The sequence below is a fragment of the Magnolia sinica genome, chromosome 1, assembly GCF_029962835.1.
Source record: "Magnolia sinica isolate HGM2019 chromosome 1, MsV1, whole genome shotgun sequence".
Taxonomy (NCBI): Eukaryota; Viridiplantae; Streptophyta; class Magnoliopsida; order Magnoliales; family Magnoliaceae; genus Magnolia; species Magnolia sinica.
The window spans coordinates 100,279,201-100,423,379 of NC_080573.1; the positions used below are offsets into that span (position 1 = coordinate 100,279,201).

The 144,179-nt window shown below is 40.6% G+C and overlaps 3 protein-coding genes across 7 annotated transcripts; 2 read left to right on the forward strand and 1 right to left on the reverse strand.

Annotated features, from left to right (window-relative positions):
- Window positions 1-3,913: 3,913 nt before the first annotated feature.
- Window positions 3,914-13,595, reverse strand: LOC131252478 (nudix hydrolase 26, chloroplastic). Of its 3 annotated transcripts, XR_009174507.1 has the most exons (7): window positions 13,251-13,595; window positions 13,101-13,151; window positions 8,080-8,172; window positions 5,497-5,591; window positions 4,620-4,734; window positions 4,321-4,521; window positions 3,914-4,262 (listed from the first exon to the last, which is right to left on the reverse strand). XR_009174507.1 is itself a non-coding variant. In XM_058253079.1 (6 exons), the coding sequence occupies exons 1-6, from the start codon at window positions 13,578-13,580 to the stop codon at window positions 4,435-4,437; spliced, it is 759 nt and encodes a 252-aa protein (XP_058109062.1). In that variant the 5' UTR covers window positions 13,581-13,595; the 3' UTR covers window positions 4,264-4,434. The 3 variants fall into 3 exon arrangements, 2 of the variants coding, with proteins under 2 accessions (XP_058109062.1, XP_058109061.1); XM_058253079.1 differs by lacking the exon at window positions 3,914-4,262 and having other exon boundaries at window positions 4,264-4,521; window positions 4,632-4,734; XM_058253078.1 differs by lacking the exon at window positions 3,914-4,262 and having other exon boundaries at window positions 4,264-4,521.
- Window positions 13,596-33,331: 19,736 nt separating this feature from the next.
- Window positions 33,332-117,349, forward strand: LOC131252508 (exocyst complex component EXO70A1-like). Of its 3 annotated transcripts, XM_058253085.1 has the most exons (12): window positions 33,335-33,649; window positions 44,153-44,248; window positions 45,063-45,268; window positions 60,533-60,793; window positions 82,892-83,030; window positions 83,103-83,315; window positions 98,413-98,618; window positions 107,720-107,920; window positions 108,010-108,109; window positions 113,739-113,848; window positions 113,956-114,102; window positions 117,045-117,349. In XM_058253085.1, exons 1-12 carry the CDS (start codon window positions 33,491-33,493, stop codon window positions 117,160-117,162), a joined length of 1,956 nt encoding a protein of 651 aa, XP_058109068.1. In that variant the 5' UTR covers window positions 33,335-33,490; the 3' UTR covers window positions 117,163-117,349. The 3 variants fall into 3 exon arrangements, with proteins under 3 accessions (XP_058109084.1, XP_058109076.1, XP_058109068.1); XM_058253101.1 differs by lacking the exon at window positions 60,533-60,793 and having other exon boundaries at window positions 33,332-33,649; XM_058253093.1 differs by lacking the exon at window positions 83,103-83,315 and having other exon boundaries at window positions 33,333-33,649.
- A 12,923-nt stretch (window positions 117,350-130,272) lies between these two features.
- Window positions 130,273-131,249, forward strand: LOC131252528 (NDR1/HIN1-like protein 10). The gene has a single exon (XM_058253111.1). The coding sequence runs from the start codon at window positions 130,331-130,333 to the stop codon at window positions 131,069-131,071; it is 741 nt and encodes a 246-aa protein (XP_058109094.1). The 5' UTR covers window positions 130,273-130,330; the 3' UTR covers window positions 131,072-131,249.
- Window positions 131,250-144,179: the final 12,930 nt, after the last annotated feature.

The window sequence follows — 144,179 nt, forward strand, 5'->3', positions numbered from 1 at the left end:
CTCCGAGTTTTCTGTTTTTTTCTTTAGAATTAGTATAATCCTTTTACATGTGTCCAGTCATCCCACAGTTATAGCACTTTAGTTTTCCTTTGCCCTTACCCTTGGGTTTGGATTTAGGTCTTGAAAATCCTGTACCTCGATCAGTATTCCTGCCTCTCATAATTAGTGCGTCGGAAAATGTCTTCATGCCGCTATTTAGCTTTCTCATGGCCTTCCCTTGAAGGGCTGAGATAACGGCGTCGACACTCAATTTTATTTGCAGTGCATATTGAGTCTCCGAATGACTCATACGATGCCGAAAGAGAATTCAACAACATACATGCTTGTTCCTCATCTTTGATCACTTCCTCCATATCCAGTAGTTTGCAAACTAATTTATTAAAGTTGCTAATGTGGGCCTCCAGGTCTCCACCCTCTGCCATCTTGAAGGCATACCACTGTAGCTTCAAGTGTAGGTGATTTTCAGAGAATTTTTTCACATAGATATCCTCTGATTTCGCCCATAAACTAGCCGCAGTTTTCTCCCTCAAAACATTATGGAGAACCTCATCCGTGAGACGTAAACAGATGAAAGATAAAGCATTCATATCAAGAGTATTCCAGTCTTCGTCATTCATAGTCGATTCCCGCTCCTCAAGAGTCTTAACTTCGCCTTACTTAGTTAATAGACTAATCATTTTAATATTTCATAACTCAAATTTATTTTTGCCAGAGTACTTTTCAATATCAAACTTGGCGTTTTCCATTCATGCTACTCCTGCATATTTAAATCTGTGCCCCAACGATTTCTCTAATACCACTTATTGGGTTTTGGACTGCAAAATCACACAGAGATGGATCTAGGATAGCAATCCAAGAGCACCAAGCAAACACAAAAGAATACAAAGATTTAACGTAAAAAATCCTTTCCGGAAAAAACTACGGCACAAAGCAACAGATCATCACTATGAAGGCAAAAATTACAAAGAGGAAGAACTTACCAAACTTGAGCGATCCTCAAATCTCTCCCTTGCTCAACCCTTTTAGAAACCCTAGAACCCTTTTAGAAAGCCTTAGAATCCCGTCTACACTCATATATATAGTTTTAGAAATAATTATAAACGAAATCGAAAACAAATCTTGCACTTTCACAGTTTTGCGAAAAAAACTGCGCAGAATTTGATTAGATTTAAGACATCAAATACAACAGTTTATCTTAATTTCTACTTATTAAGAAAATAAGTATGTTTAGGAAACAACATACTAATTAGCTTCTCCTCTTTAGTCTCTCCTAATGCCTCTCTTCAGTCACTTATGAAAAATAAAAAAGCTAAAAAAAAAAAATTTAACTGAAGTGATTATGTACTTTTAATTAAAAAAAATTTACTTATAACTAATCATAAATCAAACTTATATGAAAATAGTCATTTATCTACAACAGACAAAGTAACTTATTTAATGGTATCCAAACAGCCCCTAACATTAATTTTTCTTTAAATGAGACTAGTACCATGGATCAGCTATGGACAACTTCAGTATCAAGATTCCCGAAGTGACGTCACCAAGTTCCCTGGGCCTCACCATGATGTATGTGTTGTATCCACACCATCCATCCATTTGGAGAGATCATTTAAGGGCATCAACCAAAGAATGATGCAAATCCAAAGCCCAAGTGGACCCACCACAGAAAACAATGAGAATTTAACGCCTACCATTAAAAACTTATTCGAACCACAAAAGTTTTCAATCAAGCTGATATTTGTTTTTCCTTTTGCCCATATTTGGGTTAACTTATGAACATGTTGGATCTCAAATAAAAATCATGGTAGGCCCTAGGAAGGGTTCAATGGTGGCATTACTATCCATACTATATTTTTTTGTGGTGGGTCCACTTGAGCTCTGGATCTGACTCATTCTTTAGTTCATGCCCTAAAATGATCTCTCCAAATGGATGAACAGTACCATTAAAAACTTATTGGGATCACAAAAGTTTTCAATCAAGCTGATATTTGTTTTTCCTTTTGCCCATATTTATATTTGGGTTAACTTATGAACAAGTTGGATCTCAAATAAATATCATGGTAGGTCCTAGGAAGGGTTCAATGGTGGCATTACTATCCATACTATATTTTTTTGTGGTGGGTCCACGTGAGCTCTAGATCTGACTCATTCTTTAGTTCATGCCCTAAAATGGCCTCTCCAAATGGATGAACAGTGTGGATGAGCATCTCTCTCTCTATATATATAAGCAAATGCGCAGCTACGCGCCAGTTCGCACCCAACTCATGCGAACCTTTTGAGAACTCATATCACACGTGATGTGACTTCAAAATCTGAACGGTCCACGTGAAGCAGGATATCACTGCGATGAAAATGCAACAAGAAAAAGAAAAGAAAAGATTGCCGATATTTTGAAAATGCTGCATATTATTGCAATAATACATCTTGTTTTTTCATGGAAATATCAGGAGATTTTGAAAATCTGGGCTACATTTGTCATGGAGAGCAGACCAGCCACCTGAACGGTGTGGGTCTCCCAAGATGGGGCCCACCTGATGAGCAGCTTACATCTTGGGAGTTGGCACGTGTGGCAGCAATTGCACTCCGGTTTCTCTTTTATTTTTCTTTTTTTTTCTTTTTTTTTTTTTTACAAGATTCGCATCCACACGTTTCCCGTCTCCACCATCCTCTATTACCGTGAACCCTCTTTTGCTGGATGGATTGTACAATAATTGTGATTTTTTGCACCATAGGCCATCATGGCAGCTGTGTGCTGGATGAATAGTTATGATCACCGCACCCATGCATAACTCCAAAACTCCGACACTTGACTCGAAACTCAGCCTACTCAACTTCACAAGATCTTGAGCCAAGTCACTCAAGGGGGTGTTTGGATATTAAGTTACTTAAAATAAGCCACTCATGCCTTAAGTAGTAACTTATCTGGATCCTTACTCTTGCTCCGGTGGTAGACTCTCAGGAGTTTCAACAGCCGGTCAAGGGTTCGAGAATCCATAGGTGGTGAAATCCCACCACGGCGTGAGTGTGTGGGGGTGTATGTGCGTGTGTAAAAAAAAAAAAAGTAGTGACTTATCTTGATTTCTACTTGTTAAACTTAAGCTTTAAATAATAATAAAAGGCTCCTTATAATTGATCATAAACCAAACTTATCTCAGATAAGTTATTTATCTACTGTTGTAAGTAGAAAAAGTAACTTATTTGGTGGTATTGAAACACCCTCGTAAGCTACTTATGCCTTAAGTAGCATATCTTGATTTCTACTTATTAAACTAAAGTGATTAAGCAACTTTAAATAATAATAATAATAAGCTACTTATAATTGATCATAAACCAAACTTACTGATCTCAGATAAGTTACTTATCTACTGTTGTAAGTAGAAAAAGTAACTTATTTGGTGGTATCCAAACGCCCTCGCAAGTTACTTAAGATAAGCTACGTATGCCTTAAGTAGCATATCTTGATTTCTACTTATTAAACTGAAGTAATTAAGCAACTTTAAATAAATAAATAAAAGCTACTTGTAATTGATCATAAACCAAACTTACTTATCTCAGATAAGTTACTTATCTACTGCTGTAAGTAGAAAAAGTAATTTATTTTGTGGTATCCAAATGGGCCCTAAGAAACTAACTAGCAAGCTAGAGTTGGTACTCTGTCAGATTCGTCAAGTCAGCTTGCTAACTCAGTCGACTCAACTGAGCAATGACTAGAGCCAAGTTACTTGCTGAGCTCTTGATTCTAATCAACCTATGTAACAGTATTACATAGTGCCGGTGGAAGTTCTGTGCTCTTGTTACCCATCCCAAGCCGGATAAGGGAAAAGGGTTGCGTCGGTTTGGCGACCAGTGTCAAACTAATGCCATAACTTCTAACATAAATCCAAACAAATGCATATCCATTGTTATACTCATATAACATATCAAATATCTATTATTACTCAAATATACATATTAATTCAACCATTAAATATCAATTTGATAGTCGAGTTTTCAGGTTTTTGAACTATGCCCAGCTCTCTGAAGATTAGGTTGCTCAAGCATTTTGGATTTTCAAAAAGACTTCTTCTGCCTTTCTCAATGATTTGAGTTGCCTATACAGTTCGCTAAGATTGTGTTTGGTTTCACCCAGTATCATGATATTTCATGATTAATCAGTCTAATTGGTGCAACAAAACACAACCTAATTTAAAAACATTAACTGACAGAAAAATCAAAACGAGGTCTTTTTATTTTCTTTTCGTTTTTGCTCTCTCTCTCTCTCTCTCTCTCTCTCTCTCTCTCTCTCTCTCTCTCTCTCTCATATTTTCAAGAAATAATCACTACAAAAACACCATATGTAACCTCCCAAAGCTTTTGCACAGATATCAATTTGGATACCATTTTGACCTGCCACCATCACAGACGCACAACAGAATTTCTGGAGGCATCAGTTGTCTATACCTGCTCATCTGAATCTGACTGCAAGTGAGGAGCAAAAACCTTCAAAACTTCCTCGTAAATAGGCTTCTTGAAATCCACTGCCTGCTCAAAAAGAATAACATGCCACAAAGATCAGATTGATATTCTATTTTTTTTCACATCATGAGGAGCACATGTGATCAATCAAGTGAAAAGCTTACAAGCTCGATTACTTGCTGGGGTGTCATCCATGACCACTCTCCAAACTCCGCCTTCTCTCTCCCATCGCCCAAAAGATTAATCTCGTCTTCATTTCCAGTAAGTCTAAGAAGAAACCTGCATATGATTCCAGGAAATGATTTGTGGTTCTCTCGCCTTTTGATTCAAGTCTCTCGCTATCAGTAACTCTCATTTTTCAAAAGCTTGATTGAATAAACTGCAATATTATATAGAGTTTTCTAAGCACACATGCGTGTGAAATAAAGCTCATGTACACGCCACAGGTGTGCCAGCATGGCACATGCCTGCAGTTGGTCCGACCTTGTACATGTTTTCCCAAAAATAAAATATGTTCGAATCAGCATGTGGGCCCCAATGTTAGAAACAGGTGGATGGGTTAGAAAACTTCAGCCAAGTTTTTCATAGCTGTGGATTTGTTTTGCAAACTATGGCCCACCTGATAAGTGGAACAACCTGATTCTTATGCTAGGGCATCAATATAGTGGTGTCGTTCTGACGGATATATTGGATCTCGGACCTACCATGCCATGCAAGCATGTGTAGCATGTGCTTTACTGCACGCGTGTGGGCTTGGATTATCAGAATAACAACAGTAGGCAAGCAAACAGCCATGACATGTAACACAAAACTCTGTATTATCATATAGAAAGAAAAATTAATAATAACAGTCACCGGCAGAAGACAGAAAGCAAGAAAAGCATTGAAGGGAACTACTATTTATCCACAACGTTCGGAAACTCTATCCTTTAATTCCCAAAATAACAAGGTAATGATTCACTTGCTAGTGATTTGGTTGTTTTACTTGAAGTATAATGTGAAATGCAGCTAAAGCTCAGAGGCCAAGTTTGGCGGGCTTACCACTTCTGTGCTTGACCTTTCCAGTTTGATCCCCACGAACTATTAATTTTTTCTTTCACATCTGGAGGGAAATCATAAGTCAGCCAGTAAGGGACCTGCATCAAAATCCATAGTTAAAAACCAATTCTGACTTTTGTTTGTTACCTTTTGAGTCTAGAAGTAATCCTTCCCAGAAAAATTGCCTCCTAAATTTCATGTAGTAGGTAGCAATAGAAGCTAATGTTCAAAGATCTTAGTTGAAACATCAGGATGGGGTTGAAGTTAACTGCTACGCTTGACTAGGGGGCTGTTTGGATGCAAGCAAACTTGCATTGACATGGGCTATCCACATCTTGCTCTCGGGACCTCCTTACCAGTTATAAAATGGGCTAGAGGGGAAGATGTTGTTCCTTGGTCTTTGTTTTTAATTTTCCTAGAGATTAACGCAATCACAGTTGGGCTAAAGATTCCGTTTGCCTTGGCCTCCTAAGGTGTCATATTGATGCAGGGACATGTAATGACCTAACCCTAGATGCATGTATAATCAGGTTAAAGAATATTCAAATAAATACACCAATTAACTAACCATTTCCAAACAAAGGGATTAGGTAAATCTCAACACAAAGATGAGGTTATTCCGTTAAGATCGTGCCCCTTAGCATAAGATCACGTAAACAGTAAAAAGGGATGACCTAGGGATATGATGATATCCCAGATCTAACATAAGTCAGTCCACGGTCAAGTTTGGATCTGATTCTACTGACTAACCATCTCTCTTTTCCGTTCAAACTAGAAAGGGGGTATCCAAAGAGGAACGAAAGGGGTGAAGAACGAAGGGTTCGAGATGAAGAAAATACGAGTCTTTTCTTGTCAAAAGAAAAGAATGAAGATGATTGTTACCTTTTCCTGCACCTCAAAGATCTAGAAAGAAGGAAACCTGAAATCGGAGTGGAATCCTCGACACCCAAGAGCCAATCCCGAAACCCTAATCTCTTGAATAAAGAGGAAGAAAAGAGACGAATTTTTATTCATTCAATAATAATGAAAATAGCGTTTTTCACAACGTATGTATAAGCTATGAAAAAAGTAAAAGTGCGCTAAAGCCCCTAAAAACAAAAACAAAAAAAAAAAAGACGAAAAGCAAAGAAAGTGCAATAAAGCCTCTGAAATAAGGAAAAGAACAAAAAAATGCCTAAAACTAAAATACCCGTGTGGTAGGGTGTGAAATCTGACCCATGGATCTATGGTCAGGATGCAGTCATGCAGCTCCTGCACTCGTAACGCGTCAAAAAATAGGTCCGATGGACCCGACGTCCATCCACATCAACTCCTTCGCTCCGGTACTCTGTCGGTGACGCCTCCTCCTCTGGTACACTCTAAATGGCGTACCACTGATGTCCGCATCACATATCCACAGCTTCTTTCTGGGACAAGGTTAGCGTGTCACACCTTCATATTTGGAACTCCCTTCCCCTTTTTAGTTTTAATAATATTTTCTTCTTACCTTCTCAAAAAATGCTAAAGGAAAATGTTGAGGGAACAAGTTATTCTATTCTTTGTTTGTGAAACGCCCTAAAACAGGGAGTAAGGATGAATGGTGGCACATTTGGGAAGCTTTAATGTGGATGGTGGCATATGTAGCATTTATATTGCATGTGCACATCGACACATGGTGCAAATGTTGGGTGTTTGAATATTGGAGGCACATGTGCACATGGGGCACTTGAACTTGGATGGCCGCACATGTGGTACATTTGAGCATATGCACGGAACATTGTGTTTTCCACGTAACTAAACTAGGTACAAGTTATGCTCCTTTTATTTTAATCTTTGGTACAAGTATCCTCATTGTCCACCTTTTGCAAGGATATGCAATCCTTGCTAATGGTCATATTTTGGGGACACGTCCTTATTTTCCTAAGTTCCTGTTAGGTTTGACAAGCCATGATTAAGTTGTCTGCCAACACAGCTTGTGCCGAGACAACTATGATTGAATCCAAATGGCCCCTAAGGTTACTTGGAGGACTGAGTTCTCTGGTATGTAGTACAGGAACAGGTGCACAGTACACTACTTCCTCCACTACACATTATGCTGGGGTTACTAGATACTAAAATACAACTTAATCAACAATAACAGTAACCATAATTTGGAACACTAACAGTACCCATGAATTGGATCACAAGATCCAGATCAAAATGCACAAGGTTGTTCTTGGTCGAGGCAACATTGGTGTTGACGGGAACCATCTTTCATGGATTGGATGGGATTTACCCAAAAGTCATTAAAACTGTGCTTGTCAAACTCCTCTTAGGCACTGTATACAATATTTCTACAAAATCTTTATCTGGTGACAGTTTGATAATTTTAAGACCTCTGATGTGCTTCAAGAGGCGAATCCAGCAGCAAAAGACTGGAAGACCATGGAGTATGAATTGAGTCTGCTTTAATTTGAGTTGTTTGCTCGTTTGTTTTTTTCTACTAATGCATTCTCAGTGTATTCAATTGTTTGCAATGAAAGCAAATTTCCTGAGGACCATATTATCTCTTGAGGTAGCAACTAGCAAGGCAGAATAAGGACGCATTATCGAATATCAAGAACTTACCTCTGCAATAACTTCTGCAGAAGCAACTCCAGTTTCTTCTCTCAACTCTCTGATAGCTGCATGTTTTGGATCTTCTCCCTCATCAACACCGCCCTGTATACAATGAATGCAAGCAAACCCATCAACTTTTTTCTTTTCTCCAGGAAACAGATGATAAATCATTCAAAGGAGGGACTGCAGAATAGAGTATCCGGATGTCTGACAATGTGTAGCAGGATGGATAATTTTCCTGCCAAGTTGCTAGCAGTGGAAAATCAGGTCCCACGACAGAAAAGAACTGTTTTACATATTTAATCCAGCAAAACATGTTGCCACATACACACAGAAGAACAGATGCTTATTTGTTTCAGCCAGATACTCAATCTAATACCCATTTGGCAGACATCTACTTGCAACCTTGAATTTGAGAATCAGTAGACATTGGTTAGGAAACATGTCTCAAATTTGAAAAATAATCTGAATTTTTTAAAAATGATTATTGTTAGAATTAGCTCTATCCATGTCACAGATATAAAGAAAATGGAACTATGACCTTCATATGGAATCCCCTCAAGTCATAAAGTTGTAACCACTAGTACATCACTGCACAAATCTAGGGCGACATGCCACTTCTGAATCTCGTGATTCCTAGGCTTTTCACATCCTAAAAATAAATTATTTTCTACCAGTTGTTATCACTCCCTAAATCCATCTCATGAGTAATGCTGCGATCCACAAACAACACACCAAAGAAGTACCCACTACACCCCATTCACATGCTTACAAACCAATCAATGAAGTTTGCCACGAGGCCCGAACTGCTTGGACAACTCATTGGCCCTGGAACATCTATGCTGCATTCTACCATGCATGGCTCATAGTTGGATCCCATCTATTTGGCCGATCCTTTGGACCATCTCACACCTCATCCCAAAACAACTGTGCAAGTATCTCATAATGTACAATCAACCACAATAACCAAGTAACTAAGCTTGTAAGACATTTCAAAAGCACCATGTGACAAATGCCTAACTATATCATGTACACATCAACAATACATCTAGGCAATCCATATATCCCATTTTTGTAAAGATCCTAAAAAACCACCCCACCGTCATCCTTGTAGGCTCATAGCCTTGTCCAAGATATCAGGGCCGACTTTACAAATCTTGTTTCGCTAATTAGTCCTCCGTAAGGCCCTATATTTGGTAAGTGAACAAGCCTTCATATCCCTTCTAACCACCTCAAGCCAAGTCCGTTTGTGTCTTCCTCTCATCCGTTTCTCAGGCCCATCAATCCTAATTAATGTTCCTTCCTTAGCAGAGCCACCTTTCGTCTTCATTGCACATGATCAAACCATCTCAATTTTCTCCCCATGTTTTTGTCTCTTACTAGACTAATCCCAGGTTGCTTCAAATGATCTCATTTTAATTCTTTCCTTCCTACCCTTCCCAAAAATCCATCTCTGCAAAATTCAATCTCTACTCATGTTTTCTTCTAACTGCTCAACAATCTGCACCACATAGCATAGCTGGTCGGATATAACTGTCCATCGATTTTAACTAAAACCTCACCACTATGACTGTCCCTACTAAACTTGCATTCCATATACTAAGTCTTGCTCCTTCTAATTTTAAAGCATCTAGACTTTAGAGACTTCTTCCAAACCTCCAATTTGACATTCTTCGCCTTGTCTCTTTGACCAATGACACATGGCCCACATCTTCCGCAAACAACATTGAGCGACGTCATCCTAGAGTGAGGTTTTGGAAGAATGCATGGTTTGGCGATCATAAGCTTCAAGATATGTTCCCAAGACTAGCTCATGCAGCCATGAACCCTGATATTTCAGTTAACCATTGTTTTTCTTCCCATGAGGACTGAGGGATTTGGACCCCTTTATGCAGAAGGGGTCTCCTTGAGCCCAAATTTGAAGAACCCTCTTAAATCAATTATCAGGAGTTTCTCTTTTGTAAGGGGTTGATGTGGTGAGCTGGTTGGAGTCGATATCGGGGTAATTTTCAATCAAAACTTTGTTCTCTATGATGTCTGGAGGCTCTTGTGTAGGTGATAAAGCGCACTCATTTTTCCTTTTTCTTTATGGTGATCCTACCAAGGTGGTGGCGTTCACATGGCTAGTCAAGTGGAATTGGGTTTTGACGATTGATAATTTGAGGATGAGGGGCCTGGTCATCATTAACACATGCCCTTTGTGTTGGCAAGATGAGTCATCGGTGAATCATCTTTTTCTGCACTGTCCATTTTCAAGAAAGGTGTGAGAAAGTTTCTTCGGGCTCTTTGATGTCTGTTGGGTTATGTCGAGGTCAATTGCTGGCCTCTTCAAACAGTGGCACATTAGCGGTCATGGTAACTTTGGCGCTTCGGTTTGGAGGCTCTCTCTCCTAGCTGTTCTTTGGACTATTTGGAAAGAGCAAAATAACAGATTGATGAAATCACCCCACATCCCACACATGCACGCTCTGCACGTGTGTACAAGAAAATGACCGCTTTCATTTTTTAGCCCATCACTACTTTTATTTTCTTTCAAATCTTTAGGCTAGGAGATTTCCTTTTTCTTTCGTATGTTTATATTAGGCAATGAGTACTTTTAGATTTTTCTTATTTAAATATTTTCTTATTTAGACACTTTCTTAATTACAATGCATTCTTATTTAAGTAGTTTCTTGTTTTCTCAAATTTTGGCTAGTTAGGAATTCTATCTTTAGATTCCATAACTTTTATTGCATATTGTAAGGATTGATTATAAATAAGGCCAATGGCCTATGGAAGAAGACAAGTTGATTTATATATATTTTTTTTAGTAATTCTCATATTTCTCTACGGTAGTTGTTGAAGGGGGGAGTGATCTCTAGTTCAAGACTAGAGGACTGTTGAGCTTTGCTCATAGTCTTGAATTCGTGATCTCTAGCATTCGGCTAGAGGATTGTTGGATCCTTTTTCACAATCTCTTTCTTCTTTCCTTTGATCTATTTGCTTCCTCTTTTGAGGTTTTCTTTATAGATGCTTTCGGAATTTGTGCGGCAATCCTAGGGGAGTTTTTCTTCAAGCAAAATCAAGTGTTGTTGAGTGAGCAATGGTCTCATCAAAAGTTGAGGCCTCATCTTTGAGTGGGTTGTAGCGCTTGTTGCATGCTTTAGTTCTTTTGCTTTGTTTTCTTTTTCTTTTATTCTTTCGGCTTTGCCGTGCATATAAATAAATTTTCATCCTTCCCAACGAAAAACAAAAGTGTAAAGAGGTAAGAGCTTCTTCTCTTTTTTTTTCTTTCTTTTCTTTTTCTTAAGAGAGGAGGTAAGTTTATGTTGGCCTCATATCAGAAACCCACTATACCTCATACGACATTTCTTTATTTGTGACTTTCTTGCTTTTAGATTTCCCAAGAACTTTTTCACCACTATTTTTACATGGTCAGTCATCTCTATGACTATATCAATGTCTCCCTAGCCTCTGCATCAAGATTCCTCTTGCCTTTTTCTATTCACTTTCTTCCCATAACACATTGACCTTTCCCCTCCATTTGACATCTAATTCTAGGGCAACTTTTCCTCTCAACTCTCACCTATTCTTTTACATCTCTTAATGCGCACCTCTAAGACCACCAGAATATGTTTCAAAGTCAGGGTTCAGCTGGTATAACTTTAGAGTCCTACATGTTAACCATCCATCCTCAAAGCAAGAAAATGTCTATTTGTGATAACTGATTAGTATGATCCACTATTTTATTTTATTTTTAATTTTAAACACACGCACACACACCACCACACACTCATGCAAACTCAAGAATCACTTCTAATTTATTTATTTCCCAGACCCATGTCTCCCTATGTACAATACTTCCATACATGCCTGCTTAGGTCACCACCTATAAATGCCCTTATGGCCCTTCCCCATCTGCCCAATCCTTGCATTAGTCCACCTAGGTCCTTCAAGTATTTATCTACAATTATTCCATCAAATTATTAATATTATCTTTCCATGTATGCAACCATTTGTAGATATCTCCAACCCCTACGGCTTTTGCTACTTTCAACAAGTCACCCAAACACAAAAAACTACTTACCTGTAAGTGACTTACAGCTTACAGGTTGTAACTCAGATAGGCAAAATGTTAGTGACTTTCACACTTACAAGTGAAAGTCACATACAAGGCTACAACTTAAAAACTAGCAGAAATTCAACCAACCCCTTAGCTGTAAGTGAAAACAGGGCTTTGGCATGTTTTCAAATGTCATCTTTCAGCTGTAAGTGGCTTACAGTTTGAACTCATTAACAGGTGAAATTTCACACCTAAACACTGCCTGTGAGTGAGTAACAGGCAAGTTACTTGCAAGTAATGCAACCTACAGGGATCCAAACAACCACTCAAATGGTCGCTTTCTTTATTCCCACTTTTAATTTGCCATTTTCATACATATTAGCTTGGAAATGGAAAATGGATTCCACGCCAATTTCTTTTGCAAACGGGCTCAAAATAGGAAAGGTGTTGCAGGAAAAACACAACCTCAGTTAACAGCATGGAAAGGAGTATAAATAGAAGAGAATTGTAAAATCCCGAACCGAAGGAGCCTTGAGTCTGCACACGAGTAATAATCCCATTGATCTGATGGGCCCCATCATGGATAGAGAACATGCCCCGAAAATATCCTCAACTAGAAGATCCCAACCATCCTATCCTCCATCACTTCTCTACTGTACTGAGACCTTTTCTGTACTTCTTTATTACTAAAAATTTGCAGGTCATCAGATCAACGGTCTGGATTGCAAAGCTATGTCCACAACTTGAACAGCTACAGGCCATTCCTCTATTATTATAAATATCCTACGGACTCGAATCATATATGTCATCTGCAATATCCCAGTAGTTAATTTCACCATAGAAACTTTTTTTTTTTTTTTAATTTAATTAAATTTAAATTTAAAAAAAAAAAAATCGAAATGATTTCTGAAGAAAGAAAACAAAAATCAATTAAAATAAGAAAAACAAAGAGAGAGAGAGAGAGAGAGAGAGAGAGATCTGGATTTGCCTGCGGCATTTGCCAGGCGCCAGGGATATCCAGCCTTGAAGCATTGAATATCTGCAAAAGGAAAAGGCAAAAAAAGGAAAAAAGTAAAAAAGAAAATTGAGAAAGAAATTGAGGGGAAGCGTAGAAAAGAATGGACGGTGAGGATTGGACCTTGTTTTTACAAGGGTTCGTAAGGCAGATGCCTACGTTCCTTCTGTAGCCTTCAGGAGGAGTTTCCATGGATGACGAAGGCGTCGACGAAGAGACGAGCTTTGAGAAGCGGCTTCGGCCGAAGAGTGGCAATTTGGTGATATTGTGCGATCGTCGAGGGCAAAACGGGAAGGATAAGAGGTGTTGCTGCGGTGAGGATGGAAGGAAAGGAGAGACAATTCGGCATAAAGACACCATTGGAAGGAGGGAAGGGAAGGGAGATACGTCCCCCGCGTGCCCCGGGCTTGGACACGACGTACGTGAGGAAAATGACGCTAATGCCCCTAGCATTTCGTTGAAGGGCCTGTGAAACCAGATATCCGTTTGCGTGCTGTGTAGCTCGGTAAGAGCTGGGCATCGGACCGGATTGGGCCAACTCGATTCGGTCTTGAAATATATGGGCTTATCCGAGCTCGATCCGATCCGGGACCGGGTCTGGGCCATCAGACCCGATATGCGGTTGGCTTGACCCGAATCGAGTCCGACTCGGTCAAGAGAACCGAGTCGGATCAGATTAGGTATAGTTCGGGTCGAATTGAATTTGTGGGTCATTTTTTCTTCTGATGCTCTAAAATGTTCGCGAAAAATGGATAAACGGTGTAGATATAATAAATACATTATTGTGGGGCCCATATAATCTTAATCTCATTTGAGCTGTTCATACAACTTGGAGCTCGAGGTGTGTCTCCGCTCCTCTTTGCACGGCACGTATCTACAGCTGTAAGTGTTGTGTTGGGAAACGGATTGGCTACTCGCTACTCCTCACCACCAACCACGTGCCTGATGGTCAGTGCTCTATGGGCCCTACCATGATGTATGTGTTTTATCAATTCCGTTCATCTATTTTTAAAGATCATTTTAGGACTTTATCCCAAAAATTAGAGGTATAAAAATCTCAGGTGGTCCACACCACATGAAAAAAATAGTGATTGGAAATTCACCATTAAAATCCTCCCAAGGTCCACTGTACTGTTTATTTAATTATTTGACATCCAATCTGTTGATTAGGTCATACAGGCCCCGATGAAGGGAAAAAACAAAAATTAGCTTGATCCCAAACTTTTATAGCCACTAAAATGTTTTTAATGGTCGACGCTCATTCAACACTGTTTCTGTAATGTGGTTCATTTGAGATTAGGATATATCTCATTTTTGGTCTCACACTGTAAAATTATCTGTAAAAAATAGATGAACGCATGGATGAAACACATACATCATGGTAGGGCCCACAGAGCACTGACCACTAGCCATGGTGTCAGGCGGAGTAGCCCGCTGTGTTATCTATTGACGTGTCGTGCACGGCACGTCTCTGCACGACAGACTACAGCTATATCTACACACCGTGGTCCGTGAATGTAGATACATATCGTACCGAGTAAACTCAGTTGGGCCCACATTGAATGTATGTAGTCTATCCATGCCGTCCATCCATTTTTACACCTCATTTAAGGAGTTGGGCCCAAAATTGAAGCATACAAAAGGCTCAAGTGTATCATAGCACAAGAAACAATGGGAATAATGATTTCCATCATCGAAACCCTGCTAGGCCCCACAGTGATTTTTATTTGAAATCTAACCTGTTCATAAAATCATACCAACATGGATGAAGGGAATATAAAAATATAAGCTTGATCCAAAACTTCTATGGCCCCCAAGAATTTTTCAATGGTAGAATTTCAATTCACACTGTTTCCCATGGTGTGGTTCATTTAAGATTTGGATATGCTTCATTTTTGGGCTTAAGCCCCTAAAATTATCTTATAAAATGAATGGAAGGAGTGGATAAAATATATAAATCACGGTGGACCCCACAGAGTTTACTCAGTACGCTCAGCGTATTCAGTTACTCAGTACACAATCCGCTTCCAAACTACAGTATATCTTATCGAGTTATCGTACTGAGTAAATTCTGTTAAGGCCTGCCGTGAATGCATGTGGTTTATCCATGCCGTCCATTCATTTTTTTATATCATTTTAGTGGTTGAACTCAAAATTGATGGATATCCAAAGCTCAAGTAGACCATACCATAGCAAAAAGTATAAGATAAATATATGTGGTAAAGATGCATAGAAATCACTCTGGATTGGTTCCAGATAGGTTCGGATCGGATTCGTTCGGTTCGGTTCGGTCGGATTTGTTGTTTACCCGAATCTGATCCGAATACCATTCGGATCTGCCCAGTCATACCCGAACCTAACCGATCCAGGCCATTGGTTTTGTTCGAATCGGGGCGGATCGAGTCTGATCGAGTCCATTTTGCACACCTCTAATCGTAATGAGTAAACTCTGTTGGGACCACCGTTAATGTATGTGGTTTATCCACACCGTCTATACGTTTTTCCAGATCATTTTAGGGGTTGAGTAAAAAAATGAAGTCCATCCAAAGCTCATGTGGACCACTCTACACTTTCCTGTGGTGTGGTCCACTGGATATGCTTCATGTTTGGAACCAAGAAATAAAATTATCTTGCCAAATGGATGGACGGAGTGGATAAAATACATAAATCACGGTGGGCCCGTAGAGTTTACTCGGTACGTAAATCGATTGTCGGAAAACAAAACAAGGAACGTCTCTCATTCCCTTTTGGCACATTCTTATGTAAACGCATACTTTATCAGTTATTCCCAATTAAAACTTTCCTTTTGGTGGTCATCCAGGCACAGTTATGGTGCGACCCTTATCGTGAGGCCCACTTTTACCTGTGTATTTTATAGGGAGATTGACCATACTTGCCTTGAAGTTTGGGCAAATTACCTGGAAAGCTACAGCAATCCATATATCCTTATAAGGGCCTTCTGACTTCTTTTGGATCCTGTTTCAAACGAAAATGTCCTTGACCTTAGTTCGGGACTTGTACGATCCTGGAGTGAAGTAAAAGTCACCTGTTGTTGCAACCCCCGAGAAATGGATGCATCGGCTACTCCCCCGGCCACCAGCCAATGGGTAGTGCTCGGCGGTCGCAGGGACCCACCACCATGTATCTGTTTCGTCTATGCCGCCCATATATTTTTCCAGTTCATTTTATAGTATGAGACCAAAAATGAGCTCTATCCAAATAGAAAGTGGACCACATCACAGGAAACAGTGATGAATGAGCGTCATAGACCATGAAAATGAGCCTTCTCATTTTTTGGACCAGGCTCTAAAATGACCTGTTAAAACAGATGAACGATCATGGCTTTCACTATAAAAACAGATGAACAGAATGGATGTAACACATACGTCAGGGTTGGGCCCATGACTGGTGACAGGGGGAGCAGCCAATCCGTTCTCCCCTAGAGAATACAGAAGAATATATGAGTTTGGAAGGTCTGAATGTAGCCTTTCACATGCACCTTTTACAGACCTTCTTCTGCTTCTTTCGTTTTCATAGGAAACTGAAGATCCAGCGATCAACTGCCAGAGAGGGATGTTGTTTCTCCTTGTCTGAAATTCTCGTCCACTACAAGGTACTTTTTTTTTGTTAGGCATTTTGATAAGGTAAAGGAAGATCAGAGTCGAGAAGCTTCTTGTCACGTGAAGGGAGCTTACTATTGATCAAACCTCCACCATTTATAGTAGAAAATCACGACTTCATCTTTTCAAACCTTCCACCCTCCAAGAAATCAAACATCGACCACCATCAGTGACAACCACGACCCTTCACATATTCAAAACCACGACCTAGACGAAAGATCGTGGTTCCTGGTCCCCATACACATTGTACATTGGATCTTGGATGTCATGTTATAAAGATCATGATTTTGGTCATCATGTTACATGGGTCGTGGTTGTCATGACAGATGGATCGTGATCGTCATGTTATAATGATTGTGCCTTTCACTGCCCAATGAACCATGACCCATTTTCGTTGAAAACCACGACCCTTCAAGTGGTTCGTGGTTGTCAATCATGACACCTATATAACAGTGAACCACGACCCATATAACATGTCAACCACAATGTAACATAGAGTTAGCACTTTTCGCGGCCCTTACCACATGACAATCACGACCCTCACCACGACCCTATATAACATTCTAGTGCATTTGAAAATTACATTATACGTGAACTCCGCGAGATGACTATAAAATCAACAAGTGAACGTTCATTTAATTACAAGAATAACAGGACAAGGAAGAAGACGAGTGACTAGATGAGAGCTACAGGTGGGCCAATTTGAGGTCTGCAAATCTTTTAGCGGCCTCAGCTTTCACTTTCTTTGCCGCATCGTACTTCTCGATCCAGTGCAGCCTTTTCTCGTTAAAATCCTGGTCGCGAGACCAAGTGGAATAACACTGCTCAATTTCTCTCTTCGCCTCAGAGAAATCATATCCAAGCTACTGGAGTTCTGAAATGGTCTTCAGAATTTTGTGGAGGCCGTTGATCTTCAGGAAGATCGACAACATCCACGAGGAAAGGGAAGGGATCACCTATAAAGGAAGAACGCGAGAAGGACTCGATGCCTTCTTCGAATATCTCCTCCATTATTCTAATTGAAAGAGCAAAGAAATCCATGACTGGCTTGTGGAAGTAGTTTGAAACCCGAGTACCACTTTTATAGGCTGGTGAACAAGTGGTTAATGTGATTAGGATGTCGTGAGACTATTGGTATTATTATAATGAATGAGAAATGAATACGATTTCCTGGAAAAGAATGTGACGCTATTACTGAACGGGTCGTGGATATGACGAACAGTGGGTCGTAGTTGTCATAAACAGTGGATCGTGTTGTCATCCACGTTGGATCGTGGCTTTCATGAACACTGGATCGTTGTTTTATATGGGTCGTGGAACGTGTCTGCCAATCACGATCTATGTACCGTGATAACCATGACCCATGTAACATGAGAACCATGACCCATATCAACTAACAACCACAACCCGTCTTACATAAAAACCATAACCCATATTACATGACAACCACGACCCAAACGACTTGGGCCTTGCTATAAGCATTCTGGTTCAGTTTGGCTAATGAAAGTAGTTTGAAACCCAAGTACCACTTTTATATGACAACAACGACCCTGTCATGTGATGACTTATTATTCTGATTTTTTTATTGTTTGTGATAATGTAATGTGAAATGTAATATACGTATTGATTCATGAACCTTGGTGCATGTTAACCACGATCAAACGTGGATAATTACCACAATATGTTGTACATTCGAAACACGACCATAGAGGAAATCATTAACTTAAAAAAGGGTCATAGTTGCCATGAAGTATTGATTGTGGTTTCCATGACGTATGGATCGTGGTTTCCATGATGTATGGATCGTGGTTTCCATGACGTATGGATCGTGTTTCTCTTAAGGTCGCGGTTGTCAATAACGATCCAACATGGATGACAACCACGACCAATATCAACAACGAACAATGCTTCACATAGACCACGACCCGTACTATGCAAGTCAGCAAAAGTAAAGTGCACATCCATACGACAGTAACGCAGGTAATTTTTGTATATACAACACTCATTCATAAGATAGTAACAAAGGATCAGCCGACAACCACAACCCCTATTACACGACAACCACGATCCATGATAACTACAACCCGTATAACATGACAACAACGACTCATATGTTCTTTTTGCAAATCTATCAAGTTTGCCCCGCTCATTGATATTCAAGATAGACGTCTTCATCCTACATTATCTTCCGCTTGATTTCAGGTGTTCTTTTTGAAAATATCTCAAACATGTTCTCCACATGTTAGTAACTACGACACATGTATATACATAAAAATTTTGATATCTACGTATGTCATGTCCTAATTTTGATGGGTTCTTTAACATCACAACAACGTCCCATATAACTGCAAAACCCCGAGCCATACAACATGACAACCACGACAATACCCATACAACCGCAACCCTTATAACCTAACAACCACGACTCATATAACCTAACAATGACGACCATAATTACAGTACAATATCAAGACGGACCCCCGTCCATTTGAAACCATCTCGGGCGGGAAATATGGAAGAAAATCTCCTTTTTCTTGAAGCTGTCAGGTCAACACTTGTTTGACTGTCTTGACCGTCTGGTGCACTGCGTGCATGCCACCCGTGGTGCACGTGCTGTCCAGTATGGGCCCCATCATAATGAAATCGTGCAATCCACACCGTCCATTCTCCTAGGGATTCCCATTTGAGATGTTGGGCCAATGTTCAAAATGATCCAATGCTCGGGTGGCCCATAAGTCGTGTTTGGAGTGTTCACTTACAGATTTCTACCGATCTGAGGGTCAGATCTTTCTGGGTTCAGATATTGACAACTAAAAAGGGTCCTAGAGTTATAGATGTGTGTAAAGTCTCGGAAAAATCCATACAAAGACCCAAGTACCACCTCAGGCAGAAATCACTAAGGGTCGAATCATTTAAAAATTAGACGAAAATTAATTAAGTATTAAACTAAATAATCAGTGGAATTAGCTCGAATCACTTTCTATACGAACTGCAAAACCCAAAATCATTAGAATCGTTAACCCAACATCACCTAGAAACCTAGGATCAGTCTCAAAACCCAGTTGCTCTCGGGAGCACATTGAAACTCCTTATCGGACCTAGACCGCGCATCGAAAGTCCAATGACTGCAAAACTATAAGGTTATGACCACCTTACTGGGCTTGACAACCTTCATGGGAATCGAGTTCAAATAGTATCTAGAAACACACAACTTGAACCTAGAGCGAATTGTGTGAGAAATGTGAATATCTTTGTAAAATGAACTCAAACTTAAGAGAATTGGGTCGTTCGCTTGCAGGCCAAATTTAAGGTTTCAAACCATTAGATTCTGACTCAACTACACCATTGGATTAGGAAAATTTTCTTGCACCCATTAGTATACTTGTGGCCCTGATCGAGTGACGATGACCGTTGAACTGAAACAGGTCCTCCACGGTCGATCCACAAATTTGATTGGACCAAAATCTTAACCTAACATAGATCCATTGTTAGAGAACTTTTTTCAAACCGTATGCAGGCAATGGACCTTCAGATGAGCTCCGTTGGCCCGAGACAGTCACCTTTCAGCTATAACCTAAGTATACCATGGCCCTGGGGCCATTTACATCACTTCTGAGCCTATATAAGGGCCTTAACCCACCCCTCTCTCATTCCATACGAATTTTCCTAACCCTAGGAGAGAGAAGAGAGAAAAGAGAAGAAAAGAGTGAGGAGAAGTGTGAGAGATTTGTGGTTTGTTGCTGGGATTCACCCTCACCACTCCACGTGCCAAATAATCTCTCCCGTGTCGCAACACCGACGAATCCAAATATATTTTTGGGTAAGAAATCCTAATCTTAATCTATTTTAGAAATCCAAATAGAGGAATCGGTGAAATAACTAGCCCATTTCAATGATTAGGTAGTCGTTGTGCCGTAGATAAAGACGTAGTGTACGAACCGAGTTCGTAATGAGCAAACTGATGAAAGGTGCAGACTATAAACGTTTAGGTTATGGTTCTCAAGGCTTTCAATATCAGCTAATGATTTATATCTGACTTGATTACTGCCATATGATCTTAGTTACGACGCTTTGTATATATTATATGTATGTGAACTATGTTGAATACAAAGATGCATTCCATGTGTTTGTTGAAATGATCGAATGAATATGAAATTATGATTTGCGTTCGTCATGACTGTAAACGTAGGATTCATGGTTGTCATAGGGATTATGATCATTATGTGTAAGGATTTGCTATAATATATGTCGTAACTAACCTAGACAATATATTGGGTAAAGGGTAGCCTAAGTTTTTGATAAAATGTTTGAATGAGTGTGAAATCCTGATTTATGTTTGTCATGATTTCTAATCTAAGATCCATGTTTGTTATATGCTTTATAACTTATGTTGCATAGGAAATTGATGTAGTTCATGTCGTAACTAATTTAGTTTATGTATTTAGTAATGTGTAATCAAGTATTTGATAAAATGTCTGAATGAGAAATTGTTGATGGATTGTGTTTATCAAGGGTATCGATGTAGGATTCTCGATCACCTCATCCATATGTATAATTCCTTTATGAAATCTGAATTTCGTCTACGTGATTTATGTATGAAATACATATATGTATAATAACATGTTCAGTGTGTTTGTTAAAATGCTCAAATGGGATTTGTTTTTAAAATGTTCGTTAAATGCTTATATGATTATCACATGTATACATATACTGCATTTGAGTATGATTGGGACTACTATGTAGTCCAGGCAATCGGTAATGGTTACCGTTTGAGTGGCCGAGCTAGTCTCACCACAGTGGATGAGTTCGATGAATTCGAGTCGCACGATGATTATTGACAGTGGTTAGGCCACGTAGAGTGCTCGTGCGCTCCATGTCGATTAATTCAGTGTGCGCTCATACTAATCGAACTTGTCGAATAACTCGATTGGCTTAATGTGTGTTCACCATGTATGGATGCTACTACTTGAATCTAAAGTACCATTTACCAATGTAAAGCCTGTTTCAACCATGATACCACGATCTGCTAAGACTCATGAGCCGGGCATAGTGGAGTGGTCGAGCTGTCGGCCTACGCTAGGGTGACGAGCCTCCTCGTAGTGACCAGTGAGTAACTCAAACTCGTGAGCCGAATACGGTGGTATGGGACACTGTATCCGAGCTGTTAGCCTACCCCGGCGTAGCCTGGCTGCGGTCCCAGCGTGGGTTTGGGGTGTATTGTCTAATTTAGACCCCCTTCGAAAATAGCGCTCTAGTTGGTAGGGCGTTAGTGGAGTGACCTCGAGTATAAACTTTCAAACTTGCCTATCCACTGATTTTCAAATCGGGGGTGATGTTGCCCAATAACTTGCCTATCATATGTGATTAACTGGGATTGACGACCCTAGATGGATCATCATTTGGGTAAATGATATAAAGGGAGGTACCTTAGCTTCCTGAATTTGCTATATGAATAAGCCTAATTAAGAACTTGGCTAACACGACCATACGCCGCATTGCATGTGCCTTTAGCGAGGAAGAGCACAGTGAGAGTTTAGTATGCGCGACTGTGAGATAATGTCGCTGAGGGAGTGCAAGCGAGGGCATGCATCATTTCCGCATATCATCTTTGCATTAATAAGAGTATCTAGGATTGTTTGATGTATTGCTTTATCATTTCTACTTGACTAAATTGATAACATGTTAACCTTTGTTTTATAGTTCCACTGAATTAGCTACTCATTCCCACCTGGGATTGTATTTTAAAACACTAACCAGACTCTATTGTAGATGTAGGTAATGACGAAGTCTATGCGGCTGAAATGGACTTCGTGGACGAGGAGGAGGAATTCTCCTATGTTCAGTTATCAGGTGGGTCTTTGCAGACCTTGTTCCGATTCAACGGGATTATAGGGTTACACGGATTAGTTGGACAGTTACACTTTGATATTTTGTAAATTTTGGAATCATACATGTATGTACTCAACCCTGTTACATTTTCATACTCTGGAGGCAGATAACCACTTACTTATCTCAATACATATATTTCAGTCTTTCACTTGCTAAATTACATTAACTCTGGAGTATGATATGTTGTTTTAGTGTAATCTCACTCATGTTTAATGCACTAATATGGACAACATTTAATCATCATTATCTATGTTGCATAAGTGATGCGTTGGAACCCGGGAGTTGAACTTTGCTCGACCCCCGATTTTCAGGGCGTTACAGTGTGTCCAGCCCCAACCACTTTTCCTATTGAGCATTCCTAGTAATGTCATCCCCACACTATGTTTTCCATGTGTCGTTACTATATGTGTACACTTAGACACCTATCCATTTGCTCACTTATTTATAGGGTCCACCTCTGATCAAAGTCGTCGATGTGGGTCGTCTGTCCAATCCCAAGCACATCTACTCGCTGAGCAGTTTGCAGTTGGATCCCATAATTCAACAGTTGTGATGGGGAGGTTGGTTGTTAAGTTTATCCATGGGACTAGTAGACGTCCTATTTAGTTTTCTAAAGGTTTTGGTGACTTGTCCAGATGAGCGGTTTTGATGAACGGTTGAAGGTTATTCTCACCATCTTGGTTTAGGTTAGAATCATTTATTAATTAACAATTATACTAACCAAGGTTTTAATGGTAACACCCGTGTACCAGAGGTGCAAGGTGTTACATAGTCATTTTATATCCATTGCAAATAGATTTCTTGTAAAATCACATTCGGTTCTTGACATTTGAATGAGTTTTTGGTAGAATAGAAGCCTAGGTGATTTCATATTCATATCACTCATCCCAAGCCTCTAAATTAATGAGTTTTAAGTCATCTTCCTTTAGATTAACACTCTAATGAGGGTTCCAACCTTTACCTTAAAGATGAATTTGAACTTTACCATTGTCTATATATTAAACCTAACCATATTAGTATACCGCTTGTTTAAATCCTATAGAATACCCATCTAGGTGAATCGAATTACAACCTACCATTAGTTGTAGGAGATTCACTCAAACCTCTCATCACATTGGTCACGTTAAAGGAGCACTACGTGCAAGGTGTTTAATCTTTGAGTTGAAGCCTTGACAAAGCATTTGGATCAAGATCGGGGGAGCAAATGTGAGTTAATTGAAGTATGGGAGGATATTGATCAAGCAACCCAATACAACACATCAACGAGGCTCAATTTGACAAGTAAGTGTCATTGAGTGAGTCTATGTACACACATTCCTTGTGTAAGATTGAGTGTAAGAGTTTGATTGCCAAACTCAACAAGGTTCTTGTGTAGGACATTGGTTCTTATGTAGGATCAAAATCAAGTCCTTATGTAGGCCACCGGACTTGAGTGTGTGCATGTTAGTCTCTGAGGGAGCCTTTGGTGGGAGTAAATGTTGGTCCTTGAATTATGACTGAGGTTCATGGTAAGCTTATAGAAAACCATATAAGTCTCCGGGGGAACTAATCCTTGTGTATAATTATAAAGGTTAGAGGTGAACAAGATTTAAAACCTCCATTAGTGAAATTCGGTACACTCACGGGTTGAGTGCGTCCACCGGGAGTGAAGTAGGAAAACCGAACCACTATACATGCTTGTGTTTGGGATTGTCTTTAAGCACTTATTTAATTATACTTATGTGATGAATTGATGAATTATATGCATGCATGATTAGATTAATGTTAGGATTAGATAGGTAGCACATCCCACATACACATGTACACTATCTTGTCTATAGGCTAGTTACCTGATTGCCACATCTTTTGTAGTATGTGCAATTAGGCCCACTAATGGTTTGGAAGCCTTAGTGTTAAATTGTTTTACTTAGTTTTAATTAGAAATTAGTTTAAGTAGGCAATTAGATTTAATTGACATGTTTTATTTGGTCCAAATCACCCTTGTATAGGACATAGCCATCATTCTATATCTTCTATATGCTCTTTGCATGCATAGTTGTAGTATCTTATTCCATGCAATTTCACATCCCTCCCAGATTGTACCACTCGCCCTTCAAAGCCAGTGTGGGCCCACATTTAGAACACACGACCCCACAAGCAGTCAAGTCGGCCTCACATCAATGACACCCACGAGTCACCACAAGCCTGCTACATTAAGCCTCAAATCAAATGTCAAAATCATCATTGTAGCCCAGGATTCCTGATCTCAACCATCCCACATCCAACCGAATCCCATTGGACGTTGGATGACAGATCATGTCCATTCCATTTCATCCGTGCATGTATTTTATTTCATCACACATTTTTCAATCTTGACCATCAAACGCCCTTATCGAGGCATTCTAACGTTGTATGAAGGATCAGATTTACATATCGATCACACATCATGCATTTTTTCCATTCCTCAGTGTATACCTGGTCTTGACCATCCCACATTCACTTGGAGCCCTTTTAATGTTGGATGACGAATCACATCCATTCCATTTTATCACTTCATGCATTGCATTTCATCATATTATGCATTTACATTCATCTCATTTTTATGCAACATTCAATAAAGGAACCATGCTTCCAACCATTCGAATTTCTAAAAAGACCTTTGGGACGTCGGGTCGCAAATTAGGTCCATTCTATTTTTTCTGGCATATCCAATCCATTTTTCTGGCATATCCAATCTTGACCATCTAAGCTTTAATCGAGGCCATTGGACTTTATATGATGGATCGAACCCGCATCACACACATCAATCAAACCTTGATTATGATTGTTTGAATTTCCAAAAAAGATATTTTGGACATCAGGTAGTAAATCAAGTCCATTCCATTTCATCTAACATCTTTGATCCTAGTCGTCTAATACTCTAATTGAAACCATTAGATGCGGTATGACATATTAGATCAACACATATCGATTACCCCAGATCTTAACTGCCCAAAATTCTGATTGGAACCCATTGGACGTCGTATGATAGATCAAATCTATCCTGGGCCATACCACAATACTAAACTTTGCAAACATAACATCCATGCAAATGCTATAAGATAGGTGTGTTTGCTCAATACAAAAGGCCAACAAAATATTCCCAAAAAAAAGTAGACATAAGATGGTCAACCTGACTTCACAGCTTTAAGTTGGTTGACTAGGGAAAAGAATAGATCCAGAATACATTGTTTTCATACATAGATTAGCGTAACCATGCTCTCACTTGCAAAAAGACTTTTTACGAGTGACTGTGACAAAATACATAACTTGGATGGCTATAAAATAATCCAAGCAACTCTAGTTCGGGACACTTGCAAAATTATTGCATTATAATGCAGGAGATCTGTAAAGTTGTAAAGTGCGTAGGCAACTGGCCATTACAAACAATAGGCTTGCAAGTGATTTAGGTGATTGTGCAGCATCGAAAAAACTACTCTTTCTGATCCAACGTGTGTTATCCTCATAAGGCCTCGTGTGCACGGGCTCCAACCAGTGATTTATTTTTTTAAATGTGTATGCCGATCATTGACATGAAAGGGTTGGAATAAGATATTATAACATTTTTCCCACCCCTCATGAATTGTCTGAGTTAAGCTTCTAACCAAGCAAGCTTCTCGATCATGACATTGTGGCAAGCAAATGAACCAATCGCTTCTTCATCTACTTTGGGTGAGGTGTTCACTCGCTTTGGCATTCGATTATACCCCAACCTCAGCTAAATGGGGGCATTTATAGACACCTATTCCCGCAACCGGTGGAACATCAACCAATTGTATAAGAAAAGATTTTTCGCTCCTTTGCTACGCTGCCTAAATCATGATGAGGCCGATTATGTACTGTGGGAGATCCACGAAGGGATTTGCGGAAATCACTCGGGAGGACGATCGCTTGCACACAAGGTCTTGCGACAAGGGTATTACTGACCGACCATTTAGCACGATGCTCGCAAGCTCATCCAAAGTTGTGACAAATGCCAACGATTTACGACCGTTTTAAGACAACCACCTGAGGAGCTGACCCCTTTGGCCGGTCCATGGCCCTTCGCACAGTGGGGAATAGACATCATCGGACCGCTCCCTTTGGGGAAATGTCAGACCAAGTTTGTCGTTGTTGCGGTAGATTACTTCACAAAGTGGACCGAAGCCGAGCAATTGACTAAAATAACCGAGCAAAAGATCACAGACTTTGTTTGGAAAAATATCGCCTGCCGATTCGGGATACCTCGGACCATTGTTACCCACAACAGGAAGCAGTTTGACAACAAACAGTATCGGAAGATGTACAATAATCTCTGAATCAGGAATGTTTACTCGTCCCCCCATCATCCTCAGACGAATGGGCAGGTTGAAGCAGTCAACAAAATCATTAAACAGCACCTTCGAATCAAACTTGATCGAGCTAAAAGAGCGTGGGCCGAAGAGCTTCCTAAAATACTATGGGCATACTGGACCACCACTTGGACGGCCACTGGAGAAACTCCTTTCTACCTTGCATACGGATCGAAGGCCGTCACTTCGGTTGAGATCAAACTGCCTTCAGCTTGGGTGAACTCATTTAATGAGCAAGACAATGAAGAATTACTAGCTTTCAGACTCGACCTTTTAGAAGAACAAGGGGAAATGGCTTGACTACGGATGATGGCTCGGCAACGACAAGTAGCTCGGTTCTACAATGCCCAAGTCAAGGTTAGACGTTTTCGAGTGGGAGACATTGTCCTCCGAAAAATGTTCCTAAACACTAAGAAAGTTAGTGCGGGCACACTGAGACCCAATTGGGAAGGGCCCTATGTTGTCTCGAGCACCATCCGACCCGAAATATATCGGTTGGAAGATCGAACCGGGTAATTACTTCCCCATCCTTAGAATGCTGAGCATCTAAAGGTCTGTTATCCTTAAGTCGGTCGATTGAGCAATTGGAGAGACTCGATTAAGCAAAGAATGAAAAACATATAAACTGAATCAAATGAATAAGAAAATTGAGTATATTCATTCATCAGTATGAGTTTTACATCGGATTACATTAGTTTCTAATTTAGAATTACATTGATGGAATAACAAACATAAATGTGAAAAGAGTCGGCCACGACACACGATGTCCCCTCTCGGTTTGCAGATGCTCTCGAGCCCGGCTTGAAGCTTGGTGTGCTTGAAGTGCCTGAAGCTTGGTGTGCTTAAAGTACTTGACACATTCAAATTAGCTCCAAAGTTCATCGGGAGCTAACACAGGAGGTGGTTAGGACTCCGCTGTTGCCGCCACTCGGAGCAACCTCCGGTGTCGCCTCAGGAGCAGTCTCATAAGTGACCTCAAGATCAGCCACTGCATCAGCAGACCCAGCTGCCTCGGCCTCCGAACCTTCAGACCCAAAGCCACCTTCATCAAATCCTGAAAGATCAAGGTTGGTGAATGATTGCTTCATCAGTTCCATGCACTTGATGTAACCGTCCTGATATAAGCGATCTTGCTCCTCCAAATACTATTGGGACTCAAGAAAGGCCTTTACGGCCTGGACCTTAGCCTGCTCAATAACAGCCTTAGTCTCGGTCCTAAGCCGAGACAACTTCTCTTCCGAAGAAGTTAGGGCCTGGCGACTCAGCCAGCTCTCTTCCTAGGCCTCTTGCAATTGCGAGGCCAAACGAGCACCCTTGGCCCCGGCTTCGTCAACGGCCTTCCTGGTGAGCCCTAAGTCCCCAGTCATTATGTTGAGCCAAGTCACGACAGCAGCGAGTTGTGCTTCCACATCCCCTGCCTGTTTCCGAGCATCGGCCAGATCCAAGCTAGCCCTGAGCACGCAAGGAGCGAACTGCAAAAGGAAAACGTAAGGTCAGATTAAGCTAGAGGAAATCGACGGAACAAGCGCGAAGTGCAAGTCTTACCTCGAGAAGCATCTTCGCCATATGAGAGAGAGTCTACCTCTGGGGAGCTTCGAAGAGGGTAGTAAAGTCTTTTTCACTCCCATGGGAAATCGTCCGGAGAGCCATGTCCGACACGACCCATTGGAAGACCGACGTCTCCTGTTGAGTCGTCTCCCCTCCTGAGGGCTCCCCACTCCTCTGCTCCTAAACCTGCTCTGCAATAGGTCATGGCTCAAGAGCCGCCTGGGACTCGCCACCGCGTCCGCCACTTCCGCCCTTTCCTCCGTGTCATGAACTATGACGGTCGGGATGCCTGGGGCAGCTTAGCCTTTGAAACTATCTTTGGCTTCTTCGGAGGCTAAGTCTTTGACCTCGAAGGAGCCTTTATCTTGGAAGGTGGATGGAGAAAGGGCCGTGCCTCAGCCATCTCTGCATTAAAAGCAAGGTGGGTTAAACGAAATTCAAAGGGAATACAACAAGATAGCAAGAAAATACCTGTTAGGGTCGAGTTCAAACCTGAATAAAAAAGACACTCTGGTTGGAGAAGTCTCTTCCAAAACCGCTGTTCCGGACTTAGCGTCTTCAGATCTTTAATCCGAACTAAAGCGCCGCCTCCGAGTTTCGGCCTTCGCTTGGGGATATCTGCGAAACGCACTCAATCAGATTTAAAGACACAACAGTGTAAGAAGATAGAGAAAAGAAGACCGTACACCGAGTCACCTGCTTGGGAAAACACCCGAGGAACACGAGATTCGATGAGCCCTGGCTCGACAGTCTCCCAATGGCCACATGCCCAGAACCATATATCTCTCTAATGCTTGTTGGAGGTAGGAGTGTTGGTTATCAAAGGTCCGCCCTTGTTCCACCAAGCACACAAAAAGTACCAGCCGGGTTGCTGCGGGTTCGGCTGTACTTGAAACAGATGGAGAAACTCATTGATAGTCAGTAGGGGCTGCTCTATCTCAGCCCACAACATTAAGCATCCGAACAAGTTCCTCCACCCGTTCAAAACTATCTGCTCAGGCGCTATCCGGAGTCGGGAAAACAAATCTCGAGCTATTCCCTGGAGGGGCAGACGCAAGCCGCACTGCAGAGCGACTTGGAAAATAACGACCACCCAGCAGGAGGGTGGTCGGGTAATTCACTTGGAAGAGGGAGACGAATAATAACCAAGTCCGGGATATGGTATCCGGCCCTGATCTTGTCCAGATCCCCTTCGGTTAAGACTGAGGGAATCGGACCCTTTTGCTAATCTCCAGCCTCCCCTCCCTCGGCCACTGACTCGGTAGCCTTTGCCGATCTCCGGGTGGAGGCCGACTCACTATCCCCCTCGGCCTCCTCATCCACTTCCTTCGTTTCCTCCCTAGGAGGATTGGGCCTGTCAGGGGCAGTCACCAGCGACGCTCCTCCGCAAGAAGGACATGTACAAACAGGGCACTCAACTAAGAATCCAGCCACCCTTTCGGAATGCTGGAAAGCCGCATTAGCACCTACAACCATCTCCGTCAGCAACAAAGGTGATTTCGAGACGTCCCAGAGACACCTCGCTTCACCTTCATCACCAGAAACTCCCTCCCGGGGACTGGAAGAACCTTGCATTGCTACTGAAATTGAAAATGAAAGGGAGGGAGAGAGTTAAAAACTCACGAGAAACAACGAGAATGACTGAGAAAGAGGAGAATGTGGAGGCAAAAATCGGAAACGAAGGGCAAAAATTGTGGAAAATGCTAGAACAGTGAAAACGAAAATCAAGAAGAGAAGAACGTGCGCGCGAAAATGGGAGAGGAGCGTCCCGCTCCCCCTTTTATAACCGCGCCACGTGGCTAGGACATTTAAGGAGGAGTCGAGTTAACGGCCGCTTCGACTCCCCCGCTCGACACGTGGCGCATTACGGATGACGCAAACGCCGCCCTCGCCACGTTTCCAACACTCATAAGAGGGAAAAGCGCTCTGACGACTGCCCGCTCGTGCAGCCTCGATTAACGAACCGTCGCGTGCTATTGACGACGTAAGACCCCTGCGAGCATTAAATGATCCATCATAAAGTCGATCCTAGCTCAAGCCAACTCAACGACTCTCTAATCCATAGCATCAACAAAGTTGATGCAAGGAGTAGGGGGCTTACTGTTGGGAAAAAATAGGACAAGTCCGGAGACCCGGCTATGGAATTGACCAACTCTACAGACACCGCCCGGGATTCCGAGGCAACAAGCCCGACCGAGGCAAGTATATCAAACGCCTGAAGGAGAGACTTAGCTCGGATTGTAAGAAATGAAACTCGACCGCGACTTACAGAGTCTAGAGCTATAAAGTAGTCTATGAGATGCATAAAGATTGACTCGGTCAAACGAGGCAACAAGATCCAAAGAAGCCGATTAAGACCTGAGGCTCAGAAGCCACCCAATCGACCATAAAACCGACCCACATTCAGGTTGGTTACAGAGTCGGTTATCGAATTAAGAGAGAGTATTGATTACGGATCGGTTCCATCTCATCCAACAGATGGCAAACAGCCCTACCCTTGTAGCCAACCGAAACTCACTCATCAATAGAGTCGGTTCGGCTCGATCCAAGCAAGGTAAAAACTGTGTAAATGAAAACGCCTTTCCGAAAATCTAGTTAAAAGATCCCCGATCCCGAAGATCTCAGGATCGGATGGAGTCTGAAAACGTATTGAAACTAAATCTCTGAGATATCAGGAGAAGAATCCTGGCACGATGGGATCCTCCCGTTCCTATAAATACAGGAGATCATTAAGGTGAAAGGTACGCAAAAACTCTCCCAGAAACCCTCTTATATGATCATATCCTTGACTTTAGTATCGGAGGGTCCCCGGTTCTTGTCAGGGTCTCCTTTGTCTCCTTCTTGTGTCAGGTGAAAGGACAGAGGAAGACTTACGAGTTTTTTGCATCAACAAACTTCGTCCAATCTGATATCTAACCGATCAAACAAGCTTAATTTTTGGTTACCGAGGAATCTACACCGGTTACTATAATTTTTACTGCTTAATTTGAATAATTGCATGCTACGTGTGCAATTTCCAAGTAATCTCTAAGTACCTGTGTATCGTACGTCGCACTGCCCGAGTATCAAAGTAAAAAACGCTTGAGAAGGGTCTACCGTCTTGTCATTCTGGATGACTTGTCTCAGTCAAGTCCACGCGAATCTGGCCAGCCGCGCAACCCAAACCAGAGACTATCATGCAGTATTCGCAGGACTCATAGCAGAGAGGAACGGCTTGCGGCATGGGAGCGCACACATGCGTAATTTGGGCCACACATCCGTTGGGGCCCAACCTCAACATGCCTTTTTAAAAACTAAAGAAGATCCGTTCCATACATCGTGTGGGCCATACGTAAATGTTTAAAATAGACATATCAAATTTCCGGCGAGCGTGTATTGCATGCGTCTGAACTCGTATTTCTTTTACCTGGGCTACGTTGGCACGTGTACTGTAATTGACCTTTTCAATAATCACAATCTTAGGCTAGATCATATACCGAGTGGCCTTGGCCGGTCCACTCATCAGGCTAGCTGTGTCCAGCCTGGTCCGGAATCCTCACGCAAGCTTGTGGGGCCCACCACGTTATAACGTAAAATCCACCCGTCCATCATGTTCCATCCTCGAATCTACACGTAGAAAAAAAAAATTCAACAAGATCCCAAGCTCAATTGGACCACATCGCAGGGAAAAAAGGGGATGGGATGCTAACCACAGCATTGCGTGTGGGGCCACTAGGGGGCGTATCTTTCTTCAAATACCTTAGTCTTCTTCAAATACCTTAGTCAGGTGTATGTCCCGAGTATGAAGTGAAAATAAAAAAGCCAGTAACATCGGACGCTGATTGCGTCCTACCCCCGCCCCTCTCTCTCCACGAATGGGCAGTTCCGTGGGAGAGCCCACTGTGATTTATCTGTTTATCTATGCCGTCCATCCTTTCTCTTGCATCATTTCAATTTACGAGCATAAAAATAAGGCAGATCCAACGCTCAAGTAGACCACACCACCGATTACTCTTACATTCAATGCAAGTGTGTTTAATGCAGCCAAGCTTATTATTTGGTGTGGCCCATTTAAGTGTTGGATCTGCTCATTTTTTTTCACATTTCTTAAAATGATATAAGAGAACGGTTGGACGGTGTAGATAAACAGATAAATCACAATGGGGCTGCCCATAGAACTGCCCGTTCGTGGCTAGAGACTGGCGGGCGTAGGACGCAATCCGTGTCATCAAGCATCAGGGGCCCGCACCATGTGAACATGGACATTTCAGGAGAAACTTTAAATTATTTTCCTCTGGTGTGGCTCATCAGATCTATTTTGGGATGATATTCAGTGGACGGAGTGGATTTACATATAGAACATGGTGGGCTACACAGAGCCTGGGTGTTTTTAGGCACCTGCGGGAAACAGGCAACGGTGTCGGAGACGATTCAGGAAATGAGGACTGTCCAAGGTCAACTTTCGAATTCCCCGTACTAGCATGGCCCACGTAACAAGCTTATTTACATAATCGGATCCGTATGTTTAGGTGGGGCCAGAACAGCCAGAGTACAGCATCACTAAGGACTGTTCATCCAATGGCTCTATCTGGATGTGAATTAAGTTCTAGATACACATAGATCGTCCAATCTTATCCGTCCGAAAAGTATCTACGAAACCAATGGCGATACAAGAAAGACTGCTATTGATGGGCTATAAATCATGAATCCTGTTAAATGAACGGTCCCGATTGGTACATCGTCCTGGCACGTATATTCTAGGAGAGGGAGTTCTACAATTTTCGATTCTCCCATCTATACCGTATGATTCTCCGCAAAAGAACTTTCTGAGTCCATTCCCGTCTTCTCTCTACCTTCCCAAGCTATATCTAATTCATGGCAGCAACTCCGCCTGGAAGTGGTTAGAGGAAAAAAAAAAAAAAAACACCAAAGAAGAGAAAGAAAGAAAAAGAAAAGAGAATAAGAGGCGAATACGAAAATGGGGGTTCCTATGGCGATGGAAACCCTAACGGAGCGAGCGGCCTTCATGAGGGAATCTCTGCAGAAGAGCCAGGCCATCACGGACAGCATCGTCACCATCCTCGGGTCCTTTGATCACCGTCTCTCCGCCCTCGATGCCGCCATGCGCCCCACTCAGGTAGGTCCTACCCACACTTCTCTTTTCTCTTGCTAGCTCCATCTTCTAGGGCTTGCATTTCTTTGACGTTCTCCGTCTCATGCCAGTGTTCTGGCGATCTGGACACGCGGTGAACCCTGCCGATGCGGGCAGTGGTCGTCGGATAGTCCCGATCTACGCATGATCTCAAATCTCAGACCTTTGAAAAAAGTGAATGGCTGAGATCGATGAATCAGATACTGTGAACGTAATGATTAGTGTCACACCAGTCACAACTTGGGAAATCACTTCTCGAGATGTTAATAAAGTTAAAAAAATTTAACTCTGTGTTCAAGCTATGCAAAATGTCCGTATATATTGCAGTGGGATGCTTACAATTGACAAACGATCTCAAAGTAAAACCTTTGAAAAAATGAACGGCTGGGATCGACAAATCGGATATTAGGATGTAATGATGGACACCACACTAGTAGCTCCTCGAGTTGTTATGAAGTTAGAAAAAAGAACTATTGTTCAAGACTATGCAAAATGTCTGCATATATTGCAATGGGATACTCATGATTGACACAAGATCTCAAATCTCAATCCTTTAGAATAAATTAGTGGTTGGGATTGCCAGATTGGATACTAGATGTAATGATTAGCATTACGCTAATCACTTATTGAGAAAGCGCTGCTTGAGTTGTTACATACTTAGGAAAAAGAAATCTTCGTTCAAGACTATGCAAAATGTCAGTATATATTGCAACGTGTTGCTCACGATTGACACACGATCTCAAATCTCAGATCTTTGAAAAAATAAATGGCTGGGATCGCCGAATTGGATACTATGGTTGTAATGCTTAGCATCACACCAATCATGCATTGAGAATTGCTTGTCAAGTTGTTAAAAGGTTAGAGAAAGAATCCTTAATTTAGGACTATGAAAAATGTTGGTATGTATTGCAATGGGTGCAACTTTCCAAATTTTTTTTAGAAGATAAGAGAAAATGAACAAATACAAAGAATAGTGTGTAGAGTCGGGCATCGAGTCAAGTCAAACTGAGTTAGGACTGAGCTGACTCGACCCTACTCGGTACCGAGTCTAGCATGCCTGACCCGATCCAAGTCGGGGTCTGGCCTAGACTAATTTGGACCGAGTCCAACCCGGTCACAGGTACCATATCGGGTCAAGTCAGCACCGAGTCGGGTCGGGTGCGGCAGGTATCCGTGGGCTGAAATCATAGCTCAGAACCTAGGTGCACCTGCTGGAATTGCAACCTCTCCGTCAGCTACATGGAATCTCAGATCTAAAACATCAAATCTGGGTTTTTTATTGTTATTTTTATTTTTATATGTATGAGTCGGGTTTTGGATTGAGCCGAGTTGAGTTACTGGGTGATCCAAACTTGACTCGGTTTGAGTTCGGATTGGATGAAGTCTACTTGGATCGGATCGACTCACCCACTCGGTTCAGGTTGAGTCGGTTCTGAACGAGTCGGACAAGTTGAGTCGTCATGTGCTCAACTCTAATAGTGTGGGATGTGAGTCCCCAATTCAAAGTGAATTTCTAAAAACTCCCTTGTTTGTGGGCATATCTATAATATCGTGAGCCTTTCCAAATACATGATTAAATGAAATATACCCTTTAAAAAACATGATTAAATGAAATGTTTTACTGGGTAGAGAGGTCACGGATTTCATCAAATGTGAAATGCGAATTTCCACAGTTCCAACTACCCTTTATTTTGTCGACCCAAACACATACTTGAAATCAAGAACCAATGCTTTCATATCCACCTCATTTGAATCACCTCAACTTGACATGTTTTCCAAATCAATCCATGTTTGTCACCCAATTATGAGAATGCCGAGTTTGAATTGACGAGGCATTGGCATCCAACTTCCAACATCCAACCATTGGACTCTCCAAACATCACTTTGATGGAAGATAAATAGGCACCGTCAGGGACCAAATTCCAATATACTCGCATGGGGTATGGGGTTTGGGCCAATGGCAAGCGTCATGGGGTGCTCCCCATAGACGAGAGTTTGATTCCCCTCCCCGGGATTACCCGATGCATGTTGTTTGTGGGCGATTGCGTGCATCCACACAGAATAGTCTCGCCTTAAAATGGGATGGGGACACCCTGACATCATCAAATAAAAAAAGAGAAGTGAAATTCCAATCTCTGCACATCTCAAAGATGGATATCCCACAATGCCTTGACTAAGGCACATCTCAAAGATGGATGTCTTCTTCTTCTTCTTCTTCTTTTTTCCTTTTCCTTTTTAATCACTACCTTTGTTGACACTTCAATGTGGTTGAATATCTAATTATTTCTTTCTTTCTTGATGCCCCATAAGGTCACATTAGGAGTCATCTTCCCAATTATTTGCTCTCTTTTCTTAAAAGGTCCACTACCCCAACCATCAAATACTTCATCTAAAGTGTATTGAGAGGTCCAACTCACACCAAAAAGGCATGCACGACACTGGTAAATGCCCCGCCAATTCTTCTGGTCTCTTTTATGTGGTGCATCTATTCTAGGTTCCACACTTTCTTTTAATCAATTTATCAATGGAAGGATTTTATTTGTGATTGTTGTCAAATTGGAAGCCTTGACCCTTAAGATACAGATATCCCAATTGATGCATACTCGAAACAGTCTTCACCTGTAAGTGAAAGCTTCGAAAAAGATTTGGAAGAAGAAGCTATTGATCCTTTTTAGATCTTGACATGAACACCTCCTCCGGTAACTTTTGCAACTCAATAAATGACTTGATCATCATGTGGAATGTGGGCTTTATATCTGTTAAAAGGAAGCATTCTATGGCATTTGACTCTCTCATTTGTGTGGTGGAATATTTGGAGAGGAAACAATTGGGCTTTCGAAAATAAATCTATGAGTAGCGAGTAGGTTGCTGAGAGAGTTACAGAAAAGATCATTGTGTGGACTCTTCTTTGGTAGGCTTTCAAAAGTGTTACACCATATTCATTGTGAAGGTGTTGGCTTGAAGTCATTCAAGATGGTAATACCATATAGAGATTCGTCAGATTTGGTCTCCACCACTTTGGATGTGGAAGCTCAAGAGGCAATCTTTCCCCCATTTTTACTGATAAGAACAGTTGGAGGCGGAGATATAATTCCTTTTGGTCACAAAGTCTGCATTATGTGCCTCAATAATGATGATTTTGTGGACCACCGATTTATTCACAATGTTGTCACGGAAAGGGTGTTGTCAGATTCTCTCCTTTTTCGGTGTGAGTTGTGCTATGCTTTTACTTAGTGGGAGAATTGATAGCTTTATGCAAAGGAGGTTCAACTATTAAAAAACAAGGGCTTTTGGTAGCATTGTTGTCTATTTGGAGTGGACTCTTTTAACAACAAGGTGAAATTCGGTGAGATTGGTTTATTATAACACCAAAAGCGAAGTTATATCTTGGGTGATCAGGCTTAATCTTTGTAAAAGTGGAGATATTTTGGGTATTAGGCTTTTTTGATGTAAGCTCGCTCCTAGGTGGGTTTTGGGATGTCTTCCTATATCCCTCTCCCTTGCCTCTTCTTTCTTCCTCTTTTAGTTTGGTTGTAGTAAAATTGCTGCTACCCTTAAAAAAAGTATGAATTATAAGAGATGGGTATGGTAGCACACGTAGAGCTTATGTTGGCCATGTCGGGACAACTGATTCCAAGTTCCCAACAAGGTGGAATGAGGGTTCTTAGGCAGGGCGAGGTGTCTTCAAATTCCCCTAGCCATTATTGAAGGCGATTAAACTAATATGATCAAATGGGCGAGTTTTGTTTAGGCCTATCCATGGCGCTTCTCTTGCTAGGTGGAGGAAATTAAAGAGATCCAGGGGAACATCTCAATCTCCTTCTCTTATGCATGTAAGGAGAAGAATATTGTAGCATGTGATCCTGCTAAAAAGGGTTATAGCCTTCAATTTCATATGATGAAAGATCCCTGTAATTTCTTTCATCTTTATGGATTCTGCTTAATATTAAAAAAGAAACAAAGTAAATGATAAGATCACATTTCACTAGGATTTCTCAAGAATTCAACATTCCATACCAACCACTATGAAGCTTATAACATGATCTCACCATACTTCCTTTTTTGGACACCACTCTTTAAAGATTTGGAAACATCAAGGCTAATCACTCCTTCCCCATCAAGATATTGTCTTCAAAACTCCTCAAAACCTAACTCCTTTATAGACCTTTTAAGAACATCACCCAACTTGTATTTTTCGGCTCAAGTCATTGCCCCTAGTATTTCTACCCAAATCTCAACCTAGATTTTTTAACACCATATATATATATATATATATATATATGAAGAGTTATTAGTCAATTTATTAACAACGTGCTGAAAATGTGAAAAGAATTATAACCCAAGTAAAAAGGAAAAATTACAGTCTTGTAAAGAATTTATATAAGAAGCCCATTCCACTATAAGGCTCTTGACTTTAAAGATGACCTCCTCCTCTCTGGCCAACTCATTCCTGAAGCATCTTCAGTTCCTTTACCCCTAAGTAGACCATAGAATAGCCATCAAGGCCAACCTCCAAAGATTTCGAGTTTTCCTCTTGAGCCAAGATTTGCCAAATAAGAAGCTCTTAGCTCCTTGATAGACTTTGGCATAGCCCATGAAATATAAAAACGATGAAGGATGGAACTCTAAATCTGACTTACATATGGACAATGGATGAAGGGATGATTGATTCGCGATGCTCTCTTGAGATTTCATAATTCAATAGTTGGTCTGAAGTCAGCTGAAACTACGGTTATTCCGCCAGAAATCTTGGAGTATGAGAGACAGTTAGCATCTTTCAGAGAGAGTTTCCCAGATTACTTCCATCATCTCTCGTCATGACCAAGAACAATTATCCTTGCGAGAACAATTGAAGACTTTCGCTAATAATAAGACGACTATCCAAAACCGCATTGCTCTTTTGAAGTAAGAGATTGACCAGTTGGAGAAGCAGGATTTGGAGGAAGATTTACACATCAAGAGAGTACAGGAAAAGATACAATCCAGCCTTCATTCTGTGGACGCCGAGCGGTCTGAACTGGCTAAGAACGAAGAGCTAATTGCTTCATTGGAGAAAAAGTTAGTTGGCATTCCAGATCCTACCAGAATCATTTCAAATGCCAAATCGGAACATGTAGCTGCTCAAGTTCATCTCCAGGAAAATTTGCAACAACACTTAGCAACATTAGGCATGGTAGGAGAGTTATGAGAGATGAAACTTTGTCGTATTTTCTTTTGTTATTACAAGTACTCTTCGAATTGCAAGTTATACAAGTATTTTGTGATGTTCTTGAAAACAATTCTCTTTTGCATTTTCTTTTTATACTTATGCATGTGTTTATGCGATATTCTGATTGATGAATTATACTTTTATTTAAGCATCTCTTATGACTGTTAGTAAGGGATTTCCTACATGACTCTCGTCCTAGTTGGCGGCACTAAGTTTCAGTTTAGTCAGATAATCACACACAGTTTATGCTCTTGAGTAGTGGAGCCACGCAGTTTTTTAGACTCTTGAGTAGTGGAGTCGGGTCTCACGTGATGGTCTCTGTAACTCTTAGGAGTTCACTGGACTTCTCACAGCTTGGTGAGTTCACAAACTGCGATCCATCAGAGGGGCCTAGTGAAGCTACCGGGGCCATGAACTCGGTTGAATTTACGCACAGGGTTGGCGTAGTAACTCTTTAGAGTTCACGGGGCGCATAAGGTGACCTTTGGGGTACCAAATCTAGGGCCGCCAGTCCATCGATGAGTAGGTTTAGGCCCTTCCCATGAATTGTTATTGAAATCAAGTTAGAGATCTGGGAGGTCTTACGCATGGTTGGCCTATCTATGGACATGGCCAAAGAGCTCACATTGCAGCCCGCGTTTTCTTCGCCTGCAAGGTTGAACCCATTCACGGGAGGGCAGTTTCGTCCGTTCCCCATGACGCTGTCGGAAAGATATACAGACGGCATGGGTGTTACGCGTGACTAGCCGTTGAGGACTTTGACCCTTTTAGGACTTTCAGTTACTGGCTTCGTCCGCAGCCCACATAAGTATACATATGATGGCCTTCACGGGCTTTTTAGGGCCACTGGCTTCTCACTGTTGCCCGAATGGCGAAAATGATAGGTCTTGTGCGTAACTGGCTGTTTTTAAGGCTTGGCGGCTTGGCTGGGCTGCCTTGTAAGATAATGGTAGGTATCCATCATGGTTGCGAGAATGATAGATATCTCTGATTGAGATTGATACATCACCACTTCTGCTAATATCTTCAACAATATCCATTGTGTTGTTCATAATATATCAGATTGGTGATGATACCAATTTCAGCAAAATTCTGTAAAGCTCGCTTGATGATGATAGTGATGGTCATTTTCTTCTCTCTCTCTCTCTCTCTCTCTATCTCTCTCTTTTAAAAAAACAATCGTTGACATGTAATCTTGGTGTGCTCGTAAATTTCTTCTTTATTCATTTATCGGACGAGTACATGGCCATGACCTTTTGTAACGTCCTGGATTTTCGCTGTTTTGGATTTCCAAAAATCCTTGAATTTTTTATTTTTTATTTTATATAATTAACTTATATTATCACTTACTGACCATTGATACTCAATGTTAGTTTATGCATGGGTAGTACCAGTAAAGAACTGCACAAATTCAATAAATCAACTGTAGAAAGCCGATGAACCCGCCCGATCACTAAGTACAAGCCATCTAAAAGTTGCAACTTTTAGGGTGGCTCTATAGTGCCAAACAATTGTCGTGTGCCCACATGTATTATTCCAATCACTCAGCCTAAGGGATTTTTAGAAAGACCAAACCGAGAAGTGCCTCGCCTTATCCTTCGTCCACATCATTCTGTCCCTTTCTTCTTTGATTGACACTTGATATTTAACACCATATTTATTACCACTTACTTTTCTCCATACCGTATTTAGTTCCTCATTGAACTGCCACCACCATTTGCTTAAAATGGCCCAATTTCAAGCTCTCTCTCTCTTTTGAGAGGTAGCTAAAATTTTTCTTACCAAGCATGCCAAAAAAATATGCAAAAGAAGGCAAAGAATAGAACAAACCATACAAAGACAAACAAAACAAACCTACCAAAAAAGAGGAGAGATCTTCAGATTTAATTCTTTTTCCATGAGAAGCCCAACTCATGGCACTAACTTTAATTTCCTTAATAGCCTTTTCTGGTTCTCCCCAAATGGTCCAAAAAAATTACCAAAATGATCAATCTCCACACAACTTTCCCCACCTTACCCACCACTCCATGCCAAGCCTACAACAAATTTGCAATAGAATCCGGCATCACCCAAGTTATATGGAAAGCATCCAGAAAATGCTTCCACACCTTTTAAGCGAACCCACAATGAATCGAGAGCTGATGATTGACTCCGCATTGCCCATCCACACCACACATGTTCGGAAGGATAGGGGACCTCCTTTGCAAATTATCGATAGTCAAACTCTCTCTCTCTCTCTCTCTCTCTCTCTCTCTCTCTCTTCTCAAGATTCAAGACTTTTTTTCCCACTAGCCACATGAAGTTGACACTCTTGGAGGGGCTCCATACGACCACAGGTGATAAGGAAAATAATAGGGTTGATGAGAACCACATATCAACTTGTCAAAAGGATCGAATGGAGAATCAGCCTAAACTATGAACTTCCCATACCACTGAATCTTCATCTCGAGGTAAAGGGACCACATCCTTTAATTGGCCCAATAAAGTGCACGTCTCTGATTCTCTTCCTCTGGCATATCCTTGAGATAAGGGGAAGCCCAAACGAACAGACCGCCACAAATCGAGTAACAACTTTGCATGTGAATGAGCCTATCTGAAGCAATGCGAGCCACACTAAGGAAATCTTCTTGAAGTGCCTGATCTCCGCACCAAACATTCGCGCAAAAGCGAATGTGTCTACCATCCCCCAAAGAGAAAGAAACCCCTCCATCGAAGTATAGTGAACTGAAGTAACCGCTTTCCACAAGCTAGATGCACGGTATAGAGAAGATATTTTCACTTCCCAACCCCCTCTCTTGCACTTTGCTTGCAATAACCTCCCTCTAAAGCCTTCCATCTTCAGTTCCAAATCTCCACAACCACTTGCCGAGCAGTCCCGGATTCATGTATTCCAACACCTTTATACTTGCTTCACCTTTAATGATCGGCTTACAAACGTATTCCCACCGTAAAAGATGAAACTTCTTTTTAACCTTTGCTCCTTCCTATAAAAAATCTCTCTTAAGCTTTTCCAACCTATCCAGAACTGCCTTCAGCCATTTGAAGAGCGACATAAAGAGCACTGGCATATTGGAAAAAAAAGCAGCTTTAATAAGAGTTAGGTAGCCACCCAAAGATAAGTATCATTGCTTCCGACTTAAGAGCTTCCTTTCAATCCTCTGTATAACCTTGTCGCACAAGTGTTTGGCCGATTTACCTATGCAAAGGGGTGAGCCTAAATATATTGAAGAGAAATGTTGAAGTTCTAACCGCAACATCTAATAATTGCTCTTCTCATATATAATCTTGAAGCCAACCAACTTACTATGTGAGATCATCATCATCTAAGCCTTATCCCGACTAATTAAGGTCAGCTACATGAATCCTTCTTCACCATTCCTCTCTACGAAGGGCCCTAACTTCAATTAGACCATAGGTCATCAAGTCTTCTCATACTACCTTGTGGTTTTATAGCCTTTAACTTGCATGCTCACTCCTAACCAGTGGTTCCTCGTCTCCTTTAAACATGACCAAACCACTTAAGTTTACTTCCCCTCATCTTACTTATTGGTGCTAAACCTAAGTTCCCTCGAATGCTTTCATTTCTAGTTCTATCCTTGTCTTGTCACTCGTCCATCTCAACATCCTCATTTTAGCTACACTCATCTCATTTCCATATTGTTCCTTAACTACCCCAACATTCTGTCCCGTAATGCATGACTGATCTTATAGCTATCCTATAAAATTTCCCTTTTAGTTTGAGTGGTACACGATGATAAGTGGTCATTTTGGGAAACTTCTTGGTCATCTATCTTAACTAATTCCTTGTTCCCACTTGTATTGTTACTAAAGTTGCACTCTTTGCATCCTTGGCTTTTGTCTGACTAATTTTAAATCTTTAGATTCTAAAACACCCCTCCATGAATCTAGCTTTATGTGTACTCCCTCTCACGTCTTGTCAATCAGAACTATGTCATCTACAACATACACCATGGGATCTCTTCCTACAAATGCCTTGCCAACGTGTTCATAACCAATATGAGAAGGTAAATGCCGACCCTTGGTGGAAGTCTATGGTAATTAGGAACTCACTTGTGTCTCCACTTGTGGTCCTCACGTTTGTTACTGTTCCCTCATACATATCCTTAGTCATGTCAATATATCCTCTTGAAACTCCTTTCTTTTCCAACACCCACAGGATTAACTTTATAGGGACCCTATCATAAGCTTTCTCTAATTCAATTACCATGTGGAGATCTTTCCTTCTCTCCCTATATTTCTCCATCAACTAAGTAGAAAATAGCTTTAGTGGTGGACCTCCATGGCATGGGACTAAGCTGATTTTCCGATGCATTCATCTCATGCCTTAGTCTTTGCTCAATCACTCTATTCCAAAGTTTCATAGTATGGCTCATGCGATGTAAGATATTCATCAAAAAAAGAAAAAGAAAAAAGACTTAACATGTAAGATAAACTTGCCAATCAAGGTTGCCTTAGTGGTAGACTCCCAGGAGTTTCCACACGAGTTCTGGGGTTCGAGTACCCATAGGTAGTGAAATCCCACTACGGCGTGAGTGTGGGGTGTGCGCCCATGGGTGTGTGTGGTGTGTGTGTGTGGGGTGTGTGTGTAAAAAAGAAGGCCCCTATTAAAAATCATCCTATCACCTAAAACAGGCTCCAAAAACTAATGTGGTTTCTACTTTCATAGCTTGGGCAGAGAAGATTGTGGAGCCTCTTGGTGTGATGTCATCATAGGCTTAGACCTACAATTTGGGTATTCTTTCCCTATTTATCTCTCTTATTCCTTCATTCTTCGTGTATATGTTTAGATTACCATGAGTGGATCTCTGTTTTTGTTTTTGTGTTGGGGGTTGTATTCTTTATCCGCTGTTGCGGCGTTTCAATAAATTATCGTTACCTCTCAAAAATAAAATAAAAATCTTCCTGCTTCTTTCTTTGCTCTGCACAACCTGTCTTTGAATTTGAAGATCGCATGGATTCAATCCTGGCTGTCCTGTTGGTGGGTTTTCTCCTTTTCTATGCTCATGATTGTTGCTGATATTTTTCTCTATTGTCTCTTTTGTGGGTCACCAATTGAACATTTTAAATTGTCTAGTCATTGACATTCTTTAACATGGCTCAAATGTGGGAGGTCACACAAAATTAATGGTCTAGTTCACTGGACTATTCTGCAGCCACATGTTTGATTATGTTGAATAGAAGTTAACTAGTATATGTTCCACGAGTGTGCTCGGTGTGTCCCCTTTTATTTAATTTTTTGGCACATTCTTTTCCTTCAGGTAAGAACTCATTCCATTCGGAAAGCGCATGAGAATATTGACAAGACATTGAAGGCAGCAGAGGTTATATTGGCCCAATTCGATGTCTCACGTCAGGTCTGTCACTTCCGTCTGATTTACATTGTTTCTCTTTTTATTTTTCCTTTTTCTCTTTCTTTTCAGTGTCAGTGTACTGAAGGAGCTTATGTGGTTAATCTTCGATGAATTTCTGTTATCTATAGTGAAATATGCATATTTCAACACTAATCCTGATTTGAAAGTGCACATTATCATTGCACTACATGCATGGGTGGATAACTTGTTCCAGTGTAGGGTAGGGGCAGTGGCATCTTTTGTTGTTCCTGTTGTTGGTTTTTTTTTTTTTTTTTAAAATAAAATTTTAATATAGTGTTACCATTAAAAAAAGTTGACTAATGACTTATAGAGTCCGAATAGACTCAAAGACCATGAAATGCATTTTAAGATGATTCTAATGTGTTGACACAAACAAGAATGCATTATAAACTGTAGAAGCATATTTAAAGAATAATAATAGAAGCACCTGTCAACAAATATATAAAAATTCTAATGGAGGTAAAAACATCACTAAAAGTGATAATTTTGTTTGCATTGTCGATGCCTACTCTCATACTCGGTCTTGTTTTCAATTATATATTTGAAATGCATGACAAGATTGGCCACAAGTTGAAAATCTAAGCAATGTTCTGCAAGGAAAGTTGCACATACTTCATGCTGTCTAGGGACTCCTATACATAATTTAGAAGAATAATATATATATATATATATATATATATATATATATATATTGTGTGTTGAACCTTAGTAATTGTTTGTGTCATGATACCCTATGTTCTGTTCTGTTTGCTCTCCATTGTTGGATGCTGGTGTATTGACTTTTTCAAGCATGCAGGCAGAGTCTAAAATACTGAAAGGGCCACATGATGACCTGGAAAGTTATCTAGAGGCAGTTGAACAATTGAGAAGCAATGTCCGTTTCTTCAGCTCCAACAAAAGCTTCAAGAGCAGTGATGCGGTGCTTAACCATGCCAATGGTTTGCTTGCTAAGGCCATCTTAAAGCTAGAAGAGGAGTTTAGACAGCGGTTATCATCTTACAGGTTTGATTTGGCACAAATATCTAATGCCATGATCCATTCGTTTATACATATAAGTTTCCACCAATAAGTCAGTTGCTTTATTTATCTCCTTGTGTTCTGTGAACAGTACATACTTTCATTCCTTGTTGTGTACTTGGCAATAGACCTTGGGTTTTCTCTTTGTCATCAGAAAGGGCAAGGAAAGAACCTTTATTGGGTGGATTTTCTGAAGTATCTTGTATAATATTTCATGATCACATTGTATAAATCAAACTTGTTATCTAAGAGTCATGAAACAAAGTTATTATTATTAGGAGCCCCCAAAGAGAGAATGTATATGTGAGAACCCCTGATAGAAACCTTGAGAGAAAAAAAAGTGAGTGATCCAGAGAGAAGCAGAGGGAAATCCAGAGTGTGAGAGGAAATCAGAGGGGTTGAGAGGGAGAAAGAGAGGATCTGGGAGAGAGAGCAGGAGTTTCTTCGAGCTAGGAATGGCGATTAGAAGGATCAAGAGCATAATCCAAATAGACTTCGCGATCAAGTGGTGCAACCCGATTATTGAATCAATGAGATATCGACACCGAATTGCAAAGAAGTGACAAGAATTACACTCACAAGAATATTCGAGTAGAGAGGGAGAGAACTTTATTGATATCAACTTCTTCTCTTACAATACTACAAGAAAAACTCACATTTAGAAAATATTGGAAGGACTAACTCCTACACCACCCTCCCCTTTTATAGACCCTAAGAGGTCGTTTGGATGCTTGTAAAATCCTTAAGTTGTAATCGGATTACAGGTGAAGTGTTTACAACCTGTTCTATTTAGCTTTAAGCTATAATCTGATTATAGGTAAACAATTGTCTGTGTTTGGAGAACCTTTAAATTGTTTATTGCTTGTAATTGTATATTCACACATGACAGAGCTTGGAGTGGTAAATCCTTTAAAAATCATCAAATGACATATAAAGTCGTCATTTATGATGAATCGTTGGAATAAGCCCAACTCAATAAAGCCTATAGCTCACCCTTATACCAAACTAATCATTTAGTGGGCCATAGAAGTGGGCCCACTCATTCGAATTCCCTTTTGTGATGAGAAACTACTGAATATAAACAATTAACTATTAATTCACATTTACATGTAGTGTATTGGCGACGTGTATAGTGTGCTCCACATGTACAATGGCTCCCACCCATGCTGGCCACGTGTACATGACCATACATGCATGATCAACCCACGTGTACAAGGGGCCATACATGATACAAAAAGACATGCATAGATAGATTACAAAGCAGGCCATACATGATATATGATTATGTCTACAACAAGACCATAGATGGATGGCCCCACATGTATAGTGGGCCAGATCGTGACCGTTAATTCCTTGAACATGGATGATACAAACAGAGAAGATTACGGTGGGCCCCACATGTACAGTGGGCGCTGTGTACAATGGGCCATAAATGCATGATGGTCTATATCATTGAACCTTGGCTCCAGCTGTTAGAAGAAAGGGAGGGTGGGAATGCCAAAGTTGCAATTCTCCCTACATCGAAAATTTAAAAAAAAAAAAGAAAAGATCCATTGCCTGTAATTTGTTTACTTGTAATCTGAAACATGCCCTTCTGCCATGTTTCAGATCACAACTAAAAGCCGTAATCCGATTATAGCCTGTAATCCTATCACTAGCAAATGCACCCATCCAAACGACCCATGTAATCCAATTACCCGTATTCCGATTACCAAAGGATTTTGCTGGCATCCAAACGACCCCTAAATGAGTCTTTATTTAAAATCACCCCAACTAAGAGATTGATTTCAAATCAATCATAAGTTATTTCAAACCAATCTAATTTACCTAAGATGGTAAAAGCCTAATCTTGCAAACAAAGAAAGTAATCCTAATTACATCTCTTAATAATCTTCAATTACATTAATCACATCACCTTCATATCTTCAATGACATCAATCACATCTTCAATAATATCTTTAAATCAACCCCTTTATCTCCTAAAAAGAGTAAATTACAATCCTTGATTTAGCCCCCAAAATCTGTAAATAAATAGTCCAAAAATCAGCATGTGTTGGGTTCTACAGTGGCATATGGGCCTTCGTCTTGCTGAGCCCTATAGTGGGCCTAGATGATCTATGGGCCCACATCATTCTTCTTGGGTTGGAAAGAACTTGACTCTGATGAATTGGACGCTTCATACGAGTAGTTGAGATTCGGATCTAATCTTTTCAGTTCGTCGCCCATGATCCATGTGCATTCAGAACAAGGCTTGTTCTTCCATTTCATTAAGTATTGCCTATATTAGCCTTGTTGAGTGTTAGCAATTTTCCTTTGCAACAGTTTAATTTCTTCCTTCGTTTTCTTTGGGTGTTGTTTATCCATATCGGTAATGGCTTTATCTTGCATGTCAAATGTCTTGTCATGGTACTCGAATAAATTTGCCACATTGAAAATTGATAAGATATCTAAATCTTCTGGCTACTCGATTTCATAGGCATTCTTACCCAACTTCCTCTTGCCTCGGTGTGGACCAATTTTCTTAGACTTGAGCTTATTATAAGTTCCCTTAGGAAAAGAGATAGACCATAAGTAAGTCACCTTCATCATATATCTTCTCACGTCGATGTTCATTTGCAGCTTCTTAGTACCTGGTGTTGCCATCTTCAATCTACTTCTTTATTTGAGCTTGCAAGTCTTAGACGTGCTTGGCAAATGCATCAACATTTTCACTCACTTGATCTTATACTGGTAATGGTACCAAGTCAAGTACATGATGTGGACTTCTCCCATTTACGATCTCAAATGGGGATTTTTTGGTAGTATGATTTACTAAATTGTTGTAGGCAAACTCGGCTTGAGATAGAGCCAAGTCCCACTGAGATATGTTGTCGCCTATTATACTCAAGAGGTTATGAAGGATTCTGTTGACTATCTTGGTATGGCCATCTGTTTGAGGATGATATGCGCTAGAAAATTGAAGCTTAGTCCACAATCACTTCCATAAAATGCTCCAGAAGTGGCACATGAACTTTGAATCACGGTATAAAGTCATTGTCTTTGGTACCCCATGAAGTCATACAATTTCTGTAAAAAAATATGTTGGCAATATGCGTAGCGTCCATTGTCCTTTTTCATGGAATGAAGTGGGCCATCTTTGAAAAACGGTCCACCATTATGAATATTGAATATCCATTTGAGACTTAGGAAGACCTAGAATGAAGTACATAGAAATATCCATGAAGGTGTGATTAGAACAGGAAGCGGTGTACAAAGGTCGGTATTTTGCACATGACCTTTGGAAACTTGGCATCGACAACATCATGTTACAAACTATTTAACATCACAACGCATAAGGGGCCAATAGTATTTTTCCTCTACCATGGTTAATGTTTTATCCCCTCCAAAGTGACCGCCTAGTCGTCCTTCGTGAAGCTTAGATAACATCTTCTTTTGCATCGATCCTTCTGAAATGCATGGGTGAGAACTCTTGAACATGTATCTATTGTGTGAGATGAATTCAGCCTTTGGATCTCAGCCATCCACACACTTGTCGAATACTTTGCCAAAAATGGGTTGTCTTTGTATTGTTCTTTTAATGCCTCGAATGCGACGACCTCCACGATGAGAGTTCCTAGTAGAACCACCCTTCTACTCAAAGCATCTGCCACTTTGTTTTGACTTCCAGCTTTGTGACACAAAAGGAAAGTATATTATTGTAGGAAAACCATCCACTTCGCATGACGAGCACTCGGCTTCTTTTGGGACTTGAGATATCTCAACGCCTCATGGTTTGTGTATAAAATGAACTCTCGATGAATTGGGTAATGTCTCTAATGTCATAGCGCCTGAATCACTGCATAGAACTCGAGATCATATGTGGAATAGTTCTTCTGTGCATCATTAAGCTTCTCGCTAAAGAAAGCGATCGACTTTCCTTTCTAACTCAGCATTGTGCCAATACTAACATTCGAAGCATCGGTTTCTACTTCAAAGACTTTAACAAAGTTCAGAAATGCAAGAATTGGAGCTTTTGTCATTTTCTTTTTTATGGCACTGAAGTTGGGATCCGCCTCTTTAATCCATTTGAACTAGCCTCCCGCATGCAATTGGTGATAGTTGTGATGATGGTGCTGAAATTATGGATATCTCTGGCAAAATGTTGCTAAGCCATGGAAAGAACGAACCTTCAAAAAGGTTCGTGGGATGGGCCACTACGCAGTGGCCTTGATTTTCTCCTGATCAACCTTGATCCCTTTTGCAGATACAATATACCCCAAAACACAATACTATCGATAAGGAAGGAGTAGTTTTTAAGTAAACAAATAGTGACCCCCTCGGTAGTACGTCAAATATTGGTCATAAATGATCAAGATGAACATATGAATCGGGACTAAAAACAAGAATATTATCAAAATAGGCAACTAAGAACTTTCCTATAAAGGGGCGGAGTACCTCTGTCATCAGTCTCATAAAAGTGTTCAACGCATTTGAAAAGCTGAATGGCATAACGAGCCACTTGCACAACCCGTCTCGAGTCTTAAATGTGGTCTTCCACTTGTCACCGCGCCGAATACATATTTGATGATATCTGCTCCTTAGGTCTCTTTGAAAAGACCTTTGATCCATGCAACATGTCCAACATATTGTCCAAGCGAGGAATATGAAATCGGTACCTGATAGTAATCTGGTTGATCGCATGATTGTCCATGCTCATCTTCCAAGATCCATCTTTCTTAGGGGTTATAATGCAGGAACAATACATGCTGACATGCTTTCCCTAATTAAACCCTTCTGTAGCAAGATTTGGATGGGATCAGTTAGACATTAGTCTCTTGGCGATGCATTGCTACCCTCAACTAGAAATCGCTCTAGTCCCAATATCTAAACTTCCCAACCCTTTTTTGTCTCTAAATTCTTGGAGTGGGACAAATACATGCTATTAAGAGCTTTTCGCCAAGTAAGGGTGGTCAAGGAGGTGGTCCTTCCCAGGGTGAAGGCTCCTCTATTAAGCTCGACTCTTCCTTTATCTATATGGAGACTGGTTGAGGCTGTGACAACCATCTCTCTCCTCAACCAGTCTGGGTTCAACTTTTGCAAGCTCTTTGCCTAGATGGCCAAGTACGAACTGGGCACTGTCTCTAAAGGTTTAAGGATGGTCTCACGGGAAGGTTTTGTCCAGGAGATGGGCTTGTAACCGGTGGCTCCCCTTCCCTCTTCTTAAGAGGGTTGTTTGGTCTTCGACTGGCTATCGAAAGAAGCAGTCATTAGGAACTCCTTGGAATCTTCCCTAGCTTAAATGAACGCTAAAATGAAGCAAGGCGTGACTAGTCTTCGGGTCCGAAACTTGAGCTCTGGCTTGGAATTGATTGTCGAATGGTTAAAGGTTGACGACGCTGTCATTGCTTTCTTTTGGAGCATTGCGGTCATTTTCTTGCAAGGAGCCCCCCAGACCCCCGTTAAAACTTGGTTGGAGGTCTGCTGGAACCTCAAAGATGGTGAGTACGACCTTAAGCCTTTGAGCGAGAATGAACTCCTCTCTTAAGTAGGATGAGAACCTTAATAGTATCATCATGGCAAGGGCCCTGTTAAGGGATGTGCCGTTGATCTCCCTCCACAGATGGGCTGACCACTCCATCTTCATTCTTCGGTTTTGAGGATTATTGGTTTCGGTTTGGCAGTATGCTTGTCGAGCTCTGGAGTCGAGATTGGATTCTGACCATTGATTCGTGCATTGGTGAAGTTCTGATGATTGATCAGGCAACAAAGAGTAGGTGGGAGTTACGTGTAGTCCGCCACCTCATTCTAAAAAAAGATTCTCAAGGCTCGTCCATGATTCTTATCTTAGTGGGGGAGGATTGAATTGAGTTCAAGGTGTGGAAAGAGGGGGACAAGGGGAGCTTCAGACCTAATCACTTTGCCGATAGGTTGAAAGGCATTGCTTCTTTCGCTCCAGGCAGCACAGTGGTTGCTGGAGAAGATGGAGCACCGTTGCGTCTGAAAAGGAAATGGACATCAAAAGGAGAATGTGGGAGAAGCGAGAGGTATCGTATCTACTCTCTCTCTCTCTCTCTCTCTCCTGTAATCATTTATTTTAAGAGTTTAGGTCATAAAACCTAGTTACGATAGGATAAGAGGCCATACGAAATTAGATATATGACTAATCCTAATTATATACTAAAGACTAATCCTCTATAAGATACATTGCACGTGTATGGGAATGTGTACCCCCACTAACACTCCCCCCTCAAGTTGGCACATGGATGTCATTCATGCCAAGCTTGATACTGATGTCTTGAAGCGGGATGTTAATGTGGCTTTGGTGAAAATATCTGCTAATTGATCTTCTGAGCGAACAAAAGGTGTATATAGCAGCTTGGTAGCCAATTTTTCTTAAATGAAGTGACAATTGACTTCAATTGGGAGATCCCCCTGATCTGGTTCAATCATTGAATAGTGGTGGTGCTTGGGAAGAGCACGAGTTTTCTTCCATCGAGAGTAGACCTCGAGTTCTTTGGTCGAGGTGGGGCTTGGTTCATCTTCAATCCAAGACCGATCTATGATAAGAAGAGGAAAAGGTGCAAGCTACGTACTGTGTTGTGAATTGAAATAAGGCATATTTTCAAAGAATGAAACATCCTTAGAAATGTATGTGAGTTGCAGGACAATAATATTTGTATCCTATTTGAGAGTTTCAGTATCCTAAGAACACACATCTTATTGACTGTAGTCCGAACTAGGTGCGAGATGGTCCAAGAATGTGGACAAAGTAGATGCACCTAAACACTTTTGGTGGTAGTGTGAATAGAGACGCATGAGGTTGCAAAACCTGTAATGGGTATCCACCCTTGAGGACATTGGTCGGAGTGCGATTGATTATATATGCTACAAGAAGAATGATTTCATCCCAATATGTTTTAGGTATCGACACACTTATCAATAATGACTGGGTGACCTCTAATGAGTGCCGGTTTTTACATTCAGTCACTCCATTCTGTTGTGCCTTACACAAGGTTTGAAATTTCATGCCATGATCTACAAAATATTTTTGTAAATTATGTTGTAAATATTCGTTGGGCATTATTAGATCGAAATGTTTTAATTTTAGTATTATATTGGATATAAGTCATTTGATGAAACATTTTTATAATTAGTGGACTTCATCATAACTCTTTAAGAGATAAATCCATGTATATCGTGAGAAGTCATCAATAAATGATAAAAAAATATTTGAAGCCATATATAAAGACTATTGGAGTAGGTCGTGAGACATCTGAGTGAACAAGTTGAAATGGCTGAAGTGTCTTTGTATTACTCAAGGAAATAAAAGGCAATGATTGCAAAGTAGTAAATGACCTAGATGGGAGTGCCAAAGGGTCACTTGATATTTACTCTTAATGACAGAAGTAGAAACATGACCGAAACTTGATTGTTTTCGGTTGAGAAGGTAAAGCCCCCGATCTTCACGACTATTACCAATCGTCTTCTTTGTTGACAAATACTGAATAACACAATGAGATGGATAATTCAATTGTTTGATTAAGGAGCCTACAGAAAGAAGATTATAAGGAAACAATGGAACATGGACTACAAAAGAAATGCACAGAGAATCAGAAGGGCGGGAGGTTCCCTTTCCAAGAGATTTAGAGAGGGAACCATCAACCAATCTAATGTTACTGAAGATGGAGAGTAGGAAATATATCTATCGGTTGTACTTGTCATGTGATCAGAAGCCTGTGCACGATATCTGAAAGACATGGTTAGCTATTGCAGAAGTACGTGACTTCCCTATCTAGTTAGCAATGGAGATGGAGGCTTGGAGAGCTGCCACTTGTTGTTGTAGCTTATCAATGGTTGTCCCTTGGGTCTTGATCACTATGAGTGGAAGGTACACCAGTTATGCGTACATTAGTAAAAGACTTTGTTTTGGTGTCCTTTGGTCGAAGATGGGGGTGGAGAACTCAACAATATTCCTTTATATTTCGTCTTTTTCCATAGTGTGTGCATATGAGCTTATCCTTGTCTTAGGTTTCCTTGTCCCTTTTGCTTTTTAGAGTCTGTAATCATGGCTGACAATTATGGAAGGATGGCATGGGGAGCATTCTGTTGCTGGGCCTCTGCGCATATGTAGTTATATACAGATTCTAGGGTAGGAAGAGATTCCCTTCCAAGAATCTGTATACGTTGAGGTTCGAAATCTGAATGAAGGCCAACAAGAAACTTAAAGATTCACAGTTGTTGTATTTTGTTTTTTCAAATCTTTTATATTTAGAATAGCCGTCTGACAGTTATGCAATTCCTCCCATTTTTGGTTCAAGTTAGCAAAAGATTCTTCTACAATTCCATCTCCCTGTTCGAGATTCTTAATCTCTGTGTGGAGTTGATAAAGGTGGGCCAAGTCTTCATGATGGGAGTACATTTTTGCTACTTTATTCCATGTATCTTTGGTAGTTTTCAAGAGATAAAGACCACGACTAATATTGGGTTGCATTGAATTTAGCAACCAAGACATCATAAGCTAGTTTTCACTCTCACATTCATCATAAGTGGGTATCATTCTGATTCAACTGTTTTTTGGATCCTATAATATATCCCATTCCTTTTCATGCTTCGATATACATTTGGGCTGTTTGGGAGTTGGGATCACTCCAAATAGTGTCATCTAGTTTTACTGTAGTAATGGTAAGTCTAGGGCTATCCATATGTCTAGATGGAATTTGGGTGTTTATTCTCCCGTTTAACCAAAAAAAAAAAAAAAAGAAGAAAAAAGAAACAAGAAAAGAAGAAAAAGAAAGCAAAAAAGAAGAAGAAGGAAAAATAGGGATAATAATTAGCTAGAATAACCTCTTGGTGTCTGATGAAAGTCCAGAAAGTAGAATCAGTGTGAGGATAAATGGTCTGGAGGTTTGAAGATGGTCCAGGCTTCTAATCAGACCTCAATAGGTGGGCCACGTTGCACTTCATGCAATAATTGGGGTGCCTGGACTCAAAACCGGGCCTAAAAAGGAGTTTAGAACAGAAAACCTGTGGTCCAGGTGGGTAATGAATGTAGATCAAGGGTCAGAGAGGACTTTCGGCGACATGAGGGGTTTTTGGTGACGTTCGACATGTTTGGAGGGGTTTCCAGTGATGTTCGATGTGTCTAGAGGGGTTTTCAGACACTTTAAAACTTTAGAGTGGTTCTTGATGACGCTGGAGGGTTGACGATTGAGATTTGGTGCCAGAAATCATATCTAAGCTGATTTCTGTTGATTTCTGGCAAGTTGAGGAGAGGTTGGGGTGGATTCTAATGAGATTTAAAGGCTTTGGACTTTTATAGTTTCGGCGTTGGAATTCATATCTCTATGGATTTCTGGTAGGGTTTGGTGATATGGGGCTGTTCTTTTTGCAAATTTGGTGTCGCATGAAGCTTCTCTAGTGAGTGTTGCTTCCAGTGAGAACTGTCGGTGGAGGAATCCCTTCTGATTTAGAAAATGGACTACTATAACATCATATGTAATATGGTGATGGAAGTTTTTATCTCACTTTCACCATTTACAGAGAGAGGAAGGGAGTCTTGATTGACTTTGAAACCAAAGTCTTATTGCAGGGAAGGAAAGAAAGAAGAAAAAGAAGAAGTGGGATTGGAAAAAAAAAAAAACTGGACTAGAGATGCTCTAATACCATGAAAAGGAAAGAGATCAGAAGGAGAATGTGGGAGAAGGGAGATGTATTAGTATTTGCCCTCTCTCCCTCAATCACATTTATAAGACTTTAGGTGATAAAACCTAGTTACAATAGGATACTTAAGAAGATTGAAGACCATACGAAATTAGATATAGGACTAATTCTAATTAGATACTAAGACTAATCCTCTACAAGATACATTGCAGGTGTATGGGAATGTGTACACTCACCCACTAACACATGCTTCGTTGGTGCAACAGTGCATCCATTGATCATCCTTGGTGGCTGTGTGTCTCCCCAGCCCCTACTTTTCTTGCCGTGCTTCTCTTCCGGTCAATGCCTGCTCTCCTGCTGGCCCCACCTTAGTCCCTAAAGTGAATGGCTTGGATAGAGGCTGCTCTCCGACCCTAATAGCCCATCCATGTGTCATCACCTTGGGTGTCAACCCTCGTTAGGTCACAGGTGACCCTCATCAGCTGCCAAGTGGCCCTGCCATCCCCTCTCAAGCTGCGAATCACCGCCAAAGGCGATTCTCTCCTCGCCTTGGCCAGGGAGAGCTGCCCCCTCATGCCATGTAGAAGGCAGAGTAGAGTTGGGGCGACATTGACGGCGCCTCTCTATCAACATGTAGATTGCTGTTGTCGGCCTCTGAGCTTGCTGCTGTCAACCACGTTCATGGTGCTGACATCTTCTCTGGCCATGTCAGCCCGGAGAGGATGTGACGCAGGACAATTAACCACTTGCTCTAAAAGCTCGAACTGTTAGAGCATGGCGAATTAATCTCTTTATCTCATAGCCTAGGCCCCACATCTCATGGGTTAGGACCTCGGTCGAACAACCCTCGTGGGCCCCAAATCACATGGGTACCGCCTCACACGAGCCACCCGAATCACATGGGTGGGGCCCGCCTCGAGTGTGTCCCCACATCCCACAGGCTACCCCACTCGAGCCCGGTGTGAAAATGCCCTTACATGAATCACCCCCAGTGAGGAGTCTCGAACCCGAGACCTCCCGCTCTGATACCAATTTGATGCAAGACAATTAACCACTTGCTCTAAAAGCTCAAACTGTTAGAGCATGGCGAATCAATCCCTTTATCTTATAGCCCAGGCCCCACATCTCATGGGTTAGGACCTCAGCTGAACCCCCCTCATGGGCCCCAAATCACATGGGTACCGCCTCACACGAGCCACCCGAATCACACTGGTGGGGCCCACCTCTCACGAGCCACCCACCTCACACGGACCACCCACCCCGAGTGTCTCCCCGCATCCCACAGGCTACCCCACTCGAGCCCGGTGTGAAAATGCCCTTGCATTAGGATGTGTGGCTACGCTTCTCTTCTAGTTGATCCTTGCTCTTCTACTGGCCCCACGTCGGTCCCTGAAGTGAACGACTTGGATGGAGGCTTCACCCGGGCCCAATGGCCCAACCATGTGGCATCATCTTTGTGTCGGTGTATGTTAGGCGACAGGTGTACCTCATTAGCTACTAGGTGACCCATCCATCCCCTCTCTTGAGCCAGGAACCACCTACCATAGGCAATTCTCTCGAGTGCCCTAACGTCATCAGCCTCACCTCAATCAGGGAGAGCCGCTCCCTCACGCCACGTAGGAGGTAGAGTTGGGGCAACATGGATGATGGCTCTCTATCAACACGTAGACCACTGCCGTCAGCCTCTGAGCCTGCCGCTAAGCCCGCTGCTGTTCGCCACATTCATGGCACCGACATCTCCTCCGGCCATGTCAACTCGAAGAGGATGTGTGGCCTGTCTACGTAGTCTCTTGATCTGTCCATCACCTCCTCTTTTAATGGCAACATTGATGACTTTGACGACTATGTCAACAAAGGTTCATCTGCTTCACATGTAGCCTATCTTCGCCTCCCAGCGAGCCAGTTGGCGTAGCTTGTTATTATTTCGCTGGCCATGGCTCTGATTGCGCTCCTTTGTTGCCGCCCTATGAGCCACGTGATGCCTTGAGAGAGCCCTCCGATTCACATGTATCTGATTGGGCCAACAACACTATCTTAGACCTTTTCAAAGAATCGTCCTTCATTGAGACGTGTGGCTTGATCCCTCCGCAACCTCCATCAGTTGTTGACAACGACCTTCATTTCTCTGCACCTTTCCTCCTCATTCTCTTGCCACCTGGTAGATCCATCAATGTGGTGCAACCTTGGGTTTGAGCGAGCTCTCCCCTTTACACGTCACCCCTTCTCGTCCTGTTTCCTTCACCTGCTCAGTTGACCTCAACATGTCTAGCTCGTCTCTTCTCCTCCAGCTCCTTCAGCCTCTTTTGATCCTTGACTTCTCTCCTCAACCCCAAACCTCTCTCCCTCCCTCTCTCTCACTCTCTCCTGACATCTTCCTCAATTCTTCTCAACGCTCCTCTTCTCTCTCCTCACCAACACCCTTCCCTTCCCCGGAGTGGGCCTTGGTCTCTAGTTCCACCCTCCTTGACAGTGACAACACACGCTCATACATCCTTGATGTCTCCCCCCTCCAAGTTCAGGCTGCGGACCTCCCTCCTTCCTCTGGAGGCTCCTCCCTTGAGGCCTATGTTCACCTTTCTTATTTATTTATTTATCAAAATGCTAGAACCCTCAATGGATCGAGGAGGTCTTCATTGAGTTTGGAAAATCAGTAGTGGTTTCCTTTGGCGAATAGGATGACGATTACATTGCCCTTTTCTAGTTCATTGAGGTTAGGGGAGCCCAGATGGCTCACGAGGCCAAAAAACCTCCCAAGTTCCCCAAGGGATACTATTCCTCTTCTTTGCAAGGTTGGTCCGTGTAATGGTTTCTTAACCTCTTAAGTCAAAGGTTCAAGGAGTTGGTGCCTTCATGTTAAAAAAAAAGTCCCCCAAGGGATGGAGAGTGCTCATTAGCCTCGAAACTGAAGGGTTCTCCTCAATGCTCAATAATTGGTGGACCTCTCTCTCCATTTTGGGCTTTCTTGGTTTTGTTATTAGTTAGAAGCTCAAGTTGCTTAAAATTAAGTTGACCCTTTGGCAAAGGAGTCCATCAAAGGCATCGAGGTCGAGGCCAATGGCATTCTTGCAACCATCTAGTCCTTGGATGCTAAAGAAGAGGAAGGTCAACTTTATGAAGAAGATAGCTTAACGAAGGTGTATCTCCTTAGACTACTCATGCAAAGTCAAGCAAGAGGAGATCAAGTGGAGATAGAGATTGCACGCTCTTTGGCTCAAGGAAGGAGACATGAACACCCACTTCTTCCATAACATTGCCAATGTAAGGGCTCGTTGCAACAAGTTTGATTTCCATTAATGACTCTAGAGTTGAGGATAAGCAACAAGTTTGATTACATCATTTCTTTTTTACAATAACTTGCTATCCTCTAACATATGGAATCGGTCTACGTTGGACAACCTTGTTCTTCCTCATATCTCTGTCGGGGAAGTAACCGCCTTAGAATCCCCTTTCTCCGAGGACGAGATCAAGGCCATTGTGTTCTGCCTCGGACCGATTCCCTCTTACCTTCTTCCAAGTGTTTGGGAATATGTTAAAATTAGACTTAATAAGTTTTTTCTTTGACTTCTTCTCCATTGATTAGCTGCCTTGGGCTATGGGTGCCTCCATCACTGCTCTAATACCGAAAATCGAAGGGGCCTCCAATCTAAAGGATTTCTGGCCCATTAGCCTTTTGGGGGTTCCGTATAAGATGATGACCAAAGTTTCAGCTTTTAGACTCCGCCCTGCTCTCTCGAAGATTATCTCTATTTCTCAAGGTGTGTCCATGGCTAATCAACAAATTCTCATGGCTAATCTCTATTTCTCGAATTACCCTTATTAGAGTTGCTCTCTCAAACTTCCCTTCATACTTCATCTCCTTATTTCACTGCCCCAAGTCGGTTCTGGCTATGCTTGACAGACTGAGGAGAGATTTCCTCTAGAATGGGTCCCCCAACACCCGTAACTTTCACCTAAGTTAGGCCGAGGTTTGTAAGCCCTTCTTGGAAATGGGGGCCAGTATTTGCGATTTGGTAGTGGTTAACTCAGCCCTCCTCGACAAATGAACCCAGTGCTTTGGTTCGGAGATTGGGAATTGGTGGAGAGAAATCATAGCCAACACTTATGGCTCTGACGATGGTGGTTGGGCTTTCCAACCCTTCCTCCCTCTACAGAGCCTCTGGCGTTTGGAAGGCTATTGCTTCCATGTGGCCCAAGGCGTAGGAAGGGTTTGACTTTTTCCTCAGAATGGCTCCCACATTTGCTTTTGGCCGGATTGCTAGATCTTTGAGAATCCCCTCCTCTCTATATTTCCCAGCCTGGTTCACGTGGCTGTGGATAGATCCATTTCTGTAGAGGATTGTTTTTCTGACATAGGCTCTGGTATTTGGTGTCCCCCTACAAAACATCCTTGTCTGACTCAGAGATGGAGAGCTTCCTCAGCCTTCTTCACCTCTTGCTAGGTATCCCATTGTCCTCGGGAGTTGTCAACTCGCTATCTTGGTCCCTCACCAACTCCTGAAGATTCTCAGTTTGCTCGTCAGTCAGCCTTATCAGTCCCCCTCCCTTTGCTGTCAACAACTCCATCTAGTCTTACGGGGCTCCCTTAAAAGTAGCCACTTTCATTTGGCTACTAGCCAAGTTGAGGACTCTCACCATCGACAACCTTCGCAAGCATGGAATGGTTTTGCCGAATATCTGCTTGCTGTGCATGAAAACTGAGGAATTGATCAACCATCTTTTCCTTCATTGCCCCTTCACTTGCGGGGTTTGGGCCGTCAATTTGGCTTGCTTTAGCACTACTTGGGCGATGCCACATTATGTGGTGAATTTGCTCTTTGGCTGGCATGGGGGAGGCGTTTGGCCATCCTAGTGGTTCTCTGGGCTATTTGGAGAGAGGAACGACCATTGCTTCCAGAATTCCCTTCTCTCAATTGCTAGGGTGGTGGCCTCGATTTCTAGGGACATCTTAGATTGGTCGCTCAATCATTTTCGATTGTAGCATTCTTTCTTCTATTTTTGGGTTTTAGGTTGTCTGGCTTGCTTGGGCCTGGGCTCTTGTCCTGTTTTGTTGTCTTTTAGTTTTGTTTCCTTTCTGTTTGTATATGCTTTTACTTCTTCCTTTTCTTCTTCCCACCTCCCTTTTCCTTCTCTCTTGTATATATTTTGCTCTTTTGTATCCCTTTTGGTGCTTAATAAAATTCTCGATCTTCAATTTTTAAATTTTTTTAATATTTATTTTGATGAATCATGTAACACAATTTTTATCGATTAAAAAAAAGAAAAGGAAATAAGAAAAAAAGAAAAGGATATATATATATATATATATATTGTAAAAGTTTTTTCCTCTCCATATATTTGTATTTTGTGTGAAATGTCAGATTCCCTTGTGATTAGAATTGCTTTTTATTTTAAGTTACTCGTGGCGAATGTGTGATTTGATTTGAAAATGGCTCAGGCCAGCATGTGTAATGTCACTACTAAAATAGATGCCTATGGTCATCTGTGTGATGTGTTAGGATTAGAAGCATTTATAAAGAAAGAAAAAGAAATAGTAACAGAAAAGGAGTATATTGTGATGTAAGGATGCAATTATAGTGGTCCTCAAAGTAATTTCTGACATGTTGATTTCAGCAAACCACTGGAACCAGATCGTCTTTTTGAATCCCTCCCAAACAATATGCGTCCATCATCAGGATCACCAGGGCACCATGGTGATTCCAATGGTAGGAACCCAACTTCCACCAATCATTCTGAGCTTCAAGGCAAAAATTTAGAAAATACAGCATACAATCCTCCAACTCTCATTCCACCAAGGATTATCCCGCTGCTGCATGATTTAGTTCAACAAATGGTTCAAGCTGGTCATCAACAGCAGTGTCTAAAAATTTACAGGTAAATTTTTTTTTTTTTTTCATTTCTTGCACTTCAAAGTAATTTGGCACCTGATTTATTACTTCTGTATCATTTCCTATGGAATTAGTTTGGATAGTTGAGAAATCGTACCATGCAAAAATGCAATTTTTTTTATAAAAATTATGTGTTCCACCCTTTTCATACACTGAAAATAACCTTGCATAAACATACACAAATACTTATCTGATGGAGCATGGATGCATGAATCTATTATATAAGCATATCTCTGCAATACATAACAAGAGAAGTGGGGTACATGGGCAATCCACGGTAAATATTCAAACCATGAGACTAGATTCATAGATATTGGCGGTCATTTACATTGCATTTATGTCATTCAACTGAGCCGGTGAAGCCATGTGGTTAGTCGTCTCTCCACCACGACCACCGCACTCTCCAAGTGAAAAAAAGGTGAGAAACTTTTAACCAAGCTCCTGACATTCCCATGTAAAGGAGACATTAAATATAAATATGTCAATGTCCTAGCTCATTGAGGATTATACTGTACTCAGCAAGAATGAAATATTATAAAATGCACAAAACCATGGGAGGCAGGACATGCATATACTTCAATCATAACCATCCAAATAATTGGATTATTTTTTTTTAAGGCAATTGTGTTTTTGGATGTTGCTAAATAAGCAAAGGGAAAGATGCACATAGATTCTTATTAGGTGATACCTAGTAGACCAACAAATTTGATATATAGGTCTCTTGATTGTTTCTTTATTCTGTTATTTTTCCTCTCCATGTCTTTTGTGTCCGACTCTTATCAATTGATACGTAGTAAACCAACAAATTCGACAATGTGGTGTGTCAGCATTGTTTTAAGGGAGACACACAAACTCACACACGTGCACACAACGAACACCTTGTAGTACAGTGTTATTGAGAGGAGAGGAGGTAATGAAGGGGCTGGGTGCCCCACTTACGCCACATGAACTCTGCAATTAATCTAGTGATATTGGTTTGGTATTGATCCCACTCAGTGTTCGAAATATCGGTATCACGTTACGTATCGCATTCTTGGGATACAGATATGTATGAGTTATCGCATGGGATATATCGGTTGTATCGCGTAATGTATCGTTGTTGTTGGAAACATGGGGAAACATTGGAAATTGGTCGACTTTTTCAATGAAACTTCAGTGATTTTTAAAAAAGACATCAATACACACTTATAAATCAAAACATTGCAAAAAACAAGGGCACATAATAGGTTTTCTATGTATGGGGTCCTAATTTATGCACTATTTAACTGAATTGATGCAAGTATATTAAAAGTCTATTTATATAATTTATAAATGTAAGAAGACGTGTGGAAACACAAGCAATACATTCAAAAGGAAAAGAAGAATCACTAGATCAGGTTACATATTTGATTTTATGTTTGGACATAAAGATTACAACCAATTTGCGAGAAATTGGGAATTTTTTATTTTTTTCAATTTTCTGCAACTCGGTCATTCTCCTCCAAATCTCGAAATCGAAGCTCCCAATCCATGATTTTTCATGCAAAACAGGAAAAATCATGGATTTATAACAATTTGACACTGATTTAACATAATTTACAAAATAAAAAAAATGATCGAAAATAAAAAGTGCTCACCGAATCATGTCATGTATGTATTGAAGGTGGTAAAACACTTGATCTCAGTTGCCCATTGATACATCTAAAATTCTCCAGGCATCCGGCTACCTAAAATTAAACCCATAACTAGGGTTAGAGGGGATCTCCTGCCCTAAGACATCTAGACTTCAAACAATTCTCTCTTATCCCCGTTTATTAGCATGAATAATTGGACTACAATGATGCACCATCAAATCCATTTTGTCCACTTGAGCCCCCAACTGTTTTCTTTATGACCCACATTAGAAACAATTATTCTCTAAGCTTCTCCATATCAACTTTCATGACCATCTCCTCTAGTTTTTTAGTTATGTCCAAAGCATTAAGAATTTCTCCCCTTCAGGAAGCCTGTCTTGTTTGGCACTACCTCCAATCCCATAACCTATCTTATTCGATGGATTGTATCTTTGCCAAAACCTTTCACGCGTCGTAGACAAAGCTAATCTGGAAAGTTCCTTTAAATTATAGGCATTCTTTACCCTGGGAAGGATTATGATAAAGGATGCTTTAGAGAAGTACCCCATTCTACACAAATCAAAATCATCAAAATGAATCACATTTAAATCCAAAATCTATCAAAATTTTCAAAAAAGGTGAGAGTAAATTGGTAGTGGGTACCTTCTGCTGTCCTAGAATAGACTAAAGGCTGATCAGCTCTCTCAATCCAGCAAAAAAGAAAGAAAGAAAGAAAGAAAGAAAGAAAAGACTATCAGTGGTTTATGAAGCACGAGATAAATCATAAAAATGCCTATCACCGTGTAGTCTAGGTTAGAGCCTTTGGAGGAAACCTAGGCATAACTTCTGGTGAGGGCAATTGAAGAAGCCCCAAACAGGATCACCATAATGTTAAATATTTTATTCATAGGAGGAACAACCTGCCATTCATAACATCATAAGAATATCTTTCTTCTCGTTACCTCTTTTGTAAGCAAAACCAAAAGAAACCCTAAACTACTATCTCGAGCACTAGTCCTACTCATACCCTTTTTTATTTTATTTTGAAAGATAACGGAGTGTACATTAAAACTAAAACAAAATACAAAGGAGGAGGAGTTTGCTGAGAAAGCAAACTCAGCTAACCTCCTAGAAAGCGAAAATCATAATCCTTCAAGGATGTTACATTAACAGCCCATTCTGTTAGAAGACACTTTGCCTTGGACACAACCACCTCTATAGAAATCGAAGTACCCCTGAAACATCTCCCATTTCTTTCTTCCCTCATAGACCACCAGACTGCCAAAATAGCCATCCTCCAAAGTCTCCTCCTGATCTTTCCTATATTGACCCCATTCCAGGCTGATAGAAGATTATCCACCGAGCTAGCTAGACACTAACTGATTTTGAAGCACGAAAAAAAATCAAACCATATCTTACCAATGAAAGGACAATGAATGAGCAGATGATCTACCGATTCTTCATTCTTCATACAACATAAACAGATGTTGACTACTCATACCAAATTTAATAGATCTTTACATTTAACCACGTAAAATATCATAAAATAGTCTTAAAACATGGCATATCCTGAAAATTTGTTATCACTAATTTGGGGCCCAAAATGATGAAATCTTTCAAAACTTACAGAAAAAGTTGTCGACTTGTCATAGTTCTAAGCAGTTCCCAAAGTCGTCTTTTTTCGGAAGGCAGATCTCTTTCCTTCCTAGTGATGGTTCTTGGATCACGTTCTTGTTGGGCACATTGTGTGGGTAAAGGTCACTTTCTATGCCTTTTTCAAAGTTACTAGTAAGGTAGGTTCTCTTGTATCTAGTTATGTATCTATGATGGGCAACTGGGTGATTTGGACCCCTAAGTTCCATAGGGTTGTCAATGAAGATGAGAATAGTTGATTTGGCGTGTCTTAGTCCCAACAGATTGCTTGGTTTGCAACTTGAATTTTTGGGTTTTTCTATGGGGCTATAACAATAAAGACAAAAAAGAAAATTTCTAATTCCAAGGACAAGAGGGGTTGAAATAGATGGAAAAGGAGGAACGCGATCGTTGGCTCGAGATTGAAGGGCGGATTTGATTTGAGTGGGAGGTTCTCCTTGGAGTCTTCCATGGAAAAGGCACTATTGTTGCTGATCGCCGACCTCATGTACAGGTTTTGTGGAGTATGAAGTTTATAGAAATGTCGCGAGGGAGTAGATGCAGAAACAGAAGCAGCCGAACCAGAAGAGAGAGAAATTAGATCCTATGCAAGTTTCTATCTAGGAAGAGCTTAGGAACCTCTCTTTGACAAACAACAACTAGGGAATTTGCTTCGACCTAAGGGGAGAAATCCTCATCGCCATTTCAAAGGACAACACAGGGGCAATTTGGGGAAAGTTCTGCCATCTCCAGTTGACCAAAGGAGCCCGGAGGATGCTGGTTCGAAAATAGTCTCTTACAGGAAGAAAGAAACATCACGAAGCATGTTCCTACCTCCAGATTTGCAAACTACCCTACCTTGTACGTCTCTAACCTTCCGAAAGGATGGGATGAGTACATGCTACTAGGGTCTTCAAGGAGGTTGGGGAGGTCAAAGAAGTTGTTCTGCTTTGGAAGAAAGGCTCCTCTGATCTTAGAGGGTTCGCCTTCGTTCAACAAGGGTCTCTCCAAGAAGCCTCTAAGGCCATCTTTACCTGAAACTAGTTAGGTTATAATCGCTGCTGTATCTCGATGCAGATGGCCCGCCATGACCCCCACCCTTTAGAAGATCATCCCCCTTACTAGAAGGAAGTAGTCCCTTCTCCTACCCGATTGCCTCCAATCGAGTCTCAGCCTTTGAAGCCAAAGGCTGTTCTTACAAAGATGCAGCGGAAGGGCGATTCTTAGACCTTCAAGCCAACTACGCTTGCACCCAATGTGCCCTCTATTTCGAACCCCCCAACCCCTAAGATTGACATGATCAACACATCGAAAGGGCCAGAAGTCATGGTGGATTCATCCCTAATCCCCGACGGTCTCGTCCTCTACTCTCATAGCCTAGTTGTTCAAAGTTGGCCCAAAGCTTCTTTAGCCGATCTAAATGAATGGTTACTGGAGACCTCTAAGCTCATGGAGGGTAGGTTTGGTCTCAAACCCTTGGGAGACTTCGAAGTCCTGCTCAACCTCCAACCTAACAACAATCTGGATTCCATCATCCTGCAGGGAGCTATGAACCAGCTTGGCCCTGTGATCTCCATATGCAAACGGGATGATTTCTCGTTCTTCTGCTCTGTGGATTCCTAGTACCACTTTAGAGGCATTCCCCTAGAGCTCTGGAACTTGGAATTCCTTCTTGTGTTGGGTTCATGTATCGGTGAAGTTGTCCAGTTTGATCCGACGACCAAATCTGGTTGGGAATTGCGATCGGCAAAAATCCTAATTCGAAAACAAAAATTGCAGCCGATTGTCTCTAGCATCCCAATTATCATTGGTGAAGACCGTCTGCTCATTAGAATTCATGAAGAAACGGTCTCCTCTGCAAAGCTCAGCTCCCATGGTGGACCCCCGCAGATGGTGGAGATTGTTTTTGAAGGAGCACAACTAGCGGTGTGCTCTACTGGACCACCGAATGGTGTGGGGAACGCCGCTGTTGGACATGTGCCGGGACAACACCATCCCCAATCGTCAATTCTCCTCTTAACCATCAACGATCGGGATCACCCCACCCCCCTCTTCTTCTAATGACACATCCTAGGATCCTTGATAGACAACCACACGTCCCAATCTTCTCTCGCATGATTCACACGTGATGCTAGCTGTCCCAATCTCGAGCAGCTAGAGGTGCCTCGTTTCGATAGGTGGTGAAGGGAGAGGTAATGCGGATTTCTACCTTACGTCAGCTCCCACCTCAAGCACCCCATCTCTCCTCCAACCATGTGAAGAAGGGAGACTCGATTATATCCCGCCTTAGCCGCCCTTGTCATAGGTTAAGGATAAGGCGTCTTCTCTTGCCGCGCTGTTCGAGGAGGGCGCTCTTAATGTTCCTTCGGAAGAAAGCCCCCCAATTCTTGACACGTATTCCTTGCGAGATCCTCGAAGAGATCACCTTCAATTCAAATCCTGTTCCTTGCCCAGTCTCCTTGACACGTACTCTCTCGTGGCTTCTATCTCTTCATCTCAGTTTGACTCGGACAACGCCTTTAGTGATGACGTCATGGGCGGTGTCTCCATCAAGCCCTCCTCTCCTTTCTCAGTGGACCACGGTGATCTTTCGCCATCTCTGTTCATTCAATCGTTGATGCTAGCTCCTATCCATATCCCTTGCCCTCAACGCCCAAAAGTGTTCGCCGGCAAAATCCTCCGTCTTATCTCCCACCCCCCTCTTAGCTATGCCAGGGTTGACCCCTTCTTGTCGCCCTCTCACTTTTCCCCTTCAGGCTCTTTAAGCCTCCTTGCTTGAGAAATTGCCTACCGCTGTGCCCTTAGGTCGTCACCTCCCTTCTTCCCTAATGCCTTTCCCTCCATCAATGCCTGATAATGTCAATTGGGCCTTGATTCCGGCAAAACCAAACCCTTATCCCATCTTGCTACCTCTCCTTATTCTAACATATCTTCCGTCTTGGTTCTTGAGAGTTCTCCCCTTTAGTCTGTTTCTGATAACCTACCTCCTCCGGAATCCCATGAGCCCCTTCTTCAGGCTGATCAATGGAGCCCTGGCTCAATCCTTTCCAGAGGCAAGAACCCCCACTGGATCAAGGAGGCTTACATGGAATTTGGGAGGTCAGTGAGTATGTCCTTTGGGACCACAAAAGAGGATTATATCGCTTTTATGGAAGAATTAGGAGCACAAGCAGCTCTATCTGCTAGGAAAAATGCGAGATCCCCAAAAGGCTGGAGGGAACTGGTGAACCTTAAATCTTTTATCAACTATGAAGTAGGATACACTTCCCATTCATCTAAGAAAGGAAGAAGGGGCAAATAGGTTCCCAATGAAGATTTTCTCTTGGAATGTGCGAGGCTGTGGCTACAATAGGAAAATATCTCAAGTCAAGAATATGCTTCGTAAGCATAAAACGCAGATTATCACAATCGAGGAATCTAAACTCTCCTTGACAAGTTGTTCTGACCTAGATTCTATTTGGGCCTTAGATCCAAAGAGTGGATCTCCTTGGATGTCGTGGGATCTTCAGGGGGTATTATCTTAGCATCGGATTCCAAATCTTGGGTTAAGGAAGACTACCTGATAGGTTCCTTTGCCATCTAGGTTCTCCTCAGAGATCCCTCTTCAGGTTTCAAATGGATATTCACCTCCATCTATGGCCCTTGCTCTATGCCCCTAAGACACCTATTTTGGGACGATTTGAATGTAATAAAGGACATGTAGTCTCTCCCATGGTGCCTTGGGGGGCGACTTCAATGTTGTCAGATTCTCCCTTGAAAATTTGCCATATCACTAGAAGCAAGAAACTCTTTTCTTACTGGGTTGGGGGAAACAATCTTAATGATCTTACACTTGGACTAATGGGCTAGATAGATTTCTAGTTTCCTTTGAGTGGGTTGAGGCATTCCCTGTAGCTTCTCAGCAAGCCCTCTCCCCTCCCCATTTCATACCACTGCCCAATTTTACTAGACTTGGTTGAGAAGAGCTGGGGCCCTAAACCCTTTAGGTGTGGAGGAAGGGGGCTAGTTCACTAAGCATTCCTCCCTCTATAGATCTTCCTCAGTCTGGAAGGCCATCTCCTCCTCCAAGCCCTTATTCCAGGAAGGCTCCTCCATTAGCTTAAGAAATGGAACCGGAATTAAATTTTGGCAGGATTGTTGGGTTTCTAACACTCCCTTGCCTCTACCTTTCCTAATTTGGCTAGGGTGTCCTCGACCATATCCATTTCTTTAGCTAACTGCTTTTCCTTTGTCGGATCAGGCAACTAGTGTCCCCCTTGCATGAGGGCCTTCACTGCAAGCGAGTTAGACGAGATATTAGACTTCTTGAAGTTGTTGCATGGAATCCAATGTACTTCTAGAATTGAAGAATCCTTAATGTGAAAGTTTTCCTCCTCAGGCTTCTTCACTTCCAAATCCTGTGAGCATCTTATCAAGAATCGCAACTCTCAACCTGCTCTAGCCTTCCTCTCCTCTTTTGGTCATATGGAGCTCCTCCTAAGGTGTCAACGTTCGTTTGGATCCTGGTTAGAGGAGTTCTTACTATGGACAACCTTCAAAGGAGGGGGATGTTGCTCCCAAGCATGTCTTTATTGCATGAATGGGGTTGAATCCATCTCCCACTGCTTCTTGCATTGCCCTTATGCAATTGGAATTTGGTCTCTGATTCTTGCAAGGTTTCACTCCTCTTAGGTCATGCCTCGTCCCTGACTCGCTATTCGCGTGGCATGACTCCGTCTTCATCTCTGACCTCAAAGTTGTCTGGCACCTTCATATTATGGCTGCCCTTTGGGAGATTCAGATGGAGAGGAACAACTGGTGCTTTCGAAGGATCTCCTCACCTCCTTCTAGGATGTCAGCTCAAATCCTTCGTGACGTGAAGGATTGGTCGGCCTTGGTTAAGTTTTTAAATAATCAGTTCATTCAGGGGTTTATGGTTTGAGGCCCTTTGCTTTTTCTTATCGGCAGTTCAGTTATGCTTTTACCCTCCTCCTGGTTTGATTTCTCAAGTTGTATAGCTTCTTTCTTTTTTTCTTTTCTTCTTTTCTTCTTTTTCTTTCCTTTTCACTTTTGGCCTTGTAAAGTTGCCAACTTCTTTTTCTTTTGTGTTTGTTTTGTTTTCTTGGGCTGCTTTAGCTCCTTTTAATTAAATTTCAAATCTTCCCAAAAAATAAAAAAAATAAAAAAACCGGATTGCTTGGTTTCTTTCAAGGCAATGATCCACACCTTTGATCTTCGATAGATCTCTTTTACTTGCCCTTGCTTATGGGGGTTCCCCAACCCTCTAACATTCTAAGATAAAATCTTCATTTGGACACCGATCTTGCCTTGTTGCACATCCTGATGCCTCCATCCCCCTTCCTTGAATCGTAATTAATTGACGAGACAAGACTTACTAGTTTGTGCTATCATCCCACCCCCTTTTGAATTTTTAACGGAGTCACCACAACTTCCTTTTGGCTTCCACAATTCGCAACGAACCAAAACAACTCATGATAGTCTTCCACACGATCCCCAAATGAGACTCCAATCATTTTCCCCATATGCATTAGTTATCCATCTTTTTCCATGAGTAGATGAAACAAAGGCTTCCACCATTGGGTCCTCTGGAGTAATCAAGCCTAAGCTTGCTATCAAATGCCCTTCCTCGACTATTTCTTTGGCCATTTAAAGAGGCTTCACTCCTAAGAATTCCCATAAGAGATCATTTCTATTAGATGAGATGACTTGAGCACCCACCCCAGCAATGTTTTCCGCATAGTTATCGTGTAATGTATTGCACCCTTGGGATATAGATACATGTGAGTTATAACTCGGGATATATTGGTTGTATTGCGTAATTTATTGTTGTTGTTGGGAAACATGGGGAAACATTGGGAAATTGGTCGAATTTTTCAATGAAACTTCAAGCATTGTTAAAAACGACACCAATACACTTAGAAATTAAAAACAATCACTAAAAACACGTGTGCATATTAGGTTTCCTTTGTATAGGGTCATAATCTATATGTTGTTTGACTGAACTAAAGCAATTATATTCAAAGTCAATTCATAAAATCTGTAAATGTAAAAACACATGTATGGAAGCACAAGCATTACATTCAAAAGAAAAAGAAGTAGAAAACTAGAAATATACCTGTAGAATTTGAAAATAATTGGTTTTAATAAAAAATAAATTTTTATCGAAAAATCCCCAAATTGCTAAGAATATGTAGATTAGGTCATATACATTTCTGATTTTGTGTTTGGACACTAAAATTGCAACCGATTTGGGACAAATTGGAGAAATTTCGATTTTCCGTCAATTTTCTGCAACTTGGCACATCTTCCTCAAATATCAAAATCAAAGCTCCAAATGCATAATTTTTCTTGCAAAACATGAAGAATCATGGATTTATTACCATTTGACACTATTTGCAACATATAAAAAAGAAAAAAAAGAAAGAAAGAAAGGAATCAAAACTAAAAAATACGCACCGAATCCGGCCCCAGGAAGCTTCCGATCGCGCTTTCAAAGAAATCTTTAAGATTTTCTTCCAACAAACTAGAGTTGATTGGTTGAAATCACTTTACAATGTACTGGGAAATAGTTATTATTATTATTTTTTGGTGAATTCTTGAGGATTTTCGAGACAAAACAGTGCTGGTTCCCTTTTATCCCTTTAAATATTGCACTCAGTATTGATATATTGCACGCTACATTAAGAATTTATAAAGGGGGAGTGTGGATATATCGTTTGGTATCGGGATATATCGCGATATTGTGCGATGTATTGCACGAAGCCATGAAAAATGGATATTAAATCTAGGTTTTCTATCACCCAGCTGGGATAACTGATATATCATGGGTTACATCGATGATATTGCAAGAAACTGAAAACACTGCATCTTAGTAGAAGTGAATAGAGCAGAGTTACTGACGTCCTTGAGCTCAAGACTCACTGTCTGGCAGACGACCACTTCATGAATCTTCTCAAACATCTCCGTTGGCACTGCGACGAGCTCCTAAGGCCCCTCAAGCAAAGACATCAGGATTGGGTCACTCTCTATAACAGAGGGCAGGTTTGAAAGATATAAAGTTGAGACATCGCACGTGAAGAAGTCACACGTGCCACTAGAATCATCAAAAGGCTTTAATAGCAATAGGAGGGAAATGAGGATTAGTTAAGATTAGTGACAAAGAAGTTTCCCAAAATGATGAATTTTGAAATCTTGGGTCGATAATTCATGAGAACAGAAAGATTGAGAAGGATGATGCCCATAAAATTCAAGCTGTGTGGGAGGCATGGGAGTTTTATTTGATGGTCATGTACCACTCAAACTGAAAGGAAAATTTTAAAGGATAGCTATAAGATCAGGCATGCTTTATGGGATAGAATGTTGGGAAATTAAGGAACAACATGTTCACAGGATATGTAGCCGAAATGAGGATGTTGAGATGGATGAGTGGCAAGATGAGAAAAGATAGAATTAGAAATGAATGCATTTGAGGGAACTGAGGAAAAACAGCAATAGGCAAAAAGACTAGGGAAAGTAGACTTAGGTGGTTCATGTGCAAGGAGACCGAGGACTGTGCTGGTTAGGAGTTGGTTCAAGTCGATGGCTCTAAAAGGGCATGGAAAGACCCAAAAGGACGTGGGTAATGTTATTAAGAAAAGACTTGATGACCTATGGTATAACTAAAGTTGTGGCCCCGGATAGAGTGGAATGGCATAAGAGGATTCATGTAGCTGACTACAATTAATAGGAAAAAGGCTTAGATGATGATAATGATAAATTGTGACTATCCTTCATTTGCAGCTTATGGAAGGATTTATGTAAGGCTACTGATTCTGGACACCATAAAATACGGCCTATAGTGTATATAAAATTGCATTGTTAGTTCTTTGTTAAGACTGATTTGTTATCTTGGGTGTTAGTTAGCACATAAATTTCTAAGCTTAATGTTGTTCCTGTTAATTATTGAAAAGGACATGTACTTGCATATCCTCAGTTTTAATATTTTGCTGAGTGGATGCATTGGGGATTCTGTATGACTACCGAGGTTCTTATGTTGTTTCTTCTTGCATGTTGCCCTAAGCTTTGTTTGGAGACTGAGATATGGGTTGTAACGCCTTGAAAATCGGGGGTCGAGCAGAAGTTCAACTCCCGAGTTCCAACGCATCACCTATGCAACATGGATAATGGTGATTAAATGTTGTCTATGTTAGTGCACTAAACATGAGTGGGATTATACCAAATCAGCATATCATACCCCAGAGACAGTTAAATTAGGCAAGCGGAAGACCATGATAGGTATAAATAAAGCATATAAGTGGTAGTGCGTCTTCGGAGTACAATCACGTTCCAGGTTAAATAGTTACATGTATCATTTCAAATTACAAAATATCAAAAGGTGTAGGTCCATCTACATCATGAAATTCTTGTAGCCTCGACGATCAGAAAACGACCTACATGAACCGGCCTGAATACTGCATATAGGAGAACTCCTCATCGACATCAAAATCAGACTTCGCTTCATAAGCCGTGCCGTCATCTGCAACTAAGACAGGGTCTGGTTGGTGTTTTAAAGAACCGTCCCAGAACGTGGGAGTGAGTGATCAACTCAGTGGAACTATAAGGCAAAAGTTAACATGTTATCAATTCAGTCAAGCAGTAATGATAACGCAATACAACAATCATGTCCTATATTACTCTTGTTAATGCAAGCATGGTATATGATAATGATGCATGCGCCTACACTCCCTCAACGACTTCATCTCACGTTCACGCATGACATCCTCCCGAAACATGCGCTTCCTCGCCAAAGCACATGCAATGCGGTGCATGATCGTATTAACTAATACTTAATTAAGCATATTCATACAGCAGGATTGGGAAGCTAAGGCACCTCCCTTTATATCATTTACCCAAACAATGATCCATCTAGGGTCGTCAATCTTAGTTAAATCACATACGATAGCAGTTCTAGGTCGCTACGGAGAGGCTCGTCACCATCAACGCAGACCTAGTTTATACTCAAGGTCACCACGGAAAGGCTCGTTGCCTTAACGTAGTCCTAGTGTATACTTGAGATCACTACGGGCTCATCACCTGATCGTAGGCCGACAGCTCAAATATAGTATCCCATACCACCGTATTTGGCTCACGAGTCCGGGTTACTCATTGGACACTACAGGGAGGCTCGTCGCCCCAGCGTAGGTCAGCAGCTCGACCACAGTGTCCCATACCACTATACCCGGCTCATGAGTCTTACCGGATCGAGGTACCAAGGTTAAACGGGCCTTTCGCTGGTAAGTTTGGTACCTTAGATTCAAGCAGTAGCGTCCATACATGGTGAACATACATTGGGCCAATCGGGTTACTTGACAAGCTCGACTGGTACGAGCGTACGTTGACTTGATCGACATGGAGTGCGTAAGTATTCCGCGTGGCCTAACCATTGTTGACAAACAACGTACGACTTGGATTCATTAGGTGTATCCATTGTGGCTAAGTAGTACGGCCACCGATCCTAAACCATTACCGATTGCCTGGACTATATCGTAGCCCCAATCACACTCCAACCAATAGCATCCACATGTGATATTCCAAGATAGCATGTGACAACCAAATCTAAACATAAATCCCATTCGAGCATTTCAACAAACACATACCGCCAAGGTATCCCGTATCGGTATCGGTTGGCGTAACGGTGTCCTCCAAAACCGATACGGATACGGGGGCGTAACGGTGATACGGGGGCGTAACGGCCCGTAACGGCGCAAAATTTTTTTTTTGCCAAAAAAATATGGATTAAATCCAGAATATTCTAAGCATTCCAAATATGCATTCATTTATAAATTGGAACATGTTTATGGTGGTGTAACGGTCCACTCTTTGGTGAGAAGTTGTATCGGACTGTCTGATGAATTTATGAACCAGATAACCTGAATTTGATCATATATTTAATTTTCTAACTATCTACTATCAATGATAGATATATTAGAATGAATGTAAAATGAAAATATCTTACATCAGGTGTTTGCAATTATTTTTGAGGAATTTCTCGAACATACCTGTGGTCCTGTGCAGTGTGGTGCACGTGACTGTGATAGTGTGATTCCTGTCTATGACCTAACATCAAGAATATTAAAAAATAAAAAATAAAAAATTAGTAGTGTCTGATATACTCCCTGCAACTTGATTAAGGATTACTTGATTGGTTGTCGGGGGAGCTATTTTAAATACAAGTTCGGCAGTGTCAAGTGTGTACTTGGCTTCTTGCAATAATACTGTTGTGAGCTGTCTGCTGCAACAAATACTTACCTTAACACAAATATATACTCACAAGTCACCACCAAAATGAAAATCGCTTTTTGTGGTTGCTCGACCTCCACATCATCGTCATCGTCACCATCGGGAGGCTGTCCGATAGGTGTAGGTGCTACATATCCATAATATCCGGTGCGGAAGGAAATACTAGATCAACGAAACTAGAGGATGGTGATCGACTAGGCAACGACTCGACCGGAATAAGGATATCTACCGGTGCCGTCGAATAGCCATCGGTGCCCATACTCAGTGTTGAGAATCTTGAGATTGAGAGTGCGTCTGCTGTGATGAGTAACTTGGATTTGGATGCGGATATCTATAATCATATGGATATTGATCGGGAGGGCTACTCCAACATGAATGTGATGGAACAGGCTCAGTATAACCATCATAATCATAATCCAATTGACCATAAGAATATCCATCATAATAACCAAGACCATAAGCCTGCTGATGTTCCAGACCTCCCGGACCCGATGCACCACTAGATGTACCCTCCTCCTGCTGGCTGTATCGTGACTCGGTACACTCATAAATTCGACCTCGTGTACCACCTCGTCGATGTTCATCGGTATCGCGATCTCTAGGCAGCTGTATAGGGCGCTGAGCAACACCAGAAGTGCCAGCACCAGGGGCAGGGGGGTCATCGTCTTCATCCGACACGGTCACGCTACCACTGCTCGTACTCTTTTGTTGATCTTGAGCCGTATCTGTACGTGGCATAAACGCTGCCCCTCTTACTGGGTCCAACACATCTGCACGACTCTCTTGTTGCGCTCTGCGTATTTCTGGGTCATCAATTTTCAATTCTTCACTATCCTCTTCAATTTGTTTTTCCCTTGTTTCCAACCAAGGTAGAAGTGGGTCATCCTCATCATAAATATTATCCAAGTTTATTGGACAGTAGTCTCCGTCATCGACAGCTGTAATGCTCTTATGATGTCGTCGCTTTCTTAGTTTTATATTGTAGTGCATGAAGACAAGTCTATCTAATGTTCTAGTCTGCAATCTATTCCTATTCTTTGAATGAATGAGCGCAAAACAACTCCAATTCCTTTCGCAGCTATAGGAAGATGTTGTCTGGCTCAAAACTTTTACTGCAATTTTTTGGAGAGCCTTCGTACTCTCTCCGAAATTAATCTGCATGCTGTGCAAGAGCATCTCCAAAGCTACCAAGGCGATTTCCAAATGTATCTAATTCATTTAATGCCTTTATTTGCAGATCTAAGTCAGGCTCTAATCTCTTTATCACATTTTTTAGCCCGACACGAACTTCATCATCCGCAACAAATGATTGGGCATATCTATACCTAGGATTTAGGTAGTAACCTGCTGCATGAAGATCGTGATGGAGTTGGTTTGTCCATCTCTTGTCGATCATCTTCCAATAAGTCTGCCAACTTCTACAATCACGTTGAATTGCAAGCTTTACCTTATCCATGGCATCATATATGAAGCCCATGGCAGGTGCTTCATCGGATTCAACAAGACGGAGTACCCTCATTAGTGGCTCCATCACCTTTAGGATCGCCTTGACCTTCTTCCAATATTTGTTGTCCCGTATGGTGTTCACAACTTCGACCGGTATTCCTGATGTCTTCTTCCCATGTTTTGTGTTGAGCCATTCTCGGGAAGCGAACATCTCACTCAACTCTTCTCTATGCTGTAATAAACTCTCTAATGCTATAAAGTTTGTTGCGAATCTAGTCGCCGCAGGCCTCAACAACTCTCGTCCTTTCGTAAACTTTCTCATTATTGCAACTATTTGATTATGGTTGTAAATAAACGTCGTCACTTCCCTTGCCCTTTCGACCATTTCCTTAACATTCTTCTTCTTCCCAATATCTTCCAATATAAGATCAATACAATGGGCAGCACATGGTGACCAAAAAAGATGTTTTCTCTTATCCATCAACATATGTCCTGCAAGCTTATATGTTGCTTCATTATCTGTCACAATCTGCACTATATTCTCCTCTCCAATCTCGTCCACAACTTTATCCATTAGTCCATTAATATAAGTAGAATTTTTGTTGCCTCTGAGGCATCAATTGACTTGTGGTATATAGTTCCTAAGTGGCGGTACACTATGAAGTTGATCATGCTGCGTCTGGTTGGGCCAGTCCAACCATCACACATGATTGTGCATCCTCTGGCTTGCCATACAGGTTTAAAGGTAGCCACGTATGCTTTCACATCCGCATACTCTGCATCTGTCCATTTTCCCCTAATCTCCTTAGCCGTGGGAGCTTTTATTCCTTCACCTGCTTCTGCTGCTGCATCAATTACCACCTGCCAATATGGAGAATTGGCTGCGTTAGGAGGTATGTTGGCATGTATAAATAACTTTGCTGCTGCTCTACCTAATTTCTCAACGGAAGTTCTACTCCACATTTGTTTTATCTTCTTTTGTTTAGTTGATTCTTTCCTAAATAGGATTGGATCAATAGAGGGTCTCCTAGGCTCATTTACTTCTTCATCCAAACGTATAGGGGCATCATGTGAAGATGTCTGTCGTCGGCTCCCAAACATACGTCGTAACCCACCAAACCTACCCCCCCCACTCCCACCCCCACCCCCACCTGCAGAAGCAGTTGCACTTCCAGTCGCACTCCCACTCCCACTCCCACTCCCCCCCCCTGTATCACGCACTGACCCTTGCGTGCCAAACATGCGGCGACGTTCTTCCTCTTCACGAGCTAGACGCAAGCTCTCTCTCCTAGCTATAGTAAGTTCTCGATCTGAATCTTCGTCAGAATCAATAATATCTTCATCACGAATGCCCATATATTCAGGACCAAACACTTCCTGTCGAGTTGCATTCAAACTATCATTTCTTCTTTTGTACAGCAACACGTTTACCCTTCGACTCATCCAGACTAGCTTGCATTAAAAGCATTATCTCTTTCGGTACTCTACTACATGGCGCAACTTGACCCTTTCGATGTGCCAAATGTTGTTTGAGACGGGTAATTCCACCAGTCACTAGTCTATCACAATACTTGCACTTAATTTGGTGCCTAGTACCACCAACCCTCTCACAATGTTGCCATCCAATATCATCACTAACTTGTTGTTGGCCAGATCCAGACATTTCTTTAGGCTTAGGTAGACACTAGATAATTAGATTTGAGTATGAGTGTATGACCTATGTTAATAAAGATGGTTTTATATTCTAACTAAACCCTAAGAAGCTCCAAGGCAAAACCTGTCCAATATAAGCAAATAAAAACATAAAGTCACTAATTCGAAAATAGAAAAAAATTATAAAATGACACCCCAAATCTGTAAAATACACATTATCATGTTCTACTATGATTAACATATCACATGGCATGATTAAAATAGTAAAACAATCATTAAAAAATTATTTTTTAAATTTAAAAAAGAAGGGCCATAATTAATGCGTAAATAGAAAAAAATATTAAAAAATTATAAAATGGCACCCCAAATCTGTAAAATGCACATTAACATATTCTACTATGATTAACACATCATATGGCATGATTAAAACAGTAATACAACCATTAAAAATTGATTTTTCGAATTTTTAAAAAAAGGGACAAAATTCATGCGTAAATAGAAAAAAATATTTAAAAAATATAAAATGGGACCCCAAATCTGTAAAATGCACATTAACATGTTCTACTATGATTAACACATCATATGGAGTGATTAAAACAGCAAAACAATCATTAAAAATTGATTTTTCGAATTTTAAAAAAAAGGGGCAAAATTCATGCGTAAATAGAAAAAAATATTTAAAAATTATAAAATGTCACCCCAAATCTGTAAAATGCACATTAACATGTTCTACTATGATTAACACATCATATGGAGTGATTAAAACAGCAAAAAAATCATTAAAAATTGATTTTTGAATTTTAAAAAAAAGGGGCAAAATTCATGCGTAAATAGAAAAAAATATTTAAAAAATATAAAATGGGACCCCAAATCTGTAAAATGCACATTAACATGTTCTACTATGATTAACACATCATATGGAGTGATTAAAACAGCAAAACAATCATTAAAAATTGATTTTTTGAATTTTAAAAAAAAGGGGCAAAATTCATGCGTAAATAGAAAAAAATATTTAAAAAATATAAAATGGGTCCCCAAATCTGTAAAATGCACATTAACATGTTCTACTATGATTAACACATCATATGGAGTGATTAAAACAGCAAAACAATCATTAAAAATTGATTTTTTGAATTTTAAAAAAAAGGGGCAAAATTCATGCGTAAATAGAAAAAAATATTTAAAAAATATAAAATGGGTCCCCAAATCTGTAAAATGCACATTAACATGTTCTACTATGATTAACACATCATATGGAGTGATTAAAACAGCAAAACAATCATTAAAAATTGATTTTTTGAATTTTAAAAAAAAGGGGCAAAATTCATGCGTAAATAAAAAAAAAAATTAAAAAAATATTAAATGGCACCCCAAATCTGTAAAATGCATATTAACATGTTCTACTATGATTAACACATCATATGAGATAATTAAAACAGCAAAACATATTAAAAAAAGTATAAATACCTATTTTTGACAAATTTATGAAAAATGGCCCACCAAGCTTTGATTCAACAAAATCCGCCAATATAATGTGTTTTTTCCTCAAATATTCACCCAAGGTTGGTCGAAATTAGCAGTAGAAGGAGTGAGGAGGAGTTTGGAAGCAAGAAATTTCGAAAAAACATCAAAAACGGACCTTAAAATGCAAAAAAAAATGGCCGTTTTTCGACCGTTACGGCGCTGACCGTTACGGGTGACCGTTACGCCCGTAACGGCCGTTACGCCCGTATCGGGCCCGTATCGGCCGATACGGGTACAAAAACGGGAATCGGCCGTTTTGGCCCCGAATCGGGTAACGGTGTGTACCGTTACCGTTACGTATCGGCCGTAACGGCCGATACGCAACCGTTTTGGCATTCCTTGCATACCGCACATGTCATCATACATAGGCATTCATCTGTAAATCACATAGTAGTAAGATAGGTGGCATAAAGGAAACTGTGACTATATATAAGGGAATTGAGAATACTATCTCAACACCCTCAGTTGGTACATTACATCAAGCATTTTCTCATTCAGGCATTTTATCAAACACTTAGACCACACATATTGCATACAGATAATAAATTCGTTAAAAACACATACTATAGCTAGTCCTTTCACAAGGAGTAGCCACGTATACAACGATCATGTATTAGCGATCAATAATCATAGCAAGTACAAATCATAATTCCATACTCATTCAAACATTTTTACAAACACTTAGACTACACACTTCAACATACATGGCGTATGTTGGTCATAACATGTATTAGGGCAAATCCTTTCACCAAGGAGTTGTCACATATACAACAATCATATATCCATGACAGATAATCATGGCAAGCATGAATCCAAATTCCATACCCAATCAAACATTTTTACAAACACTTAGACTACACACTTCAACATACATGGCGTATGTTGGTCATAACATGTATTAGGGCAAATCCTTTCACTAAGGAGTTGTCACATATACAACAATCATATATCCACGACGGATAATCATGGCAAGCGCAAATCCAAATTCCATACCCATTCAAACATTTTTACAAACACATGAATTACACTATATTCAACATAGTTCATATATATCTGTAAAGCGAGGGAAACATCGTATCTAGCATGAGAAATGGCAACCAAGTCAGTTATAAATCATTAACCGACATTGACAGCCTTGAAAACCATAACCTAAACGTTTATAGTCTGCACCTTTCGCCTGTAAACTCGTAACGGATTCAGTTTGAACACTCTCGCCTTGTAAACTAGACTTTGAATACCTAATCAATAAAACGGTTTAGCTATTTCTCCGATCTACGTATTTGGATTCCTAAAACAAGTTAGGGTTAGGGTATCTTACCCAAGAACGGAATCAGAATCTCCGGTATAGCGACACGGAAGCGGTAGTTACGTACGTGGAGTAGTGGGATCGAATCCCAGGAACTATCTCACACTCGCTCTCTCACTTCTCTACTTTCTCCTTCACTTTCTCTCCCTTTTCTCTCTTAGGGTTTAGAATTCGTATGGAATGAGAGAGGGGTGGGTAAAGGCCCTTATATAGGCCCAGAACTGAATGGAATGGCCTCAGGGCCATGGTAAACTTAGGTTATAGCCAAAGAGTGGCTGTTTCGGTCCAACGGAGCACATCTGGAGGCCCCTTTTCTGCATACGATCTGGGGAAAGTTCCCTGACATTGGATCTAGGTCAGGTTAAGTTTTCAGTCTGATCAGATTTACGGAATGACTGCAGAGGACCGGTTTCAGTTCAACGGTCACCGCCACTCGATCAGGGCCACAAGTACACTGATCTGCGTATGAAATTTTCCCTGATTCGAGGGTGTATTTGGGTCAGATTCCAACGGTCTGAAACCTTAGAATTGGCCCGCAAGCGAACGGCCCAGTTTACTTAAATCTGAGTACATTTTCTAAAGATATTCGCGTTTCTCACACACTTCGCTCCGGGCTAAAGTTGTGCGTTTCTGGATACTATCTGGACTTGATTTCCGAGATGGTCGTCAAGCCCAATAAGGTGGTCATATTCGTATAGTCTCGCGGTAATCGGACTTTCGACGTGCGGTACAGGTCCGATACAGAGTTTCGGTGTGCTCCCGAGAGCAACCGAGTTTTGAGATTGATTCTAAGTTTCAGGGTAATGTAGCGTCAACGATTCTACACGTTTTGGGTCTTGCAGTTCGTATTTAAAGTGGTTCAAGCTAATTTCACAGATAATTTAGTTTAGCACTTGATTAATTTTCGTCTAATTTCTAAAGGATTTGGTCCTAAGCGATTTCTACCTGAGGTGGAACTCGGGTCTTTGTACGGATTTTTTTCCCGAGACGTTACATGGCTGGTTAAACCTAAATGCATTCAAGTAAAAATAGTTTGCTCCATCCTCTGGAGGGTGTCTAAACATCTGTGGAGCTTGCGTTGGGAGTTGTAACTGAAAATCCTGGCACTAAGCATTCATTCGTGTTGTCTAACCAAGCTTGGTGTGGAGCCACCTTCCTGGTGTTGGGAATGTCCTGATGTGGTCAATGGACTGTACGGAAGTCTTGCAATGGGCTTGAAATCATCATCAAACTGTGTCTAGGAAAGAGTGAATAACTGCAGGGACATTGGCCCGAACTATTGAGTTGTCATCTTGATATCATGCTAACATCAGAACTACTGCCCACAGGACCCTGTGTATCATCCCAAACTGAAAAAGAAAAAAAGGCATTTTATATTATCCATGGAGCTGGGATCTTTACTTCTCATCTCTGCTTATTCCATATAATTAATGATTCCCATTGAGTATTTAAGCTAATCAATTATCTTGTTTAAACTTCGCCTGTGCCTTGTCTTCTGCTTATATTTTGTTCTCCAAGTTTATTACCTCCTGTTGGATTTTTTTCGTTTTTATTTTTTCTCCTGTTTATTCAGCATGATCGTCCTGGGTTGTAATAAAAACAGTCTGGGCCCCCTTTTGGACACACCTTCCAAAGGGGGGTTTTGGGGCTGAATCACTGTTTTGATCTACACAACAGTTGTTGTGCATTTGCAGGCACTTTGCAAACCCCATACCATCTCTTGCTCCATAAAATAGGCACTAAAAGGCTGACTTATGCAATCCAATTGGTTTTTGCCGAGTCGACTGGAAAAGCAGGCTTGAAACCCCCCTTTTTCAGAAACCCCCTTCTGAGGAAGTGAGTCCAAACGGGCCCTAAGAGTTTGTAGAAAACCATCATCCTCTGGCCATTTTATATTCACTAATTTGCTTGCTCTTTATTCATGTGTCAAATCCTGTACCTCTGCACTTGTTTCATCATTCATCTGCATAGCAAACAATTCCATGGAGCTGGGATCTTTACTTCTCATCCCTGCTTATTCCATATAATTAATGATTCCCATTGAGTATTTAAGCTAATCAATTATCTTGTTTAAACTTCGCCTGTGCCTTGTCTTCTGCTTATATTTTGTTCTCCAAGTTTATAACCTCGTGTTGGATTTTTTTATCATTTATTTTTTCTCTTTTGTTAATTCAGCATGATCGTCCTGGGTTGTAATAAAAACAGTTTGGGCCCCTTTTTGGATGCACCTTCCAAAGGGGGGTTTTGGGGCCGAATCACTGTTTTGATCGACACGGCAGTTGTTGTTGTGCATTTGGAGGCACTTTGCAAACCCATTGCCATCTCTTGCTCCATAAAATAGGCACTAAAAGGCTGACTTATGCAATCCAATTGGTTTTTGCCAAGTCGACTGGAAAAGCAGGCTTGAAATCCCCCTTTTTCAGAAACCCCCTTCTGAGGAAGTGAGTCTAAACGGGCCCTAAGAGTTTGTAGAAAACCATCATCCTCTGGCCATTTTATATTCACTAATTTGCTTGCTCTTTATTCCTGTGTCAAATCCTGTACCTCACCTCTGCACTTTTTTCATCATTCATCTGCATAGCAAACAATTCCTCTGTTCTCCTCAAATAACTGAGAACTGTTTATAATAAGCATGTTGCCTTTTGGTTATCAGAGAAATGCGTGCTTCAGCTTTGGAACAAAGCCTTCGAAAATTAGGTGTGGAGAAGCTTAGTAAAGATGATGTGCAGAAGATGCAGTGGGAGGTTTTGGAAGCTAAAATTGGGAACTGGATCCACTTCATGCGGATTGCTGTAAGAATCTAGGGAATTCAGTTTCCAAGAAATGTTACTTGCTTTTCAACCATCTGATTGTGCATGAAACAGGTCAAAGTGCTATTTACTGGGGAGCACAAAATTTGCTATCAAATTTTTGAAGGCATCGATACTCTCAATGATCAGTGTTTTGCTGAAGTAACCACAAACAGTGTGGCAATGCTTCTTAGTTTTGGAGAGGCTATTGCAAAGAGCAAGAGGTCACCAGAAAAATTGTTCGTACTTTTAGACATGTATGAAATAATGCGTGAACTTCAGCCAGAGGTATGATGAACTTTCCTTCTTACGTAAGAGTTAATTTGCACTATGTATGTGTGGGGGCATTTATGGTGTGAGTTATGAGTGTCCCTCCACCCTTGCCCAGTATGTTCCCATGTGGAGTTCCACCCCTTACATGCGGGGTAGTGTTAACTGTTAAAGTCCCTTGATATACATTGATACACCATCCTTTAACAGCTTGAGCTTTTAGAGAAAGCAGTTGTTTGACACTCCCCAAAGCAAATTGTCCTTTTTCTCTCTGAAGCCTCTAGGTCTGTGCCATGCTTGAAAGAATGCCTGAATAGTCCTAAGCATCACCCTGGGAGTTCAAAAGAAGGTAAAGAAACTTAAAATCTCCTTTGTGTAGTCACAATGCAGAAACAGATGATACACAGTTTCTTTATTTGCACAACGATTGCAAGTTTGTGATATTTATGCTTCTTGATCTCTAATGGTTGATTACAAGGACTTTATGCTTTCACACAAGCCATATGAACAACCATCTTAGGTGGTCTTAGTCTCTTAGAAAGCGTCATATCTAGGGAATCAAGTTGTTGGTGCCCCTATTTTCGCCCTCCAATATCACTGAGTACAAGGACTTCATTGAGAACACGATGGATTTGGCAGGACTCCACTAAGAAGCGTCACTTTTCCCTATGCATTGTACCTCTCCATTTTTTTTTATCACACACACTCACACACCTCATGTACGCTTGTGCACACTCACACCACAATGGGTGCCCAAACCCATGACCTCGTGTTGAAACTCTTGTGAGTCTACCTCTCCATTAAGCATATGAATTCCTCCATTTCTACTTCGTTTAGATTCCTTGTGAATTGTGGTGTCTATATCACTTGGTCTTGCACTAGTTCATAACATTGAAATATCAACACCTCTCTAATCGTTGTAGGAGATTCTGTGCATGTGTGCTTGTGGTACAAAATTGTATTAATGTTTAGTGGGTCTTCTGTTTTTGTATTTTTCCTTTTAGTGGTCCTTCAGGACACCATACCTTCATGTTTAGGGTTACATAACAACAAAATTATGATGTGAAGCTTCAATCTCTCTTGATTTTTTTTTCTCCCAAACTCTCTTCTTTCCATCTCTTATTCATATACAATGAGTTTCTATGACTGGTAACAAGTGAGGGAAAGCTTGTCCAAGGGCACAATCTTCATGCCAAAAATTCTATCAAAATCTTGTTCAACGACCATAAGAAACTGTACGAATGATCCCTTTGGAAAATACATCTTTCACTATTCTCACTACTTTTCACAAGCCTGATGCTCTATATGGCGAAGAATCATCGGTGTACCATCCACCCATTTGGATTGCAAAGTTGCTTTCAACCAATGTTTTCCGTATCATTATCGCGTAATGTATCGCACGCTTGGGATATAGATACATATTGGTTATCGGATGGGATATATTAGTATTGCATAATGTGTCGTTGTTATTGGGGAACACGGGGAAACATTGGGAAATTGGTCAAATTTTTTATGAAACTTTAGGGATTGTTAGTGTTTCGATTAGAAACGAAGTATCTCGGATTGGAACACCCACGTTTAATAATAACAAATGAAAGATAAAAGAATAGTCATCATCAAACATTTTATTGATTCTGAATTCATTTACATCCCCATATTTCCCTTGATTCGAAAACAAAGCACATTGAATTGATGTAATGGAAGGAAAGGAAAGTAATCCAATAGCAATTTCGGCAGCATTTCGGTTCGAAAAGTGTTTGTTGCAGTGACAGAAGAGTTGTGCGGACTAAAGATCCCTTGTTCCACGTCAATATGCATAGGATATGCACATAGGAGAACAAGTCGCGGACGAATCTTTGCTGTCGCACAACAAATGGACCATTGGGAGTCCAGTTGCGTGGCCAGTGGGATCCATTGGATGGGCACTGAGATCAATTGCGTGGGCACTGGGATCCATTGTGCGGTTGCACAACAGGTCAGCATCCTGCAAGCTACCTGTTCGCGGTGCCACTCCAACTCCGAGAGCTCCCAAGCACCTCTCCCACTTCTCTGATGATGTAAATGAGGGGAAGGGGTATTTGTAGGCTTCCGCACGTGTGAACCCCAAAATCTGCACAACAGATTGGGCGCACAATGAAACCTGCGCACAACAGGATGGCGACTCCTGTGAACTTGTGTATTTTTTGTGCTCTAACAGATGCCCCCTCGATCCTCTTTTTGTTTTTTAATGAAGTCAAAATGGAGGATCGATCCTTTTCTGCACAAAAATCCTTTCTCAACGTCCACAGGCATAACTAGATCCACGCAATAGAATTTAGTCCTACTGCTTTGTGTATTCTATCATCTTTTGCTGATTCATGAGTTATTCCCATTCAATTCGAACATGTTGTCGGAGAAGGATTATGTTCCGAACAGATAACGGAAGAATCATGCTTGAACGAAGAACGAAATAATCATGCTCGAACGGAGAATGAAAGAATCATGCTCGAACGGAGGATGGAATGACCCCAACTAGTCAATCAAATGTTTCGATGGTGTCGACAATGGTGGTGATGATGCTTTTTTCGAGTAGTACTCTATTCTACGTTATTGTTGATCATGTCGTGGTAGTCTTCTCAGCAACCATTAGAATCCTCAATTGCATCCTACTCGGTCTTAACCGCATGTCTGCTTGTGTGATTCACTCTCCTTGGGATTCATCATTGTGACAACTCCAGCGACACCATGGTCGGAGAGTCATCTTTTAATGCAACTCCTGCCACAATAGTCCTTGTAATGACTTCTGCAATTAGTTAGAGAATCATCTTTTGATGCAACTCCTGTTGTAACAATTTTTGCGCTGCCAAATGTCCTTTAATCATGAATGCCTTATCAGCTATGACCCTTGTATTATAAGTCCCTGATCAATGGTCTCTCCTGCCAAGTTAGCCACGATTGATGTTTCAAGACTTCATAATTCTTTGATCAATTTTGTGATGTATTGATAATCTTCAAAATAATTGTAAATATATTGACAATTCTGAAATAATCGCAATGAATTGACATTTTTGAAATAATTGTAATGAATATGTATTTCAATCTTGCATTTCCTTTCTATCTTGTGGTACAAAATATGTCAATAATTTAGTCGTTCTAATCTCTGTTTGTTAGTATTCTTTGCGTTGCATTCTCTGTCTTAAAGTTCAGTTAATGGAATTAGCGCGTCAGTCCAATTAGTAGAGTTAAAGCGCTATAAGTAATCAATGGTTAGAGGGAACACAGTTTAGGCTCATAAGGTGTTGGAGTAGAAATGGGCATTTTGGGCCGGGCTCGTGAGAGCAAGCACAGTTTAAGCTCGTAAGTTTTAGAGCATAGGCCGATTTAGGGCCGGGCTCATGAGAGCAAGCACAATTTAAGGTCGTAAGAAGTTGGAGCAAATGGGACTTGTGGTAATGGCCATCAATCTGTTAATAAGGGAGGAACTCATTAGAGCTCATATGCGTGTGCCTTTATGTGCTATCAACTGCTAGCTCTCAACGCAGCTCGTGTAATGTTCGGTGATCTGGCATTGCCACTGATATAATATAGGTCTTATGTATGGTTGGCCTTCGTGGGCTATTAGCCGCTGTCTCTCACTGCTACCTTGCATGATATAAGATGACTTGAAAATATAGTCAATTCAGAAAATCGGCAATAATATCTGTATGGCGATAATGTGACTGGATAATATAGTCAGTTTAGATAATGTTGTCGATTTTTGTCCTAGAAGGCTGGGGCTGATCTCTCTTGGAAATGATATATTTGCATACTCATTTCTGTATAATCTTCTCTTGCTCAAGAAAATATATAAAAGCTATATGACTTGCGACTTTATAGGGCTTAGCGATCCTTATATAACTGTGCCTATCTTGCCCCCTTTTGATTGGGTGAGATTTTCTCTAATAATCTTCTCAATCAAAACCCTTCTATCTTTCAAGGACACCATCTTTCGATATGATGAATATCTACAAACATTCTGATACCCTGCTCATTCTGATTCATGACCTGATAGGCCCTGTTGATATAAGCCTAAGTGATGATATACTGACTGTCCTATTTAGGATTGAATTTAGCCTTGGTCTTGTAAATAACTTCCGATGGCCTTTTCAATATTAACGTCATATCATCTCTTTTGAAGGATAGATATTTGACATTTCTGCGTTTTGACTAGTTTATACTGGCGAGTTATTGGAATATATAATGTCCAGAAATCCAAGAATAATTAGGAACATTCTCATATATATATATATATATATGGCAATAGTTTAGAAGTGTAGAAGCCTGGGCAACAGTCCAGATATAATTAAAGCTCGATAATATCTCATATACGCAATGATCCAGAGATAGAGATAATCTGAAAATCTCTTCGTTATAGCCTCTCCGGGGTATATATTCAATTTCAAAAGCCCTTCTGAAGATCACGACAATAATCCAATCGCAATAATAATTTTGTTCCAAGTGTCGACATAAAATTTTGGCCACTATAATGACTCTAGCTTCAGGTATCAACATATAATGATCTGGCCGCGATAATGATTCTGACCTTAGGTATCGACCTGCAAAATTATTATCAGCAATTATTATTTCAAAAAAAAATAAAAAATCAACAATTACCTCCTTCGGGATCAGGGGATCAAGAGTCTCCCAGCTGTTTGGAGGGACATGTTTAGATGGATATTTAGAAATTGCATCTTTCTTTAACTCATCTGTTCATTAATTATTCTTCATCCTTGCTTCACCAAAGAATGAAGATTCATGAAGATATATGACTGGAGATCGCTTTGTTACAAGACTATTTGTCTTATTATACTGCTACATAACCATTCTACTTTCCTTCTTGTGCATAAGCATGATGGATCGTGCCAACACTAGAATCTTGCCTCCTTAAAGGATTATCAATGCTTTGAACGGAAATCTTATTAACTCGCCACTCCTCTTTCTGTCATATTCTTCCATAACGATTTCACCCTTGTCCATCATCTTTTGGTGCTTATTTCTAAGGGCGTGACAACTTCCAATCTGATGTCCGAGTATACGGTGATAATGATAGTAATCCTTTCCTCTTGTATTCCCAATTTCTTTAGGACGTTTTAGTCAAGATAACTCGATACTCTTCATGGCCAATAATCGATTCATTATAGGAAGTATGTCTTTCCTTGCGAATGCATACTTCATATGGTCTTTATACTATGTTTAGGGGCATCAAGCTTGACCTGCTATGATTCTCCTGGAAGATATCGACATGATGCCCCCAAGTTTTTCCATCTGTTAATGAATTCTTTGGCTGATTTGTCTTCCCCTTGGCGAATAGAGGTTAATTTGGTCAAACTAACTTCTCTGTCAGAAGAGAAAAAGTTTGCCATAAAAGCATCTTGCATCTGTTCCCAAGTATGAATAGACTCCAAAGTCAAAGCTGAATATCATCTAAAGGCTTTTCTTGCCAAAGATGACCCGAATAGTCTTAAACAATATTGAGGAATTGTAGAGAGATTCCTTGTCATTGTTATGAAGCGCATCCGATGTTCTTCTGGTGACCCGTCTCCATTAAAATTTTGAAAATCCAGGTGTTTGAAATTAGTGGGAAATGACACTTTTTCCATCTCGTGGGGATACGGTGTCTGGTACCGGAACCTTTTCTCTTGATCTTGTTCTTTTTCTAGACGAATAGTTTTAGCAACTATCTGTCGGACTTCTTCTAATGTTACGGTTTGAGCAACAACATGCGTAGACCTTTGAAACTTAACCATTTGTGGTTGTGACCCTTCTGCTAGTTGTTCAATATTGTTCACGGCCGTTGTTGTCGGAAGATTATGGACTTCTTCAGCCATGCGTTCCTTTGGCGAGAACCGACCCGGCTGATTAATGTTTGTCGGAATGACTTTTGCTTCTTTATTCTTTAGTTGCTCTGAAATTGAAGGAGGGGATGAATGCCGCATTATTGGTGACATTAAGGTAGATGAACCATTGTTCGATTCGAAACTAGCGTACTGTCGTCTCGAATAACTAGTCGACTCAAATCGTGACATTCTTGATGCATGAGCTCATATTGAATTCTTTGCAAGGTGTACTGTAGGCGAACATTCGCTTGCCGCGATGGCTTTCCCTTTTTTCTTCTAAACTTGTAATGATTCTACGAAAGATGTCTTTACCGTTGTAGTTGGCGGTGCTGGAAAACCTTCTTGAGTGATAGACCTTTCAGTCCTTTTTGAGTAAAACGAATGTGTAACTGAGGCAAGGTTGCGTTTTGCGGCATTTCGCACGATCGATGCTCTCATCATACTTGGCGGGATTGAACTTCTTGCAGAAGGAGATCGAACCCTCCATCTTCTGGATGTCACCACTATCCATTCTTCACCATCCTACTGCATTGTTGGTGAAGAGGAGACCATCCCAGACATCACCTGGTGCCACTTGTTTTTAGCTGTAGCCGACTTGGCTTTCTTTAACATCTTCCTCGACGATGATCGCATATTGCTAATATAATCCACAACGAATCCATTGGGCGTGAAATAGACAACTACGTTTGTCAGAAGGAAGGCCATCGCGCTTTAGCAATATCTGGACAAGAATAGACCATCATTCATTTCAATTGAATTGTACTTTGTTTTAGAGATGAAGGGGAGGATGTTCCCGTTGAGAGTCGACATTTTGGTGACATAGCGGCGCCGTTTGATGATGATTGCTTTTTCGATTATTCCAAAGCTAGTATTAAACATAGATATTCTAACCAGAGATTATGGGTTCGAACCCCAGTGGAGTCGCCATTTTGTTTCAACAAGAAACGAAGTATCTCAAATTGGAATACTCATGTTTAATAATAACAAATGAAAGATAAAAGAACAATCATCATCAAACATTTTATTGATTCTAAATTCATTTACATCCCCACATTTCCCTTGATTCCAAAACAAAGTACATCGACTTGATGTAATGGAAGGAAAGGAAAGTAATCCAATAGCAATTTCGGCTCGAAAAGTGTCTGTTACAGTGATAGAAGAGTTGTGCAGACTTGAGATCCCTTGTTCCACATCACTATGCATAGGAGAACAGTTCGCGGACAAATCTTTGTTGTCGCACAATAAATGGACCATTGGGAGTCCAGTTGTGCGGCTAGTGGGATCCATTGCACTGGTGCTCAATAGGCCAACATCCTGCAAGCTACTGGTTGCGGTGCCACTCCGTCTCCGTGAGCTCCCGAACACCTCTCCCACTTCTCTGATGATGTGAATGAGGGGAAGGGGTATTAATAGGCTTCCGCACTTGTGAACCCCAAAATTCGCGCAACAGATTGGGCGCACAACAGAAGCACAACGGAAGCTGCGCACAACGAAACCTGCACACAACGAAAGCACCAATGGAAGGATAAAACTTCCAATTTAGCATAGGCACATTCTACACTCAAGGGACATTTGTAGGTTTTATGATTAGCGTTAGGAATGAGAAATTTTGAAATTTGAAAAATTAAGGTTCATGGGAATTGGGGATTTTGGAATTAGGGTTTTTAAAAATTAGAGAAAATAGAAAATTGGGGATCTAGGGTTTAGGGTAGGGTTATAGATGGGGAATGAAGGGGTTTTGAAGGGGGAAGCAAGGGGAAATCAAATGATTGAGCAGTTGTCCTTACGGTCAGCCTAGGGACTCGCATGTGTGGGTCGTTGGCTAGGGTTTTGGGGTCCTCAATGGTTGATTTTAGTTAGGGTTGAAGTTGGATAATGAAAAGTTGAAGAAAAAGATGATTTGGATGGTCTTGCATAGGAAGGGAAGAAGAGAGACGAAGTTTTTGGAAAAAAAAAAAATCTCTTTTGGATAGAAAGGAGGAGAGAAGGAAGATGATGGATGGAAGCCTCACACCTCCATTGAATGGAGAATGGAATCACACCACACTCAAGCTCCAAATCACATGGAGTTTTCTTCAAATCACATGAAGAAGAGAAAACGCTGCTTTTTTTTTTTTTCAAAATATGACATTAGGACTTCACACACTCATCTTTCTCTTTTATAATCTCAGAAAAGACCTTTTACAAAAAGACGCTTTTAGATAAGATTCTCAACATAAAGGCGCTTAATAAATTAAAAGTTGTTCATAACTCCCTAATATCAAAACAAATGTAAGGTATACTAAAAATAATAAAGCATGTAAACAATCTAAACAACTAAGCTATTTTGTGGCCCATGGGGGTCCACGATCAAGATGTCCGATGATGATCTAATGGTTCGATCATCATGTCCAACCAATCCAACGGTCCAATGTGTCCATCAAGCTCCTATATGCAGCTCACATGCATCTTCCCAGTGCGGGGTCTTCAAAGATCCACGAGCATCCACGTGGGGTCTTCAACGTGGCTAGGAATGTGAATTGGGCCAAGTGAGCCCCATGTAATGGTCGTCTTGCCATAAAGAGACTGGCTCGGCCCTCCTCCTTTGGTATGGTGCTCGGATGTTCTCATCACTTTTCCATGCCAAGCTTGCATAGTATCCCTGTTTTTATTTTTATTTTATATTTTTTTCGTGTCTTGATTAAATACATTCAAAGTTCTAAAGCAGGAACTTTGGCCAAAACCTTATATTTCAATGAGACTTCTGGGATGAAAATTTTGTAGGCTTTTCACACCATCCATGTTAGGGAGGAGCAATAAATGGGGCCCCTACTCTACTTCCTTCAGGATCTTACTCTTGTAGAACTATGATGCGTTATATACATATGCCATGATAATAAAAAAATTATTAAAATATGAAACAAGTTTCATCGGAGGTGTCAAATTATCAATAAAAAGCACAGAAGGCTGAGTACAGCTTTAGCTAAGGTGTTTGATAAATGCAAACCACTATAGTTTTCCAAACTCAATGTTGTCCCAACGAGAATTATATTTTGATATGCACCCACTAATAAAGCTCATTAAGGGGCTTTAACTTTGCTTTTGTAGGCTCTCCCTTTCCTGTTGGACCGGAATAAGAGGTATCTTCTTTCCAATCTCTGAAGTCGCCGACTATATCAGGGGCCCTAGAACTCCTGAGAAACATTTCCAACATTAGCTTCCACACTGATGCAGATGCAAGCATGGCTTCCACTACTTCCAACATTGTTGACCTTCAATAAGCCCTTCCAATCATAATAAACTTTTGATGTTGAGATGCCCACAAACTCCCCCCTATCAAAGATTCGCTTACTTTCTTTTCTTTTGGAAGCCTCAAATAATTCGAAATGGAAGTAGCTTTGAAAGAACATTGCCTTTGGCCCACTAACCAGCACCACTCTAACATTAAAATATCTTTGCCTCTTGATCCTTGAAGAATGCAAGTGATCTTGAAAAGCTTGGAGAAGTCGCACCGAATGAACCTTGTTATATATAATTCACAAAAGGACGATCTCAAATAATTGTATACAAAATAAATATTAGGTTAATGATGATGGCAATGTTGAAGCGTGGTCTAAAAAAATGCCATGACTCTCATCGGATCATCTCCTAAACATGTGTTAGGCTAACATGCCCCAACACAATGTTTTATTAGAATAGAGCATATAGTACACCACATAAGAAGAGGAAAGTGTGCACATGCACTTACAAAAAACCACTAACCACATACACTATACACTAACACTCTATACTCCCCCTCTTGATCATGCTCAACTTGTCACGAACACGATGAAGAGCATCTCGACTAAAGGATTTTGTAAGAACATCAGCAAGCTAATCCCTGGATCGAACAAAAAGGGTGATGATTTCCTTAAAAGCAACTCTCTCGAATAAAGTGACAGTTGACCTCAATATGCTTGGTTCGCTCGTGGAAAACCGGGTTACGAGCAATATGGATGGCCACTTGGTTGTCACAATGAAGAGGAACAAGATCCGAAGGAGGATAGCTAAGTTCTTCAAGAAGGTTGTGAAGCCACATGAGCTCACACGTTACATGAGCCATAGCACGATATTCTTCTTAAGCCGAGGACCAAGCAACAACCAGTTGCTTCTTGCTCTTCCATGTTATAAGATTACCACCTATGATGGTACAAAAGCCAGATGTAGAGTGGCGATCATAAGTACTACCTGCGCAATAAGCATCGGAATAGCCAAAACGATGATGACCATGTAACTGAAAGGGGAGGCCAAGACCCGGGACTAATTTTAGATACCGAAGTGTGCGGTATGCAGCCGTGAGATGTGAAACATGGGGAGCTTGCATGAATTGGCCAACAATGCCCACGGCAAATGAGAGATCTGGACGAGTAATAGTCAGGTAAATAATCCGGCATACAAGTCGTTGATACATCCCGGGATCAGTACGGAAAGCACCATCATTGGGTCGAAGCTTCTGCGAAGTATCCATGGGAGTGGTAGCGGGCTTGCACCTTAACACGCCAGTCTTCATGAGAAGATCGAGCGCATATTTTCGTTGTGACAAGACCAATCCGGATGAGGAGCGACCAACTTCAATTTCGAGGAAGTAGCGAAGAGGACCAAGATCCTTGATCTCAAACTTGGTCTTCAAAAATTCTTTGTCCTCCCACATTCCAACAAAATTACTACCATACAGAACAATATCATTCACATACACAATGAGAACCGTGATGCCCGTCGATCGACAACATATAAAGAGAGAATGATCGGCATGCCTATGAACAAAGCCGAACTCTAAGAGAGCCTAACTGAATTTTTCGAACCATGCTGATGGGGACCTCATGCACACGCCCCCTCTACGCACGTATTCGAGGAGGAGGCAGGCCACACTTTCGATTTGGATCGACGACGACATCTTTGGAGGGCCTCCTAATTAGGGGGCTGCATGACGGAGATTTGGTGTGGACTCGATCATCACATAGCTTCTACCATCGGATCTCATGATCGTGACCCACTACTTTAGATGATCTAGGATTTTGAGTTTTGATTACTTTTGTTATTAGAAACTTCATGAACGGCTTTAATTGCTTAGATCAATATTTATTTGCTTTAAGCTTTGGTATTAGTGCGTGCACATGGCGCAAGGGTACTTTTGTCCTTTTTCTTTGGGTTTAGGGTTTTCTTATAAATATAGCTATCCCATGTAGGTATTGCAATGATGTTTATGAATAAAAATTACTGCTTCTTCTTATCTCTTTCCTCGTGTTGAAGAATCGAATTGGGTGCGAAGCCCTCCCTTCCTCAAAGGGCTAACTACTGTAGTGCGAAGCCACATCTGCTCCAAACCACCTCCATCTTCTTACACACAAATTCCATCACCCTCAACACCCCTCCCATCATTAGATTCACCTCTTTTGCATTTAAGTTTTCTCCTACAGTAGTGCACAAGCAGATTTCAAATTCTGGCCTATCTGAGAGGCTGAAACTTCGGCGGAGTACTACGCACAAACCATGCATTGGATCGACACGAAACTTTGTATGGAACCCGTCCATCTCTGGCCGATCCCAGCCTAGGAGGCGTTTCTTGATTTTGTGGGCCCCACACACGTGCGGACGATCCATCACGCACGTGCATCTAGGTCCCCTGGCTGTCCAGCGTGCGCAACCTTCCCAGGTGGTCTCTTCCCTTATATTTCCTTCTCTCTTGACTTTAAAAACTCCTTAATCCAAATCCCTAACCCTAAAAAGTCCCAAATCCCAATTATCCCCAATTTGCAAACCCTAGATTTTCCCCCAAATTGAAATTTAGTGAATCTCTTGAGTTGGGAACAATCCTTTGCAAGAATGGATGGTTCTTACACTCCTTTGGGCTTGTTTGACATATAATTTTATTTGATCCAGCCCTAAAGTTGTGTAGGCTTGGACCCCCATAGATTCCCCTTTTTGAATGTTTGATAGTATGTAGGATGTGAAATTTTGTGATTATTTAAAATTGGTATAATCTCAAGCTTGAGTTGGGAGCAATCCTTTGTAAGAATGGATGGTTCTTACACTCCTTTGGGCTTGTTTGACATATAATTTTATTTGATCCAGCCCTAAAGTTGTATAGGCTTGGACCCCCATAGATTCCCCTTTTTGAATGTTTGATAGTATGTAGGATGTGGAATTTTGTGATTATTTAAAATTGGTATAATCTCAAGCTTGATCTCTTGCATTTCATATTTAATTTCATGTCCTGCACCACATGCACGCGGGGATTGTTTGAGTCCATAAAGAGCCTTCTTCAATTGACATACAAGTGCAGGGTAGTGGGAAGCAACAAAGTCAGAAGGTTGATGTATGTAGACTTCCTCTGCAAGGTCTCCATGTGGAAATGCATTCTTAACATCAAATTGAAACAAGGGCTTTAATAAATTAATGGCTAAGGAGATCACAATGCGAATCGAATTAAGCTTAGCCACCGGAGAGAATGTTTCGAAGTAATCCACACCATGAGTTTGCGTGTAACCCTTAACAACAAGACGGGCCTCATAGCGATCAATGGAGCCGCCTGGAAGAAACTTGATTGTATAAACCCATCAACATCCAACAAGTTTATGCCCTAAAGGAAGTGACACAAGGTCCCAAGTATGATTCTTCTCAATAGCAGACGTTTCTTCTATGATCGCCTTCATCTAGTCAACACTTTGAAGTGCATGTGAAAGAGACCGAGGAATAGTCTGTGATGAAAGGAAAGCTGCAAACGACTGAAAAGACGGTGAAAGATAATCATATGAAACGAAATTATTAATGGGGTGTTGAGTACAAGATCGTGACCCTTTGTGCAAGGCAATGAGAAGATCTAAACTCGAAGTAGGAGATTCAACTCAGCCAACATCCAAAGTAAGTAGAAGGGTGGATGGCTGAGCGTATGAAGATTTATCTCGACAATGATACACCCGCAGAGGCTTAGGGTCATTCAAATCACCAATAGGAGTTGAACGGAGCGGAGAGGAGTCTCCCCGTGATCACTAGTGAAAAGAGGAAGATGATAAGAGTCATGCTTTCCCTGCCTCGCAAGAGGATCACAAAGGGATCGGCCTGGAGTTGAGAAAAAAGAAATATCTTCAAAGAAGGTTACATCGGCAGAGACATATTTCTTACGAGTCAATAGGTCAAAACATTTATACCATTTCTTACTCCGAGTGTACCCTAAGAATACACATGTAATTGCCCTAGTACTAAGTTTATCATTACTTCCATCCAAATGGCCCAGCCACACTTCCATTTAAGGTTAAAACCCGCTCAAACATGGATCTTAGGCATAAAAATAAAAAAAAATTTAAAAAAAATCTTCCATGAGTTGCTTGGGAGGAAGATTTCGGTCCAGCTTGAGCAAAGAAACCAAAGAAAAGATTAATGATTTGAGGTAGATCAAAGAAAAATGGATGAGGGGCTCGATTTTCGAATTTTTCTACTTCGCCCAAAACACCATGAAAGGAGGTGCAAAATTTTTTGAAAAAATCATTATAAATCTTCTAAAATCAAGATCTATCAAACCCATAAACTTTTAGCTCAAATGAAGTCCATGTGTCCGTACAACGTTGATGTCAACCGTACGACTGCTGACGTCAGCAATGTGACGTGTCGCCTCTCAACCTGTTAGATGTGGAATGCCTGGATCTAAGCTTTGATATCAAGTAGGAAAAGGTTTGATGATTATATTGTGGAGAAAAGAGGAGAAGAGAGAGAGAAGAATAAGAAAGAGGAGAGTTTGGGGAAAAATGTTGTGTTAGGCTAACATGCCCTAACACAATGTTTTATTAGAATAGAGCATATAGTACACTGCAGGAGAAGAGGAAAGTGTGCACATGCACTTACAAAAAACCACTAACCACATACACTATACACACTCTCTATAGAAGGCATCATCTACGAGACATAAGACTCTCAATGTCCTTAATCTCCACTAGACATGTTGTTACATACAGTTCATCCCTAAAGTCCATGGTTTTGGATATTGGTTATGAAACCGATAGTACCAGTAGTGTCTTAATTGTATGGGACACCCCTGGTATATAGTATGGGTGTGAACTAGTCCATTTGATATGGGGCTAATATGGATGATAGGGGCCGACACAGCCATAAAGGCTCCATTTTGAAAATTTGTTCAAATTTTTTCTCAGGTGTCTTTGTTGATTTGGAATGTGTTTGGTGATTCATTCTGTTTATAATGGCCTTGCTTCTTAAAGTCGTCATCATCATGGAAGCCCACAGCTCAGTGACTTACAGCCATAATCTTTTCTAATAATCACACTGCTAAGCATACCTTTGATCTCACACAGAACCATATTAATTAACAAAGGTTCTAGGGATCTTGTAGTTTGATTATTAATTACTGTCCCAAATGATAGTCATTCTACATAAATCACAGCCATGATCATAGTATATCCCAGTCTTTTTACGTAAATCCCAGTCCCAAACATCTTAACTGTGCTTCCTGAGTGTAGAATTTCATTGAACTTCATTGGAAAGTGCATGCCTGCATTGCATCTTGGTTCCATTACCAGCGTGATCATCACAGTTGTCATTATTGCTGCCATCACCAGAGCTGTCTTCATTCTGCTATTTCTTTTTAGATGCTCATTCCTTAGTTGAAGGAACATTCCACCCCTGGTGCTGCCATCACACACTCCCTCTTGGACTTGCACTATTACTCTGCTTCCTAGGCATTCACCCTTGCTACATTTTCAAGCAGACATTTTCTCATTCCCGCACCTTTCCCCCAAGGGCCATTCACAAACTCATTGAGTTATCCCTTTACTGGTTTACAAGTTTACATTCATTGTCCAACTTTTTTGACTTATATGCCCATCAGGTTGCTCATTTTGCATTGCTGTTTTGCTCAATAAAACAATCCATATTGATTGAGCTGTACCATTGAGGTCCTATTTTGAGCTATTATTTGTGGCCTAAGCTTTTTTCAAATTAGAGATTTATTTATCAGAGGATTGTATATGTTAGTTCATTTTATCCATCTGTGGTTACCCGCAGATGATGTGACATGACATAGAATATGTGGAATAGTGGGTGAGTTCATTTTTTATTGCAGGGACTAGTTTCTGGCCTAACATATGAATCTTGAGAGGTCCATATAGATACATTTATTTCAAGCATTGATATTTGCTCATTGTTGGTTGCTCTATGTATTGTTTCACTTATTTCTGTAAAGACATTAAGCTTTATGCATGTCTTTATTACCTGAAGTTGATTTTCTTGGGCAGATCGAATCTGTTTTCAAAGGCAAAGCATGTACTGAAATGCGCGAGTCTGCATTGAGTTTGACAAAGCGGCTGGCACAGACTGCTCAGGAAACCTTTGGTGATTTTGAAGAAGCGGTTGAAAAAGATGCCACAAAAACTGCAGTTCTCGATGGAACCGTTCATCCTCTCACTAGTTATGTTATTAACTATGTGAAATTTCTGTTTGAGTAAGTGCATATCATCACTAATTCTACTTCTAGCTACTACATTTTTAATAAAAGTTTTCTTTATATTCCATTCAATATTTGAGAAAAATGATAGGGTTGAGTGTTTAACTAACAGTGCTAGTTGCTGAGAGTGATTTTTACTGGGTTACATCTTGTCTCTTCTTTAGATCCTTTTTTTTCTTTTCTTTCTGTAGCTAGTCATTCTAATTTTGTTATTCATCATTCACATAGCTGTAGCCTGTAATTTGGATGTGAATGGTTTTGTTCTCTAATAAACATCATTTTTCAGTGAATAGGAGTACTTTTCTTTCTTCTATTTGAGACTGCCACTCTTTTTTACAACTTGGAAGTACATTGCTGTTAAAGAATCTGAGCGTACAAATGTTTTTTTTCCTTACGCACACATGACATGGGCACTCGAACCCATGACCTTAGTGTTGAAATGCACCCTATCTACCATTGAGCCATGGGTTGGAACCCCTGAGCATGCAGACGTAGTTGTTGTTCAAGTCATTCATTCTTTATGGGTAGTGTTCGAAGTATCGGTATCACTACAAATCTCGCTGGCTAGGGATACGGAAACAACATCGATATTGCCGATAATTGGAAATGCGAGGAAACATGGGGAAAATGGTGGAATTTTTCAGTGAAACTTTAGATGTTAAAATACACATTTGCATATTTAAGAATCAAAAAATTGCAAAAAGAATTGAATTGGGACCAAGACTGAAATGGTTCTATAGAAGAGGTTCATCCTTCCTTTGTTGAAGTAGGGGTGTCCATACCATTGGTATGGTTTTTAGGACCAAGACTGATCTTAAAAGGGTATGAATGGAAAAAATAGCATATCATATCAATGGAGAACTCTAAGAATACTTCATCCTCACTGGGTTAGTAGAAAATCTTTTTCTGATTCTTGGATTGGGGATTCTTGATTGGCGTTGAGCTAACCAATAGCACAAAGTCATATCTCTTTGGTTAATAAGATCCAAAGGGGGTATCAATCTCAAGTGGTGCATATCCATTTAATGGGGGTCTAAAAGCATTTGTTATCGTAAGAAATCAGTCCAACCATCCCATCCATCCATTCCATCTATCCATCCATCCAACCTTTCATCTAAACATCCATTGATATTTCAGAATATGGACAACATATGATATTTCGCCGAGAAACCGTCAACAATTGGAAAGGAAACGAAAGATTGTGGTCTCCCATTGTTGTCAAATGCGATCACATATGCATATGTGCGATCACATATGTGCATACTGTGGATTAAATCGCATATGCTATCATGGCATCCGCGATCCTAACAAGTATGCCATGGCATACTTTTATATGCCACCAATATGTGATCGCATATTTCCCAACGGTAAGAAATATGACTGTTGGGAGCAATTTGTTTTTTTATTTTTTCAATTTGAGGCACTTCTGCTTATAAATAGGCACTCATATCCGCTTTTCACTATTCTTTACTCCAAAGCTCTCTCTCTCTCTCTCACTTTAATCTCTCTACAATTATTTCAAGTATGTTTTTTTTTTATTATTATATATATTTTGTAAGTTGTGCTTGTTTTTGTAAATTACGTTGTAAGTCATAACTTATAACTTGTTTCAAGTTATCCATTTATTAATAAATTTTCTTTGTTTGAAGTTTTTAATAATTAATTCTCTCTTAATGTAGATTGTTGATTGTTTTGTTAAATTTTATGTAAATATAATATAAGTAATTAAATATATAACTTAATGAAACACTCTAACTAGAATGAAATAAGTAAAATAACACAATCCAATAATGTGTACTAATTAGGCAAGTTTTTCCTTTAAAAAAAAAATCCCCTTTTTATTAGAAAAAAATTTTCAAAAATAAAATAAAATTTGATGGCATATGTGATTATGCGATCGCATGTGCGATTTGACAACATTGGGTCTCGATATCGCCCATGTTGTGATAATGATAATATTACGATATTATCTTTGACGAATTGAACTTGCATACAACCATGCGCTCATTAAAAAAATTTTCAAATGAATTTTTTTAATGAGCAGATTTTTAGCAATATTGATACATTGGCGATATTATTGAAATATCGTCGTTACATTGGCGATACATGTGACACCTAGAATTTTCACGGTAAAAAATATTAACAATACATTAGAGATATCAATAAATTGGCAATTCAAGCATCAGCTAGAATTTACGCAGTTGAAAATATTGGCGATACTTAGCAATACATTGCCGATGCCTGGAATTGCTTTTACTAGCAGCGTATCAGTATCACTACCAGTGTTATCGGTATCGCTGAGCTGGAGATACAGATAATATCGGGGATACTTCAAACAATGCTTATGGGAATTACTGACCGTGAAATGTGACAACACTAATTCATCCATAATTTATTTATATGGTGTTGTTGAAGCATATTTCTAATTTACACAACCTGCTTTGCAGTCAATTTTTTTTTTTTTTTTTCATTTTTATGTCAATGATTCAATATACACACATTCTGTTTGTTGGGCGGGGGTAACTACGCCTAATGATAATGTTCAATGTTACATCCTAAAATGTAGTGGGATCAAGAAGTTGTCTTGAATCTTCAAAGATTTTCTGTTGGACAATGATTGGTATACCTTCTGGTAATTATGGTCAGCGTAAAAGGTTTTTTTTTTTTTTTAATAAATTTCTTTCTAATTATATTATTATTGTCTAGAATGAGTCTGAAGTTGGTTTCTGAGCATCAGCACTGGCTTTGGGCTTTAGGCCTCCTACAGTCTTGAAAGCTGCAATTTAATTGGAGAAATTGTGTTCCCAGTTATGGATTGTCTGCTTCCTTTGTTAGGAAGGCCTAACTGGTAACTATTCAAGTAAAATGAATCATTTTTATTTATTTTTTTGTTCTTGGCTTGTTTGATTTGGCTTCAAGGCTTGTTTGGATCTGTTGAAATTGAAAAGAGGAAACTTAACTTCCTTGGAAGTAACGTTTCTAGGAAAACTTGAAATGAAACACTATTTCGAGTGTTTGTTTACACCCCAATTTTCTTGAGGAAATCGGTCTAATTTTCCAATTTTTGATATTTAGCAGCCCACCTCATTTCCACAAAAAATTCACAACTTGGTATACATGTCAGTAAATATCAGCTATCAATGACCCATCTTTCACCGTCAAACATGTGCGAACTTGTTTTGGATCAAGAACGGCTTGCCCCATATAGTTAAGATCATCTAAGAATGCAACCTGTGCGGAAATGCACATGGTTGGGACTTGGGACCAACTGATGGTCACCCTACATTGAAAAAAACTTAGTTAAGATAGACTAACAATGACCCCACGTCATTAAGATCATCTAGAGATGGGCACCATATGCAAATACCCAAGATTATGATTCACTTGCGATGGCTCCACATGGTTATAATCAGCTAACGATGGGCCCCACCGGAAATATGCATGGTTAGGGTTGACTATCGATGTGCCCTCATGGTTAAGATCATTTAATGAAGGGCCCGTGTTGAAATACACATGGTTGGGATCAACTAACAATGGGTCCCTCATTGTTAAGATCAGCTAACAATGGGCTCAACATGGACATGTTCTCGATAGACTAACGATGGCCCCCACATGGTTAAGGTCATCTAGTGACTGGCCAAATGGAAATATAAATGGTATGATTGACAAACAATGGGCCCCACATTGTTAACATCAGCTAATGATAGGCCCAATGTGGAAATACACATGGTTATGATCAACTAATGATGGGCTACATCTTGTTAAGACTTGAGATCACCAACTATAGGCCCCCATGTGGAATGAAGTGTTTGGATTGACTAATGATGGCCCCACCTAGTTAAGATCATTTCAGGGTAGGCTCCATGTGGAAATATTGATGATTTGAAATTGACTAAGGATGGATCCACATGGTTAAGATCACCAACTATAGGCCCCCATGTAGAAATTAAATGTTTGGATTGACTAATGATGGCCCCACCTAGTTGAGATCATATCACAGTAGGCTCCATGTGGAAATATTGATGATCAAAATTTGACTAAGGATGGACCCACATGGTTAAGATCACCAATTGTAGGCCCCCTTGTGGAAATTAAGTGTTTCGATTGACTAATGATGGCCCCACCTAATTAAGATCTTCTCATGGTAGGCTCATTAGCCTGCTAGGAAGCCTGTATAAGATTGTAGCGAAAATCCTGGCCTTCGGGTTCCAAGATGTGCTTCTGTCCATTATCTCAGAGCATCAGAGTGTGTTTGTGGATGGGTGTTGGATTTTGGATAGTGCATTGGTGGCCCACGAATGTATCAACTCCAAACATAAAGCGGGTAAAGCGGGATTTTTTTTGCAAGTTAGATCTTGAGAAAGCTTATGACCGCGTGGATTGGAGGTTTTGACATTATATGTTGGGAAGGTTGGGTTGTGGCCATATATGGAGATCTTGGATCTAGAAATGTGTCTCCTCTGCTTCCTTCTCGGTGCTGGTTAATGGAACCCCAAAGGGTCTTTTTTGAGGGCTCTAGGGGTTTACATCAGGGTGACCCTTTGTCCGGGTTCCAGTCCTTGCCTGAGTGGTAGACTCCGAGGAGTTTCAACACCAAGGTCTTGGGTTCGAAACCCATAGGTGGTGAAATCCCACTACGACGTGCGTGGGTGTGTGGCTGATGCGTGTGTTTTAAAAAAAGAAAGAAAGAAAGGGTGACCCTTTGTCCTCCTTTCTGTTCGTTATCATCGCTGAAGCGCTCTGAAGGATGCTCTTGAAAGGTTAGGAATTGGGTTTGTTCCGTGGCTTTAAAGTTTCAGAATTTGGGCCTTCTGTCACCCATCTCCAGTTTGCGGACAATACCATTTTATTTTGTGAAGTGGACGAAGAAATGATTGATAATTTAAGGAAAATGATCAAGTGTTTTGAAATAGTCTTGGGCCTGGGGTTTACATTAGGGTGACCCTTTGTCCGGGTTCCAGTCCTTGCCTAAGTGGTAGACTCCGAGGAGTTTCAACACCAAGGTCTTGGGTTCGAAACCCATAGGTGGTGAAATCCCACTACGACGTGCGTGGGTGTGTGGCGGGTGCGTGTGTTTAAAAAAAAGAAAGAAAGAAAGGGCGACCCTTTGTCCTCCTTTCTGTTCGTTATCATCGCTGAAGCGCTCTGAAGGATGCTCTTGAAAGGTTAGGAATTGGGTTTGTTCCGTGGCTTTAAAGTTTCAAAATTTGGGCCTTCTGTCACCCACCTCCAGTTTGCGAACAATACCATTTTATTTTGTGAAGTGGACGAAGAAATGATTGATAATTTAAGGAAAATGATCAAGTGTTTTGAAATAGTCTTGGGCCTGAAGGTTAACACCTTGAAATGTGAAATGCTTGGCATCCACTTGTTGGAAGAGGAGGTGCAGCGGTTCGCGGATCTCTTCAGGTGCCGAACTGGATCCTTCCCCACTTCGTACGTTGGTTTGCCTTTGTGCATAGGAAAGCCTCCAAAACATTTTGGGATTTGATGATCGAAACAATAGAAGGAAAGCTTTCTGCCTAGAAAAGCCGTCACTTGTCCTTGGGAGGCCGCGTAATTTTGATCAAAGCAACCTTATCTAATATGCCCCTCTACTTCATGTCTATTTTCAAATGCCCCAAATCAGTGCTGGATAAGCTTGAGAAACTCATATGCGATTTCCTTTGGAATGGGAAAGCAGCCGGGAAAAAAAATCATTTAATCAATTGGGGAGAAGTTTGTAAGCCTTGTTCGGAAGGGGGAGCCGGGTTGCGGGTCTTGGAGACGATAGACAATGCCCTTTTGGGCAAGTGGCTATGGCGATTTGCCATAGAGGAGAAAAAGCTATGGAGACGGGTTTTGACTACTAACTATGGCACTAGCTTGGAAGGGTGGTGGCCTAAAGACTCTTCTAGATACAAAGCGTTGGGTATTTGGAAAGCTACTTATTCCATGGCCCCAGTGTTTTAAATATTGACAATATCGGCTGATATATCCCATGATATTTCTTGTATCCCACCTGTGCGATGCAAAACACACAAATAGTGGGATATATCCCACGTGTTCAATCCGGTGAGCCTTTTTTTATTTTCGATCATTTTTTTTTTGTAAATCATGTTAAATCAGTGTCAAATTGTTACAAATCCATGTTTTTTCATGTTTTGCATGAAAAATCATGGATTGAGAGCTTCGATTTTGAGATTTGGGGGAGAAGGATCAAGTTACGGAAATTTGAAAAAATTAAAATTTTCCCTATTTCTCGCAAATCAGTTGCATTCTTTGTCTCCAAATATAAAATCAAACATGTATGTAACCTGATTTACTGATTCTTCTTTTGCTTTTGAATGTATTGCTTGTGTTTCCACATGTCTTCTTACATTTATAAATTATATGAATATACTTGCATCAATTCGGTTAGACAACGCATATTTAGGACCCCATATAAAGAATACCTATTATGTGCACTTGTTTTTTTGTAATATTTTGATTTGTGTGTATTGATGTCTTTTTTAATAATTACTGAATTTTCATTGAAAAATTCAACCAATTTCCAATATTTCCCCATGTTTCCAACAACATCAATACACTACGCGATACAACTGATATATCCCATGCGATAACCGATGCATGTCCGTATCCCAAGGGTGCGATACGTAACGCGATACTGATATTTCGAACACTACGTGGCCCTGAAGTTTAAAGAAGCAACACTCAAATTTGCTTTTAGGAGGACTTATGGGTAGGGGATGGGCTCTTAAAGGATATGTTTCCAAGCTTGGCTTAGTTGGCCCCAGATAAGAACATTTCTGTGGATAGGTGCTGGCTCCGGATAAGAACATTTCTGTGGATAGGTGCTTCTCTATAATTGGAGAGGAGGTAGTGTGGATGCCTCCTTGTTGCAGAGGGCTCTCCGATGATGAAGCTGATTCTCTTTTATCCCTCTTGGGGAAGCTTAATAGCGTTGAGATTGATGTTGGGGAGGAGGACGTGTTGATGTGGAAAGGTCCTGGTTCGGAGAGTTTTTTGGTTCGCTCCTTCAAATTTATCTCTTCGTCCTTATTGCCCTTGTGCCATAATTTTCAGTTTTGGAAATACGATGCTCCAACGAAGGTTGCTGCTTTTGTTTGGTTGGTGGAAAGAAACATGATTCTTACGGTGAACAATTTGTGCAAAAGGGGAATGGTGCTTCCTAATGTATGCTTATTATGCATGCGGAATGCTGAATCCGTGAATCATCTTTTCCTCCATTGCAGCTTCGCCAGAAAAGATTTGGGATGCGTTCATTTCTTCTCTTAATATGCATTGGGTTATGCCATCCTCATTCTTGTCCTTTTTGGCCTCATGGCGTGGATGTGCGCTTCGGAAAGAAGGGAAGGTGGTTTGGCGGCTATTGGTTATGGCTGTTCTATGGGCCATCTAGGGCGAGCGTAATCGTCGTCCTTTTGAGAACAAGGAGGAATCAGATTTTTGGGTCACTCATAAGGCTAAGTCTCTGGTAGTTGAGTGGGCTACTGGCTTCAAGTCTATCAAGGCATGCATGCTTCTAGCTTTGTTAGGATTGTAGTTTTTGCTTGTATTCTTTTCTAGTCTTTTGGCCTGCTGCTCAATAAAATTGTTGATTCTATAATAATAATAAAAAGATCTTCTCACGGTAGGCTCCACGTGGAAATATTGATGATTAGAAGGATGGACCCACATGGTTAAGAACAACATCTAAATGGTGAAGGAGACAAAATAGGATTGAGATGGGGAAGGAGAAGATGGAAAATTACTTTTCCGTTCTAGTGAGGAAATTGTATTTCTTAGGTTTTAGAATGGAAATTGGAAAGCGCACTTTTACCGCAAATTTGAGAAAATGGAAATTTACTTTCCATGAAAATTTTGAATAAAGAGAAAAAAAAACAAAAAGGAAATTTTATTTCCATGGAAAATCGATTTCCACTTTTCAATTTCAACTAATCCAAACAGGTCCTCATGTGGTGCATGACATACCATTCTTGCAGTTTGAATTTACATTCTTTCTATTGTAAAATTTTATTATCAATGGTTCACAAACTGGACCAGGCCTGCAATTTGGCACCGTTGGATCTGAACAAGGAATTTTGTCCATTGGATTTGCTTAAAGAACTGGAAAGCGTGAAACCATTCAACCTGAGTTGCATTGGCATGAATTGGGATCAAGCTGGTCTTTTTTTGTTTTTGTTTTTGTTTTTCGTTTTTGAAGACTAACAAATTTTAATAGAAGAAAAATTCCAATGGCAAAAGAGGAAAAAGGTGAGACCTGCTACAACATGAAGAAAATAAGAAACAAAACAAAAACAAAAACAAACTAGCCAAGGCAAAGAAACCAGCCAGGCCTGCTAAAACCCAAAGAGAGACGAATAATATGATTGTCCAAAATCGAGTGACAGGACGACCACTCCGCAATATCCCTAGTGATGAGAGCCACCACCTGAGAGATAGAAGATGAATTTTGGAAGCAGCGGCTGTTCCTTTCTCCATATGGCCCTAAATGAACCCATGACGACCAGATGTCAAATTGCTTTGTGGTCCTTGTTAGTGACTCCCCTGTGCCAGGCAAAGAGCAGATCCTTGGCAGCAAAAGGCATGACATGAAGTGTGGAAAAGGCCAGAATGCAAGACCACACCCCATGAGTGAAGGGGAAGTGGACAAAGAGGTGGTTGATTGATTCTGCACTTTCCATACAGAGTAGCAGACGTTGGGCAGAACCATCCCTCTTTCCTGCAGGTTGTCCACAGTGAGAATCCTAACTGATTTGAACTGGTTGTTGTATTGGATTGGACAGAACTCAGCCCACTTTCATCCAGCCTCTATTCTGGTTTTTAAACACTGTTTTGTTACATTTACACCATTCTTCTGGCCAACATGCATTTGCCCTCATCTAACAACACTCCATCGTGTGACCTGTGTATCTCATCTAACAACACTCCATCATGTGTCTTCATCTTAAGGTTTGCTATCGTAGAATTTTGAAGTTAGCATGTCCTTCGTCTTGTTTTCAATAAATATGCTTCTCTTGCAGTTAGTAGTTTGGCTTGTAAGGAACGCTGTAGACATAATCAATCTCACAAAGTTATGTGCTAAATATGTACAGCTATCAGTCGACACTGAAGCAGCTTTTCCAGGAATTTGAAAATGGAGAGGAATCAAACTCCCAGTTGGCAGTTGTGACAATGCGGATAATGCAAGCTCTTCAAACTAATTTGGATGGGAAATCTAAGCAGTATAAGGATCCTGCTTTGACTCAACTGTTTCTTATGAATAACATACACTATATGGTCAGATCTGTTCGCAGGTGTGTATATATTCAGGACGGATTATTGAGAATATGTCAGGGATATCTATACTGCTAATGCTCCTTCCTGTGTTGTTACTTGTTATCAGATCGGAAGCAAAGGATTTATTAGGGGATGACTGGGTGCAAAGACACCGCAGGATTGTACAACAACATGCAAATCAATATAAAAGGGTGTCTTGGGGAAAGGTTTGTTCTTTTTACCCAACTTGCTATAGATCACGGGTCTCATTTGCTTGTGCTTCTACATATATGCTTTTGGTTTGATTTGGAAAATTTGAATTCATGCTCATTTTAAGTCATATCTAGTGTTCAAAGTATCATTATTGTCGCAAGTATATCCAAAAAGAGTTCATATCATCTTAGGCAAGTAATAAAAATAATACATCCAAAAACTAAAGAGAAAAAAAATACACCTTTGCCTCAAACCCATATAGAGAGTGATGCGGTGGCTTGAAGTCATCATCTCCATCCCCTCTAGGGCGCCTATAACATTGCTGCTCCATGTATTGGCAATACTATTCCCATAGAACGATCCCAACACTCATGTATATATAATTTTTTTAACATGAATCAACACTCATCCAATGCTGTCAAAACCGTTATCGTATCGCAAATCATAACAGTGGTTGAATCATATCGAGTTGCAAATTGTGTCATAAATCGTTAGATTTTTTATGGTTTTCTTTTTAAATTTTTTTTTTTTTTAAATAAATAAATAATTTAAAAACTCATCAACCATCCTTTCCCCTTCAATATGCACCAAGTAATACCATATCATGAATCATGATAGTGTTAAAGGATTCCTACCTTTCCTTTATTTTCTGTTTTTTAAGAAATATACCTTAAAAAATATACAAGAATCCTTCAATAACTTGTGTTCTGTTTACCTTTCTTGAGTGTAGAATCACATTGGAAAAACAGAATGTGATTCCGTACGTAGACAAAAAAGATATTTTGATTTCTGACCATCATTACCACATTACATATAGGTCAGCATGATCACAACCATCCATAAAAATATTCTAGATAAGTCATAGACTGGTTAAAAGTAAGAAAAAGCTTCATGATTTAATGTTGAAGATAATATCTATTATTTAATCTCTTATAAAGAACAAAATACCATAATTGATTTTTTCTAAACGATTATCGAAGATTCCACCAATTTAAAAACATAAAATGAAAGCCAAGTAAAGCTTAAAATAGAAGAGAATAAGTATAATTTGAATAATAAATCAGCATTTGAATCATAAATCACAGGATTCAAATTATAGAATTGTAGGATTCATCTAAAAAGCAAGATGGGATCCAAATCATTTTGCTTAAGATTCGACTCAAATTGTAAATCGTAAATCGTAGTAATTTGACAACCATGCATTCATCAACATATACTTAAAAAACATATTTTTAATATTTTCATTTTCAAGATAATTTTTGGAAAAAAATAATATGGATAAGATACTATCCATATTATTGACTGATGCAATTTAATTTTTGTATTACATTCAGTATCTGTATTGCTGACCTGTGATATAGATAATATCGGTGGATACTATCGATATTCTTGGTGATAGTTGGAACTGTTGCTACCCATGGTATGAAATATCAGTGTCATATCGATTGCTACAGTTGTGTCATATCCATATCAGCCAGTACCGACTGGCGAACTGGGGCCAAATTGGCCCCACGTATATTAAGGCCCAATTGTGGGTTCTGTTTTCAGTTTCACACTTTTCACTCCTCCATTATTCATTAGAAGCTAGAGAATGCTTGCAAACACCTCTTGGACCAAATCTAGCCCAACATGGAATATAAAAAAAATGAGATTTTAGGTGGATTCAACAGATCAAAGCATAGGTGTCCATTTTAGGGAAAATCAGTAAGTGAGGTAGCCTATCCAGATTTATTTATTTTTTCTTTTTTCTTGTTGTTTTTGTTTTATTTCAACATTCTAAGACCTAATTTGACCAAATGATGCTTGATTTATGTTTGATTAGCTCATATTTGGTTAATTTTACCGTTTTCTTTTACTTGTTTTTTTTGGTTTCACCATTTTTGCCAAATTTTCAGTGATCCTCTTTCCCTTCCTTTTTTGAAATGTTGCACGAAACATATTTCTATTATAGATCCATAGATTCATGCATTAAAATTATTTGTTTTATACATGGTTTGGAATTTCTGGTATTCTTTGCCATTTTCGAGATGGGTTACTATTTGTCTTCTTGTGTTTTTTTTTTCAAATTTTTTGGGTGAGTTGTTATTCTAAGTAATCTTGAAGATGGATTTATGATGTATGGCATCACTTATTCCAAAAAGGTTCAGTAATGGCAGTTACGTAATTTTGGCTCTCATCTCATGAGATGTCATTGAGTGCTCCTCTTGCCTCCCGATCTTGGAAGCCCAAGCCCTCCCCTATTAATGTTGGGGGTTTTTTTCATGGTTCCAGTTGGGCTATGCCCTGTTTCGAGTTGTATGGTTTAGGTTTTTCATTTTTGTTTTTTTTTTGTTTTTGTTTCTTTATTGGTGTTTGTTTTTGTTTGTTTAGTCTTCTCTATTTTTGTTCTTGTTCTGTTTTTTCCTTCGGGCACCTTATTAAAGTTTTGCAAGCTTTAAAAAAATGGTCATTACATAATAGTAACTGTGGTAACCATTTTGTGTTACCAGGTAGTAATGGTCGTTACAAAAAAAAAAAAATTGATCCATAATGATCCTGTAATGGCCGTAACATGGTCCATTAAGGGGCTGAAGTAGGTTTTTCAGAAAAAAATAAAACTAAATAAAATTGTAACCATTATGGAATACATTGATTTGGACGCTATGAACCTAGCTTTTCTAGGAAAATGGCTGTGGAGGTTCAGCTCATAAGAAGGGAGAATGTGGAGAGAGGTAATAGCCAGCAAGTATACGTTCAGGATGGGGGATGGTGGGTTAGAGAATCTTCTCAATACAAGGTGTCAGGTCTGTGGAAAGCGGTCACCAAGGTGGCTACCAAGTTTAAAAAAGGGATGCCCTTTCTCCCTTAGAGACTGGTGTGTACACTGCTAATCTATGTACACCAACATTCCCTCTTAAGATGGTGCATGGAGGTATACACTAGGTCTAATCCTAATCGTAATCATATATGGTACTCCACGTGTACATTACTCTGTGTACACCAACAGAGATGGTAGGTATATTCATTTCTGGGAGGATGCATGGAGTGGAGGAAGCCCGCTCCAAATGATGTTTTTGAGATGAGCTTGTCTGTCTTTGGAAAAAATATTACAGTAGCTCGTCGTTTTTCCATTTGTGGAGATGTTGTGGTCTGGTTCCCCCATGCTGAAGGGATCTATCGGATGAGGAAGTGGATGACTTGATTAGGCTCATAGAGCACCTTCATTGTTGTCATCCTTCCTTGGGTGATAGGGATGCGATGGTGTGGCATATTGACAAGTTGGGTCGTTTCTTGGATTGCTCCTTCTACAAGTTGCTTCGGAAGTTGTCATCAGAAGAGGAGCGTTTACACATACTATTGGTATTATGACGCCCTTTCCAAGGTAGTGGCTTTTGTGTGGTCGGTGGTTAGAAAGAGAGTGCTCACTATTGACAAACTTCAAAGAAGGTCCATGGTGCTCCCCAACATTTGTGTAATGTGCATGAATGGTGCCAAGTCGATTCCCTTTTGCTCAAAGGGTGTGGGTGAGCTTCCTTGCTCTCTTCAAAATATCCTAGGTGATGTCCTGGTCTATCTAAGATCTTCTTTTGGCTGGTGGAGGGATCGAGAAGGAAGGAAAGTTAGTATAGCGGTTAGCCTTAATGGCAGTTCTATAGGCTATTTGGGGAGAAGGGGACAACCATTGTTTTCAGAATAGGAGTGGATCAATGTAGAGGTGTTAAGAAAGGTTAGGTTTGATGTGGTGGAATGGGCTTCTGGTTTGAAAGCCGTGGATGTATGGATTCTATTTTTTTTTGGTCGGGCAGTAAATATTTTCTTCCGCCCTAGCTTTTGCTTTGGCGTGATTTCTTTTAATTAATTTTTGTGAAGTAAAAAACATAAGAATTTCAGAGAACGATGGTCAAGAACGTGGAATTTCAGAGAATGGTGATCAAGAACGTGACTTTTAAATTAATGTTCATGGATGAAAATACATTTGAATTTCAAAAACTGTTGGTTCTTGATTGCAAGCCTGTTTGAGTTGACAAAGCAAGGTTTCTAGGTTTCTGTTGATCTAATGACCCATCAAGTCAATCTGGGTGAATCCCAGGTTGACCAATGTCTTACAAACTGTGGATATGAGCTAAATATTGCAACATCAAGGTTGTGGGTATTGTTAATGCAGGGGCATTTTCACACCGGGCTCGAGTGGGGTCGCTTGTGGGATGCAGGGGCACACTCGGGGTGGGTGCGGCCTACGGAGGAAGTCTCGTGTTCGAGACTCCTCACCGGGGGTGATTAATGCGCATTTCACACCAGGCTCGAGTAGGGTAGCCCGTGAGATGCGGGGACACACTCGGGGTGGGCGGCGCATGTTATTTGGGGCCCACGTAGGGGGTTCGGCTGAGGTCCTAACCCATGCGATGTGGAGCCTAGGCTATGAGATAAAATAATTAATTCGCCATACTCTAACAGTTCGAGCTTTTAGAGCAAGTGGTTATTTGTCCTGCATCAAATTGGTATCAGAGCACGAGGTCTTGTGTTCGAGACTCCTCACTGAGGGTGATTAATGCAGGGGCATTTTCACACCGGGCTCGAGTGGGGTCACTTGTGGGATGCAAGGGCACACTCGGGGTGGGTGCGGCCTACGGAGGAAGTCTCGTGTTCGAGACTCCTCACCGGGGGGTGATTAATGCGCATTTCACACCAAGCTCGAGTGGGGTAGCCCGTGAGATGTGGGGACACACTCGGGGTGGGCGGCCCATGTGATTTGGGGCCGACGTAGGGGGTTCGGCCGAGGTCCTAACTCATGCGATGTGGGGCCTGGGCTATGAGATAAAATGATTAATTCGCCATACTCTAACAGTTCGAGCTTTTAGTGCAAGTGGTTAATTGTCCTGCATCAACTGTCTATGCCCAAACCAAGAGAATATTAATCGAGAACAATTTTAAATGCAAGAAAATCACTTGCTTTACAATGTTACATGCAAACCCTGTATTTGTCTTGATTCATTTACTTGATCTCTTGCTGACAGGTCGCATGTAAAATAAATGCTTTATTTACAATCTATATAAGAAAGTGTTCATTGACTTCCATAACCAAATGCTTCATGTTCTCATTTTCCCTTGTTCTATTCTGGTTCAGCATATTCTCTGAGAGGTCATTGAATACTATATCTGTCAATAGATGCTCTTAATTGGGAAATCAGAGAGATCACTTAGGGCCTGGTTTGGATACCACCAAATAAGTTAATTTTCTACTTACAGCCGTAGATAAGTAACTTATTTGAGATAAGTAAGTTTGGTTTAAGATCAATTATAAGTAACTTTTTTTTATACTTAAAGTTACTTAATCACTTCAGCTTAATAAGTAGAAACCAAGATAAGTTACTTGAGGCATAAGCAGCTTATCTCAAGTAACTTACAATCCAAACGCCCCCTTACTGCCATCTACTTCTTTACGTCAATGATGATACCTCACAATCCACAAAAAACTAATCACCTGAGAAGTGAGGACAATCTAGATTGCTAGATGAACAAAGTTTGATGCATCTAGGATAAGGAAGTGCCTGGAAAGTAATTTTGGCTGTTATGTGGCATTATATTATACAACACAAAGCATACCATTAAATCAAGGGAATATGCGATTGTTATTCTGTTGACAGCTTGGCATTTTGATTGCAGATCCTGCAGTGCCTCTCTTTTCAAGGTTTGACTTCATCCAGTGGTGGTAGTGCAATGGGTACTGATGGAGGAAACAGCAGTGGAGTTTCACGAGCAATGGTGAAAGACAGGTTTGGGAAATGCATTAGTTTTATTTTATTTTATTTTTTTATTGGCCAAGCATTAGGTTGTACTTTTCTTGTTCCTATGGTCCCATGACACGGCATCTTGTTATCAGGTTCAAGACATTCAACATGCAATATGAGGAGCTTCATCAAAGGCAATCTCAATGGACAGTACCTGACCCTGAATTGCGCGAGTCTCTAAGGTTGGCAGTTGCTGAAGTTCTCTTGCCTGCATACAGATCTTTTGTCAAACGCTTCGGGTAAGTTCATTGTTATGATTCTTTTCCTTTGACCGATGATCTTCTTTTCTTTATTGTCCATTTAAATTGAACATGTATGCTTTGGTGTTGGGCTTGAATTCAAGGTGTTCAACATGGAAACTTCAGAAAACCTGATATGCAAACACATGCTTACAGATTCACGATAGCAATTGTTAACATCAACATGTAAAACTGCATTGCTATTTCCAGATTTCCAGAGTTCACACTTGTAGTATGCTGATGACACATTGCTATTTTGTGAGGCAGATGCTCTATATGTTGAAAATCTTCTATCGATTGTTATATGCTTTAAGGGCGTTTTGGGGCTAAAAGTTAATATTAGTAAGAGTGAGATCTTGGGGGCGGGCATCTCTAATGAGTTGAAGACTTACGCTAGTCTGTTTGGATGTAGGGAGGTTTCCTTTCTGAGTACATATCTTGGTCTCCCGTTATGCATTGGAAGTCCAACAAAACATCTTTGGGACGGAGTGATTGAAAGGTTCAAGAGGAAGCCTATCTCAATGGGAGTCTCAACAGTTATTGTTGGGTGGGAGAATTATTTCGATTAAGACAATGATGTCTAACCTTCCAGTTTATTATTATGTCCATGTTCAAATGTCCGAAGTAGGTTCTGGAAAAATTGGATAAACTTAGGTAGGATTTTTTTTGTGGAAAGCAGTGGAAGGTAAACATAAATTCCACCTCATATAGTGGGAGGAGGTATGCAAGCCTTGGGTCTAAGGGGGAGCAGGGTTTAGAAAATTGGAGGATATGCGATGCAAGACGATTAACCACTTGCTCTAAAAGCTCGAACTGTTAGGGCATGGTGAATTAATCCCTTTTATCTCATAGCCTAGGCCCCACATCGCATGGGTTAGGACCTCGGCTGAACCTCTCTCGTGGGCCCCAAATCACATGGGTACCGCCTCACACGAGCCACCCACCTCACACGGGCCACCCATCCCAAGTGTGCCCCTGCATCCCACAGGCAACCCCACTCGAACCCGGTGTGAAAATGCCCCTGCATTAATCACCCCCGGTGAAGAGTCTCGAACACGAGACCTCTCGCTCTGATACCAATTTAATGCAGGACAATTAACCACTTGTTCTAAAAGCTCGAACTATTAGAGCATGGCGAATTAATCCCTTTTATCTCATAGCCTAGGCCCCACATTGCATGAGTTAGGACCTCGGCCGAACCCCCCTTGTGGGCTCCAAATCACATGGGTACTACCTCACACGGGCCGCCCACCCCGAGTGTGCCCCTGCATCCCACAGGCAACCCCACTCGAGCCTAGTGTGAAAATGCCCCTGCGTTAATATGAATCTAACTTTGTTTCGAAAATGACTTTGGAGGTTTGGGGTAGAGGTGATAATTAGGAAATATGGTGTTGAAGAAATGGGGTAGTGGATTAGGTCGTCATTGTTGTATAGGGTGAATATTTATAGAAGTCTACGGTGTCAAAGGTTGGCTTTTGTTGGGTGATGGGAAGAACATTAGATTTTGGGAGGATAGGTGGGAAATGAGTCAAAAGTTGAGCGATCCTTTTCCAGGTTTGGTGGGGATCTCAGCCAAGGTAGGGTTGAGGGTAGCTAGTTGTTTTCCCATTGTTGGAGGGAGTAATATGGGCCCCGCCATGTAGGCAAATTTTGGAGAATGAATAAATTGTAGGATTTATCAGCTTGATTGAGTTGTTATCAAAGATGATTCCGGTAATCTCATAATCGGATTCTATGGAATGGCTAAAAGACGAAGTCCGATAAATTTCTAGTGAAATCCTTGTGTTCGTAAGTGGGGACACTTCTAGTGGCGGAGTTTGTCTGATAGTGTTTGTTTGGCTCTATGGTGCTCCTCCAAAGGTGGCAGCGCTCGTGTAGCTAGTGGGGAGGAAGAAGGTGCTAACTCTAGATAATCTTTGTAGAAGAAGCCGTATTCTTCCGAATGGATTTCTGTTGTGCCTAGAAGATGAGAAAATGGTGGATCATCTCTTCATACATTAAATGTTTGCAAAAAGGTTGTGGGATAACTTTTTCAATTTGTTCGGATTTACATGGGTTTGGACTTCTACTGAAATCCATTAGGGGTGTCAATGGGCCGGGCTCGGGCCTGCCAAAATCAGAATTTTGAATAGGTCTGGCCCGACGGCCCAGCCCGAAACAGTTCAAAATCTGGCCAAGACCAACCCCAACCCGGCCCGTTGACAGCCCTAAAATCCATTGATAGCTTTATTTTGATGTGGCATGGCAGGGGTATGGGGAAAATCGGGAGAAATGTCTGGCAATTAAGTTAGTGGGCATATGGGTTCTCTGGTTAGAAAGGAACGACTGATGTTTCTGAAATTGTCAGGAACAGGTTTTGGAGGTGTCTAGAAGGGCTAAAATCTCTTGTAATGGAATGGGCGATAACATCAAAGTTTATTGCTTGTTTTCCAGATTGCTGGTGGGAGTTGTAAATCCTTCTGTTTTGTATATTTGTAAAGTTTTGCCCTTGGCTTTTTAGAAATAATATTATCAATGTTTGAAAAAATAATAATTTCTGCTGTTGCTGCTGGTTCATGGGACCTATAGTTCAAGCAAGAAACCTGCAAGTTTCAGGACCACGTTATGACACCCAGATGCAGGACATGGATATGGCAAAAGATGTGGTGCTTGCGAGGATTTTATTCTTGACATAGATTTACAAGATGGGTCTGGTGCAATTACTGCAGTCTGATTGAATTAGTTTGTAATGTAGAGCATAAGCATCTTCTTCTATATTTGGTGCATGGCTACGGGTGCACACCTGTTGTTGCCTATGGATTCTGCTAGTTAGTGGTTTTTAGGATTTATAGCCACACCAGCGGTGTTCATTAGTCTCCTCACCTTTACTCTCATTTTTATTTATTTATTTTTATTTTTTTATTTTTTTGTGATTCTAAACATTGGGCTTGCATGTGTTTCAGGCCTCTGATCGAGAATGGGAAGAATCCTCAGAAGTACAATAAATACAGTGCAGATGATCTTGACCGAATGCTAGGAGAGTTTTTCGAGGGAAAGACCTGGAATGAACCAAAGAGGTAGCTTGGTCAGGTTTCCTATGCAGTCTGTTGAGTTTGTAAGCAAGCCTGATTTCTATAGTTGATGACATGGGTTTGGTGGCACACCGAGGTTGTGATTCGTTCTTTTGCATGATAAATAATGTGTGAGCACCATTACCACCACTCTTGTAAAGCTTGTAGACAATACATCTCTGTTGAGTTTCCTTTCATCACCCATTGTATTTTTGATGGAGTGCTTGCTAATATGTTCCTTGAAAAAAAAAAAAAACCAAAAAGAAATAAAAGAGAAGATTGTGGTTTGGTTGAACTCGGAGTGAAGTTCATGTGCAGATGACTGGGGACCAATGGGACAATCATACATGCGCAAACCATCACAGATGTCACAGTTAGTTGCAGCATCCGAACAACTGTCTGATCTGCTCGACTGATTGCTGCAAGTTGGTGGGCCCCACCTGCTACTGGGGATGCATGCGAAAACCTTCTACTTGAGCCTAGATGGATTTTAATAATTGCCTACAGTGAAGATACTGTGTGAGTGATTATGTTGCAAGTCCATCTTCTAGGTCTTGTTTTCAATGATTGCCAAAGTTAGCTTTCCAGAGAGTAACACCCTAGATTTTGTCAAATGCCCCAAGCCTAACCTTTGTGTGTGTGCCTCTATCCATGACCCTACTTTGCTTGCTTGCCCTTTGGGGTTGTGCATGTAATAGCTGGGTTTAAGACTACACTAGACCGTGTTGGTGCGTGAGTGGCGTTAATGTAAGCCTTCTGCCATGTCTAGTTCCTAAAGCCTCCGTAATGAAGGTTGATGGGCAGCCCATTTTAAAACTTTTGTAGTGTGCTATTTAAAAGTGAAACCTCAAATTGATGGGAGAAAGGCTGACTGTGTGGGTACTTGGCTTTTACCCTTTTCTCATGCCTTTTTCAAGTGGCATTATACAGTGTTGGGGCGAAGGTTTGTAATGTGCATTGAGGCCTTCAATTTGTAAGAACAACGCCTGTGGTTCAGTAATCCAAAACATGATGCATCTCATTCTAGTTGGCCCATCAAAATTGCTTAAACCAAGAGATGTGAAGACAAAATGTCTAACCCCTTTTTTTTCTATTTCTGTGAGCCATTGACATCTTTTCTCTATGAACGGTTTAAGTATGAGCCACCCACCTATTGAAGGGTTAGTACTTCCCTAATTTTGTTGCATGAGCATCTAACACCGAGTCCTTGATATCAACGGTGGTCCCCTCTTATGCACAAAGCCAAAACCTAACAAAAGAAGATCAGGGACCCGTGCCTGACTGTGCAAGCAGGGGTACAGCTAACCTTTTAAAAACCCAAACAATAAAATCAACTCGGTGTCCGATGGGTCAGGTCGACTCGAAGACTCAATATTTAATTTTTAAATTATTAGGGATATTTAAGTAATAACAGCTATTTAATAGCGTATTAATATTTTTTTTTAAAAATGAAATAAATAAAAATGGACAAACTACCTTGTGGTAGAGGTTTTTTTTTTTTTTTTTTCCCGGCTTTTCTGGATAGACCTGCTTTTTGGGTCATCCTTTCGGCATGGTGTGGCTCACCTAATGCATGGGTTGGATGGCACCATCCATGCAGGCAATATTGCAAAAGCAAGTGAATAAGAAGATGACACGGTGAGTAGCTTTTACGGGAAAGTGAATAGCTTTATACATGGAGGTAAGTAAAGCCTAGCCTAGAAAAGAACTTTGTAGACGGACCTACCGCCTGGGGTTAAATTCTGCATTGCCAATTGTAGCTTGATCCTGACAACTCATTCACAGCAAATGTAGAGAGTCGTGGTCGAGTACTGTGTCTTACTCAAATGCCTCTCTCTCCTTTCCTTATTTATTTATTATTATTTTTTTTTTTTTTAAAGCTTGTTAGCACCCACTGTCAGTTCATACTTCAGTGTTAGCCACCCCCACTCGGGATCGAACCCAAGACCTCACTGTTGAAACGAGGTATCTTTCACTTAGTCTACCACTTGAGCTATGGATCAGGGTGTATCATCAAAACTCTTAAAAGACAAGAGCAGGGTCGGAATCAGGGACATTTAAACATCTCTTTTGCAAAAAAAAAAAAAAAGAGTCTGCTTTTTCCTTTTTCTTATTGCATCTCAAAGTTAACTTGCATCTCACTCCACACATTCTAAGGACATCAATAGTACACACACTCGCTTTTTTATTTTTCTACAATTCTTTTCTCCTACTTATATTCTCATTTTTTATAATTTTCATTTACCTACTTGGGGGTTAAACCCTACGTTACTTTCCACCTACCTGGGGTTCAAACCTTGCATGGTAAAGCATAAATGTAATATCGTAAGTTCCATTAAAAATTCTTTTAAAAAAATAATAATTGATAAACATAGTAAAGTAGAGATCACACATTGTGCAGGTGGAAAATAGTGCCTAATCCCTACCTTTTTTCGTAATTGTTACCCTTACCCTACGGGCGTAGATCAAACTATAGGAGTCATTCAAAACAAAGAATCTCTTGATTCCCCCAAATTCGAATTGTTCTACGATATTTAACTAATAGTAGATTTCAAATCCATATCTTACTCTTTGTACAAGAATGAGACGTGAGAGTTGGTGGAGCTTCCTGTCAGCCGTAAAGTGATTGGGTGTAAGTAGATCTTTAAGAAGAAACAGGATATGTGCAAGGTAAGGTTGGTAGCAAAAGGATATACTCAGAAAGAATATGTAGACTTCACTGAAATATTCACGCCTGTAGTAAAACAAGTATCTATCAGATTCATAATGGTACCGGTTGCCCAATACAATCTTGAGACTACCTTCCTATATGGGGAATTGGAAGATCAGATTTACATGAAGCAATCAAAAGGTCTCGAAATACAAGGAAAAGAGAATAAAGTTTGTAGGTTAAAAAGGTCGTTGTATGGCTTAAAACAGTCGTGTAGGCAATAGTATAAAAAATTTGATTCTTTCATGGTAAGTCAGAAGTGAGTATGATCATTGTATCTATTATAAGACACTAAGTGATGAGAAATTCATTATCTTGGTATTATATATTGATCACATGCTTATCGCTAGTCATAGCATGTCTGAGATCGACATATTGAAGACTCAGTTATCAGGAACATTCGAGATGAAAGATCTGGAGGCTGCAAAGAGGGTTCTTGACATTGGCGTATACAAAGACAAGAAAATAAGCAGGCTGTGGTTATCTCAGGTTTAATACCTTAAAAATGTATTAATGAAGTATGGAATGAACAAGGCAAAGACAATCAGTGCTCTCCACAAGACTCATTTTAATCTATCTTCTAAATAATGACTTAAAACAAATGAAGAAAAGTAGGATATGTCTCGTGTGCTTTATTCGAGTGCAGTTGGTGGCTTGATGTATGCCATGGTCTGTACTAGACTATATATTTCACATGCGGTGGGTGTTGTTAACAGATACATGTTGAACCTTGGCAAGTAACAATGGGAGACGATGAAATAGTTACTTCGATATATTCGAGGTACGTAGGACTACGACTTATCATTTGAAAAATCAAGAGACAAGTTAGTAGGCTATATGTGTGTATTCTGATTACACGGGCGGTGATAAAAGGTCGACTTTTAGTTACTCGTTTGTGCTAGTGGGTGGAGTGATCTGTTGGATGTCGAATTTTTAGTCCGTGGTGGCTCTTTACACAACAGAAGCTGAGTATATGACAGTGAAAAAAGCATTTAAAGAAGGTGTTTGGTTGAGGGGGATGATAAATCAGTTAGGGCTTCAGTATGAGGACGTGTCAGTCAATGCTTCAGCCTCCTACTGAAGCTCCAACTGATTTATCATCCCCCTTAACCAAACATCTTTGACAGGTACTCAATCTCATCGAGAAAATTGATAAAATCACATGTTGGTTGCTCGAATGTTTTAGTGTTGCAACTTGATGTCATCGAAGTAAGTTCGATGACATCGAGGGTTATCGATGGCATCAAAGGTCCCATTAAAGATGTGCGCAGAATTGTGTAAGTGCGGAATTTGTTTTTTATTCCGATTGTGATAGTATATATATCGGGTGTAATCGATATTAGAGTATAGAGGGCTTTCTAATTTGTTCCTACTAAGGGTTTCAAGGGCATAGCTAGGGCTTGTGAAGTAAATTCAAGGCTTATTCGAGTCGGTAACGCTCTATCTCTTGTAATTTCTGCTTTCATAATGCACAGTCATCAACCATTGCTTTGTGCCATGGTTTTTTTTCCCGCAATGATTTTTCCACGTAAAATTCGAATTATTCTTATTTAGACTTGGTTGTGCGATTGCGTGCACTTTGCTTAATTCATTTCTAGGTGCTTATGTTATTCCCTAACATAATCTTCCTATATTAGGACAATCACTTTTTTATTAAGATGTATATATGTATCGTCTTGAAAAAATTCGTACAAAGACCCGAGTACCACCTCAGGCAGAAATTACCTAGGACCAAAACCTTTAGAAAATTAGGTTAATGTTAGCAAGTGTTAAACTAGAGTGCTTGTGAAATTAGCACTAATCACTTTAAATATGATCTGCAAGACCCAAAACATACAGAATCATTGACGTTACATTACCCTGAAATCTAGAATCCATCCTTAAACTCAGCTGCTCTTGGGAGCACACCGAAATTCCGTATCGGACCTAGACCGCACGTCGAAAGTCCGATTATCCCGAAACTATACGGATATGACCGCATTACTGGACTTGACAACCCCCTCGGAAATCAAGTCTTGATTATGTCTAGAAATGTACAACTTGAGCCCGGAGCAAAGTGTGTGAGAAACGTGAAAATATTTAGAAATAAAAATTCGAATTTAAGTAATCTGAGTCGTGTCACTTGCGGGCCAAAATAAGGATTCAGACTGTCAGAATCTCACCCAAATACACCCTCGGATTAGGAGAAATGTCTCACACATGTCGATGTACTTGTGGCCCTGATCGAGTGACCGTGACCGTTAAACTGAAACTGGTCCGCAATGGCTGATCTGTAAATCCGATCGGAACGAAAACTCAGCTTGACCTATATCCATGGTCAGGAAGCTTAAGTCAGACCGCACGTGAAAAATGGGCTACCAAAAGTGCTCCGTTGGACCGGAACAGTTCGTATTTGGATATAACCTAAGTATACCTTAGCCCTAGGGCCATTCCCATCAAACCTGGGCCTATATAAGGACCTTAAACCCTCTCTTTCTCACCCCATACGAATTTGAGAAACCCTAGGGGGAGAGAAGAGAAAAGAGAAGGGAAAAGAGAGAAAGTGAGAGTGAGAGTTGGAGATTCTTCCTGGGATTCGATCCTGCTATTCCACGCACACAACCAGCACTCCTGTATCGCTATACAGGCGATTCCGATTCCGTTCTTAGGTAAGAAAACCTAACCCTAATCTATTTTAGGGTTTCAGATAGTGTAAGTTATGAAATAGCTAACCTAATTTATACTATATGTTGTCAATCTGCCGTAGACAAAGACTTAACTTAAAAACTGAGTTCGTTACGAGTCTATCGGCGAAAGGTGCGGACTATTGATGTATAGGTTATAGTTTTCAAAGCTTTCAATGTCGGTTAATGATTTATAACTGACGTGGGTGCTATTTTATATGCGAGATGCGTCATCTATTTCGTTTTACAAGTATATATGAACTATGTGACATATAGTATATTGTATGTATATGTTATGATATTTGAATACGTATGGAATTTGGAATTGTGCCTAACATGATTATCTGTCGTGGATATATGCAACAACTCCTTAGCGAAAGGATTTGCCCTAAATCACGCCACGGCCAATATACGTTATATATGTTAAAGTGTGTAGCCCAAGTGTTTGTGGAAATGATTAAATGAATATGGAACCTGGATTCATGCATGCCATGATTATCCGTCGTGGGTATATGCGTGTGGTATACGGGGCAACTCTCTAGTGAAAGGATTTGGCCTAATACATGTGTGATCAACATACATCATGTACGAAGATATATGTTGACTAAGTGTTTGTAGAAATGTCTGAATGAGCTAGTTGTTGCTAAGGAGTAATTTGTTTGAGGGTTGATATATGAATCTCGGCTACCTTAATTATGTGTACGATTTCCTTCATGTATGTTACACTATGATGTTTGTTTCATTATGGAATGAATGTGTGTAAACTCATGTTTACGTTGCTTTTCATTACATGCTCATATTATAGTAGAAATTGAATTATTGTTCGTTATTGCTTTGACGGTCTCGTATGATTACTTGTGGAAACTGAATAAGGTTGGGACTATGATATAGTCCAGGGAATCGGTAATAGGCCCTGATTTGGTGGCTGAGGTTGTTTTCGCAACATTGGACGTGTTAGGTGAACCCGAGTCATGCTTTGGTCATTGCCAGTGGTTAAGCCACACGAAGTGCTTGCGCACTTCATGTCGATCGATTCGATGTGCGCTCGTACTAGTTGAGCTCGTCAAGTAACCTGATTGGCTTTATTGTATGTTCACCATGTATGAACGCTACTATTTGAACCTAAAGTACCAACCTTACCAATGAAACCCCGTTAACTTTGGTACCTCGATCCGCTAAGACTCATGAGCCGGACATGGTGGTATGGGACACCGTGGTCGAGCTGTCGGCCTACGCTGTGGCGATGAGCCTCCCCGTAATGTCCATTGAGCAATATAGACTCGTGAGTCGAATACAGTAGTATGGGATACTGTATTCGAGCTGTCGGCCTACAATGATAAGGTGACGAGCCCTTTGTAGTGACCTCGAGCGTACGCTAAGACTACGTAGAGGCGATGAACCGTTACGTAGCAACAAGAGTACATTAGGCCTGCACTGATGAGGTGACGAGCCCTTTGTAGTGACCTAGAACCATATCTTCGTATGAGATTTAGTAGGATTGACGACTCTAGAATGGATCATCGTTTGAGAATTGATACAAGGGAGGTACCTTAGATTCCCAATCCTGCTGTATGAAAGGGACTAATAATAACTCGGTAATCATGCTCATTCCATCGCACTGCATGTGCCCCGGGTTGAAGAGCACAGAGGGAAGAAAGCATGCCGCAACCTTAAGATGGTGTCACACGAGGGAGTGTAGACGAGGGCATGCATCATGCTTACATTTCATTCTTACATTAATAAGAGTATCTAGGAATGTCTGATATGTCTGCTTTATCATTACTGCTTGATTGAATTGATAACATGTTAACCTTTGCTCTATTGTTCCATTGAGTTGATCACTCACTCCCACGTTCTCGGACAGTGTTCTGAACACCCACCAGACTCTGTCTTAGTTGTAGATGACGATGCGACTCAGGAGGCGGAGCCCGATTACTATGACGATCAGGATGAGTTCTCATATATGCAATTCTCCGGTGGTTTCGCTTAGGCCATCCGGATCAACGGGGCTTCAGGGTTATACTTGTAGTGGACTATCACATTTTTGACGTTTTGTATTTGGAAACAATACATGTAATTATTGACCTGGCAATGCATACATACTTTGGGGACCTATGCTGTGTTATAACGCTATACATATTTGAGTAAGTCTTCCGCTTGCGTATTACAACTATCCCTGGATTATGTTTTGCTGCTTTGGCTTAATTTTATTCATGTTTTATGCACTAATACAGACAACATTTAATCATCATTAAATATGTTGCATAAGTGATGCGTTGAAACTCTGGAGTTGGACTTTTACTCGACACCCGATTTTCAGGGTGTTACAATATATGTTAAGATCCTTACAAATTTTTGTAGATCTTCCACTTCCTATATATAGTCTCCTCATTCTTGATGAAATAAACATGTTCAATTTTCATAATGTAGTCTATTGTGCATGACAATGTCATTCAAACACTAGATAACACCACCAACACATGTTTACACAAATAGTTAATATAACTACCAAACATTTTTATATTCATTGTTCAAAAGACTTTATCCATTTAGTAATACGATGAACACATTAAGGACCTTAAATGATTCTAACTCTTGGATTAATATCTAAAAGTTATTCGCCGAACAAAAGAATAAAAAAATGCCCAAAGAATCTAAATCCAAGATTTTCAACCCCTAAATCTCATATATTTTTAATTGTGTTTGGCAGCTTGAATTATCAACCCCGTGAAATATAGAAAGTTGTGTTTGGTAGCTTAAATTTAACTTCAGGAGAATTCTAAAATTATGTTATACATACATACATACATACATACATATATATATATATATATATATATATATATATGTATATATATATATATATATATATATATATATATATATATATATATATATATATGTATATATATGGGAAAAGGTACTATGCGCTCGAGCTGATGGGACCGTCCCATGAGGTCGAGTTGTGTGGGCCCCATCGTGATTCGTTTCGAACATCTACCCCATGCACCATTCCATCGTGGGCTTAGGGCTCAAAAATCAAGTCAATCCGTGACTTGTGTGGGCCACACCACATACAGAAGTGGGGAGGGGCCGTGCACCATTAAAACATTCATAATCATTTTTTTGGGCCCACCGAGATGTGGTTTGCAAATCCAGCCCATCCATTATGTGTGTCCCACTTGGATGAGGGTTCAGACCAAGTTTCAGCAACATTCAAAGCTCAGGTGGGCCCCACCAAGTGCTTTTATATGTTTTTGGCATGTCTTCACATGATTTTAGATGGTATGGCCCACCTGAGTTCCGTATACGGCTGATTTTTGGGATATCCCATAATTTAGAGGGGACCCATCAAATGCATGGTGTTGATGGTCGACACGCATCACGGTGGGGCCCACACAGCTCGACCTCACGAGAGCTTATATAGGGAAAAGGTACTATGCGCTCGACCTCACGAGTCCGTCCCATGAGGTCGAGCTGTGTGGGCCCTACCGTAATGCGTTTCGAACATCTACCCCATCAGTCAGATGCACCATTCCATCGTGGGCCTAGGTCTCAAAAATCAAGTCAATCCGTGACTTGTGTGGGCCACACCACATACAGAAGTGGAGAGAGGCCATGCACCATTAAAACATTCATAATCATTTTTTGGGCCCACCAAGATGTGGTTTGCAAATCCAGCCCATCCATTATGTATGTTGCACTTGGATGAGGGTTCAGACCAAGTTTTAGATGCATGCATATTTCAGGTGGGCCCCACCAAGTGCTTTTATATGTTTTAACGGTGTCTTCACATGATTTTAGATGGTATGCCCACTTGAGTTCCATATACGGCTGATTTTTGGGATATCCTATAATTTAGAGGGGACCTATCAAATGCACGGTGTTGATGGTCGACACGCATCACGGTGGGGCCCACACAGCTCGACCTCACGGGAGCTTATCGTGAGGTCGAGCGCATAGTACCTTTTCCCTACACACACACACACATATATGGGAAATTGTACTATAAGCTCGACCTCATGGGAACTTCCCATGAGGTCGAGCTGTGTGGGCCCCACCTTGATGTGTGATGAACATCAACATCATCAGTGAGATGCACCATTCCATCGTGGGCCACTAACTTAAAAATCAAGTCAATTCATGAATTGGGTGGGCCACACCACATACAACAGTTGAGGGGGGTTACCCTCCCATTAAAATCTTCGTAATTATTTATTGGGCCCACCGAGATGTGGTTCACAAATACAACTTATCCATTGTGTGTGTCCTACTTGGATGAGGGGTCGGATCAAGTTTTAGCCACATCCATAACTCAGGTGGGCCCACCGAGTTCTTTTATATATTTTAGGCATGTCTTCACATGGTTTTAAATGGTATGGCCCATCTGAGTTCCTTATATGGCTGATTTTTGGACATCCCATAAACTAAAGGGGACCCATCAAATGCACGGTGTTGATGTTTGACAAACATCACGGTGGGACCCATACAACTCGACCTCATGGGAAGTTTAGCCATATATATATATATATATATATATATATGGCACTGTGAGGTTGATCTCATGGGAAGGTCAAGCTTTGTGGGCCCCATTGGGATGTGTGTCAAAAATATACCCCATCAGTTAGATGCAACATTCCATCATGGCCACATGCTTAAAAATCAAGTCAATCCATGACTTGGGTGGGCCACACCACATAAAATAATTGAGAGGGGTTACCTCCCATTAAAACATTCATAATCATTTATTGGGCCCATCGAGATGTGGTTCACAAATCCAGCCTATCCATTGTGTGTGTCCCACTTGGATGAGAGGTGAGACCAAGTTTCATCAGCATCCAAAACATAGGTGGGCCCCACCAAGTTATTTGATAAGTTTTAGGCATGTCTTCGCATAGTTTTATATGGTATGACTCACATGAGTTTCGTATACGGCTAATTTTTGGGATATCCCATAACATTAAGGGGACCCATCAAAAGCACAATGTTAATGTTTGATACACATCAAAGTGGGGCTCACACTGCTTGACCTCATGGGAAGTTCCCGTGATGTCGACCTAGTGGTACCATTTCCATATATATATATATATATATATATAAAGAATAATAAATGGGTAAATTGTCTTAAATATTTCAACAAGAGAAACCTATCTTACATTTAAGACAATCATTATATTCCATTGTTGTAATGTAGATTTCATAAAAAATGAAGCAATTCAAAGCATGTAGGTATCCTACAAAAGTAGAATCACTAATTTCATAATTTAAATAAAACTCTTAAATTTCTTTTTGAATGACCGTCAACTTTTTCTTATAGTGTGACCCACAAAATAATTAAATAAACCTAACATTTAGAGCATACCATCATCATCGTGAGAATGTGCAGGTTGAATGGAATACATACAACACGGTACCTAGAGGTGTACACAAGTCAAATCGAGTCGAGCTTGGCACAGCTCGACTCGGCTCGGCCACTTGCTGACCCCAGTTCGAACTTGGCTTGGCTCAGTCCTTGAGCCTGACCGGCCAGCTCAGCTCAGTTCGGTCAACATCCTAGGCCAGTTTGAGCCAAGATTAAGTCGAGTTCGCCTGTGCGGCATTTTCACAAACACATGGTCTACACGTTTAAAATCTCACTGTAAATAAAACAACAACAATGATTTTACATGTATTTTATCAAACACCTTGTAAGCAACATAAAAATTAAGAAAAAAAGGGTATTTGTTTCATATACGTACCTTCCTTGCCACTGGCCACACTTCATTGAGTCATTTTATCAAACACTTGGTGAGCAACAACAATATCAAAGTAACCGAGTCACCGAACTAAATTAATTCGAGTTCGATTCGAATTGGGTTCGATCTAAGTCGAGCCGAGCTCAGGCACGTTCGAACTTGGTTCGAAATTTTTTCAAGCTTAAAAATTCAGCTCGAACTCAATTTCAAACCGAGTTGAATCGAGCGAGCTACTGAGCTAACTTTGCTTGTGTACGGCCCTAGCAGTACCACATAGGTATAAGGTTAATATCAAATGAATTACTTTCAGGAGCAAGTGAATAACAATTTGCATGCAAGTGAAAATGAAAAAAGAATGTCCAACAATTTTCCTTCCAAATTTAAACATCCAAAAATTAGATATTTAATATGGTTTAGCCAATAATAGTCTTGTGAATGTTAATTGGCGACCGAGGGTTCCACCACCAAGCTTGTTGAACTTGAGTCAGCGTATGCCGCATGTACAATTTCTAAATACATGTGTATTACACAACAAATATTATAAATCCCATGCATTAAAACCATCTTCTTTCTTTTCCTATTTTTGATAACCCACCGATGCTGCAATGTAAAGAAAACATAGAGAGAGAGAGAGGTAATGCCTTTTAATGTGGAGAGCTCTTGTAACAATCGAAGAGGATTGAAATTCTCAATCACTGCACCCCACCCCTCTTAGATTTTAAAAGGTGCCTTTTCAAGGATTTTCAACCCTAATTAGATTAAAAATCTATGACCTTGAGATGTACGAACCTGATATAGTTTGAAAATCCTAATTTCAATTTCTAACCACCCAAAAACCACACTGCCAAACCATCTAATTTGGAAATATTCATCAACAGCCGAGCTAATGATATCAACGGTCTGGATCACTGCACCATGGGCTCAACTTACACTGCAATTTTTAGCTATGCTCGATTTAGGCTAGAAAGATAATTCGTAGGAATATCCTAAACTTCCCATCAATGAGACACAAGACATCGGTAAAAGGACAAACTCTATAACCGAAGGAAATTTTTTGTTGGGTGCGGTTGGCCTACCTTATGAATGGTTGGATGCTTGAAAATGACCCAGACACAACCGCTATAGGCACCATAGGAGACTGATCCACTCCGTCCATCAGTTTTGAAACTTCCTATTATTAGCTGCTTCAAAAAATCAGCCCGATCCAAGACTGTGGTGGAGCACATCATCGGTAACAGTAGGGGTGGGACACCCACCATGGAAACTTCCTGAGGCCAGCGTGTAATTTATATCCAATCCAAACCGTTCATCAGGTGATCACCACCGGTATTAATAGACATACAAAAAATCAGCCTGATTTAAAAGTCAGGTGGGACACACTATACTAATTTATAGCTTCAAGTGGTAATCTTACATTGCTACCGTAGCGTGGCCCACCTGAGTTTTGGACAAAGCTGATTTTTCTCACGTGTGTATCAACTGATTAACGGGCTGGATTTCAAACAACTGCCAGGGTGGGCCACAGCTGTTGCACGCGCTTCTGAAACGGCAGAGGAATCTGGTGCAAACAAACCTCTATGTTGGGGAATGGTGTAATACTCTGCCTGCGTAGTACCCTTGATACACAACCACTCAGAAATAGTACACGTGGCATATAATAACTCAAAGTAACCGATTAAATTGTGGAACCCACTATATCTAAGTCACAGTCCCGAAATCAGACCCGATAAACAATCCTGATCCTTGATCCATTGACAGTTCTTTGTTGTAGAAGACCATTCGATTTTTCATTATCAACCGTCCAATAAATGTCCACCATTCTGAAAATAATATAATAAAACAAGCATAATTTTTTCCTTAATGGAGAGATTAACATTAACCAATTTCAATTTCATGAAAGAAATTTCTGTTTAATTTCTAAGTGCTTGCGTGTCATCCTACATCCTCTTCCAGTGTATTAAAGAACTTCCTCAGCTAGCTTTCCCCTCTTATATACGTATGTGCTTGGCTTTCTTCGTTACTTCTGTATCAGTTCTCTCTCCCTCTCTCTCTCTCTCTCTCTCTCCCCCGATGGCAAACGATCATCAACACAAGCCTGTAACAGGATACCCCGCAGCGCAATCTAGCTATCCGCCGCACATAAGCGGCACCGCCTACCCTTATCCTGCGCCACCCCCGGCCCCTTACTACCCTACAAACCCTTATCCTCCACCCCCGCCTCAGTACGATCCCCGCCGCGCGCTCTTCCTCCGCCGTCTGATCGCGGCCGCCATTGCCGTCTTCATCATAATCGGCGCCATTATTTTCATCTTCTGGCTCGTCCTCCGTCCACGCCTCCCCGAATTCACCGTCCGTTCCGTCTCGGTCTCTCGCTTCAACATCTCTTCGTCCCAGCTCACCGCCAACTGGGATATCTCCCTCTCCGCCCTCAACACCAACACCAAGATGGCAATATACTACGATCGCGTTGAGGCGTCTGTATTCTACGGTTCTGATCTCCTCTCCGAGACAACCCTCGCGCCATTCTACCAGGGGAAGCGGAATCTCACCACTGTGCGGGCCACGCTCGCTGCGGTGTCAGAGTACGTCCGTGATGGCGTGGTGCGGGACTTGTCAGAGGACCGCGCCCGTCGGGGGTCTGTGAATTTCCACGTTAAGCTGCTTGCCTGGGTGCGGTTCCGGTCTGGGGCATGGCGGACGAGGCGGCACCTCTTGCGGGTCTTCTGTGAGGATGTGAGGGTTGGGTTGCCATCAGCTGCGAGGGTGGGCACATTGGTGGGCCAACCGAGGGAGTGCGAGGTCGATCTCTGAACAGGTTTTCATAGTCCTGTTTCGCCTCTGCTATTACTGTGAATTTCTTTTTCTCTTCTCTTTTTAGAGATTGTCAGGTTATGGATGGCAAATTTGTAATTTCTGTCATTGGGATAATGGGTGATGATATGGTGATGTTGATAATATGATTTCAGGGTTACGTTGATTACTTCGCTTATACCTATTCTGTGCAATTGTGGAAATCTTTGTTGTGGTTGTGTTTGATGGGTTGGTTTTGCACTTTAATCTTTTTCATAGCAAGGAAGGGATTTGATATTCTTTTCCTTCTTTTTCTCCCCACTTTAGCATGGTTATGTTGATAACATGATTCGAGGTTATTTGGGATGCATTTTCTTAAGTTATTTGTGTAATGTAGTTATGAAAACTTGGTGAGTCAACTAGGAACTTGATTAAGTTGACTCGGATTGGCCAAAAAGCTAGCTGGTTCATACAATAGATCAATCCTATACAAACACTAGGCTGAGTTTTTAACAACTTGGCCAAGTTGTGCATTGACTAGGCAAATCCACTTGTGCATTGACTAGGCAAATCCACCTGCTGAGTTTCCAAAACTCAGTTTGAGTCGATTCTGTTCAAGAAGTTGCTAAAATCAAGAGTAATCCTTCTTGTAGGAAAATTCTTGATATTGCCTTAATAGCCCATGAATGCATTGACTCCAGGCATAAACAAAGAAAAAGTGGGTTAGTGTGCAAGCTTGACATCGAAAAGGCTTATGATCATGTTGATTGGAAATTCTTAGTTTTACATGCTTAAACGATTGGGATGCAGTAGTACATGAAGAGGTTGGATACATTCTTGTGTTCGATCTCCTTCTTTCTCTATATTGATTAATGGGTCGCCAAATGGGTTCTTCAGAGCATCTCGCAGTATTAGGCAGGGTGATCCATAATCTCTGTATTTATTTGTGGTGATTGGGGAAGCCTTCATTAGGACGCTTCATCGGGCTGAGAAAATGGGTTTGATTATCGTGTTTCAAGTTGTGGAATTGGGAGTGCAAGTTAGTCATCTTCAGTGCGCAGATGACATGATTTTTTTTTTTTTTTTTTGCGATGTTGACAGAACGTCGGTTGACAACCTTCGGAAGATAGTTCTGTGCTTTGAAGCGGTCTTGGGCCTAAATGTCAATGTCTTTAAAGCCGAAATGTTAGGGATTTATGTTCAACAAGAAGAATTAGTGCAGTTGGCTAAAGCTTTCGAATGCAAGAGTGGGTCTTTCCCATCCACATATCTCGGATTGTCACTTTGTATAGGAAAGCCAGCGAAACATCTTTGCAATAAGGGTGATTGAAAGGGCAAAGAGAAAATTGTCTTCGTGGAAGCATCAATATTTGTCTTTGGGAGGTCGCTTACTTCTTAACAAAGCGGCTTTGTCCAACATGCCTATTTACTTCATGTCCCCTTTTAAGCGTCCTAAACCAGTTCTGGAAAGGCTTGACAAGATGAGAAAAGACTTCCTATGGAAAGGGTCCAATGATAAAAGAAAATTTAACTTACTCAAGTGGGAAGACGTTTGCAAGCCGCTTAAGGAGGGATGGATCGGTCTTAAAGATCTGAATGTTATGAATGTGGCTCTTCTTGATAAATGGCGTTGGAGGTTCAGGATGGAAGTGGGAAAATTATGGAAAGAAATCCTTGTCTCTAAATACAACACCCAGGTTGGAGATTGGAGTGTAAAATCTTCTTCTATATGCTACTATATAGCATATCCGGTGTGTGGAAAGCAATAATGTCTACTGAATATCTATTTCACGCTGGATACACTATCTCTTGGAAGGGGAAACCACATCCATTTTTGGACAGATGTGTGGTGTGGAGATTGTTCACTGCAAGACTTGTTTCCAAGATTAGCTAGTCTCACCATAAACAAGTATATTCTTGTGGACCGACGTTATTCTTTCTGCATCGGAAAGGTCATTTAGTCTCCCTCATGCTGGAGAAATCTTGCTGACGATGAAGTAGAGGAGTTTATTTCTCTATTGAATCATCTAGCCCCATATGCTTCTATGCCTCTTTGGGAAGACTCAAGTGGTTTGGAAAGGCACTAGCTCAGGTGTCTTTTCGGTGCTCTATTTTTACAGCTTAATCTCTAAGCTGGCTAGCCCAACTTCCTTGGGCTCCTTCAAGAGTCACGGCTTTTGTTTGGCTGATGGGAAGAAAGAGGATTCTTACCATTGACAACCTCCAAAAGTGGTCTTTTATCATTTCAATCATTTGTTTAATGTGTATGACAGAAGCGGAGTCAATTGACCATCTATTCATTCATTGTCCCTTCCCCCGTAAAGTGTGGGATCATTTCCTCTGATTTCATATTTCTTGGGTGATGCTGAATTCGGTAGATCATTTGCTGTGGGCTTCGCTTGGGGGTGTAGTGGGCAAATCTCAAAAATCTTTGTGGTGGCTGGTCATTATGGGAAATTTTTGGTTCATTTGGAAAGACTGCAATAGCCTTTGCTTTCAGAGCAAGAAGTCTTCAATTGATAAGGTTATTCATTCTGTGGTTAGTGTTGTTACGGAGTGGGCTCCTTATGTTAAAGCAGCTAAGATTGCTGACCTTTCTTTCCTGTTGTAGCCTGTGTTGCGTTGTATTCTTTTCCTGCCTGTAGTGATGTTTAATAAATTATCAGTTATCTTTCAAAAAAAAAAAAGTGTACAATTTCTCCTTCCATTTTTGATAATGTTTCTAAGATTTCCATTTTATTGATCAATATCCTGAATTGGATTTTTACACCCATTTACTTCCAAATCATTATAATATGTTTTTCTCCATCTTTCCAAATCACAATATTCTCCGTGTTAAGCTCGAAACTTCTTTTTCTCACAACATTCAAAGCTAGGTTGGTCAAAGAGTTGCGGTTCAACACAAAACTACACTTTTTAAAAGGTAAAAATGAAAAATCTACACATGAATTGTGAAATTTTATTTTCCATTGTGTTGATTGTTAATTCCTTTTTCTTTTTACATTGATTTTGTGGTACGTGTTCGTCCAAAGAAGTGGTGGTCATGTTCTTGCGCATTTTTTTCAACGTGAATACGCACGCAATGAATTTTCTTCAAGCCCCACACTAGCCTCCTGTATTTCAAATAGATTCTTTTGTGGGTAAGGGTCCAAGCTTTGGCCACTGCTCCCATGCAAAAAGCAAGGGCCAAGTTTCTGTATCTTTGACAGACATGGGAATTTGATATTGATCCAAAACTGTACCCTTAGAGTTAGATCCAAACTATTTATCAGGTTTTCTCCTGGAGGTTAGGTTCATATGGCGTAAAAATAAGAAACTATTAGATGATCATGATCTTTCAGTCAAAGGAGATTTTCTTGTATCATTATCATCCTCATCATCAAAGCCTTTACCCCAAGTAACTGGGGTCAACTCTATGAATCCTATTCCGCCATTCAACTTTACCACAGACCATTTTCTCAGTTAAACCAATTAGGGTTTTATTGTCCTATGAGTTATGTCATGAGGTTGTTTCTAATATCAATTTCCATTTCTACTCTGGTTTTGCTGTAAAAACAACTTTCTTTTATCAACATTCTATTTGTTTATGCAGATAATATACCCCAGGGGGTTTATTTATTTATTTTGGATGCTTAAATTGGTTACAAATTGATAGGGACTTGGAGTTTCATGGTAAATCGTTTTTGCAAGTAAATTTCTACATTACTTTCTTGACTTTGTTTAATTAATCAAACAAAATATATCCTATGATTTCCCAACAGATCTTAGCGTTCTTAATATAGACAAATCCCAACAACGTTTTTACTTTCAAATTTGACTTTGTTTAATTAATCAAACAAAATAGATCTTGTGATTTCCCAACAGATCTTAGCATTCCTAACATAGACAACTCTCAACGACGTTTTTCTTCCTCCAATTCTCCTCTCTCTTTAATATCTAGTTTTTGAATATTCCCGGAGGATATTATCCACTTCTGATTCCTGTTTCCCGAGTACCTCTCTTTTCTGCACACAATATTTTCTTTAAGCATTTTAAGCTTCTAGAATAGCTTTAAACATGCATAACCTTCTACTACAAAGGAGGACCACCATCCCTTCATCATATGAAAGCTCTTCACTTGAAGCCACACTAACTTAAACATGAAAGGTCTATGGTGCCAATTTTCTTCGTCGTCAACGTCTAAGATAACCAGGCAGAGATTAGAGATCGATCTCGAAAGACCCCTTTGTTGAACCCATAAACCTTTCCACCCAAAGAGAAGGCACCAAAAACCTGTCAAGTTTAAGACATAACAACCCTCTCTCTCTCTCTCTCTCTCTCTCTCTCTCTTTCTCTCTCTCTCTGTCTCTTTTAAATTTTTTTTAAAGGCAACAAACAGGAAATTCATTAAAGGAAAAGAGGATACAGAGAAAAGAAAACAGAAAAAAACAACACGTGAAAAGAAAGGCGAAACTGCTGAGATAGCAGAGACGCCCTGGATATCCATAACAACCCTCTCTTGACCATTAAACCATGTAAATTTAACATCAACATCAGGATATCTACAAGCTCGTTCCTGGATATCCAAGTTGAGAAGCCCCTCATGCTTCATGTTATCCCATTCAACATTTTAGCAGTCGTTGATATGTGTTTTGTACTTTGCCAAGACAAACTCAAACACATATGCTAAATAGTTTTTTTTTTTTTGTTTAAATAACGAAGAGAATATATTAAGAAGAAAAGAAAAAATACAAGGAGGACTGCTGAGATAGCAGACATAAAGCAAACTAAGCACCTAGAAAAGCTAGATCATAGTCTTTAAGACCCAAAATATTGTAAACCCATTTAAACATCAACATTTTGGCAAAGGATCCCACATCTTTCGCAGTAGTCTGAACGTCATTGAAGCATCTATCATTCCTTTCTTTCCAAACAGCCCACCAAATTGCAACGATTGCCATTCTCCATATTCTCGTTTGCACTTTACCAAGCTTATAACCCTACCAAGCTGCTAAGAAGGAGGATATTGAATAAGGGCTGCACCCAACAATATTAAATTTAGTCCAGAAGTCCCGCCAAATCTGGGTTATAAAAGGGCAATGAACGAAGAGATGATCGACAGTCTCCTCACTACGCATACAACAGAGGCATATATTAACGATCTGCATCCCACGTTTTCTGAGGTTATCGATAGTAAGGATCCGATTCATAGCTGTGAGCCACCCAAAGCAAATATATTTTGGGGGGGCTGGATACTTCCAGATAAAAGGGCAAGCTCGCACTGAGATGGAAGGGGTGGGGGCCAGTACCCAATATAAGGATTTAACTGAAAGGATCATGGACCTGTGACGCAACCACTTCAGCTTATCAGGAGAAGATAGGTCTAGATTCGCTGAAGAGAGATCATGGAGCAGTTGCACGTATTCATTAGCCTCACGGTCTTGAAGATTCCTATGACAATTAATTTCCCAGACCCTGGTAGTTCCCCCTTGAGAGTAATGTGCTGCAACCGAGCCCTCTTTGTTCACTGCTATACGATAAATAGATGGAAATTTAGTTTTCAGGGTACAGTCTCCAAGCCACTGATCTTCCCAAAATTTGATAGACGACCCATTACCCGGAACAAAGCCTATATTAGCAATAACTGCTGATTTATGACGATGAATACCTTTCCACACGTAAGAGGCCCTGTATATAGAAGTGTCCTTGGTCCACCATCCACCTGGAGACTGGCCATATTTTCCTTTGACAAGGATATTCCACAAAGCTTCAGGTTCATTGCCCAGACGCCAAACGCACTTGCCCAGCATCGCAGAATTCATGATTTTGAGGTTTTTGATATTTGTTCCCCCATTCTTAAAGTGGCTACACACTTTCGCCCATTCCATAAGATGAAATTTGTTATGGATATCCTTACCGCACCAAAGGAAATTACGTCTAAGCACATCAATGCGTTTCAAAATAACAGACGGACATCTGGATAAGGACATGAAGTAGAGCGGGAGATTAGACATTGATGCCTTAATGAGAGTGATCCTTCCTCCAAACGAAAGATAGCGGCATTGCTAGGTAGCTAGTTTCTTATGAATTTTGGCAATTATTTTATCCCACATCTCAATCGGGGGCGGACCCAGCACTAGGGGAAGACCCACAAACGTTGTTGGGAAGGACCCAGATGAGCAACCCAAATTATCTGCTAAAACTGAAAGCTCCTGGTCCAAAACATTAACACCATAAAGTTTTGATTTGGACAAATTGATTTTCATACCTGAAACTGCCTCAAAACATCTTAGGGTCGTGAGAAGATTGTTAACAGATTCTTCATCTGCCCTAATCATGATCAACATATCATCTGCAAATTGAATGTGGGAAATGGGGGAAAGCTCGTCCGAGATCGAGATACCATTGAAGAGCCCATCATTCTGCCCACTAATAATCATCTGCGACAACGCCTCACCGATCAGAAGAAAGAGGAGGGGAGAGGGGATCACCTTGGTGTAAGCCTCGCGATCCTTGAAAGAAGCCTTTAGGAGTCCCATTAAGAAGAATGGAAAAATGCGCCGACTGAACACAAGACCCAATCCATCTATACCATTTAACCCCAAAGCCCATACGAATGAGCATATATTGCAGGAATTCCCAGTCAACATGGTCGTATGCCTTTTCTACATCCAATTTATAGAAGAGAGTCCTCGTCCCTGATCTATGACATGAGTGCAAACATTCGTTAACGATTAGTGCACCATCAATAATTTGTCTCCCTTCGATAAATGCATTTTGATGATAGGAGCTAAGGCCTCCCATAACTGCTGAGAGGCGGGAAGACAGGATTTTGGCCAGAATTTTATAAGGACCACCAATAAGGCTGATAGGCTTGAAGTCTGAAAGCGAGGAGGCACCAGGAACTTTAGGAATCATAGTTATGAAAGTAGCACCGAAACTTTTCGATAAAATCCCACTTTTGTGGAACTCGTTGAGAAAAGCCATGAAATCATCTGCTAAATAGTTTGTGCCTATCCAGAGAGGCTCCAAGGAGTCTGTGCCTACATTTCCACCCTCTGCACTTCTTCTACAGTAGCAATTTTCTGCTTTGAAAGGCAGAAAGCTTGTGTGCCAGTTAGCATAACACTGCACATACTTGCCAGACACAGGCGCAGACTAGCAACATTATAGATGCTAGCCTTTGAGCCAGTTGCTTGGTTTTCAAGATCTAATGGAATGAAGCCTTTGGGCCAGTTGCTTGGTCTTATGGAGCTCACTCGATAGTTGCGGCCTTTGTTTGGCCGATGGGGAGAAAAAGAATGTTAAAGTTCAACAATCTTCAAAAGAGATCCTTGATCCTCCCTAACATTTGTATTATGTGTGTGGGTGAAGCAGTAATGATTGATCACCTCTTTTTGCCCCTTCGCTCAAAAGGCTTGGGAGTGCTTCCTATGCACCTTCAACTTGTTCTAGGTGATGCCAAAGTTGGTTGAAGATCTGTTATGGGCAGGGGGGAAGAAGGAAAGGCGGTGTGGCGGCTGGTTATTCTGGTGGGGTTTTGGATGATATGGGGGGATCGGAATTGCCGATTCTTTCAAAATAGGGGTTCTTATGTGGAAGAGGTTGTGAAGAAGGCTAAGATTGATGTGGTGGGATGGGCTTCCAATGTGGAGTCAGTGAATACTGCTAATATTCTCTCTCTCTCTCTCTCTCTCTCTCTCTCTCTCTATCTCCCTTTTCTTTTTCTCTCCTCAGTTTCCAGAGTTTGGGTTGTATTCTTTTCACACTTAGCTTTTGCTTTGGCTGGTCTTTTTAATAAAATCTTGTTATCTTAAAATAAAAAAAGTGCTTTCTCTTGTCCAATGAGAGGGTGACATGTTGGCTTAATATCTCAATCTTTTTGGTGAGAATGTAAGCTCTTAAATGCTATAAATATCCCCCAAAGCCTCATTTGGAATGACTCTTTGATTTTTGACTTCATTTCTTCCGTCGAGACTTTAGATACCGACCCTCTCCTCCTAAGCTGAGGGGAGCCCCACAAGGCTGAACACTCCCATTCCCACCTGTGAAGGGTCTGCGCATGTGTAGCTGACCTCTTAGGGGAAGTCTCCTTGCTCATGGGGCAGACCTTTCAGGGAATACTCTGCGCTTAGGTGCATAGCTGTTCACCGGCATTTATAATTGGCACAGTGCATTGTAGCCATTGTTCCTAGAACAACAAACGATATGAACAGAAGCTGTTCCTTGTCATTTTATCATTCACACACACATGCACAGAGACCTTTACGCGACTGACAAAAGTCAAGCTTAGCCTTGGAACCTTGGTACTACATAAAGCCTCAACCCCGGCAAATGCTTGCTAGACATAGACCTTAAGGGGGCGTTTGGTGCATGCTATTAGATGGGATTAGGTGGGATGGAATTGCATTTGGTCCCGTGCCAATTCCACTCAATGTTAGCAAGTTGTGTAGGTCCCACCATGATGTGTGGGCTATGTCCACACCGTCCACCCATTTTTCAAGATCATTTTAGAGCATGGACCAAAAAATCAGGTAGATCTAAAGCTCAAGTGGACCCCACCATAGAAAGCAGCGGGGATTGAATACCTACTGTTGAAAACTTCTTTGGGGCCACATAAGTTTTGGATCTGCCTCATTTTTAGGCCCATGCCATAAAATGAGGTTACAAAACAGATGAACGGTTTGGATATAACACATATGTTTTGTTCTCAATAGTTTTAAATGATGGTGGGTATATCCATTCAATGTACCACCGTATTACAAACATAGCATGGAATTAAGCTTATCCCATGGTAACAGGGGACAATCTCTGCCATATGTAATAATTACGTCTTTTTAATCCCATCCCACCTAATCCTTCCCAATACCATGCGCCAAACACCCCCTAAGCGCTGGGTGCTACGCCTACGGTCTCCATTACCAAATGACTGGCGCTAGTTCTGATTTGCTGGCATCCTTTGCCACATTCATATCCTCTAGCATGCTAGAACATAACAATGTTGGAATTCTTAGACCCAACTGCAACAATGTTGTAAGATACTGTTTGATGGGGTAATGGTAGCTTGTTGCGAAATAGGACATGTACGCCACATGGCTGAATGGCCATATGAAGCTTATGCCTCTCTGGATCTGTGACATACGGTTTACGCTAGTATCCTGATGCCTAGATGCCAAACTCTTCAGGATCCTTGAGCCACCGAAATACTCCAGCCTGATTGACAATCAGGATACTCTGAAGATGAAGGACGTTAGGTTAGGATTTCATGCATCATTTGCATATTTTCTATACAGTATCATGTACATGCTAGCTTCCTTGGTTTTCTCCTTTTTAATCGAGGGTTTACCGGTATGGTTGTGATTAAGGGCTTGTGCTATCCCACAGCCCGGAACATATTGTTCCCAAAATTAATAAAAGCCTTTTGACAATGCATTTTTTGTGTGCAAGTGTTTTTCTCATTGATGTAATAAACTGACTAAATTGAAATTCTAGCAGTCAAAAGACAATTTTTGTACATAGCAGGTGAGTGATTCACTGGATAAATCCATCTAAACTTTCTAGCTGGGCCGTCTAATGATCTGTGGGGTCTACATCTCATCAGAAGTCATCCAGAGCTGAAATCATCACCAATTTGATTCTAATTATTTGTCTAAGTCCACCCTAAAGAGGGTTGTCTACAGTTTTTTTTTAAATAAAATTAAAAACTAAAGATATATTAGACCTGGTTAAAATTTTGAGATAGGCTGAATCACCTGATTGACTCGTCCGAGTCTTGACTGATTGGTTAACTGAGCTTTGATTCTTGATAGGTTGAATTTTTCTTTTAATTTCTTTCTAGGTTGCTAGTTGCTACTTGTAAAAGGGATTCAAGATTTTCTTTTTCCTTTTTTGGATTTTATTGCTCTGGCATTAATTAAAAAATGCTCCACTACCGTCAGGGGGTTTTGCATTTTATGGGTTGTGGCATACTCATGGTGGATGAGAGTTGATTGCTTCGATAAATGGTTGCTCTCTCCCTGTCTCTCTATATTGTTCAAAATTCAAATTGGTCATGGATGATAGTGTATGTCAAAGTTGATCTAGTTGTTGTCTGTGCTAGTGTTCGAAATATCGGTATCACGTTACGTATCACACTCTTGGGATACGGATACGTATTGGTTATCACATGGGATATATCGGTTGTATCGCGTAATGTATCGTTGTTGTTGGAAACATTGGAAATTGGTCGACTTTTTCAATGAAACTTCAGTGATTTTTAAAAAAGACATCAATACACACTTATAAATCAAAACATTGCAACAAACAAAGGCACATAATGGGTTTTCTTTATATGGGGTCCTAAGCTATGCACTGTTTAACTAAATTGATGCAAGTACATTAAAAGTTTATTTATATAATTTATAAATGTAAGAAGACGTGTGGAAACACAAGCAATACATTCAAAAGCAAAAAGAAGAATCACTAGATCAGGTTACATACATGTTTGATTTTATGTTTGGACATAAAGATTGCAACCAATTTGCGAGAAATTGGGAAATTTTTTATTTTTTTCAATTTTCCACAACTTAGTCATTCTTCTCCAAATCTCGAAATCGAAGTTCCCAATCCATGATTTTTTATGCAAAACAGGAAAAATCATAGATTTGTAACAATTTGACACTGATTTAACATAATTTACAGAAAAAAAATGATCAAAAATAAAAAGTGCTCACCGAATCGAACATGTGGGATATATCCCATTACTTGTGCGTTTCGTATTGCACAGGAGGGGATACAAGATATATCGTGCGATATATCGGCCGATATTGTCGATATTTAAAACACTGGTCTGTGCTACTTCCAAAACTGGGTCTAGAACTGTTTATGCTTGATTTTAGCTGTCCATATCCACTATAATGAGTGCTCTAGTACTGTCACTTATACATAATTCTTTCTGCAAGTGATAATTAAAAAAAATTCTTGTCATGATTAGGAAACTTGCATAGGTGGAAATCACCATCTGAGACTGATCATTTGTGGAGCCACCAAAACTAGAAGGCTGCATTACCACATGCAAAAACCTACAGCTCAAGATTGGCCAGTTGTTTGGTTCGCTTGTGCTGAGAGTTCAGTTCAATGGACTAGATTAGACTTTTCACCCACTGATTGTTAATGTTTAATTAGGTTAGCATGTATGATTATGGATTGCTTCTAGGTATATATGATGACCATCTTATGCCCCATAAAAGTATGTATGCTGCTCATGTCATAATATGTACCTACGATATATATATAAGTTTAAAAAATTATTTGAATTTATCTTATTTCCAGACATTCTCGCAGGAATAAGAGTTCCACTGAAAAATAAGAGAGTATTTTTGTGCCTAAACTATTCAAAGACTCTGTTAGAAGGTGGTCATTTATCATGTTGTTTGCCGTGAAGGTCTTCTAGTCAGTTACACACCCATAACAGGTTCCCTAGGGCCCTGTATTGGCTGAAAACTTTTCTTTGCCCATTTTTATTTTTATTTTTTGAAAAAGATTATCTGGAAAATAGGAAAAATGTAAAACACTTGAATCTATGTTTCTTCATGCTTCTAACATGCAGTCAATGGTGTATCATACCATTCTTGGATAAGAAATGTCGTTTTCCAGCTTGACCTGTTGAAAGTCAACCAGATAGGTCCTAATTGAACACATCAAATATGCTTTGTTAGATTATAGTCCATTATATTGAAATACAACAAAAAGGAGAAAAAAAAAAGCAAAGATAATTTCCTCCCTTTTCTTTTATTTTTGAAAGATAACGATAAATTTATTAAAGAAACGCCGAAGTGAAAGAATACACGCCCCACAACACAACAAGCTCAAAAAGGCAAGGAAGTCAAAACTTCCTTAACATGCACCGCCCAATCGAACACAATCCTTTTAATTCTATAAATCACTACGTCCTCCCCTTCTATGATATTCTGGTGGTGTTGAAGAGGGCGTTGTAGATATGAACCTATAGAGGGTTTTAACTGAGAATTTGCTTGATTTACTCCTCGGCCATGCTATGCTATCATTTAAAAGAGGTTATGGAGAAACTGAATCCAGAAGCTTTAATAGAGATAAAAATTCTTCCAACTCAGGATCCGACATGTTCCCATGGCAAGGGGGATACCAAACCAAATTCTCTCTAGCCCTAGTGTAGCAATCCACCACCCGCACATGCCTATCTGACATTAGCCTAGCAAGTTTGGGGAACATGTCTTGTAGTGGCTAAGAGCCACACCAAACGTCCACCCAGAATCTGATGCGAGAGCTGATCCAACTTTGAAAGAGATGCCCCTGTTCACCAGATTATGCATTCCCATGATTACTTTCCATATACCTGAGGCTTTATAAGCGGAAGAGGTCTTAACAAACCAACCTCCCTCCTGCACCCCATACTTGGTTGCGATCGAGTTTCTCCATAATTTCCTATCAACTCCGAATCTCTAAATCCACTTTCCAAGCAAGGCCGAATTCATGAAATGTATAGGCTTTATACCTGCCCGGAACAATTCTTCAGTGTCTAAGTGCACGCCAAGCATCCGTGACTTTGCCGCATTTATCTTTAACCTCGAGACTGCCTCAAAGCACACTAGAATCTTCCTCAAGTTCCGAACATAATCCTCCCTTGCCTCACAAAAAAGGAGTGTATCGTCTACATATTGAAGATGGGATATGCTACCCGTCATGTTCTGCAACTGAAAACCTGAGAATAGACCATTTTCCTCACATTTCTTGAGCATCCTGCTAAGAGCCTCAACCACCACCACAAATAGATATGGCGATGGAGGATCGGCCCGACGGAGACCATGAGAACTTCTGAAGTATCCTTTAGGAGACCCATTTACTAGAATGGAGAAGGAGGCCGACTACATGCAGGCTTTGATCCATCCCCTCCACTTGATGCCACATCCCATCCTCCCTAGCATGTAATCCAAGAAGTTACAATCAACATGGTCATACGCCTTCTCAATGTCTAATTTACAAACTAGACCACGTTTCTTCTCCCTGAAGATAGAATCAACACATTCATGCACGATTAAGAAAGTATCCATAATTTGTGTTCCCAGCACAAAAGCCCCTTGATTTTTAAATATCACTTTGGAGATGCACTCCCTAAACCTAGAAGCCAAGATTT

Excerpts from the sequence above, each read along its gene's own strand:
- LOC131252478 (XM_058253078.1), bottom strand. The coding sequence starts at position 13,580 with ATGCTAGGGGCATTAGCGTCATTTTCCTCACGTACGTCGTGTCCAAGC. Across the intron at positions 13,152-13,250 it reads CGAACCCTTGTAAAAACAAG|ATATTCAATGCTTCAAGGCT; the intron begins GTCCAATCCTCA and ends TTCCTTTTGCAG. Across the intron at positions 5,592-8,079 it reads CTGCAGAAGTTATTGCAGAG|GTCCCTTACTGGCTGACTTA; the intron begins GTAAGTTCTTGA and ends ATTTTGATGCAG.
- LOC131252508 (XM_058253085.1), top strand. The coding sequence starts at position 33,491 with ATGGGGGTTCCTATGGCGATGGAAACCCTAACGGAGCGAGCGGCCTTC. Across the intron at positions 33,650-44,152 it reads CCGCCATGCGCCCCACTCAG|GTAAGAACTCATTCCATTCG; the intron begins GTAGGTCCTACC and ends CTTTTCCTTCAG. Across the intron at positions 83,031-83,102 it reads TCCACTTCATGCGGATTGCT|GTCAAAGTGCTATTTACTGG; the intron begins GTAAGAATCTAG and ends TGCATGAAACAG.
- LOC131252528 (XM_058253111.1), top strand. The coding sequence starts at position 130,331 with ATGGCAAACGATCATCAACACAAGCCTGTAACAGGATACCCCGCAGCG.